The following is a 137,395-nucleotide window of genomic DNA, read 5'->3' on the forward strand; positions in this document are numbered from 1 at the left end:
TAGAGGCGTCAGGGATGTAGCGTAGGTTATAGAGGCATCAGGAATGTAGCGTAGGGAATAGAGTCATCAGGGATGTAGCGTAGGGTATAGAGGCGTCAGGGATGTAGCATAGGGAATAGAGGCGTCAGGGATGTAGCGTAGGGAATAGAGGCGTCAGGGATTTAGCTTAGGGAATATAGGCATCAGGGATGTACTAGCAGGTATATAGAGGTCAGTGTACTGTATAGAGGGGTCAGTAATGCAGTGATGGTTATAGAAAGGTCAGTGATGTAGTGTAGGGTATAGAGGGGTCAGTTATGTAGTGTGGGGTAAAGAGGGGTCAGTAAAGATACTAAGCTGAAGTACTTAGAACACTTCTTGAATTAAGACACAACCTGCAAGAAAAAGTATGCAATATGGGTGAAAAGGCAAATGTCAGAGGTCTGATACAAGTGACCAGCTCCACACCTTGCACCACATAGCGTTATGTTAAACTGGGATATGTTCTTTTTTGGTGTGTGTGTGTGTGTGTGTGTGTGTGTGTGTGTTTGTGTGTGTGTGTGTGTGTGTGTGTGTATGTGTGTGTGTGTGGGGGGGGGGGTGCCAAAGGAAATTTTTGCCATTGGCTCCTTTGGTCTAGAACCAGCCCTGATCACAAAATATTTTTGTCTGAGCAGACTGGACACTGATCAGCGTTGGCTCATTCTCAGCCCCCCGCCCAGCCTCTGCTGCCAACAGACTGCTATTAGCTAGTTAACCTTCTGCCTTCCCTATCTATGACACAGACTGCTGCTAATGCTACCAGAATGTTCCCAGTGGCTTCACACCAACAGTGAATCCCAGCCGATGATGTAGGGCAGCGTGTGGGGGAGGGGGTCAGTTGCTGTGGCTCCAACATGGTAACCGCCAATGGACTGCAATGCTTTATCGAAAGGGGGGGCGCCAGTCCCTTACTTTGCCAGGGGCGCTTGGACCCCTAGCTACACCTCTGTTGACCCTAACCGATACCCCTAAACTAACCATAATTCCTGCAGTAAAAATCCATGTTTCTATGTATATAGGGGGTCATTCCGAGTTGATCGCTTGCTGCCGTTGTTCGCTGCGTAGCAATCAGTTGAAAAAAAATGGCTAATCTGTGCATGCGCATGCTCCGTAATGTGCATGCGCATCGTACGGGTACAAAGTCCATTGTGGTTTTGCACTAGTTCTAGCGATTATTCCAATCACAGAACAGGCCACAAGGAGATTGACAGAAAGAGGGCGTTTCTGGGTGTCAACTGACCGTTTTCAGGGAGTGCTTGGAAAAATGCAGGCGTGGCAGAAGAAATGCAGACGTGGCTGGGCATTCGCTGGATGGGTGTGTGACATCAAAAGCCGTCCCTCGGTTGTTAGAATCAACGCACACAAAGTGTAACTACAGTGCTGGTCTTATTTTGAAACGATTTTGCAGGCGCTCGGCTGCTCAAGTGTTCGCACTTCTCCAAAGTGAATATATACTCTCCAGTGGGCAGCGACAATGCGTTTGCATGGCTGCTAAAAACTGCTAGCGAGCAATCAACTCAGAATGACCCCCATAGTGTATTGCAAGAAAATATCTGTAAATCCAATGGTACCGTAAGTGCGGTATATACTCGCACTTCTTTGCGGGGTGAGAACATCTCCCCTAAGTGAAGTCAGCCCTATGAATAGAGTTTGTGTGATCCCTGTGCAGCAGTCACAGAAAGGGTTCATCTCTGCAGTTTGTCACTCAAATTACATTGCTGCATTTTTTCTAGAAGTGGATCTGAGAGCTGTTACCCGCAGACCAGCTACAATAATTATCCTGGGTACTCATTAGACCAGTGGTTCTCAAACTGCACCCTGGGGTGCCTCAGGACACTTGCAGGGGTGCCTTGGATTGGTGGTCCAGGACCAATTCAAAATATTTATAGTTAGTGTTATAGGCAAAACCAGTGCTGTTGGCTGGCAATCATAACATATGTGCACAAGCAGAAGCAAATCCTGTCCCCTACCAAAGGGCCAGTGCTAGGGTGTTTGGCGCCTCCCTGCAAACTATTAATTTGGGCCCTCTCTCCAATACTTAATAAAGGGACAGTGCGCTCCTTAAAAAAAGAAGGTGTGGTATCACAAGGAAGGGGCATGGCCACACAATAGCACCCCAAATCAAAATACGCCACACAGTAGCACTATCTTATTGTCATTACACCGCATGTAATAATAATAATAATAATAATAATAATACCCACAGTCGCAGTGCCCTTTATACACATAACCACCATATCAGTGCAGCTTACACACATAATGCCAACAGTAGCAGTGCCCCTTCTACACATGCCCACGGTGGCAAATATCAACCTGGTTTTGCCATGTAAAGGATTGCCACTTTAAAAAACAAACAATAAAAAAAAAAAAAACAACAGGAAAAAACACAAAATCTCTCACTTTCTGATTCTCACACCCTATTACATTCCTCCCTATATATTTAAATGTTTCTATTACTGTATGTTCCCTCTTCCCTTCTCCAAACTATACACATCAACATTTTTTAGTATTTCCAGGTAAGTTTTGTGATGTAGGCCATGCACAATTTTAGTTGCCCTAATGTATTTACAGCCTTCTGGAGATATGGCTTCTGGAACTGAACACAGGATTCTAAATGTGGCTGTACCAAGGACCTATACAGTGGCATTACAGGTTGAGTATCCCTTATCCAAAATGCTTGGGACCAGAGGAATTTTGGATATCGGATTTTTCTGTATTTTGGAATAATTGCATACCATAACGAGATATTATTGTGATGGGACCTAAATCTAAGCACAGAATGCATTTATGTTTCATATACACCTTATACACACAGCCTGAAGGTCATTTTAGCCAATATTTTTTATAACTTTGTGCATTAAACAAAGTGTGTGTACATTCACAGAATTCATTCATGTGTCATATACACCTTATACACACAGTCTGAAGTTCATTTAATACAATATTTTTAATAACTTTGAGTATTAAACAAAGCTTGTGTACACTGAGCCATCAAAAAACAAAGGTTTCACTATCTCAGTCTCACTCAAAAAAGTCCGTATTTCGGAATATTCCGTATTTCGGAATATTTGCATATGGGATACTCAACCTGTATTACTTTTTTCTGCTACTGGTTCTTTAACCTATGCAAACAAGCATCTGACTTGCCTTTCCTATTGCTTTGTTACATTGCTCACCTGAAATAGTAATACTTAGATAGCTTTCCTCTTGCCATTATAATGCCCTTAATATTATAGTTAGCCTTTGCATTTTTGAGACGTGTATGATTTTGCATTTTTTGGCATTAAATGTTGCCATGTTCTTGACCATTCCTCTAGTCCAGGGGCAGAACTGCCAGAGACAACGGAGTCAGTTGCCGCCGGGCTCCAGCCCTGAAGGGGCTCAAGCCCTAAAGGGGCTTCCTCCATTGCCCCCCGGCTGTTACGTGCCCTTCCTACTAAATAGACAAAGGCGCTACCAGCAGGGTCTCGCAGTTTGTACATTCCATGCCGTAAAACCCTTCTTTCAACCTTTTTCAAGACCCAGCCCAGCAGCCTCGCCGCTGCCACCACCGCTAGCTGCAGCACTGCCAGCGGTGGGGTGCCCCTGCTTCTTCTCACACCACAGATAGCTGGGCAGCACTGCAACTGCCTGCCTGATTGCTCCGCCCCCTTCCGGCTCCCAAGCACCTCTGCTGCCCAGTGATCCAGGAGCCTGCTGCTAGGAAGAAGTGGCCGAGCTTCAGCAAGCGAGTCTGGACACTGGCGGAGGAAGCCATGATAACCAGATAATGGGGAGTGGAGAGCCAGTTCCAAGGTAATACTTTTTACAGCTGGTTGAGATCCTGGTCGGTGGATATGGATTCCAAGAAAACCCTGGAGGTGCTTCCTTTCAAGGGAGACACTCTCTTTGGAGAAGACCTCAATAAGATTGTAGCTGATCTGGCTACTGCTAAAACAGCTTGCCTACCTCGTATGACTCCTACCACGCAGAAGGCTAAAAGTACTTTCCCTTGGCCCTTTCATCCCTCAGGTAAAGCGTACCCAAGGTCAGGCATACCCAAAGCAAGCTCATGCTTCCAGACCTGCCAAGCCCAGACTGAAGCAAGCCTGGGCTGCCCATCAGCCTGCTTCCAAAACGGACAAGCCTGCCGCATGACGGTGCAGGCCTCCCTCTGGGGGATCCCAGGGTGGGGGGCCCGACTTCTAGGTTTGGCATAGAAAGGTATAATTCTAAGCTAGAGAATTCTGTTTGGAGCTCACCTTGTACTTTGTGAAGAAATAATCAGCATTGTGGCTGAGCAGATACATGTAGTGTGTGGCTGCAAACTGCATGGATCTGCTGCGTTGTAATGCTGATACTTTTTTTTTGCAAAGTACCAATAGCTTCATATAATGTTCACAATTTTTATGCAGGATCAAATAGCTCAATAGGTAGGGTGTTTGATTAGAATTCAACAGGTTATAGGTTTGAATCCTGGGTATGGTAGTTTGAGATGTGTTATTTAATAAAGTATGTTGTTCTGACTGCTGGGATATCATACTAAATAAATGGAGTTGATCAATTTTTTTTTAATTTTTTTTTTAAACTAGGGACAATTTCCAGATACTTTTCTTTATAACTGAGATTGCCCCCTGGAACTTCACATCAGTTGACAACTATGCATGAGTGGGCAGTGCTTGCTCTGGATCTGCCCACCCATTTATGTGCCGTCATAAAAGAAAGCACAACTGACAGTTATCCTGGGCGTACACTACACAATTATCTGTCAGGCTATCTATCCAGTCTGGATGGGTGGAATGAAAATCTGGTAATGTATAGTAGCAAATGTCAATTAACAATTTGCTCCCAAACACTAGAAAAGTGGTCAAAAATGGTCATTACACAAATTGGTTAAACCCAAAATTTAACCAATTTGTTTAGGGGACCATGTTTGTCCATTTTCTAGTGTTTGAGAGTAAATCGTTGATGGTCATTTGCTCACATAGATAACCGGATTTCTATTCCAACCAGCCAGTGTTGGAGATATGGTCTGCCAGATTACATAATGCATACCAGAGCCATAACTAGACTTTTTGGTGCCCTGTGACAGAGAATTATATGCCCCCCCCCTCCCCTCCCCATTTTTGCAATATGGACAAAAGGCGCATGCCTTGTGGGGAAGGGGCATAACAAGATTGGTCTCAGAGAAAGCACATGAGATATGAAGATATATCTAGTATACTTGACACTCAATGGTTTGTGGTATTGCCGGGGTGCCCTCCTTAAATGCATATACAGTCACACATGGGGTGTTTGTGCAAATGGCATATCAGCAGTCAGCACTAACTGGTGACATGCCATTTGTAAAAGTAAGCCATGTGTGACTAATATATAAACATACTTTATTAAATAACACCTCAAACTATCATACCCAGGATTCAAATCTATAACCTGTTGAATTCTAATCAAACACCCTACCCATTGAGCTACTTGATCCTGCATCTATTCTAACCTCCAAAAACAGATTCAGTTGCATTTTCCAGCGTGTTTTGTTTGCGCCTTTGCAAATGTCTTACATCGACAAACTTATTTAGTACTATTTTGCAAATAGGGTTACATTGTCGCAACATTGTGTTCCCTAATTGCTTGATTTTTTAAATGCAACAATTGATAAAGACACCTGATAATTGCTCTGTGGAGTGTTATTTTGTGTCTACTTCTTATCTACATTTAATTCCCTACCTCTAATCAAGGCATTTTTAAATGCTGGGGGCTGCCAGGACGTGAGGCCTACCTAGACTTTAGATCGGAATTTGAATGTACTTGTGAACTAACTTAATTTCCTACTTCTAAATTCATTCCTAAATTCACTACTTACATTAATCCTGTAGTTGGGCATTTTGAGCCTTCAATTGTGGGTATTGTTTTGTGTCCAGACCAGCAGCTGGTGGTGTGCATTTGCTGGAAAGGCATCGAAGACCTCCGATATGCTGCATCTCCTGATGTGTATCTCCCTCAAGTGGCTGTCAGCAAATGCATGCTAGACACCCCATTCCAAGCTGATTGTGACATCACGGAACATGCATCATAGAACAGGCATGCTAGAATATGGGTCTTCAACCTGCGACCCTCCAGCTGCTGTGGAACTACATATACCAGCATGCCCTGCCTCAGTTTTAGCATACCTTAATAGCAAAACTGTGGCAGGGCATGCTGGGATGTGCAGTTTCACAGCAGCTGGAGGGCCACAGGATGAAGACCCATGTGCTAGAGCCAAGCCGCAGGTACATTGAATGCTAGCAAGCTGAATGTTTAAATCCTTTTTGTTCCGCAGCATTCCAATGCGGAAGATTCCATGGAACCAGAGATTATTCCATTGAGAAGGACATGCTGCCTGGATGACTGCACTGTGCAAATTAAATCACGGAGCCAGTTGGCTTGTGGGTGGCTCTGGTGACTGGGTGGTTGGGTGGGCGGTGTGTCAGAGGTGGAGCACATGCAAATGAATGTGTATCATCCTGCTAGTGAGAGTGAAAACTCATGCAGGAGTGTGCCTGCTTGTCAGTGGGTTATGCACCTTGCCAGGCGTCAAATCTACATGGAGCAGCTGGAGGGGACAAGAGCAGGTTTGCAAAATATAGATAGAAGAGCATATATGCTGGCGCATTCTCCATGATTGTGTCAGCTTATGTTTTGGTGCACTGCACTTTCCTCCACTAAGTTTTAGCCATTTTGGTTAAACGCAAGTGTAGTTGCTTCTCGCCCTTTTGGCTGTGATCTTGTATCGTGGTTGAAGAGTCTGCTGGAGGGATTGTTTTCTTCATTGACGAGAGACTGAAGATATTACAGGATGGACGGCTTGGGAACAAAATCTGTTTTTCAGTTGTGGAAGAGTTGAAAGACAGCTTTTCCTTGCCAATATCTCTCTTTTGCAAAGAGCTACGCATTGGAAAATTCAGGGCTATACCGTGTAGATGAAGCACTAACAGGAGGCTTTAAAATTTTCATTCTAGTTTCCTTCGTTTGGGAGAAAAATGCAAAGGTACAAGACAGCTTTTCCTTGCCAATATCTCTCTTTTGCAAAGAGCTGCACATTGGAAAATTCAGGGCTATGCCGTGTAGATGATGGCCTAACAGGAGGCTTTAAAATTTTCTTTCTAGTGTCCTTCGTTTGGGAGAAAAATGCAAAGGTACAAGACAGCTTTTCCTTGCCAATATCTCTCTTTTGCAAAGAGCTACGCATTGGAAAATTCAGGGCTATGCCGTGTAGATGATGGCCTAACAGGAGGCTTTAAAATTTTCTTTCTAGTGTCCTTCGTTTGGGAGAAAAATGCAAAGGTACAAGACAGCTTTTCCTTGCCAATATCTCTCTTTTGCAAAGAGCTACGCATTGGAAAATTCAGGGCTATACCGTGTAGATGAAGCACTAACAGGAGGCTTTAAAATTTTCATTCTAGTGTCCTTCGTTTGGGAGAAAAATGCAAAGGTAGCTTGTGCCATCGCCACTCTGCTCCTTGTGCCGCCTTGGCGGTTTACATGAGCCACTGCGGTGACGTTGTCTGACTGGATCAGAACCGGTTGGTCACAAAGTAAGGTCTCCGCTTGACGTAGGGCATTGTATATGGCCCCTAGTTTCAGGATGTTGATGTGAAGACAAGTCTCTTGACTTGACCAAAGACCTTGGAAATTTCTTCCCTGTGTGACTGCTCCCCAACCTTGGAGACTTGCATCTGTGGTCACCAGGATCCAGTCCTGAATGCCGAATCTGCGTCACTCGAGAAGGTGAGCACTCTGCAGCCACCACAGGAGTGATACCCTGACCCTGGGGGACAGGGTGATCAACCAATGCCCACCCGCTGGCGGTGATGCAGGGCAGTCTGGAGTGAGTGCTGACATCTGGTCCGGACTGAAGGACCTGGCAACGATTACTGACATGTCGTCTACTGTCACTGCATATGATTCTGTCACCTTTGAAAGAATGGTGGAGGATTATATGAGTGACCGCATCCAGGTAGGCACGTCAGACAGTCCGTATGTATACTGGCAGGAAAAAGAGGCAATTTGGAGGCCCTTGCACAAACTGGCTTTATTCTACCTAAGTTGCCCTCCCTCCAGTGTGTACTCCGAAAGAGTGTTTAGTGCAGCCGCTCACCTTGTCAGCAATCGGCGTACGAGGTTACTTCCAGAAAATGTGGAGAAGATGATGATCATCAAAATGAATTATAATCAATTCCTCCGTGGAGACATTCACCAGCAATTGCCTCCAGAAAGTACACAGGGATCTGAGATGGTGGATTCCAGTGGGGACGAATTAATAATCTGTGAGGAGGGCGATGTACACAGTGAAAGGGGTGAGGAATCGGAGGATGATGAGGTGGACATCTTGCCTCTGTAGAGCCAGTTTGTGCAAGGAGAGATTGATTGCTTCTTTTTTGGTGGGGGTCCAAACCAACCAGTCATTTCAGTCAGCCGTGTGGCAGACCCTGTTGCTGAAATGATGGGTTCGTCAATGTTTTTCTTTTCAATCTAAGCCCCTGCAGTTTTCTGTAAGAATCTGCTTCGCTATGATGATCAACAAGTCACAAGGGCAAACACTCAGGGCTGGAGGCGTAGATCTTAGGACCAGCTGCTACAAGCATGGCAAAGGTGTCACTATCATTTGTGACACCCAGAGAGGCAGCGAGGGAGATTGTAATGCAGTGCGCGCAGATAAGCAGCGCAATGGTAAAATGGAGGCATGGTCTCATAGGTAGGGGTGTGGCCTGTTGGCCTGAATCTTCATTTTGTTGCTCCGGGTATCCCGGGGGTTGAGTGCTGCACCCGGGGACTAGTGTGTGAGTGGTGCTGGCTCCTGCACAGTGACAGAAACTGGGTGTTGCACGTAATGTCACAGTGAAACACCCATATTCTGTCACTGAAGAGGAGCCGGCACTTTGGTGTCACCCCCCTTGGCGGGTGACACTCGGGTGTGGGCCGCAACCCCGTTGTGATGCCACTGACCCATGGGAAGCTTTACGTGGCTTACCCATGTGTTAGTAGCCCCAAGCATCTTTTGTGTTAGTCCCTGAAGAAAAACTTCAAATATTTACAAATAAATTTTGTAATCAATGGGCCTAATTCAGTAAGGATTGCAAATTCTGCTAAGTAACAGAATTTGCAATCCTTTGGTTCGCATGCTGGGGCCACCCAGCATGCCGCCTCCCTTCTTGACCACGCTGAAATTGCAGTCGCAGTGCAGTTCAGCGTGATCATAAAAAATGGGTTAGCCTCCAGTTGGTGCAGACTGTATGTGTGCGCAGGAAGCCGCCACCATTTTTGTGATCGCAGCTGCTGCATGTGATGTCATGCAACCGCTCTGACCACGCCTCCTGTTTCTCCGTTGCCGACCCCATTTTGAAGCCCTGCCCACGCACCGCTCCATCTCCGACTTGGAAATGGAGTGTTGCTGACCCCCCCCCCAGCACCGATTGACAGTCAGAGGCGATCGCATTAACTGCGGGGTGCCGCAGAAAATGCAGGCGCATGCGTATGCTCTTAGCAATTTTTGCAGTTGGACTGCTTATTGCGATTGCAATCCAACCTGAATCAGGCTCTATTACCTATCACAATGCACTGCGGGTAGTACAAAATGGGGTTAATATAAGAGAAAACCCCCCAGAGCTGTGCTCCTTAACTGTCCCTGGTGGCTAGTGGAGCAGCTGCCCAGTAATCAGTGTCCACGCCAGTGCGCACATGGCCCGCCCCCTACAGCCACGCTGGATCACGGTATAGTGTGGGCACAGAAGTCCCTTACCTCCCTTTCATCAGCGGCCTCGTGATCCCGGAGGGCGGTGTGTGTGTGACTGACCTTAGGAAGAAACCGGAGCCTCCGCTGCAGTGACCCAGCAACCAGGGCGCGGGAGTATACTGCGCCGCTGGGAGTGATGGAGCTGCAGTAAAGATGTCTATTAGACCTAGCCTGCTGCAGCCCTTGTAGATTCTTATAAAAAAAAGTTCTTCTTTTCTTGTCAAAATTAATAGCTAAGAATAGGCTGCCTGAGGCAGCCCCCTCTTAAGTGGCCTGCTACTGAAGGCACCAACTACAAACTGAGCTCCCTGTTCATGGAAGCGAGGTTATAGAGGAGGGGGCGCTGAGCATCTTGGGAACAGTCAAAAGCTTTGAGCCTGTTGGTGCCTCAGATCAAGATCCTACTCTACACCCCAATGTGAATCCTTGTGGAGTCCAGTGTACCCCACAGAAGAAATGAATGTGTCACACCCATTGGCAGCAACATTAGAATAGCTGCTGATGGGCACAATTGAGAAAGGAAGGGGGGAAAACATTTGAATCCAGCACATATATGTAATTTGAATATGTAATTTGTAAATTCCTACTTTAAAATGTAATGGATGAACCTCACCCTGTGAGAACTATCTTCATGATCAAGAGATCTCATACGCAAGAAAAGCATGTGCTGGGATAGGGCTGTGGAGGGCGGCTGCTCGGGCACACACCCGTCAAGTTAAGGAGATTCAACTGAGGAAGCACAAGGGAACTGCAGGGAGACCACATATTTTCAGATGAACATGAGAGGGCGGAAGGCTGCCTAATACTGAAGCACCCTCAAACATCAAACCATATGCAACAACTAGTACAAGCATTCCTGGGGAAAGGTCTGCAGCAGACGGATTTGCATACGGTGATGTCATCCAAGCAATGGGCATAGTTGGCTGCAACCCTCGTCTGCATATGAAAAGAGAAAATGGTCACGCAGGGCATGGCGGCCTTTGTGGGGTTGCGCTTGGATGACCCCTAGATCGCTTTATACACCCCCATCAGTGTGGGGCTCATGTTGGCCATGCCCAAGCCCCTGAAGCATTCAAGCTGATTTCTTGCAGCAGCTGGACCCAGTAACAGCTCCAGAGTTGCTCTACAAGACAAGTAAAAGGGTGTGAGCCCTGCAGCACCACCTGTAGTTTGCATACACACATATATAGGACAGCATCTCTTATATGCCCCAGGGGCAATAAAATAGTAGCCTTATCTAGGGTATCCGTCCATGCCGCTACAGCACTACACACCCAGGCAGACGCAATTGCCGGTCTGAGTAAGGTACCTGAATGTGTATAAATGGACTTCAGGGTAATCTCTTGTTTGCGGTCAGCAGACTCTTTGAGGGTAGCCGTATCCTGGGACGGGAGGGCTACCTTCTTGGATAAGCGTGTTAATGCTTTGTCCACCCAAGGGGAGGATTCCCATCGTAACCTATCCGTTGATGGGAAAGGGGAATCCTTTTGGAAATCTGCAGGAGATTCCCAAGCTTTTTCACATAACTCGTTCAGCTCGTGTGAGGGGGGAAAGGTTACCTCAGGCTTCTTTCCCTTGTACATATGTACCCTCTTGTCAGGGATAGGGGGCTCCTCTGTGATGTGCAAAACATCTTTTATTGCCATAATCATATATCAAATGTATTTTGCCAATTTTGGCTGTAACTTTGCATCATCGTAATCGACACTGGAGTCAGAATCCGTGTCGGTATCTGTGTCAACAATCTGGATAGTGGGCGCTTATGAGACCCTGACAGTCCCTGCGACATAGGATTAGGCATTGGTTGAGACCCTGACTGTCCCAAAGCTTCTGCCTTGTCTAATCTTTTGTGCAATGAGTTTACACTAGCATTTAAAACATTCCACATATCCATCCAATCAGGTGTCGGCGGAGACACCACGTTCATTTGCTCCCGCTCCTCTCTAATATAGCCTTCTTCCTCAGACATGTCGACACACGCGTACCGACACACCACACACACAGGGAATACTTTTACTGAAGACATTTCCCCCACAAGGCCCTTTGGAGAGACAGAGAGAGAGTATGCCAGCACATACCCCAGCGCTATATAACCCAGGAATAGCACAGTAACTTAATGTTTGAACAATCGGTGAGGGGGAACATCTTGAAACCCCAGTTTGTACCCTTGGGACACTATTTGTAAAACACACGAGTCCATGTCCGAATGAATCCAGAACTGACTGAAGAGTTTTAGACGTGCCCCCACTGGTGCGGGCTCCTGCAAGAGAGCCCCAGCGTCATGCAGTGGATTTGGCAGAAGCAGAGGATGATCTCTGCTCCTGCGATCTTGAAGAGGATGCAGACCTCTTCTCTCTTCTCCTTCCTCTACCTGCAAAGAAAGGGGAATCTTAACTTCTTGCATATCTATTGGGCCGAAATGACTGCGTCAGATAATGATGCGTCTTCATCCGTTGGGAGGGAACATAGGGCAAGAAGGTTGACTTACCTGCGGGAGCTGCCGAGATCAAATTAACTAGGCAGTCACCAAACAAGGCTTCACCTTCATAGGGAAGAGACTCCCTTTCTTCTTGGAGTCAGCATCAGCATTCTCTTGGTGAATCCACAATGCCCTCCTATCCGACACTGCTATGAAATTGGCCCGTGAACTCAAGAGTCCTATATCCCTTGCAGTCTCACGTAAGTATGCTGCAGTGTCCTTGATATGATACAACGTAAGGAGTATCCCATCTCTCCAGGGTATCTATATCGGATGACAAGGTATTCGACCAATTCTTGAATACTACTACTCACCCATGCACATGTAATGGCAGGTCTAAGTAATGTACCCGTGGTTACATAACTAGAAATAATGTAGCTTCCTGCATACGATCCGCTGGATTTGTGACAGGGCCCCGTGCAGAACAGGGGGTGACTCCCACTTTATTCTGTCCGCGGCGGGAAATGAATAAACAACCAGAATCCTTTTGGGGATTTGAAACCATCTTGTCGAGCTGGCCCAGACTTTCTCAAACAGAGATGGAGGAACGTTACATCAGCTTTCATTATATATCTATATATACATACATATAGACCCCTTTGTCAGGAACAGCAGGGTCTTCAGTGATTTTAATATGTCCTTAATATCCACAATCATGTACTGAATGCTCCTTGCCAATATTGGATCTAATCAGGAAACATTATGGTCGACATAAGTATCAGTATCCGTGTCAGTATCAGTGTGTAGTAACTGGGCAAAATAACATTTTTGCGACCCAGCGGGGCCTGAGGGAAAAGAAACATAGCCATGAATATCACATCTATTCTCTACGTCTGTGTCTGGGACACAGATTTATCCAACCTTACTCTGATATTACTGAAACATTTACCCAGTCAGTTATTGGTGGTGCCAACAGGGCCACCATCATATGTCTGCATTCCTAATATAGTTTCCTCTTGGGAAAAACATTCAGCCACCGACATGTTGACACACATATACCAAGTACCCACAGACACACCGGCTTATGGGGGACAGACCGTCAGTAAATCTGTCAGAGGGACACAGAGGATTTTTCAGCTCACAATCCAGCGCCAAAAGTACACAGTCTGGGAAATAATAAACTCTATAGTGATAGACTTGTAATGCTCTAAAGATGTTCTGGTGAGGTGAGGAAGAAGCCCCGCCGCTGTAATGGCGCGTATCTGTCCCGCTCAGAAATAATTAATTACGCTAGCGGGGTAAGGACAGTGCCCAGGCACTAATGTCCACTTTTTCCAGCCTTTTGTGAGGAATTTATGCTGCCCAGGGTGCCCCCCCCCCCCCCCCCCGTGCCCTGCACCCTGCAGTGCCTGTGTTTGTGTGGGAGCATGGCGCGCAGCGTTCCGCTCGCTGCTCGGTACCTCAGAATGCCGTCACTGAAGAAGAAGTCTTCTGTTCTTCTGCTACTCACCTGTCTTCTGGCTCTGTAAGGGGGTGACGGCAGGCTGCGGGAGTGTGCATCTAGGCGTACCCAGCGATCAGCACCCTCAGGAGCTAATGGTGTCCTGTCAGCCTGAAGCAGAGCCATTGAACTCACTAGAAGTTGGTCATACTTCTCTCCCCTAAGTCCCACGAAGCAGGGAGACTGTTGCCAGCAGCCTCCCTGAAAATAAAAAAAACTAACAAGTCTTTTCAGAGAAACTCAGTAGAGCTCCCCTGTAGTGCATCCAGTATCACTGCGCACAATACTAAAACTGGAGTCTGGAGGAGGGGCATAGAGGGAGGAGACAGTTCACACCCTTTGAAAGTCTTAAAGTGCCCATGTCTCCTGCGGATCCCGTCTATACCCCATGGTTCTTAATGTGACCCCAGCATCCTCTAGGACGTATGAGAAAACAAATAACGCACACACGAGGAGGAGAGAACTAAGGAAGCTATAAGGAGAAGAGGGGAGGGAGGGGGGGTTGAAAGGTAAGGTAGTAAAGGCATATTGGATAAACTACAACCTTATACATATTCATTAATGTACCAGTAGTTAGAAGTAGAAGAGCTCTAACAGAAACCACAAAGCTTATCTAAAGCCACACCACACTGGATATGCCCAATCTCATTTGATTTTTGAAGCAAAGCAGTATTGGACTTTGTTAATACATGGATGGGAGACTGCTTGGTAGTATCAGATTCTTTAGGTGTTTTTAAACTACCAACACCATTTTCTTGGTACATTTAATTTTTACATGTATTCTTTTATGTACCAGAAGTTAGAAGTAGAAGAGCTGTAACAGAAACCACCAGCTCATCTACAGCCACAGCACACTGGATTTGCCCAATCTCTCCTGATCATGGAAGCTGAGCAGTGTTGGTCCTGGTTTTAGTACTTGGATGGGAGACCACAAGGAAATACCAGGAGCTGTGTGTATTTTTACAATACTAACACCGTTCTCTTGATGCATTCCATTTTGAAACATTGGGGCAGATCTATTAAGCCTGGTGAACTGATAAAGTGCAAGGTGATAAAGTACCAGCCAGTCAGCTCCTAACTGTCATTTTTCAAACCCAGCCTGTGACATGGCAATTAGGAGCTGATTGGCTGGTACTTTATCACCATGCAAATTATCATTTCACCAGGTTTAATAAATCGGCTGCTTACTCATTTATGTACGAGTAGTTAGAAGTAGAAGAACTCTAACAGAAACCACTAAGCTCATCTACAGCCACACCACACTGTATATGCCCAATATCACCTGATTTTAGGCCTGGTTTGTTCTTGGATGTGAGACCACCTGGGAATACCAGGTGCTGTAGGTAGTTTTATACTACCAACACCGTTCTCTTGATGCATTATATTTTGAAACTTATTCATTGATGTACCAGTAGTTAGAAGTAGAAGTTAGAAACAGCAAAAATCATCTACAGCCGCATCACACTGGATATGTCCAATCTCATCTGATGTTGGAAGCTAAGCAGTGTTGTGCCTGGTTAGTTTTTGGATTTCAGGTCCTGCCTTCTGGTTTGGCCACGGCACCTCGGAAATTCACCAAGGTCATGGCCGTGATGACGACCCTTCACCATCGGTGGACCAGGGAGGAATCTCTCCTCCCGATAAACATTCTGGAATTGCGGGCAGTGTTCAATTCATTGACACTGGCCCTGCCTCTAGTACAGAACAGGCCTGTTCAAGTACAATCGGACAACGACACCACGGTAGTGTACACAAATCATCAAGGCGGCACTCGAAATTGCATGGCAAAGCTGGAAGTATCAAAAATCCTCAGTTGGGTAGAACGTCATCTGCCAGCAATATCGGCAGTGTTCATTCCCGGAGTCCTCAACTGGGAAGCGGATTTCCTCAGTCGTCAGTACGTTCACGCTGGAGAGTGGAGAGGCCGCAGCAGAAATGTCTGCACTGGTGTCAGTAGGTGACTGAGGCAGGGATGACTGGGAGATAGTGGGTGACTGAAGCATGTATGACTGGGAGATAGTGGGTGACTGAGGCCGGGGTGACTGGGAAATAGTCAGTGACTAAGGCAGGGGTGATAGGGATATAGTGGATGACTGTGGCAGGGGTGACAGGGACAGTAGGAGACTGAGGCAGGGGTGACAGGGATAGTGGGTGACTGAGGCAGGGGTGATAGGGTGACAGTGGGTGACTGAGGCAGAGGTGACAGGGATAGTGGGTGACTGAGGTAGGGGTGATATGGAGATAGTGGTTGACTGAGGCAGGGGTGACAGAGATAGTGGGTGACTAAAGCAGGGGTGACTGGTATAGTGGGTGACTGAGGCAGGGGTCGCAGGTATAGTGGTTAACTGAGGCAGCGGTGACTGGGAGATAGTGGGTAACTGGGGCAGGGGTGACAGGGAAAGTGTGTGACTCAGGCAGGGGTGATAGGGAGATAGTGGGCAGCAGATCACTGCCTCGCTGACAGCAGCACATCCCTGCTTCACTGACAGCAGCACACCCCTGCCTCATTGACAGCAGCACATACCTGCCTCACTTATAGCAGCACATCCCTGCCTCACTGGCAGCAGCAGATCCCTGCCTCACTGGCAGCAGCAGATCACTGCTTCACTGACAGCAGCACATCCCTGCCTCACTGGCAGCAGCAGATCCCTGCCTTACTGACAGCTGTATATAGGGCCTAATTCAGACCTGATCTCTGCTGTGCATATTCACACAACAGGAGATCAGGTCTGAAGTGTGTGTGTGTGCTGGTGCCGCAGTGCGATCAGCATCTCTGCCCAGTGAGCGCCTCTGCCAACACATACTTATCTTGCATATGAGATCTCTTGATCATGAAGATAGTTCTCACAGGGTGAGGTTCATCCATTACATTTTAAAGTAGGAAGGTACAAATTACATATTCAAATTACATATATGTGCTGGATTCAAATGTTTTCCCCCCTTCCTTTCTCAATTGTGCCCATCAGCAGCTATTCTAATGTTGCTGCCAATGGATGTGACACATTCATTTCTTCTGTGGGGTACACTGGACTCCACAAGGATTCACATTGGGGTGTAGAGTAGGATCTTGATCTGAGGCACCAACAGGCTCAAAGCTTTTGACTGTTCCCAAGATGCTCAGCGCCCCCTGCTCTATAACCTCGCTTCCATGAACAGGGAGCTCAGTTTGTAGTTGGTGCCTTCAGTAGCAGGACACTGCCTCAGGCAGCCTATTCTTAGCTATTAATTTTGACAAGAAAAGAAGAACTTTTTTTATAAGAATGTACAAGGGCTGCAGCAGGCTAGGTCTAATAGACATCTTTACTGCAGCTCCATCTCTCCCAGCGGCGCAGTATACTCCCGTGCCCTGGTTGCTGGGTCACTGCAGCGGAGGCTCCGGTTTCTTCCTAAGGTCAGTCACACACACACCGCCCTCCGGGATCACGAGGCCGCTGATGAAAGGGAGGTAAGGGGCTTCTGTGCCCACACTATACCGTGATCCAGCGTGGCAGTAGGTGGCGGGCCGTGTGCGCACTGGCGTGGACACTGATTACTGGGCAGCCGCTCCACTAGCCACCAGGGACAGTTAAGGAGCACAGCTCTGGGGGTTTTTCTCCTATATTAACCCCATTTTGTACTACCTGCAGTGCATTGTGATAGGTAATAGAGCCTGATTCAGGTTGGATTGCAATCACAATAAGCAATCCAACTGCAAAAATTGCTAAGAGCATACGCATGCGCCTGCATTTTCTGTGACTGTCAATCGGTGCGGGGGGGGGGGGGGGGGGGTCAGCAACACTCCATTTCAAAGTCGGAGATGGAGCGGTGCGGGGGCAGGGCTTCAACGGAGAAACAGGAGGCGTGGTCAGAGCGGCTGCATGACATCACATGCAGCCGTTGCGATCACAAAAATGGTGGCGGCTTCCTGCGCACACGTACAGTCTGCACCAACAGGAGGCTAACCCATTTTTTATGATCACGCTGAACTGCACTGAGACTGCAATTTCAGCGTGGTCAAGAAGGGAGGCGGCATGCTGGGTGGCCATGCCCTGTGATGGGTGGCCCCAGCATGCGAACCAAAGGATTGCAAATTCTGTTACTTAGCAGAATTTGCAATCCTTACTGAATTAGGCCATTGATTACAAAATTGTAAACAATATTTGAAGTTTTTCTTCAGGGACTAACACAAAAGATGCTTGGGGCTACTAACACATGGGTAAGCCACGTAAAGCTTCCCATGGGTCAGTGGCATCACAACGGGGTTGCGGCACACACCCGAGTGTCACCCGCCAAGTGGGGTGACACCAAAGTGCCGGCTCTTCTTCAGTGACAGAATATGGGTGTTTCACTGTGACATTACGTGCAACACCCAGTTTCTGTCACTGTGCAGGAGCCAGCACCACTCACACACTAGTCCCCGGGTACAGCCCCCAACCCCCGGGATACCCGCAGCAACAAAATGGTGATTCAGGCCACGCCCCTACCTATGAGACCATGCCTCCTTTTTACCATTGCGCTGCTTATCTGCGCGCACTGCATTACAATCTCCCTCGCCGCCTCTCTGGGTGTCACCAGTGATAGTGACACCTCTGCCATGCTTGTAGCAGCTGGTCCTAAGATCTACGCCTCCAGCCCTGAGTGTTTTCCCTTGTGACTTGTTGATCATCATAGCGAAGCAGATGCTTACAGAAAACTGCAGGGGCTTAGATTGAAAAGAAAAACATTGACGAACCCATCATTTCAGCGACAGGGTCTGCCACACGACTGACTGAAATGACTGGTTGGTTTGGGCCCCCACCAAAAAAGAATCAATCAATCTCTCCTTGCACAAACTGGCTCTACAGAGGCAAGATGTCCACCTCATCATCCTCCGATTCCTCACCCCTTTCACTGTGTACATCCCCCTCCTCACAGATTATTAATTCGTCCCCACTGGAATCCACCATCTCAGATCCCTGTGTACTTTCTGGAGGCAATTGCTGGTGAATGTCTCCACGGAGGAATTGATTATAATTAATTTTGATGATCATCATCTTCTCCACATTTTCTGGAAGTAACCTTGTACGCCGATTGCTGACAAGGTGAGCGGCCGCACTAAACACTCTTTCGGAGTACACACTGGAGGGAGGGCAACTTAGGTAGAATAAAGCCAGTTTGTGCAAGGGCCTCCAAATTGCCTCTTTTTCTCCACCATTCTTTCAAAGGTGACAGAATCATATGCAGTGACAGTAGACGACATGTCAGTAATCGTTGCCAGGTCCTTCAGTCTGGACCAGATGTCAGCACTCACTCCAGACTGCCCTGCATCACCGCCAGCGGGTGGGCTCGGAATTCTTAGCCTTTTCCTCGCACCCCCAGTTGCGGGAGAATGTGAAGGAGGAGCTGTTGACGGGTCACGTTCCGCTTGACTTGACAATTTTCTCACCAGCAGGTCTTTGAACCTCTGCAGACTTGTGTCTGCCGGAAAGAGAAATACAATGTAGGTTTTAAATCTAGGATCGAGCACGGTGGCCAAAATGTAGTGCTCTGATTTCAACAGATTGAATCCTGGTTAAGCAAATTAAGGGCTCCATCCACAAGTCCCACATGCCTAGTTGAATCGCTCTGTTTTAGCTCCTCCTTCAATGTCTCCAGCTTCTTCTGCAAAAGCCTGATGAGGGGAATGACCTGACTCAGGCTGGCAGTGTCTGAACTGACTTCACGTGTGGAAAGTTCAAAGGGTTGCAGAACCTTGCACAACGTTGAAATCATTCTCCACTGCGCTTGAGTCAGGTGCATTCCCCCTCCTTTGCCTATATCGTGGGCAGATGTATAGGCTTGAATGGCCTTTTGCTGCTCCTCCATCCTCTGAAGCATATAGAGGGTTGAATTCCACCTCGTTACCACCTCTTGCTTCAGATGATGGCAGGGCAGGTTCAGGAATGTTTGGTGGTGCTCCAGTCTTCGGCATGCGGTGGCTGAAGGCAGAAAGTGGCCCGCAATTCTTCGGGCCACCGACAGCATCTCTTGCACGCCCCTGTCGTTTTTTAAATAATTCTGCACCACCAAGTTCAATGTATGTGCAAAACATGGGACGTGCTGGAATTTGCCCAGATGTAATGCACGCACAATATTGGTGGCGTTGTCCGATGTCACAAATCCCCAGGAGAGTTCAATTGGGGTAAGCCATTCTGCGATGATGTTCCTCAGTTTCCGTAAGAGGTTGTCAGCTGTGTGCCTCTTATGGAAAGCGGTGATACAAAGCGTAGCCTGCCTAGGAACGAGTTGGCAATTGCGAGATGCTGCTACTGGTGCCGCCGCTGCTGTTCTTGCTGCGGGAGGCAATACATCTACCCAGTGGGCTGTCACAGTCATATAGTCCTGAGTCTGCCCTGCTCCACTTAACCACAGACAAGTGGACATTGGGTACAACTGCATTTTTTAGGACACTGGTGACTCTTTTTCTGAGGTCTGTGTACATTTTCGGTATCGCCTGCCTAGAGAAATGGAACCTAGAGGGTATTTGGTACCGGGGACACAGTACCTCAATCAAGTCTCTAGTTGCCTCTAAATTAACGATGGATACCGGAACCACGTTTCTCACCACCCAGACCTGAGTTATCCGCTTTGCAGCAGGATGACTGCTGTGATATTTCATCTTCCTCGCAAAGGACTGTTGGACAGTCAATTGCTTACTGGAAGAAGTACAAGTGGTCTTCCGACTTCCCCTCTGGGATGACGATCGACTCCCAGCAGCAACAACAGCAGCGCCAGCAGCAGTAGGCGTTACACTCAAGGATGCATCGGAGGAATCCCAGGCAGGAGAGGACTCGTCAGACTTGCCAGTGACATGGCCTGCAGGACTATTGGCTCTCCTGTCTAAGGAGGAAATTGACACTGAGGGAGTTGGTGGTGTGGTTTGCAGGAGCTTGGTTACAAGAGGAAGGGATTTAGTGGTTAGTAGACTGCTTCCGCTGTCATCCAAAGTTTTTGAACTTGTCACTGACTTATGATGAATGCGCTGCAGGTGACATATAAGGGAGGATGTTCCGAGGTGGTTAACGTCCTTATCCCTACTTATTACAGCTTGACAAAGGCAACACACGGCTTGACACCTGTTGTCCGCATTTGTGTACAGGATGCATACCTTCATGTCCCCATTTATCCACCTCATCAGGCGTAACTCAGATTTGCGGTACAGGACTGTCATTGCCAATTTCAGACGTTGCTGTTTGGTCTCTCCATGGCCCTGAGAATTTTCACCAAGGTAATGGCGGAAATGATGGTGCTCCTGTGCAAGCAAGGTGTCACAATTATCCCGTACTTGGGCGATCTCATAAAAGCGAGATCAAGAGAGCAGTTGCTGAACAGCGTATCACTTTCACTGAAAGTGTTACAGCAACACGGCTGGATTCTCAATATCCCGAAGTCGCAGTTGATTCCTACTACTCGTCTGTCTTTCTTGGGCATGATTCTGGACACAGACCAGAAGAGGGTTTATCTCCTGATAGAAAAGGCCCAGGAACTCATGACTCTTGTCAGGAACCTATTTGAAACCAAAACAGGTGTCAGTGCATCACTGCACTCGAGTCCTGGGAAAGATGGTGGCATCATACGAGGCCATTCCATTCGGCAGGTTCCATGCGAGGACTTTCCAATGGGACCTACTGGACAAGTGGTCCGGGTCACATTTACAGATGCATTGGTTGATCACCCTGTCCCCCAGGGTCAGGGTATCACTCTTGTGGTGGCTGCAGAGTGCTCACCTTCTCGAGGGACGCAGATTCAGCATTCAGGGCTGGATCCTGGTGACCACAGAAGCAAGCCTCCAAGGTTGGGGAGCAGTCACACAGGGAAGAAATTTCCAAGGTCTTTGGTCAAGTCAAGAGACTTGTCTTCACATCAACATCCTGGAACTAAGGGCCATATACAATGCCCTACGTCAAGCGGAGACCTTACTTTGCGACCAACCGGTTCTGATCCAGTCAGACAACGTCACCGCAGTGGCTCATGTAAACCGCCAAGGCGGCACAAGAAGCAGAGTGGCGATGGCACAAGCCACCAGAATTCTTCGCTGGGTGGAGAATCACGCAAGCGCACTGTCAGCAGTGTTCATTCCGGGAGTGGACAACTGGGAAGCAGACATCCTCAGCAGACACGACCTACATCCGGGAGAGTGGGGACTTCATCAGGAAGTCTTTGCACAGATTACAAGTCGGTGGGAACTGCCACAGATAGACATGATGCCGTCCCGGCTCAACAAAAAGCTACAGAGGTATTGCGCAAGGTCAAGAGACCCTCAGGCAGTAGCTGTAGACGCCCTAGTGACACCGTGGGTGTTCCGGTCGGTCTATGTATTTCCTCCTCTTCCTCTCATACCCAAGGTGTTGAGGATAATAAGACAAAGAGGAGTGAGAACAATCCTCATTGTTCCAGATTGGCCACGGAGGACCTGGTATCCGGATCTGCAGGAAATGCTCACAGAAGATCTGTGGCCTCTCCCTCTAAGACAGGACCTGTTGCATCAGGGGCCCTGTCTGTTCCAAGACTTACCGCGGCTGCGTTTGACGGCATGGCGGTTGAATGCCGGATCCTAGCATTCCGGTTGAGGTCATCCCTACGCTGATAAAGGCTAGGAAGGATGTAACGTTAAAACATTACACCGTATATGGCGAAATTATGTTTCTTGGTGTGAGGCCAGGAATGCTCCTACGGAAGAATTCCATCTGGGCCGTTTCCTTCACTTCCTACAAACTGGAGTGAATTTGGGCCTAAAATTAGGCTCTATTAAGGTCCAGATTTCGGCCTTATCCATTTTCTTTCAAAAAGAATTGGCTTCTCTTCCAGAAGTTCAGACTTTTGTAAAAGGAGTGCTGCATATTCAGCCTCCTTTTGTGCCTCCGGTGGCACCTTGGGACCTTAACGTGGTGTTAAGTTTTCTAAAATTACACTGGTTTGAACCACTTAAAACAGTGGAGTTAAAATATCTCACATGGAAGGTGGTCATGTTATTAGCCTTGGCTTCGGCTAGGCGAGTGTCGGAATTAGCGGCTTTGTCACATAAAAGCCCATATTTGGTATTCCATGTGGATAGAGCGGAATTGCAGACCCGTCCTCAATTCCTACCAAAAGTGGTCTCATCTTTTCATATGAACCAACCTATTGTGGTGCCTGTGGCTACGCGTGACTTGGAGGATTCCGAGTTACTTGATGTGGTTAGGGCTTTGAAAATTTACGTGGCCAGGACGGCTAGAGTCAGGAAAACTGAAGCGCTGTTTGTCCTGTATGCAACCAACAAGATTGGTGCCCCTGCTTCAAAGCAGGCTATTGCTCGCCGGATTTGTAACACGATTCAGCAAGCGCATTCTATGGCTGGATTGCAGTTACTGAAATCGGTCAAGGCCCATTCCACGAGGAAAGTGGGCTCTTCTTGGGCGGCTGCCCGAGGGGTCTCGGCACTACAGCTGTGTCAAGCTGCTACTTGGTCGGGTTCACACACCTTTGCAAAATACTATAAGTTTGATACCCTGGCTGAGGAGGAACTCATGTTTGCTCAATCGGTGCTGCAGAGTCATCCGCACTCTCCCGCCCGTTTTGGAGCATTGGTATAATCCCCATGGTCCTTACGGAGTCCCCAGCATCCTCTAGGACGTTAGAGAAAATAAGATTTTAAACCTACTGGTAAATCTTTTTCTCGTAGTCCGTAGAGGATGCTGGGCGCCCGTCCCAAGTGCGGACTACTTCTGCAATACTTGTATATAGTTATTGCTTCAATAAGGGTTATGTTATAGTTGCATCGGTCCTGCACTGATGCTATGTTGTTTTTTCATACTGATAACTGGGTAGTTTATCACAAGTTATACGGTGTGATTGGTGTGGCTGGTATGAATCTTGCCCTGGATTAACAAAATCCTTTCCTCATACTGTCCGTCTCCTCTGGGCACAGTTTCTCTAACTGTGGCATAGAGGGAGGAGCCAGTGCACACCCAGAACTAAAGTCTTTCTTAAAGTGCCCATGTCTCCTGTGGAGCCCGTCTATCCCCATGGTCCTTACGGAGTCCCCAGCATCCTCTACGGACTACGAGAAAAAGATTTACCGGTAGGTTTAAAATCTTATTTTCTACTTTATTCTTTTCTATCCTAGTTTATTACGACCAACTCTCATCCAAGGAGTTTGATATTCTACTACCTGCATGCAATTTAAATTGCTTAAATTGTTTATATGGTTGATTTGTCCTTCACAATCCATAATCTGCAACTTGGATGTACTTGTGTCATTGAAAATCTTATAATAAAAATGTATATACAGATACTCAACCTGTATATTGAAAAAAAAAAAAAGTTATAAGACATATGCATTCAATATTTGAAGAAACAAAATAAAATAAAGCTATCTATTGGGTTTCACTAACAAGCACATTGGAAGACTTGACTACTGTTAAAAGACATGCATTACATGGTATAGAGCCACAAACCACAATGTAGTAAAATAAAAACAAACTTACATGTGTATCAAACCTATGTGAGGCTTACATTGATAGTGCAAGATCAACACTCTATCAACTGTGCAAACTAGACTGCACATAAATGCCATAAAATTTATCTGAGATTTTAGTAAATAAGGCCCGTTGCTGTCCGGGTCACGCAGCCGTCACGGCCCGCCCCCATACGGTCCGGTCATGTCTGCGTTGTCCTGACTGTGCCCCCAAAATGGCGGCACAACGCCGCTGGCCCGACTCCTCCTGCCCAGTGACCGCCTCTGCCTGTCAATCAGGCAGAGGCGCTCACTGGGCAGAGATGCTGATCGCATCTCTGGCATGTGCCGGTGCACTGCGGCACCAGCACACACGCACTTCAGACCTGATCTCCTGTTGTGTGAATATGCACAGCAGGGATCAGGTCTGAATTAGGCCCAATATACAGCTGTCAGTAAGGCAGGGATGTGCTGCTGCCAGTGAGGCAGGGATGTGCTGCTGGTAGTGAAGCAGTGATGTGCTGCTGTCAGCGAAGCAGTGCTGTGCTGCTGTCAGCGAGACAGGGATGTGCTGCTGTCAGCGAGGCAGGGATGTGCTGCTGTCAGCGAAGCAGGGATGTGCTGCTGTCAGCGAAGCAGGGATGTGCTGCTGTCAGCGAAGCAGGGATGTGCTGCTGTCAGCGAGGCAGGGATGTGCTGCTGTCAGCGAGGCAGGGATGTGCTGCTGTCAGCGAGGCAGGGATGTGCTGCTATAAGTGAGGTAGGGATGTGCTGCTGTCATTGAAGCAGGAATGTGCTGCTGCAGTGAGGCAGAGATATGCAGCCCACTATCTCCCTATCACCCCTGCCTGAGTCACACACTTTCCCTGTCACCCCTGCCTCAGTTACCCACTATCTCCCAGTCACCGCTGCCTCAGTCAACCACTATATCTGCGATCCCTGCCTCAGTCACCCACTATACCAGTCACCCCTGCTTTAGTCACCCACTGTCACCCTATCACCCCTGCTTCAGTCACCCACTATCCCTGTCAACCCTGCCTCAGTCACCCACTATCTCCCAGTCACCCCTGCCTCAGTCAGCCACTATCCCTGTCACCCCTGCCTCAGTCTCTTACTGTCCCTGTCACCCCTGCCACAGTCATCCACTATCTCCCTATCACCCCTGCCTTAGTCATTTATTATACCTGTCACCCACTTTCTTCCCATACTTACCCAACCCCTTCCTATCACCCCTCCCTCAGTAACCCACTATCTCCCTGTCACCCACTATCTCCCAGTCACCCCGGCCTCAGTCACCCACTATCTCCCACTCATACATGCTTCAGTCACCCACTATCTCCCAGTCATCCCTGCCTCAGTCACCTACTGACACCAGTGCAGACATTTCTGCTGCGGCCTCTCCACTCTCCAGCGTGAACGTCCTGACGACTGAGGAAATCCGCTTCCTAGTTGAGGACTCCGGGAATGAACACTGCCGATATTGCTGTCAGATGACTTTCTACCCAACGGAGGATTTTTGATACTTCCAGCTTTGCCATGCAATTTCGAGTGCCGCCTTGATGATTTGTGTACACTACCGTGGTGGCGTTGTCAGATTGTACTTGAACAGGCCTGTTCTGTACTAGAGGCAGGGCCAGTGTCAATTAATTGAACACTGCCTGCAATTCCAGAATGTATATCAGGAGGAGAGATTCCTCCCTGGTCCACCGACCCTGGAGAAAGTGTTGCTCCAACACCATGGCCCAGCCCAAAAGACTGGCATCCATTGTCAGGAGGACACAGTTGGAGATCCAGAAGGGATGGCCCCTGCTCAACTGTTGGTCCTGTAGCCACCAGCTCAGTGTCAGACGAACCTCCGGAGTCAAGGAGATCATTTGAGACATCATCCGATGAGGCAGGCCGTCCCACTTGGAGAGGATTAACCTCTGCAGAGGGCGGTAATGAAATTGAGCGTACTCTACCATATCGAAAGCCGACACCATGAGGTCTAGTACTTGCATCGCCGTGTGTATCAACACTCTTGGGCGAGAGAGGACGATACTGTCCTGAATTTTCAGGACTTTCTCTGGAGACAGAAACAATTGTTGGCTGTGTGTGTCCAGCAGTGCCCCTAGGTGCACAATGTTCCGAGCAGGGACCAGCGAGGACTTTTTTCAGTTGATGAGCCACCCGTGGACTTTTAGGAATTGGACCGCCAGTTCCAGATAACTGTGGAGAACCTCTTGGGAGTTCACCAGGATCAGCAAGTCGTCCAGATTTGGCAGGATCCTGATTCTCTGATGGTGAAGGGTCGTCATCACGGCCATGAATATCCGAGGTGCCGTGGCCAAACCAGAAGGCAGGACTTGAAATCCAAAAACAAACCAGGCACAACACTGCTTAGCTTCCATCATCAGATGAGATTGGACCAGTGGCGTAACTACTGCCCCCGCAGTCCTCGCGGTGGCTTGGGGGCGAGGGGCTGCGGGGGCGCCACTGATTTACAGCAGACTGACATGCGGACGAGCGTCCGCATGTCAGTCTGCAGTCTCCTTCCCTCCGCCGCTTTTTGGAGGGACACGGAGGGCACACAGCGCGCCTCCCTGTGTCCCTCCTGCTGCATCATCTCCGGCGGCCGCGGGTCTAATAGGGGGAAGTGCCGTCCGTGAGCTCTAATTGGCTCATGAACCGGCACTTCCCCCTATTAGACCCGCGGCCGCCGGAGATGATGCAGCAGGAGGGACACAGGAGAGACGAGCTGTGCCCTCCGTGTCCCTCCAAAAAGCGACGGCGGGGGGGGGGGTAAATATCTGGCACTGGGGGCATATATGGCACGGGGGGGGGAGGGAGGAATATCTGGCACTGGGGCATTTCTGGCACTGGGGGGAATATCTGGCACTGGGGGCATATCTGGCACTGGGGGGGATATCTGGCACTGAGGCATATATGGCACTGGGGGGGAATATCTGGCACTGGGGGCATATATGGCACTGGGGGGGGTATCTGGCACTGGGGGCATATATGGCACGGGGGGCATATATGGCACTGGGGGGAATATCTGGCACTGGGGGCATATATGGCACTGGGGGGGAATATCTGGCACTGGGGGCATATGTGTACCTGGCACATGGGGGGGACGACTATATTTGGCACTGGGGCATGTAAGTACCTGGCACCGTGGGGGAATATCTGGCACTGGGGACATATGTGGCACTGGGAGCACAGCCCTAGCAACAAGGACTACCTCCTAGCAACGAGCATGACACCCAGTGCATGAAACATCTGGCAACGAGCATAACACCCAGTGCATGAAACACCTGGCAACGAGCATGACACCCAGTGCATGAAACCCCTGGCAACGAGCATGACACCCTGAGCATGAAAACCCCTGGCACCGTGCATGGAACCAAGAGCATGAAACCCCTGGCAACGAGCATGACACCCAGTGCATGAAACCCCTGACAACGAGCAGGTAATTGAAAAGTAATTAGAAGCCTTACTGTAGGACTTAATGTGTAATGGGCATTACGGTGTGTGGCATAATGTATCACGGACATTGCGGTGTGTGTCATAATGTGTCGCAGGCATTACGGTGTATGGTATACTATATCGCGGGCATTGTGATATGTGGTATAATGTCTCAGGGTCATTGCAGTGTGTGGCATAATGTATCACGGACATTGCGGTGTGTGTCATAATGTGTCAGGCATTACGGTGTGTGGTATACTATATCACGGGCATTGTGGTATGTGGTATAATGTCTCAGGGTCATTGCAGTGTGGCATAATACATAACGGGCATTGCGATGTGTGGCATAGGGTATAACGGGCAGGGCATTGCGGTATGTGTCACAGGCATTACGGTGTATGGTATACTATATCACGGGCATTGTGGTATAATGTCTCAAGGTCATTGCAGTGTGTGGCATAATGTGTCACAGGCATTGTATGTGCTATAATGTATCGGGCATTGCAGTGTGTGGCATAATGTATCACGGACATTGCGGTGTGTGTCATAATGTGTCACAGACATTGTATGTGCTATAATGTATCAGGGGCATTGCAGTGTGTAGCATAATGTATAACGGGCATTGCGATTCCTGTCATAATGTGTCACAGGCATTACGGTGTGTGGCATAATGTGTCACAGACATTACGGTGTGTGGCATAATGTGTCGGGGGCATTACAGTGTGTGCATATTGTGTCGTGCATTATTGTGTGCGGCATAATGTCTAAGGGCCATTGCAGTATGTGGCATAATGTATACTGGGCATTACTATAAGGAGGAAAAATGACAAATAATGTAAGGGGCATGAATCAGGATTATTTTTCTTTCCTGTGGTGGCCAACGTATGGGCGTGCAGGTTGCAAAACTGGGGTATAAGGTAGTCTTTTCCTGCAATGCCACGCCCCTTTATGTGAAACCACGCCCACTCCAACAAAACCACGCCCCTTTTTTGACGCGCGCGCCTTAGGCGCGCGCATATTTATCCCTTTCTTGCTCCCAATTATGGAGCATGAAGGGGGGGGGGGGGGGGGGGGGGCGCCGAAGAATTTTTTGGCTTGGGGGAGAAAAATTTCTAGTTACGCCACTGGATTGGACATATCCAGTGTGATGCGGCTGTAGATGATTTTTGCTGTTTCTAACTTCTACATCAATGAATAAGTTTCAAAATAGAATGCATCAAGAGAACGGTGTTGGTAGTATAAAACTACCTACAGCACCTGGTATTCCCAGGTGGTCTCACATCCAAGAACAAACCAGGCCTAAGATCAGGTGATATTGGGCATATACAGTGTGGTGTGGCTGTAGATGAGCTTAGTGGTTTCTGTTAGAGTTCTTCTACTTCTAACTACTCGTACATAAATGAATAAGCGGACGATTTATTAAACCTGGTGAAATGATAATTTGCATGGTGATAAAGTACCAGCCAATCAGCTCCTAATTGCCATGTCACAGGCTGGGTTTGAAAAATGACAGTTAGGAGCTGACTGGCTGGTACTTTATCACCTTGCACTTTATCAGTTCACCAGGCTTAATAGATCTGCCCCAATGTTTCAAAATGGAATGCATCAAGAGAACGGTGTTGGTATTGTAAAAATACACACAGCTCCTGGTATTTCCTGGTGGTCTCCCATCCAAGTACTAAAACCAGGACCAACACTGCTCAGCTTCCATGATCAGGAGAGATTGGGCAAATCCAGTGTGCTGTGGCTGTAGATGAGCTCGTGGTTTCTGTTAGAGCTCTTCTACTTCTAACTTCTGGTACATAAAAGAATATGTGTAAAAATTAAATGTACAGTACCAAGAAAAGGGTGTTGGTAGTTTAAAAACACCTAAAGAATCTGATAATACATGGATGGGAGACTGCTTGGTAGTAACAAAGTCCAATACTGCTTTGCTTCAAAGATCAAATGAGATTGGGCATATCCAGTGTGGTGTGGCTTTAGATAAGCTTTGTGGTTTCTGTTAGAGCTCTTCTACTTCTAACTACTGGTACATTAATGAATATGTATAAGGTTGTAGTTTATCCAATATCCCTTTACTACCTTACCTCCCCCCCCCCCCCCTCCCCTCCCCTCCCCTCCCCTCCCCTCCTTATAGCTTCCTTTGTTCTCTCCTCCTCGTGTGTGCGTTATTTGTTTTCTCATACGTCCTAGAGGATGCTGGGATCACATTAAGAACCATGGGGTATAGACGGGATCCGCAGGAGACATGGGCACTTTAAGACTTTCAAAGGGTGTGAACTGTCTCCTCCCTCTATGCCCCTCCTCCAGACTCCAGTTTTAGAATTGTGCCCAGTGAGACTGGATGCACTACAGGGGAGCTCTACTGAGTTTCTCTGAAAATACTTATGTTAGTTTTTCTTATTTTCAGGGAGGCTGCTGGCAACAGTCTCCCTGCTTCGTGGAACTTAGGGGAGAGAAGTATGACCAACTTCTAGTGAGTTCAATGGCTCTGCTTCTGGCTGACAGGACACCATTAGCTCCTGAGGGTGCTGATCGCTGGGTACGCCTGGATGCCCAATCCCGTAGCCTGCCATCACCCCTAGAGATGAGCGGGTTCGGTTTCTCTGAATCCGAACCCGCCAGAACTTCATGTTTTTTTTCACGGGTCCGAGCGACTCGGATCTTCCCGCCTTGCTCGGTTAACCCGAGCGCGCCCGAACGTCATCATGACGCTGTCGGATTCTCGCGAGGCTCGGATTCTATCGCGAGACTCGGATTCTATATAAGGAGCCGCGCGTCGCCGCCATTTTCACACGTGCATTGAGATTGATAGGGAGAGGACGTGGCTGGCGTCCTCTCCATTTAGATTATAAGAGACTGAGAGAGATTTACTGGAGCTGACTAGGAGGAGTACTGTTACTGTAGAAGTGTAGAGACTGAGTGGAGAGAGTTTACTAGTGAGGACAGTGCAGTTTACTTTATAATCCGTTCTCTGCCTGAAAAAAGCGATACACAGCACACAGTGACTCAGTCACATACCATATCTGTGTGCACTGCTCAGGCTCAGGCCAGTGTGCTGCATCATCTATTATCTATATATAATATTATATATATCTGTCTGACTGCTCAGCTCACACAGCTTATAATTGTGGGGGAGACTGGGGAGCACTACTGCAGTGCCAGTTATAGGTTATAGCAGGAGCCAGGAGTACATAATATATTATATAGTGAGTGACCACCAGACACACAGTGCAGTTTAAATAATATATCCGTTCTCTGCCTGAAAAAAGCGATACACACAGTGACTCAGTCAGTCACATACCATATCTGTGTGCACTGCTCAGGCTCAGGCCAGTGTGCTGCATCATCTATTATCTATATATAATATTATATATATCTGTCTGACTGCTCAGCTCACACAGCTTATAATTGTGGGGGAGACTGGGGAGCACTACTGCAGTGCCAGTTATAGGTTATAGCAGGAGCCAGGAGTACATAATATATTATATAGTGAGTGACCACCAGACACACAGTGCAGTTTATTTAATATATCCGTTCTCTGCCTGAAAAAAGCGATACACACAGTGACTCAGTCAGTCACATACCATATCTGTGTGCACTGCTCAGGCTCAGGCCAGTGTGCTGCATCATCTATTATCTATATATAATATTATATATATCTGTCTGACTGCTCAGCTCACACAGCTTATAATTGTGGGGGAGACTGGGGAGCACTACTGCAGTGCCAGTTATAGGTTATAGCAGGAGCCAGGAGTACATAATATATTATATAGTGAGTGACCACCAGACACACAGTGCAGTTTATTTAATATATCCGTTCTCTGCCTGAAAAAAGCGATACACACAGTGACTCAGTCAGTCACATACCATATCTGTGTGCACTGCTCAGGCTCAGGCCAGTGTGCTGCATCATCTATTATCTATATATAATATTATATATATCTGTCTGACTGCTCAGCTCACACAGCTTATAATTGTGGGGGAGACTGGGGAGCACTACTGCAGTGCCAGTTATAGGTTATAGCAGGAGCCAGGAGTACATAATATATTATATAGTGAGTGACCACCAGACACACAGTGCAGTTTATTTAATATATCCGTTCTCTGCCTGAAAAAAGCGATACACACAGTGACTCAGTCAGTCACATACCATATCTGTGTGCACTGCTCAGGCTCAGGCCAGTGTGCTGCATCATCTATTATCTATATATAATATTATATATATCTGTCTGACTGCTCAGCTCACACAGCTTATAATTGTGGGGGAGACTGGGGAGCACTACTGCAGTGCCAGTTATAGGTTATAGCAGGAGCCAGGAGTACATATTATATTAAAATTAAACAGTGCACACTTTTGCTGCAGGAGTGCCACTGCCAGTGTGACTGACCAGTGACCTGACCACACTGACCACCAGTATAGTTAGTAGTATACTTATATTGTGATTGCCTGAAAAAGTTAAACACTCGTCGTGTGACTTCACTTGTGTGTTTTTTTTTTTTTTATTCTATAAAAATAAAACTCATTCTGCTGACAGACAGTGTCCAGCAGGTCCGTCATTATATAATATATAATATATACCTGTCCGGCTGCAGTAGTGATATATATATATTTTTTATATCATTTATCATCCAGTCGCAGCAGACACAGTACGGTAGTTCACGGCTGTGGCTACCTCTGTGTCTCTGCACTCGGCAGGCAGTCCGTCCATAATTGTAATACCACCTAACCGTGGATTTTTTTCATTCTTCTTTATACATACATAGTTACATAGACATCTCTTTATCAACCAGTCTATATTAGCTGCAGACACAGTACAGTACGGTAGTTCACGGCTGTGGCTACCTCTGTGTCTGCACTCGGCAGGCAGTCCGTCCATAATTGTATACCACCTAACCGTGGATTTTTTTCAGTCTTCTTTATACATACATAGTTACATAGACATCTTCTCTTTATCAACCAGTCTATATTAGCTGCAGACACAGTACAGTACGGTAGTTCACGGCTGTGGCTACCTCTGTGTCTGCAGTCGGCAGGCAGTCCATAATTGTATACTAGTATCCATCTCCATTGTTTACCTGAGGTGCCTTTTAGTTGTGCCTATTAAAATATGGAGAACAAAAATGTTGAGGTTCCAAAATTAGGGAAAGATCAAGATCCACTTCCACCTCGTGCTGAAGCTGCTGCCACTAGTCATGGCCGAGACGATGAAATGCCAGCAACGTCGTCTGCCAAGGCCGATGCCCAATGTCATAGTACAGAGCATGTCAAATCCAAAACACCAAATATCAGAAAAAAAAGGACTCCAAAACCTAAAATAAAATTGTCGGAGGAGAAGCGTAAACTTGCCAATATGCCATTTACCACACGGAGTGGCAAGGAACGGCTGAGGCCCTGGCCTATGTTCATGGCTAGTGGTTCAGCTTCACATGAGGATGGAAGCACTCAGCCTCTCGCTAGAAAAATGAAAAGACTCAAGCTGGCAAAAGCAGCACAGCAAAGAACTGTGCATTCTTCGAAATCCCAAATCCACAAGGAGAGTCCAATTGTGTCGGTTGCGATGCCTGACCTTCCCAACACTGGACGTGAAGAGCATGCGCCTTCCACCATTTGCACGCCCCCTGCAAGTGCTGGAAGGAGCACCCGCAGTCCAGTTCCTGATAGTCAGATTGAAGATGTCAGTGTTGAAGTACACCAGGATGAGGAGGATATGGGTGTTGCTGGCGCTGGGGAGGAAATTGACCAGGAGGATTCTGATGGTGAGGTGGTTTGTTTAAGTCAGGCACCCGGGGAGACACCTGTTGTCCGTGGGAGGAATATGGCCGTTGACATGCCAGGTGAAAATACCAAAAAAATCAGCTCTTCGGTGTGGAGGTATTTCACCAGAAATGCGGACAACAGGTGTCAAGCCGTGTGTTCCCTTTGTCAAGCTGTAATAAGTAGGGGTAAGGACGTTAACCACCTCGGAACATCCTCCCTTATACGTCACCTGCAGCGCATTCATAATAAGTCAGTGACAAGTTCAAAAACTTTGGGTGACAGCGGAAGCAGTCCACTGACCAGTAAATCCCTTCCTCTTGTAACCAAGCTCACGCAAACCACCCCACCAACTCCCTCAGTGTCAATTTCCTCCTTCCCCAGGAATGCCAATAGTCCTGCAGGCCATGTCACTGGCAATTCTGACGAGTCCTCTCCTGCCTGGGATTCCTCCGATGCATCCTTGCGTGTAACGCCTACTGCTGCTGGCGCTGCTGTTGTTGCCGCTGGGAGTCGATGGTCATCCCAGAGGGGAAGTCGTAAGCCCACTTGTACTACTTCCAGTAAGCAATTGACTGTTCAACAGTCCTTTGCGAGGAAGATGAAATATCACAGCAGTCATCCTACTGCAAAGCGGATAACTGAGGCCTTGACAACTATGTTGGTGTTAGACGTGCGTCCGGTATCCGCCGTTAGTTCACAGGGAACTAGACAATTTATTGAGGCAGTGTGCCCCCGTTACCAAATACCATCTAGGTTCCACTTCTCTAGGCAGGCGATACCGAGAATGTACACGGACGTCAGAAAAAGACTCACCAGTGTCCTAAAAAATGCAGTTGTACCCAATGTCCACTTAACCACGGACATGTGGACAAGTGGAGCAGGGCAGGGTCAGGACTATATGACTGTGACAGCCCACTGGGTAGATGTTTGGACTCCCGCCGCAAGAACAGCAGCGGCGGCACCAGTAGCAGCATCTCGCAAACGCCAACTCTTTCCTAGGCAGGCTACGCTTTGTATCACCGCTTTCCAGAATACGCACACAGCTGAAAACCTCTTACGGCAACTGAGGAAGATCATCGCGGAATGGCTTACCCCAATTGGACTCTCCTGTGGATTTGTGGCATCGGACAACGCCAGCAATATTGTGTGTGCATTAAATATGGGCAAATTCCAGCACGTCCCATGTTTTGCACATACCTTGAATTTGGTGGTGCAGAATTTTTTAAAAAACGACAGGGGCGTGCAAGAGATGCTGTCGGTGGCCAGAAAAATTGCGGGACACTTTCGGCGTACAGGCACCACGTACAGAAGACTGGAGCACCACCAAAAACTACTGAACCTGCCCTGCCATCATCTGAAGCAAGAAGTGGTAACGAGGTGGAATTCAACCCTCTATATGCTTCAGAGGTTGGAGGAGCAGCAAAAGGCCATTCAAGCCTATACAATTGAGCACGATATAGGAGGTGGAATGCACCTGTCTCAAGTGCAGTGGAGAATGATTTCAACGTTGTGCAAGGTTCTGATGCCCTTTGAACTTGCCACACGTGAAGTCAGTTCAGACACTGCCAGCCTGAGTCAGGTCATTCCCCTCATCAGGCTTTTGCAGAAGAAGCTGGAGGCATTGAAGAAGGAGCTAAAAGGGAGCGATTCCGCTAGGCATGTGGGACTTGTGGATGCAGCCCTTAATTCGCTTAACAAGGATTCACGGGTGGTCAATCTGTTGAAATCAGAGCACTACATTTTGGCCACCGTGCTCGATCCTAGATTTAAAGCCTACCTTGGATCTCTCTTTCCGGCAGACACAGGTCTGCTGGGGTTGAAAGACCTGCTGGTGACAAAATTGTCAAGTCAAGCGGAACGCGACCTGTCAACATCTCCTCCTTCACATTCTCCCGCAACTCGGGGTGCAAGGAAAAGGCTCAGAATTCCGAGCCCACCCGCTGGCGGTGATGCAGGGCAGTCTGGAGCGACTGCTGATGCTGACATCTGGTCCGGACTGAAGGACCTGACAACGATTACGGACATGTCGTCTACTGTCACTGCATATGATTCTCTCAACATTGATAGAATGGTGGAGGATTATATGAGTGACCGCATCCAAGTAGGCACGTCACACAGTCCGTACTTATACTGGCAGGAAAAAGAGGCAATTTGGAGGCCCTTGCACAAACTGGCTTTATTCTACCTAAGTTGCCCTCCCACAAGTGTGTACTCCGAAAGAGTGTTTAGTGCCGCCGCTCACCTTGTCAGCAATCGGCGTACGAGGTTACATCCAGAAAATGTGGAGAAGATGATGTTCATTAAAATGAATTATAATCAATTCCTCCTCGGAGACATTGACCAGCAGCAATTGCCTCCACAAAGTACACAGGGAGCTGAGATGGTGGATTCCAGTGGGGACGAATTGATAATCTGTGAGGAGGGGGATGTACACGGTGATATATCGGAGGGTGAAGATGAGGTGGACATCTTGCCTCTGTAGAGCCAGTTTGTGCAAGGAGAGATTAATTGCTTCTTTTTTGGGGGGGGTCCAAACCAACCCGTCATATCAGTCACAGTCGTGTGGCAGACCCTGTCACTGAAATGATGGGTTGGTTAAAGTGTGCATGTCCTGTTTTGTTTATACAACATAAGGGTGGGTGGGAGGGCCCAAGGACAATTCCATCTTGCACCTCTTTTTTCTTTTCTTTTTCTTTGCATCATGTGCTGATTGGGGAGGGTTTTTTGGAAGGGACATCCTGCGTGACACTGCAGTGCCACTCCTAGATGGGCCCGGTGTTTGTGTCGGCCACTAGGGTCGCTAATCTTACTCACACAGTCAGCTACCTCATTGCGCCTCTTTTTTTCTTTGCGTCATGTGCTGTTTGGGGAGGGTTTTTTGGAAGGGACATCCTGCGTGACACTGCAGTGCCACTCCTAGATGGGCCCGGTGTTTGTGTCGGCCACTAGGGTCGCTAATCTTACTCACACAGCTACCTCATTGCGCCTCTTTTTTTCTTTGCGTCATGTGCTGTTTGGGGAGGGTTTTTTGGAAGGGACATCCTGCGTGACACTGCAGTGCCACTCCTAGATGGGCCCGGTGTTTGTGTCGGCCACTAGGGTCGCTAATCTTACTCACACAGCTACCTCATTGCGCCTCTTTTTTTCTTTGCGTCATGTGCTGTCTGGGGAGGGTTTTTTGGAAGGGACATCCTGCGTGACACTGCAGTGCCACTCCTAGATGGGCCCGGTGTTTGTGTCGGCCACTAGGGTCGCTAATCTTACTCACACAGCTACCTCATTGCGCCTCTTTTTTTCTTTGCGTCATGTGCTGTTTGGGGAGGGTTTTTTGGAAGGGACATCCTGCGTGACACTGCAGTGCCACTCCTAGATGGGCCCGGTGTTTGTGTCGGCCACTAGGGTCGCTTATCTTACTCACACAGCGACCTCGGTGCAAATTTTAGGACTAAAAATAATATTGTGAGGTGTGAGGTATTCAGAAAAGACTGAAAATGAGTGTAAATTATGGTTTTTGAGGTTAATAATACTTTGGGATCAAAATGACCCCCAAATTCTATGATTTAAGCTGTTTTTTAGTGTTTTTTGAAAAAAACACCCGAATCCAAAACACACCCGAATCCGACAAAAAAAATTCGGTGAGGTTTTGCCAAAACGCGTTCGAACCCAAAACACGGCCGCGGAACCGAACCCAAAACCAAAACACAAAACCCGAAAAATTTCAGGCGCTCATCTCTAATCACCCCCTTACAGAGCCAGAAGTCAGAAGACAGGCGAGTAGCAGAAGAACAGAAGACTTCTTCTCCAGTGACGGCATTCTGAGGTACCACGCAGCGAGCGGAATGCTGTGCGCCATGCTTCCACACAAACACAGGCACTGCAGGGTGCAGGGCATGTGGGTGGGTGGGGGGGGGGGGCACCCTGGGCAGCATAAATTCCTCACAAAAGGCTGGCAAAAGTGGACATTAGTGCCTGGGCACTGTCCTTACCCCGCCAGCGTAATTAATTATTTGTTTCTGAGCGGGACAGTAGCGTGCCATTACAGCGGCGGGGCTTTTTCCTCACCTCACCAGCACATCTATAGAGCGTTACAAGTCTATCACTATAGAGTTTATTATTTCCCAGACTGTGTACTTTTGGCACTGGGTTGTGAGCTAAAAAATCCTCTCTGTCCCTCTGACAGATTTACTGTAGGTCTATCCCCCATAAGCCGATGTGTCTGTGGGTACTTGGTACATGTGTGTCAACATGTCGGTGGCTGAATGTTTTTCCCAAGAGGAAACTATATTAGGAATGCAGACGTATGATGGTGGCCCTGTTGGCACCACCAATAACTGACTGGGTGAAAGTTTCAATAATATCAGAGTGAGGTTGGATAAATCTGTGTCCCAGACACAGACGTAGAGAATAGATGTGATGTTCATGGCTATGCTTCTTTTCCCTCAGGCCCGCAAAAATGTTACTACACACTGATACTGACTCGGATACTGATTCCTATGTCGACCATAATATTTCCTGATTAGATCCAATATTGGCAAGGAGCATTCAGTACATGATTGTGGATATTAAGGACATATTAACATCACTGAGGACCCTGCTGTTCCTGACAAAGGGGTCTATATGTATGTATATATAGATATATAATGAAAGCTGATGTAACGTTCCTCCATCTCTGTTTGAGAAAGTCTGGGCCAGCTCGACAAGATGGTTTCAAATCCCCAAAAGGTTTCCGATTGTTTATTCATTTCCTACTGCGGACAGAATAAAGTGGGAGTCACCCCCTGTTCTGCACGGGGCCCTGTCACAAATCCAGCGGATCGTATGCAGGAAGCTACATTATTTCTAGTTATGTAACCACGGGTACATTACTTAGACCTGCCATTACATGCGCATGGGTGAGTAGTAGTATTCAAGAATTGGTCGAATACCTTGTCTTCCGATATAGATATCTTGGAGAGATGGGATACTCCTTACGTTGGATCATATCAAGGACACTGCAGCATACTTACGACAGCAAGGGATATAGGACTCTTGAGTTCACGGGCCAATTTCATGGCAGTCTCGGATAGGAGGGCATTGTGGATTCACCAAGGGAATGCTGATGCTGACTCCAAGAAGAAAGGGAGTCTCTTCCCTATGAAGGTGAAGCCTTGTTTGGCAACGGCCTAGTTAATTTGATCTCGGCAGCTCCCGCAGGTAAGTCAACCTTCTTGCCCTATGTTCCCTCTCAACGGATGAAGACGCATCATTGTCTAACGCAGTCATTTTGTCCCAATAGATATGCAAGAAGTTAAGATTCCCCTTTCTTTGCAGGTAGAGGAAGGAGAAGAGGGAAGAGGTCTGTAGCCTCTTCAAGATCGCAGGAGCAGAGATCGTCCTCTGCTTCTGCCAAATCCACTGCATGACGCTGGGGCTCTCTTGCAGGAGCCCACACCAGTGGGGGCACGTCTAAAACACTTCAGTCAGTTCTGGATTAATTTGGACCTGGACTCGTGGGTTTTACAAATAGTGTCACAAGGGTACAAACTGGGGTTTCAAGACGTTCCCCCTCACCGATTGTTCAAATCGGCCTTAGTCAGCAGGGAGAAGGTTTTTATTCAAGCCTCTTCGTGCTCCCGAAGCCGGACGGCTCAGTCAGACCAATCTTAAATCTGAAATCCCTCAATTTCTACCTAAAGAAATTCAATTTCAAGATGGAATCTCTCAGGGTAGGGATCTCCAGTCCGGAGGAAGGAGATTTCATGGTTTTGGTAGACATAAGGATGCCTAATTACATGTTCCCGTTTAGCCACTGCATCAAGCTACCTGAGGTTTGCAATTCAGGATTGTCATTACCAATTTCAGACGTTGCCGTTTGGTCTGTCCACGGCTCCGAGGATTTTCACCAGGGTGATGGTGGAAATGATGGTTCTCCTTCGCAAGCAAGGAGTCACAATTATGCCGTACTTGGATGATCTCCTGATAAAGGCGAGATCCAGGGACCAGTTGGTGCAAAACATCTACTCTCCCTGACAGTTCTTCAACAACATGGTTGGCTCCTAAACTTGCCAAAATCGCAGTTGGTCCCAAAGATGCGGTTGTTGTTTCTGGGAGTCATACTGGACACAGAAGAGGCTTTCTTCCAGTGGAAAGGCTATGGAGTTCCAGAGTCTGGTCAAACAAATTCTGAAACCAGCAAGAGTGTTAATCCATCAATGCATTCTGTTGCTGGGGAAGATGGTTGCGGCCTACGAGGCCATTCAGTTTGGCAGGTTCCATGCCAGAGTGTTCCAGTGGGACCTGTTGGACAAGTGGTCCGGATCCCACCTACACATGCACCGGAGGATAATCCTGTCTTCCAAGACCAGAATCTTACTCCATTGGTGGCTGCACAGTTCTCACCTCCTAGAGGGGCGATGGTTCGGGATCCAGGACTGGATCCTAGGGACCATGGATGCAACCCTCCGAGGCTGGGGAGCAGTCACACAGGGGGAAAACATCCAAGGAAGATGGTCAAGTCAGGAAAGTTTTCTCCACATAAATGTTCTGGAGTTAAGGGCCATTTAATAACTGCAGACACAGTACGCACTGGGACGGGTGCCCAGCATCCTCTACGGACTAAGAGAAAAGGATTTACCGGTAGGTATTAAAATCCTATTTTCTCTAACGTCCTAGAGGATGCTGGGGACTCCGTAAGGACCATGGGGATAGATAGGCTCCGCAGGAGACATGGGTACTTTAAGAAAGACTTTAGTTCTGGGTGTGCACTGGCTCCTCCCTCTATGCCCCTCCTCCAGACCTCAGTTTGATACTGTGCCCAGTGGAGACTGGGTGCTTTTCAAGAGCTCTCCTGAGCTTTCTGACAGAAAGTATTTTATTAGGTTTTTAATTTTCAGGGAGCACTGCTGGCAACAGACTCCCTCATCGAGGGACTGAGGGGAGAGAAGCAGCCCTACTCTCTGAGTTGCAATGTCCAGCTTCTTAGGCTACTGGACACCATTAGCTCCAGAGGGATTGGTAAGCAGGATCTCACCCTCGCCGTCCGTCCCAGAGCCGCGCCTCCGTCCCCCTTGCAGAGCCGGAAGATAGAAGCCGGGTGAGTATGAGAAGAAAAGAAGACTTCAGAGGCGGCAGAAGACTTCATGATCTTCACTGAAGTAACGCACAGCACTGCAGCTGTGCGCCATTGCTCCCATACACCTCACACACTCCGGTCACTGTAAGGGTGCAGGGCGCAGGGGGGGGGGGGCACCCTGGGCAGCAATATAAACCTCTTTTTGGCAAAAATATAACACATATACAGCGGGGCACTGTATATATGTATGAGCCCCCGCCAATTTTACAGTTTAAGCGGGACAGAAGCCTGCCGCCGAGGGTGCGGGGCTTCTCCCTCATCACTCACCAGCGCCATTTTTTCTTCACAGCACCGCTGAGAGGAAGCTCCCCGGACTCTCCCCTGCTTATACCACGGTAGACAAGAGAGTTGAAAAGAGGGGGGGGGGGCACATAATTTGGCGCAAATTACATACAGCAGTACTACTGGGCAAACATTAAGTTACTGTGTATTCCTGGGTTATATAGCGCTGGGGTGTGTGCTGGCATACTCTCTCTCTGTCTCTCCAAAGGGCCTTGTGGGGAAACTGTCTTCAGAAAAAGCATTCCCTGTGTGTGTGGTGTGTCGGTACACGTGTGTCGACATGTCTGAGGAAGAAGGCTATATTAGAGAGGAGCAGGAGCAAAAGAATGTGGTGTCTCCGCCGACAGCTGATTGGATGGATATGTGGAATGTTTTAAATGCTAGTGTAAACTCATTGCACAAAAGATTAGACAAGGCTGAAGCTTTGGGACAGTCAGGGTCTCAACCCATGCCTGATCCTATGTTGCAGGGACTGTCAGGGTCTCATAAGCGCCCACTATCCCAGATTGTTGACACAGATACAGACACGGATTCTGACTCCAGTGTCGATTACGATGATGCAAAGTTACAGCCAAAATTGGCAAAATCCATTCGATATATGATTATGGCAATAAAAGATGTTTTGCACATCAGAGAGGAACCCCCTGTCCCTGACAAGAGGGTACATATGTACAAGGTGAAAAAGCCTGAGGTAACCTTTGAGGGGGTCACACGAGCTGAACGAGATATGTGAAAAAGCTTGGGAATCTCCAGATAAAAGACTGCAGATTTCCAAAAGGATTCTTATGGCGTATCCTTTCCCATCAATGGATAGGTTACGATGGGAATCCTCCCCTAGGGTGGACAAAGCATTAACACGCTTATCCAAGAAGGTAGCCCTCCCGTCCCAGTATACGGCTACCCTCAAAGAGTCTGCTGACCGCAAACAGGAGATTTCCCTGAAGTCCATTTATACACATTCAGGTACCTTACTCAGACCGGCAATTGCGTCGGCCTGGGTGTGTAGTGCTGTAGCGGCATGGACGGATACCTTATCTGAGGGGATGGATACCCTAGATAAGGATACTATTTTATTGACCCTGGGGCATATAAGAGATGCTGTCCTATATATGTGTGTATGCAAACTACAGGTGGTGCTGCAGGGCTCACACCCTTTTACTTGTCTTGTAGAGCAACTCTGGAGCTGTTTCTGGGTCCAGCTGCTGCAAGAAATCAGCTTGAATGCTTCAGGGGCTGGGGCATGGCCAACATGAGCCCACACTGATGGGGGGTGGGGGTGTATAAAGCGATTTAGGGGTCATCCAAGCGCAACCCCACAAAGGCCGCCATGCCCTGCGTGACCCTTTTCTCTTTTCATATGCAGACGAGGGTTGCAGCCAACTATGCCCACTGCTTGGATGACATCTGCAAATCCATCTGCTGCAGGCCTTCCCCCAGGAATGCTTGCAGTAGTTGTTGCATTTGGTTTGTTGTTTGGGGGTGCTTCAGTATTAGGCAGCCTTCTGCCCTCCCACATTCGTCTGAAAATGTGTTCTCCCTGCAGTTGTTGTTCCCAGATGAGAGTTCCCTTGTGCTTCCTCAGTTGAATCTCCTTAACTTGACAGGGGTGTGCCCGAGCAGCCGCCCTCCACAGCCCTATCCCAACACATACTTATCTTGCATATGAGATCTCTTGATCATGAAGATAGTTCTCACAGGGTGAGGTTCATCCATTACATTTTAAAGTAGGAAGGTACAAATTACATATTCAAATTACATATATGTGCTGGATTCAAATGTTTTCCCCCCTTCCTTTCTCAATTGTGCCCATCAGCAGCTATTCCAATGTTGCTGCCAATGGGTGTGACGCATTCATTTCTTCTGTGGGGTACACTGGACTCCACAAGGATTCACATTGTATATGTACACCAGAGTAGGATCTTGATCTGAGGCACCAACAGGCTCAAAGCTTTTGACTGTTCCCAAGATGCTCAGCGCCCCCTCCTCTATAACCTCGCTTCCATGAACAGGGAGCTCAGTTTGTAGTTGGTGCCTTCAGTAGCAGGCCACTTAACAGGGGGCTGCCTCAGGCAGCCTATTCTTAGCTATTAATTTTGGCAAGAAAAAAAGAACTTTTTTTATAAGAATCTACAAGGGCTGCAGCAGGCTAGGTCTAATAGACCTCTTTACTGCAGCTCCATCACTCCCAGTGGCGCAGTATACTCCCGTGCCTCGGTTGCTGGGTCACTGCAGCGGAGGCTCCGGTTTCTTCCTAAGGTCAGTCACACACACACCGCCCTCCGGAATCACGAGGCCGCTGATGGGGGCAGGTCGTGTGCGCACTGGCGTGGACACTGATTACTGGGCAGCCGCTCCACTAGCCACCAGGGACAGTTAAGGAGCACAGCTCTGGGGTTTTTTCTCCTATATTAACCCCATTTTGTACTACCCGCAGTGCATTGTGATAGGTAATGGGGCCTGATTCAGGTTGGATCGCAATCCAACTGCAAAAACTGCTAAGAGCATACGCCTGCATTTTCTGCGGCACCCCGCAGATAATGCGATCACCTCTGCCTGTGAATCGGTGAAGGGGGGGGGGGGAGGGGGGTCAACAACACTCCATTTCCAAGTCGGAGATGGAGCGGTGCGGGGGCACGGTTTCAAAATGGGGTCGGCAACGGAGAAACAGGAGGCGTGGTCAGAGCAGCTGCATGACATCACATGGGCCGGACTCTGCCAGTGGAGCCCCAGCGTCATGAGGTAGATTTTGTAGAGGCCGGGGAGGACTTCTGTTCCTGGGAACTAGCTGTGTTGTGCAGCTTTATTCCTCTGCCCCTACCTCTGGCAAGAAAGGACGCACCTCGCACTTTCTTGTTTCTTTGTGACTGAAAGGACTGCATTTGATGTGAGGGAACATAAGGTAAAAAATTTGATTTTCCAACTGTAGCTGTGCGTGTTAATGCTTTGTCCATCCTACGGGAGGATTTCCATCGTAACCTATCCGTTGATGGAATAGGATACGCCATAAGAATCCTTTTGGAAATCTGCAGTCTTTTATCTGGAGATTCCCAAGCTTTTTCACATAACTCGTTCAGCTCGTGTGACCCCCTCAAAGGTTACCTCAGGCTTCTTTCCCTTGTACATATGTACCCTCTTGTCAGGGACAGGGGGTTCCTCTGTGATGTGCAAAACATCTTTTATTGCCATAATCATATATCGAATGGATTTTGCCAATTTTGGCTGTAACTTTGCATCATCGTAATCGACACTGGAGTCAGAATCCGTGTCGGTATCTGTGTCAACAAACTGGGATAGTGGGCGCTTATGAGACCCTGACAGTCCCTGCAACATAGGATCAGGCATGGGTTGAGACCCTGACTGTCCCAAAGCTTCTGCCTTGTCTAATCTTTTGTGCAATGAGTTTACACTAGCATTTAAAACATTCCACATATCCATCCAATCAGCTGTCGGTGGAGACACCACATTCATTTGCTCCCGCTCCTCTCTAATATAGCCTTCTTCCTCAGACATGTCGACACACGTGTACCGACACACCACACACACAGGGAATGCTTTTTCTGAAGACAGTTTCCCCACAAGGCCCTTTGAAGAGACAGAGAGAGAGTATGCCAGCACACACCCCAGCGCTATATAACCCAGGAATAAAACAGTAACTTAATGTTTGCCCAGTAGTGCTGCTGTATGTAATTTGCGAATTATGTGCCCCCCTCTTTTCAACCCTCTTGTCTGACGTGGTATAAGCAGGGTAGAGTCCGGGGAGCTTCCTCTCAGCGGTGCTGTGGAGAAAAAATGGCGCTGGTGAGTGCTGAGGGAGAAGCCCCGCCCCCTCGGAGGCGGGCTTCTGTCCCGCTTAAACTGTAAAATTGGTGGGGGCTCATACATATATACAGTGCCCAGCTGTATATATGTTATATTTTTGCGAAAGAGGTTTATATTGCTGCCCAGGGCGCCCCCCCTGCGCCCTGCACCCTTACAGTGACCGGAGTATGTGAGGTGTATGGGAGCAAAGGCGCACAGCTGCAGTGCTGTGCGTTACCTCAGTGAAGATCATGAAGTCTTCTGCCGCCTCTGAAGTCTTCTTTTCTTCTCATACTCACCCGGCTTCTATCTTCCGGCTCTGCGAGGGGGACGGCGGCGCGGCTCTGGGACGGACGGCGAGGGTGAGATCCTGCGTACCAATCCCTCTGGAGCTAATGGTGTCCAGTAGCCTAAGAAGCAGGACCTTGTAACTCAGAGAGTAGGGCTGCTTCTCTCCCCTCAGTCCCTCGAAGTCTGTTGCCAGCAGTGCTCCCTGAAAATTAAAAACCTAATAAAATACTTTCTGTCAGAAAGCTCAGGAGAGCTCCTGAAAAGCACCCAGTCTCCACTGGGCACAGTATCAAACTGAGGTCTGTAGGAGGGGCATAGAGGGAGGAGCCAGTGCACACCCAGAACTAAAGTCTTTCTTAAAGTGCCCATGTCTCCTGCGGAGCCCGTCTATCCCCATGGTCCTTACGGAGTCCCCAGCATCCTCTAGGACGTTAGAGAAAATAGGATTTTAATACCTACTGGTAAATCCTTTTCTCTTAGTCCGTAGAGGATGCTGGGCACCCGTCCCAGTGCGTACTGTGTCTGCAGTTATTAAATGGCCCTTAACTCCAGAACATTTATGTGGAGACAACTTTCCTGACTTGACCATCTTCCTTGGATGTTTTCCCCCTGTGTGACTGCTCCCCAGCCTCGGAGGGTTGCATCCGTGGTCCCTAGGATCCCGTCCTGGATCCCAAACCATCGCCCCTCTAGGTGGTGAGAACTGTGCAGCCACCAATGGAGTGAGATTCTGGTCTTGGAAGACAGGATTATCCTCCGGTGCATGTGTAGGTGGGATCCGGACCACTTGTCCAACAGGTCCCACTGGAACACTCTGGCATGGAGCCTGCCAAACTGAATGGCCTCGTAGGCCGCAACCATCTTCCCCAGCAACCGAATGCATTGATGGATTAACACTCTTGCTGGTTTCAGAATTTGTTTGACCAGACTCTGGATCTCCAGAGCCATTCGACTAGAAGAAAACCTCTTCTGTGTCCAGTATCACTCCCAAAAACAACAACCGCGTCATTAGGACCAACTGCGATTTTGGCAAGTTTAGGAGCCAACCATGTTGTTGAAGAACTGTCAGGGAGAGTAGATGTTTTGCACCAACTGGTCCCTGGATCTCGCCTTTATCAGGAGATCATCCAAGTACGGGATAATTGTGACTCCTTGCTTGCGAAGGAGAACCATCATTTCCGCCATCACCCTGGTGAAAATCCTCGGAGCCGTGGACAGACCAAACGGCAACGTCTGAAATTGGTAATGACAATCCTGAATTGCAAACCTCAGGTAGCTTGATGCAGTGGCTAAATGGGACCATGTAAGTAGGCATCCTTTATGTCTACCAAAACCATGAAATCTCCTTTATCCCCCGGACTGGAGATCACTACCCTGAGAGATTCCATCTTGAAATTGAATTTCTTTAGGTAGAAATTAAGGGATTTCAGATTTCAGATTGGTCTGACTGAGCCGTCCGGCTTCGGGACCACGAAGAGGCTTGAATAAAAACCTTCTCCCTGCTGACTAAGGCGGATTTGAACAATCGGTGAGGGGGAACTTCTTGAAACCCCAGTTTGTACCCTTGGGACACTATTTGTAAAACCCACGAGTCCAGGTCCGAATTAATCCAGAACTGACTGAAGAGTTTTAGACGTGCCCCCCAGTGGCGGAACTAGCGAGCAGTGGGCCCATGTGCGACAAAATGGCTTGGGCCCCCCCCCCATCCCATCCCATCCAAGTCCACCCCCTCACCCCTGGAGAGGATCTGGTGAGGGGCGCCTGCTCAGGGAAGTGGATACCTAGCAACAGTGCCGTAACTAGACATTTTAGCAGTGTGTGCAAGAAACGGCATTGGAGCTCCACCCCTGCATGCAAAACAGGGGCAGTGCGCGCCGTAGGCGCGCGCAAAAATACATAGTGGCGTGGCTTCGTGGTTAAGGGGTGTGGCCACAAAATAATACCAATTCATAAACGGTGCACAGTAGTCTCCATTATTCAAATTACGCCGCACAGTAGCACCACTACACCAGGTAGAGACCCTTTTACACCTTACGGCGGACAGATTCCTCTTTTTACACATTACAGCAGACAGCGTCCTCTTTTTACACATTACAGCAGACAACGTCCCCTTTTTACACATTACGGCAGACAGCATCCCCCTTTTTTACACAACAGCAGACAGCGTGCCCTTGTTACACATAGCGGCAGACAGCGTACATTTTTTTCACATAACGGCAGACAGCCTGCCCTTGTTAAACATAGCGGCAGACAGCGTACACTTTTTACACATAACGGCAGACAGCCTGCCCTTGTTAAACATAGCGGCAGACAGCGTACACTTTTTTCACATAACAGCAGTCAGCCTGCCCTTGTTACACATAATGGCAGACATCGTACACTTTTTACACATTACAGCAGACAGCTTGCCCTTGTTACACATTACAGCAGACAGCTTGCCCTTGTTACACATTATGGCAGACAGCGTGCCCTTGTTACACATTACGGCAGACAGCATCCCCCTTGTTACACATTACGGCAGGCAGATTCCCCCTTGTTACACATTGCGGCAAGCAGATTCCCCCTTTTTACACATTGCGGCAAGCAGCTTCCCCCTTTTTACACATTGCGGCAGGCAGATTCCCCCTTTTTACACATTGCGGCAGGCAGTCCCCCTTTTTACACATAGCTGCAGGCAGATTCCCCCTTTTTACACATAGCGGCAGGCAGATTCCCCCTTTTTACACATTGCGGCAGGCAGTCCCCCTTTTAACACATAGCTGCAGGCAGATTCCCCCCTTTTACACATAGCGGCAGGCAGATTCCCCCTTTTTACACATAGCGGCAGGCAGATTCCCCCTTTTTACACATAGCGGCAGGCAGATTCCCCCTTTTTACACATAGCGGCAGGCAGTCCCAACAAAGAAAGAAAGAGATGAAAGAACGAAAGAAAGAAAGAAAGAAAGAAAGAAAGAAAGAAAGAAAGAAAGAAAGAAAGAAAGAAAGAAAGAAAGAAAGAAAGAAAGAAGAATTATACTTACCCTCTCCGCTGGCTCAGGCTCCTCGTGCAGCTTGACGATTCCCGGGCAGTAGAGAAGGAGGAGGAGGGAGGTGGAGGAGGGAGCCGCAGCAGCGCTGTGTTATTGGTGGAGGCGCTGCTGCTGCTGCCCCTCTGCTTCACTATAGGCTGTTCTCGGAAGACAGCCTATAGTGAAGCAGAGGGGCAGCAACAGCAGCGCCTCCACCAGTAACAAAGCGCTGCTGCGGCTCCTTCCTTCACCTCCCTCCTCCTCCTCCTCCCCCCCGTGCCGCTGCTCCTCTCATCTCCAAGCGACCCTCCTCCCTCTTCGTGTGTTACAGAGGCGGCAGCGTGTCTGGTGCTGCGGCTGCTGCCCATAGTGCCCTGGCCTGATCTGTTCGTTACGACGGGCGGGCGGCGGGAGTCGCAGGACGCAGACCCGACGGGAGCGCTGGTGTGCGGCTGCGGCATGATACAATGAGTCATTGTGACTCATTGTAATGCCGGCGGCTGTGGGCCCTTGAGTGCGGCGGGGCCCCAGTGCAATGCACTGCCTGCCCTGCCAGTAGTTCCGCCCCTGGTGCCCCCCACTGGTGTGGGCTCCTGCAAGAGAGCCCCAGCGTCATGCAGTGGATTTGGCAGAAGCAGAGGACGATCTCTGCTCCTGCGATCTTGAAGAGGCTACAGACCTCTTCCCTCTTTTCCTTCCTCTACCTGCAAAGAAAGGGGAATCTTAACTTCTTGTATATCTATTGGGCCGAAATGACTGCGTCAGATAATGATGCATCTTCATCCGTTGAGAGGGAACATAGGGCAAGAAGGCTGACTTACCTGCGGGAGCTGCCGAGATCAAATTAACTAGGCCGTTGCCAAACAAGGCTTTACCTTCATAGGGAAGAGACTCCCTTTCTTCTTGGAGTCAGCATCAGCATTCCCTTGGTGAATCCACAATGCCCTCCTATCCGAGACTGCCATGAAATTGGCCCGTGAGCACTTGTGCCCGGTGTAGGATTTTTAAATATGTGTAGTTTACTGTATGCAAGGGTTTAAAACCTTTTAGGAACTGAGATCTAAGGTGTATTACATGTAGTTTAAAAAAAAAACAAAAAAGGTTTATTTTATGGCAGTAGTTTCCAAACTGGGGTTCTTGCACTGGTAGCATAGTTTGGTGGTCCAGGACCAATTAAAATTATTTATACTTTATTAAATTGGCAAAACCATTCCCTCACAACATAACTGAACCTGAGGATGACATGCTATAAACACAATTTACTTAATTTTATATTTTTTTCTGAATTTCTCAATAAAAAAAACTTTGGCCTAGGGGTGCCGTGAAACAAATTTTGATACTATTTATTTATATAGTGCTCTTTCTCCAACAGGACTCAAGGCGCTTGAGATATGGCTTCTGGAACTGAACACAGGATTCTAAATGTGGCTGTACCAAGGACCTATACAGTGGCATTACAGGTTGAGTATCCCTTATCCAAAATGCTTGGGACCAGAGGAATTTTGGATATCGGATTTTTCTGTATTTTGAAATAATTGCATACCATAACGAGATATTATGGTGATGGGACCTAAATCTAAGCACAGAATGCATTTATGTTTCATATATACCATATACACACAGCCTGAAGGTCATTTTAGCCAATATTTTTTATAACTTTGTGCATTAAACAAAGTGTGTGTACATTCACAGAATTCATTTATGTGTCATATACACCTTATACACACAGTCTGAAGTTCATTTAATACAATAAGGTTTCACTATCTCAGTCTCACTCAAAAAAGTCCGTATTTCGGAATATTCCGTATTTCGGAATATTTGGATATGGGATACTCAACCTGTATTACTTTTTTCTGCTACTGGTTCTTTAACCTATGCAAACAAGCATCTGACTTGCCTTTCCTATTGCTTTGTTACATTGCTCACCTGAAATAGTAATACTTAGATAGCTTTCCTCTTGCCATTATAATGCCCTTAATATTATAGTTAGCCTTTGTATTTTTGAGACGTGTATGATTTTGCATTTTTTGGCATTAAATGTTGCCATGTTCTTGACCATTCCTCTAGTCCTGGGGCGGAACTGCCAGAGACAACGGAGTCAGTTGCCGCCGGGCTCCAGCCCTAAAGGGGCTTCCTCCATTGCCCTCCGGCTGTTACGTGCCCTTCCTACTAAATAGACAAAGGCGCTACCAGCAGGGTCTCGCAGTTTGTACATTCCATGCCGTAACACCCTTCTTTCCACCTTTTTCAAGACCCAGCCCAGCAGCCTCGCCGCTGCCACCACCGCTAGCTGCAGCACTGCCAGCGGTGGGATGCCCCTGCTTCTTCTCACACCACAGATAGCTGGGCAGCACTGCAACTGCCTGCCTGATTGCTCCACCCCCTTCCGGCTCCCAAGCACCTCTGCTGCCCAGTGATCCAGGAGCCTGCTGCTAGGAAGAAGTGGCCGAGCTTCAGCAAGCGAGTCTGGACACTGGCGGAGGAAGCCATGATAACCAGATAATGGGGAGTGGAGAGCCAGTTCCAAGGTAATACTTTATACAGCTGGTTGAGATCCTGGTCGGTGGATATGGATTCCAAGAAAACCCTGGAGGTGCTTCCTTTCAAGGGAGACACTCTCTTTGGAGAAGACCTCAATAAGATTGTAGCTGATCTGGCTACTGCTAAAACAGCTTGCCTACCTAGTATGACTCCTACCACGCAGAAGGCTAAAAGTACTTTCCCTTGGCCCTTTCATCCTCAAGGTCAGGCATACCCAAAGCAAGCTCATGCTTCCAGACCTGCCAAGCCCAGACTGAAGCAAGCCTGGGCTGCCCATCAGCCTGCTTCCAAAACGGACAAGCCTGCCGCATGACGGTGCAGGCCACCCTCTGGGGATCCCAGGGTGGGGGGCCCGACTTCTAGGTTTGGCATAATTCTAAGCTAGAGAATTCTGTTTGGAGCTCACCTTGTACTTTGTGAAGAAATAGTCAGCATTGTGGCTGAGCAGATACATGTAGTGTGTGGCTGCAAACTGCATGGATCTGCTGCGTTGTAATGCTGATACTTTTTTTTTTCAAAGTACCAATAGCTTCATATAATGTTCACAATTTTTATGCAGGATCAAATAGTTCAATTGGTAGGGTGTTTGATTAGAATTCAACAGGTTATAGGTTTGAATCCTGGGTATGGTAGTTTGAGATGTGTTATTTAATAAAGTATGTTGTTCTGACTGCCGGCATCCTATCACCTGGGATATCATACTAAATAAATGGAGTTGATCAATTTTTTTTTATTTTTTAAACTAGGGACAATTTCCAGATACTTTTCTTTATAACTGAGATTGCCCCCTGGAACTTCACATCAGTTGACAACTATGCATGAGTGGGCAGTGCTTGCTCTGGATCTGCCCACCCATTTATGTGCCGTCATAAAAGAAAGCACAACTGACAGTTATCCTGGGCGTACACTACACAATTATCTGTCAGGCTATCTATCCAGTCTGGATGGATGGAATGAAAATCTGGTAATGTATAGGAGCAAATCTCAATTAACCATTTGCTCCCAAACACTAGAAAAGTGGTCAAAAATGGTCATTACACAAATTGGTTAAACCCAAAATTTAACCAATTTGTTTAGGGGACCATTTTTGTCCATTTTCTAGTGTTTGAGAGTAAATCGTTGATGGTCATTTGCTCACATAGATAACCGGATTTCTATTCCAACCAGCCAGTGTTGGAGATATGGTCTGCCAGATTACATAATGCATACCAGAGCCATAACTAGACTTTTTGGTGCCCTGTGACAGAGAATTATATGCCCCCACCCACCCCATTTGTGCAATATGGACAAAAGGCGCATGCCTTGTGGGGAAGGGGCATAACAAGATTGGTCTCAGAGAAAGCACATGAGATATGAAGATATATCTAGTATACTTGACACTCAATGGTTTGTGGTATTGCCGGGGTGCCCTCCTTAAATGCATATACAGTCACACATGGCGTGTTTGTGCAAATGGCATATCAGCAGTCAGCACTAACTGGTGACATGCCATTTGTACAAGTAAGCCATGTGTGACTAATATACAGGTTGAGTATCCCTTATCCAAAATGCTTGGGACCAGAGGTATTTTGGATATGGGATTTTTCCGTATTTTGGAATAATTGCATACCATAATGAGATATCATGGTGATGGGACCTAAATCTAAGCACAGAATGCATTTATGTTACATATACACCTCATACACACAGCATGAAGGTAATTTTAGCCAATATTTTTTATAACTTTGTGCATTAAACAAAGTGTGTCTACATTCACACAATTCATTTATGTTTCATATACACCTTATATACACAGCCTGAAGGTCATTTAATACAATATTATTAATAACTTTGTGTATTAAACAAAGTTTGTGTACAATGAAAAACAGATGAGAGGATAGATCAAAGGCGATAACAAATAAATACTTTTGATATACGTCACATAATATGGTGTCCTTTTGGATATTCAATCTCTCAATTTTCCCATGATATCCAGATGTCAAACATGCAAAAAAGAGAGATAATACACATGCATGGGTGGTATTGCTTTCAACAATTAATATAAGCAACCAATGAGTGTCCAGAAAATGAAGCCTGAAGTGCTGGACCCAACTTGATAGTAGATGAGAATAGTATCTCGCCACCAATTTATCAATATTTTGTGGACGTACCGAAACTCACATTAAAATGTGTAGGAACAGGTGTATAAAGGTATCTTTAAACTGCTATTTACCACGTGATGTAACACAGAAAAAGAGCTATTTTAAGAGGGCGTACCCCACTCACTTTGGAGGGGGATTAATTCCACATATAAAGGTATCTTTCAAGCCAGGATCAGGAATGACATCAAAAAATTAATCAAAGGGTTTTTATTAAAAGTTCATAAAACAGCAATCTGATGTTTTTCTAAGTAGTTTCCACTCTCTGGTACAAAACATGCAGGTCAGATGTAGTAGACAAAAAAACTGATGTAATCCGGTTTTACACCAGTACTGTCACGTTGAATATACTCCAAAAGTGGTATCTCATAAAAACAAAAGGTAAAAAATATAACTAAAAAGAATGAAAAACTCACTACCTGGTTTTCACCTGAAAGATACCTTTATATGTGGAATTAATCCCCCTCCAAAGTGAGTGGGGTACGCCCTCTTAAAATAGCTCTTTTTCTGTGTTACATCAGATGTCAAACATGCAAAAAAGAGAGATAATACACATGCATGGGTGGTATTGCTTTCAACAATTAATATAAGCAACCAATGAGTGTCCAGAAAATGAAGCCTGAAGTGCTGGACCCAACTTGATAGTAGATGAGAATAGTATCTCGCCACCAATTTATCAATATTTTGTGGACGTACCGAAACTCACATTAAAATGTGTAGGAACAGGTGTATAAAGGTATCTTTAAACTGCTATTTACCACGTGATGTAACACAGAAAAAGAGCTATTTTAAGAGGGCGTACCCCACTCACTTTGGAGGGGGATTAATTCCACATATAAAGGTATCTTTCAAGCCAGGATCAGGAATGACATCAAAAAATTAATCAAAGGGTTTTTATTAAAAGTTCATAAAACAGCAATCTGATGTTTTTCTAAGTAGTTTCCACTCTCTGGTACAAAACATGCAGGTCAGATGTAGTAGACAAAAAAACTGATGTAATCCGGTTTTACACCAGTACTGTCACGTTGAATATACTCCAAAAGTGGTATCTCATAAAAACAAAAGGTAAAAAATATAACTAAAAAGAATGAAAAACTCACTACCTGGTTTTCACCTGAAAGATACCTTTATATGTGGAATTAATCCCCCTCCAAAGTGAGTGGGGTACGCCCTCTTAAAATAGCTCTTTTTCTGTGTTACATCACGTGGTAAATAGCAGTTTAAAGATACCTTTATACACCTGTTCCTACACATTTTAATGTGAGTTTCGGTACGTCCACAAAATATTGATAAATTGGTGGCGAGATACTATTCTCATCTACTATCAAGTTGGGTCCAGCACTTCAGGCTTCATTTTCTGGACACTCATTGGTTGCTTATATTAATTGTTGAAAGCAATACCACCCATGCATGTGTATTATCTCTCTTTTTTGCATGTTTGACATCTGGATATCATGGGAAAATTGAGAGATTGAATATCCAAAAGGACACCATATTATGTGACGTATATCAAAAGTATTTATTTGTTATCGCCTTTGATCTATCCTCTCATCTGTTTTTCATTGAATATTGTTTTGATCTGTTATTTGGACTGATCTGCAGAGGATTTAGATTGGGCTGACAACTTTTTGCGCCAGGAATTTACACTACTGTGTTTTAATAAAGTTTGTGTACATTGAGCCATCAAAAAACAAAGGTTTCACTATCTCACTCTCACTCAAAAAAGTCCGTATTTCGGAATATTCCGTATTTCGGAATATTTGGATATGGGATACTCAACCTGTATAAACATACTTTATTAAATAACACCTCAAACTATCATACCCAGGATTCAAACCTATAACCTGTTGAATTCTAATCAAACACCCTACCCATTGAGCTACTTGATCCTGCATCTATTCTAACCTCCAAAAACAGATTCAGTTGCATTTTCCAGCGTGTTTTGTTTGCGCCTTTGCAAATGTCTTACATCGACAAACTTATTTAGTACTATTTTGCAAATAGGGTTACATTGTCGCAACATTGTGTTCCCTAATTGCTTGATTTTTTTAAATGTAACAATTGATAAAGACACCTGATAATTGCTCTGTGGAGTCTTATTTTGTGTCTACTTCTTATCTACATTTAATTCCCTACCTCTAATCAAGGCATTTTTAAATGCTGGGGGCAGCCAGGACGTGAGGCCTACCTAGACTTTAGATCTGAATTTGAATGTACTTGTGAACTAACTTAATTTCCTACTTCTAAATTCATTCCTAAATTCACTACTTACATTAATCCTGTGGTTGGGCATTTTGAGCCTTCAATTGTGGGCATTGTTTTGTGTCCAGACCAGCAGCTGGTGGTGTGCATTTGCTGGAAAGGCATCGAAGACCTCCGATATGCTGCATCTCCTGATGTGTATCTCCCTCAAGTGGCTGTCAGCAAATGCATGCTAGACACCCCATTCCAAGCTGATTGTGACATCACGGAACATGCATCATAGAACAGGCATGCTAGAATATGGGTCTTCAACCTGCGACCCTCCAGCTGAGAGATTGAAGATATTCCAGGATGGAAGGCTTGGGAACACTATCCGTTTTTCAGTTGTGGAAGAGTTGAAAGACCGGATTGGACTACATTCTATAGTAAAGTCTTTGTATTTATTAATCCTCCCTTTATATGTGTCTGTCTTTCAATAAAGCTTCGGGCTTGTGATTCCCTCACCCTCTTACACTCCACACCCATAGCCTTATTAACTGTTGTATTATTGTATTGTTTAAATGTATAGTGCAGTTCATGATTTATAGTGTAGGCTGGCCTGTACTGTAGTTCTTGAACTGTACTATACCGACAGCATTTGTATTGTGTTTTGGCTGTGCTGCAACACGGTACTTATGTGTGTAATGTTTATGTATGTTTTTTTGCTTCTTTATGTCAATAAAGACTGCTTTTTCAATCCAATATCTGAAAACAATCAATGTTTATCTTTGATGGCAATAGAAGTGGTATGATATTTGCTGCTTTTGAAAGGCAATATCTGATATGTCCCCTATCTGGGAACCATATATTAAATGGCTTTTCAGAAAAGGGAGATGGGAGAAGAGCTTTCAGTACTTGTAGGACCGATGCACATTTCCTATTCTAGCCTCCAAAAACAGATTCAGTTGCATTTTCCAGCGTGTTTTGGATGCGCCTTTGCAAATGTCTTACACCGACAAACTTATTTAGTACTATTTTGCAAATAGGGTTACATTGTTGCAACATTGTGTTCCCTAATTGCTTGATTTTTTAAATGCAACAATTGATAAAGACACCTGATAACTGCTCTGTGGAGTCTTATTTTGTGTCTACTTCTTATCTACATTTAATTCTCTACCTCTAATCAATGCATTTTTAAATGCTGGGTGCTGCCAGGACGTGAGGCCAACCTAGACTTTAGATCTGAATTTGAATGTACTTGTGAACTAACTTAATTTCCTACTTCTAAATTCATTCCTAAATTCACTACTTACATGAATCCTGTAGTTGGGCATTTTGGGACTTCGATTGTGGGCATTGTTTTGTGTCCAGACCAGCAGCAGGTGGTGTGCATTTGCTGGAAAGGCATCGAAGACCTCCGATATGCTGCATCTCCTGATGTGTGTCTCCCTCAAGTGTCTGTCAGCAAATGCCTGCTAGACACCCCATTCCAAGCTGATTGTGACATTACGGTACATGCATCATAGAACAGGCATGCTAGAACATGGGTCTTCAACCTGCGACCCTCCAGCTGCTGTGGAACTACATATCCCAGCATGCCCTGCCTCAGTTTTAGCATACCTTAATAGCAAAACTGTGGCAGGGCATGCTGGGATGTGTAGTTTCACAGCAGCTGGAGGGCCACAGGATGAAGACCCATGTGCTAGAGCCAAGCCGCAGGTACATTGAATGCTAGCAAGCTGAATATTTAAATCCTTTTTGTTCCGCAGCATTCCAATATGGAAGATTCCATGGAACCAGAGATCCTTCCATTGAGAAGGACATGCTGCCTGGATGACTACACTGTGCAAATTAAATCACGGAGCCAGATGGTTTGTGGGTGGCTCTGGTGACTGGGTGGTTGGGTGGGTGGTGTGTCGGAGGTGAAGCATATGCAAATGATTGTGTATCATCCAGCTAGTGAGAGAGAAAACTCATGCAGGAGTGTGCCTGCTTGTCAGTGGGTTATGCACCTTGCCAGACGTAAAATCTACATAGAGCAGCTGGAGGGGAAAAGAGCAGGTTTGCAAAATACAGATAGAAGAGCATATATGCTGGCACATTCTCCATGATTGTGTCAGCTTATGTTTTGGTGCACTGCACTTTCCTCCACTAAGTTTTAGCCATTTTTGTTAAGCTCAAGTGTAGTTGCTTCTCAGCCTTTTGGCTGTGATCTTGTATCGTGGTTGAAGGGTCTGCTGGAGGGAGGGATTGTTTTCTTCATTGGCGAAAGACCAAAGATATTCCAGGATGGAAGGCTTGGGAACACTATCCGTTTTTCAGTTGTGCAAGAGCACAGAGGTCGGATTGGACTACATTCTATAGTAAAGGATACCTTTCTATTTATTGCCCCTCCCCTTATATGTGTCTGTGTTACAATAAAGCTTCGGTCTTGTGATTCCCTCACACTCTTACACTCCACACACATAGCCTTATTAACTGTTGTATTATTGTATAGTTTAAATGTATAGTGCAGTTCATGATTTATAGTGTAGGCTGGCCTGTGCTGTAGTTCTTGAACTGTACTATACCGACAGCATTTGTATTGTGTTTTGGCTGTGCTGCAACACAGTACTTATGTGTGTAATGTTTATGTATGTTTTTTTGCTTCTTTATGTCAATAAAGACTGCTTTTTCAATCCAATATCTGAAAACAATCAATGTTTATCTTTGATGGCAATAGAAGTGGTATGATATTTGCTGCTTTTGAAAGGCAATATCTGATATGTCCCCTATCTGGGAACCATATATTAAATGGCTTTTCAGAAAAGGAAGATGGTAGAAGAGCTTTCAGTACTTGTAGGACCGATGCACATTTCCTATTCTAGCCTCCAAAAACAGATTCAGTTGCATTTTCCAGCGTGTTTTAAATGCGCCTTTGCAAATGTCTTACATCGACAAACTTATTTAGTACTATTTTGCAAATAGGGTTACATTGTTGCAACATTGTGTTCCCTAATTGCTTGATTTTTTAAATGCAACAATTGATAAAGACACCTGATAACTGCTCTGTGGAGTCTTATTTTGCGTCTACTTCTTATCTACATTTAATTCCCTACCTCTAATCAAGGCATTTTTAAATGCTGTGGGCTGCCAGGACGTGAGGCCTACCTAGACTTTAGATCTGAATTTGAATGTACTTGTGAACTAACTGAAATTCCTACTTCTAAATTCATTCCTAAATTCACTACTTACATGAATCCTGTAGTTGGGCATTTTGGGACTTCGATTGTGGGCATTGTTTTGTGTCCAGACCAGCAGCAGGTGGTGTGCATTTGCTGGAAAGGCATCGAAGACCTCCGATATGCTGCATCTCCTGATGTGTGTCTCCCTCAAGTGGCTGTCAGCAAATGCCTGCTAGATACCCCATTCCAAGCTGATTGTGAAATCACGGAACATACATCATAGAACAGGCATGCTAGAACATGGGTCTTCAACCTGCGACCCTCCAGCTGCTGTGGAACTACACATCCCAGCATGCCCTGCCTCAGTTTTAGCATACCTTAATAGCAAAATTGTGGCAGGGCATGCTGGGATGTGTAGTTTCACAGCAGCTGGAGGGCCACAGGATGAAGACCCATGTGCTAGAGCCAAGTCGCAGGTACATTGAATGCTAGCAAGCTGAATATTTAAATCCTTTTTGTTCCGCAGCATTCCAATGCGGAAGATTCCATGGAACCAGAGATCCTTCCATTGAGAAGGACATGCTGCCTGGATGACTACACTGTGCAAATTAAATCATGGAGCCAGTTGGTTTGTGGGTGGCTCTGGTGACTGGGTGGTTGGGTGGGTGGTGTGTTAGAGGTGAAGCACATGCAAATGATTGTGTATCATCCAGCTAGTGAGAGAGAAAACTCATGCAGGAGTGTGCCTGCTTGTCAGTGGGTTATGCACCTTGCCAGACGTCAAATCTACATAGAGCAGCTGGAGGGGACAAGAGCAGGTTTGCAAAATATATATAGAAGAGCATATATGCTGGCACATTCTCCATGATTGTGTCACCTTATGTTTTGGTGCACTGCACTTTCCTCCACTAAGTTTTAGCCATTTTTGTTAAGCTCAAGTGTAGTTGCTTCTCGGCCTTTTGGCTGTGATCTTGTATCGTGGTTGAAGGGTCTGCTGGAGGGAGGGATTGTTTTCTTCATTGGCGAAAGACCAAAGATATTCCAGGATGGAAGGCTTGGGAACACTATCCGTTTTTCAGTTGTGCAAGAGCACAGAGGTCGGATTGGACTACATTCTATAGTAAAGGATACCTTTCTATTTATTGCCCCTCCCCTTATATATGTCTGTGTTACAATAAAGCTTCGGTCTTGTGATTCCCTCACACTCTTACACTCCACACACATAGCCTTATTAACTGTTGTATTATTGTATAGTTTAAATGTATAGTGCAGTTCATGATTTATAGTGTAGGCTGGCCTGTGCTGTAGTTCTTGAACTGTACTATACCGACAGCATTTGTATTGTGTTTTGGCTGTGCTGCAACACAGTACTTATGTGTGTAATGTTTATGTATGTTTTTTTGCTTCTTTATGTCAATAAAGACTGCTTTTTCAATCCAATATCTGAAAACAATCAATGTTTATCTTTGATGGCAATAGAAGTGGTATGATATTTGCTGCTTTTGAAAGGCAATATCTGATATGTCCCCTATCTGGGAACCATATATTAAATGGCTTTTCAGAAAAGGAAGATGGTAGAAGAGCTTTCAGTACTTGTAGGACCGATGCACATTTCCTATTCTAGCCTCCAAAAACAGATTCAGTTGCATTTTCCAGCGTGTTTTGGATGCGCCTTTGCAAATGTCTTACACCGACAAACTTATTTAGTACTATTTTGCAAATAGGGTTACATTGTTGCAACATTGTGTTACCTAATTGCTTGATTTTTTAAATGCAACAATTGATAAAGACACCTGATAACTGCTCTGTGGAGTCTTATTTTGCGTCTACTTCTTATCTACATTTAATTCCCTACCTCTAATCAAGGCATTTTTAAATGCTGGGGGCTGCCAGGACGTGAGGCCTACCTAGACTTTAGATCTGAATTTGAATGTACTTGTGAACTAACTTAATTTCCTACTTCTAAATTTATTCCTAAATTCACTACTTACATGAATCCTGTAGTTGGGCATTTTGGGACTTCGATTGTGGGCATTGTTTTGTGTCCAGACCAGCAGCAGGTGGTGTGCATTTGCTGGAAAGGCATCGAAGACCTCCGATATGCTGCATCTCCTGATGTGTGTCTCCCTCAAGTGGCTGTCAGCAAATGCCTGCTAGATACCCCATTCCAAGCTGATTGTGACATCACGGAACATACATCATAGAACAGGCATGCTAGAACATGGGTCTTCAACCTGCGACCCTCCAGCTGCTGTGGAACTACACATCCCAGCATGCCCTGCCTCAGTTTTAGCATACCTTAATAGCAAAACTGTGGCAGGGCATGCTGGGATGTGTAGTTTCACAGCAGGTGGAGGGCCACAGGATGAAGACCCATGTGCTAGAGCCAAGCCGCAGGTACATTGAATGCTAGCAAGCTGAATGTTTAAATCCTTTTTGTTCCGCAGCATTCCAATGCGGAAGATTCCATGGAACCAGAGATTATTCCATTGAGAAGGACATGCTGCCTGGATGACTGCACTGTGCAAATAAAATCACGGAGCCAGTTGGCTTGTGGGTGGCTCTGGTGACTGGGTGGTTGGGTGGGCGGTGTGTCGGAGGAGCAGCTGGAGGGGAAAAGAGCAGGTTTGCAAAATACAGATAGAAGAGCATATATGCTGGCACATTCTCCATGATTGTGTCAGCTTATGTTTTGGTGCACTGCACTTTCCTCCACTAAGTTTTAGCCATTTTTGTTAAGCTCAAGTGTAGTTGCTTCTCAGCCTTTTGGCTGTGATCTTGTATCGTGGTTGAAGGGTCTGCTGGAGGGAGGGATTGTTTTCTTCATTGGCGAAAGACCAAAGATATTCCAGGATGGAAGGCTTGGTAACACTATCCGTTTTTCAGTTGTGCAAGAGCACAGAGGTCGGATTGGACTACATTCTATAGTAAAGGATACCTTTCTATTTATTGCCCCTCCCCTTATATGTGTCTGTGTTACAATAAAGCTTCGGTCTTGTGATTCCCTCACACTCTTACACTCCACACACATAGCCTTATTAACTGTTGTATTATTGTATAGTTTAAATGTATAGTGCAGTTCATGATTTATAGTGTAGGCTGGCCTGTGCTGTAGTTCTTGAACTGTACTATACCGACAGCATTTGTATTGTGTTTTGGCTGTGCTGCAACACAGTACTTATGTGTGTAATGTTTATGTATGTTTTTTTGCTTCTTTATGTCAATAAAGACTGCTTTTTCAATCCAATATCTGAAAACAATCAATGTTTATCTTTGATGGCAATAGAAGTGGTATGATATTTGCTGCTTTTGAAAGGCAATATCTGATATGTCCCCTATCTGGGAACCATATATTAAATAGCTTTTCAGAAAAGGAAGATGGTAGAAGAGCTTTCAGTACTTGTAGGACCGATGCACATTTCCTATTCTAGCCTCCAAAAACAGATTCAGTTGCATTTTCCAGCGTGTTTTAAATGCGCCTTTGCAAATGTCTTACATCGACAAACTTATTTAGTACTATTTTGCAAATAGGGTTACATTGTTGCAACATTGTGTTCCCTAATTGCTTGATTTTTTAAATGCAACAATTGATAAAGACACCTGATAACTGCTCTGTGGAGTCTTATTTTGCGTCTACTTCTTATCTACATTTAATTCCCTACCTCTAATCAAGGCATTTTTAAATGCTGGGGGCTGCCAGGACGTGAGGCCTACCTAGACTTTAGATCTCAATTTGAATGTACTTGTGAACTAACTGAATTTCCTACTTCTAAATTCATTCCTAAATTCACTACTTACATGAATCCTGTAGTTGGGCATTTTGGGACTTCGATTGTGGGCATTGTTTTGTGTCCAGACCAGCAGCAGGTGGTGTGCATTTGCTGGAAAGGCATCGAAGACCTCCGATATGCTGCATCTCCTGATGTGTGTCTCCCTCAAGTGGCTGTCAGCAAATGCCTGCTAGATACCCCATTCCAAGCTGATTGTGAAATCACGGAACATACATCATAGAACAGGCATGCTAGAACATGGGTCTTCAACCTGCGACCCTCCAGCTGCTGTGGAACTACACATCCCAGCATGCCCTGCCTCAGTTTTAGCATACCTTAATAGCAAAATTGTGGCAGGGCATGCTGGGATGTGTAGTTTCACAGCAGCTGGAGGGCCACAGGATGAAGACCCATGTGCTAGAGCCAAGTCGCAGGTACATTGAATGCTAGCAAGCTGAATATTTAAATCCTTTTTGTTCCGCAGCATTCCAATGCGGAAGATTCCATGGAACCAGAGATCCTTCCATTGAGAAGGACATGCTGCCTGGATGACTACACTGTGCAAATTAAATCACGGAGCCAGTTGGTTTGTGGGTGGCTCTGGTGACTGGGTGGTTGGGTGGGTGGTGTGTTAGAGGTGAAGCACATGCAAATGATTGTGTATCATCCAGCTAGTGAGAGAGAAAACTCATGCAGGAGTGTGCCTGCTTGTCAGTGGGTTATGCACCTTGCCAGACGTCAAATCTACATAGAGCAGCTGGAGGGGACAAGAGCAGGTTTGCAAAATATATATAGAAGAGCATATATGCTGGCACATTCTCCATGATTGTGTCAGCTTATGTTTTGGTGCACTGCACTTTCCTCCACTAAGTTTTAGCCATTTTTGTTAAGCTCAAGTGTAGTTGCTTCTCGGCCTTTTGGCTGTGATCTTGTATCGTGGTTGAAGGGTCTGCTGGAGGGAGGGATTGTTTTCTTCATTGGCGAAAGACCAAAGATATTCCAGGATGGAAGGCTTGGGCACACTATCCGTTTTTCAGTTGTGCAAGAGCACAGAGGTCGGATTGGACTCCATTCTATAGTAAATGATACCTTTCTATTTATTGCCCCTCCCCTTATATGTGTCTGTGTTATAATAAAGCTTCGGTCTTGTGATTCCCTCACACTCTTACACTCCACACACATAGCCTTATTAACTGTTGTATTATTGTATAGTTTAAATGTATAGTGCAGTTCATGATTTATAGTGTAGGCTGGCCTGTGCTGTAGTTCTTGAACTGTACTATACCGACAGCATTTGTATTGTGTTTTGGCTGTGCTGCAACACAGTACTTATGTGTGTAATGTTTATGTATGTTTTTTTGCTTCTTTATGTCAATAAAGACTGCTTTTTCAATCCAATATCTGAAAACAATCAATGTTTATCTTTGATGGCAATAGAAGTGGTATGATATTTGCTGCTTTTGAAAGGCAATATCTGATATGTCCCCTATCTGGGAACCATATATTAAATGGCTTTTCAGAAAAGGAAGATGGTAGAAGAGCTTTCAGTACTTGTAGGACCGATGCACATTTCCTATTCTAGCCTCCAAAAACAGATTCAGTTGCATTTTCCAGCGTGTTTTGGATGCGCCTTTGCAAATGTCTTACACCGACAAACTTATTTAGTACTATTTTGCAAATAGGGTTACATTGTTGCAACATTGTGTTCCCTAATTGCTTGATTTTTTAAATGCAACAATTGATAAAGACACCTGATAACTGCTCTGTGGAGTCTTATTTTGCGTCTACTTCTTATCTACATTTAATTCCCTACCTCTAATCAAGGCATTTTTAAATGCTGGGGGCTGCCAGGACGTGAGGCCTACCTAGACTTTAGATCTGAATTTGAATGTACTTGTGAACTAACTTAATTTCCTACTTCTAAATTTATTCCTAAATTCACTACTTACATGAATCCTGTAGTTGGGCATTTTGGGACTTCGATTGTGGGCATTGTTTTGTGTCCAGACCAGCAGCAGGTGGTGTGCATTTGCTGGAAAGGCATCGAAGACCTCCGATATGCTGCATCTCCTGATGTGTGTCTCCCTCAAGTGGCTGTCAGCAAATGCCTGCTAGATACCCCATTCCAAGCTGATTGTGACATCACGGAACATACATCATAGAACAGGCATGCTAGAACATGGGTCTTCAACCTGCGACCCTCCAGCTGCTGTGGAACTACACATCCCAACATGCCCTGCCTCAGTTTTAGCATACCTTAATAGCAAAACTGTGGCAGGGCATGCTGGGATGTGTAGTTTCACAGCAGCTGGAGGGCCACAGGATGAAGACCCATGTGCTAGAGCCAAGCCGCAGGTACATTGAATGCTAGCAAGCTGAATGTCTAAATCCTTTTTGTTCCGCAGCATTCCAATGCGGAAGATTCCATGGAACCAGAGATTATTCCATTGAGAAGGACATGCTGCCTGGATGACTGCACTGTGCAAATAAAATCACGGAGCCAGTTGGCTTGTGGGTGGCTCTGGTGACTGGGTGGTTGGGTGGGCGGTGTGTCGGAGGTGGAGCACATGCAAATGAATGTGTATCATCCAGCTAGTGAGAGTGAAAACTCATGCAGGAGTGTGCCTGCTTGTCAGTGGGTTATGCACCTTGCCAGACGTCAAATCTACATGGAGCAGCTGGAGGGGACAAGAGCAGGTTTGCAAAATATAGATAGAAGAGCATATATGCTGGCGCATTCTCCATGATTGTGTCAGCTTATATTTTGGTGCACTGCACTTTCCTCCACTAAGTTTTAGCTATTTTGGTTAAACGCAAGTGTAGTTGCTTCTCGCCATTTTGGCTGCGATCTTGTATCGTGGTTGAAGAGTCTGCTGGAGGGATTGTTTTCTTCATTGGCGAGAGACTGAAGATATTCCAGGATACAAGGCTTGGGAACACTATCCGTTTTTAAGTTGTGGAAGAGTTGAAAGACCGGATTGGACTACATTCTATAGTAAAGGATATCTTTGTATTTATTAATCCTCCCTTTATATGTGTCTGTCTTTCAATAAAGCTTCGGGCTTGTGATTCCCTCACCCTCTTACATTCCACACCCATAGCCTTATTAACTGTTGTATTATTGTATTGTTTAAATGTATAGTGCAGTTCATGATTTATAGTGTAGGCTGGCCTGTGCTGTAGTTCTTGAACTGTACTATACCGACAGCATTTGTATTGTGTTTTATCTGTGCTGCAACACAGTACTTATGTGTGTAATGTTTATGTATGTTTTTTTGCTTCTTTATGTCAATAAAGACTGCTTTTTCAATCCAATATCTGAAAACAATCAATTTTTATCTTTGATGGCAATAGAAGTGGTATGATATTTGCTGCTTTTGAAAGGCAATATCTGATATGTCCCCTATCTGGGAACCATATATTAAATGGCTTTTCAGAAAAGGGAGATGGTAGAAGAGCTTTCAGTACTTGTAGGACCGATGCACATTTCCTATTCTAGCCTCCAAAAACAGATTCAGTTGCATTTTCCAGCGTGTTTTGGATGCGCCTTTGCAAATGTCTTACATCGACAAACTTATTTAGTACTATTTTGCAAATAGGGTTACATTGTTGCAACATTGTGTTCCCTAATTGCTTGATTTTTTAAATGCAACAATTGATAAAGACACCTGATAACTGCTCTGTGGAGTCTTATTTTGTGTCTACTTTTTATCTACATTTAATTCTCTACCTCTAATCAAGGCATTTTTAAGTGCTGGGGGCTGCCAGGACGTGAGGCCTACCTAGACTTTAGATCTGAATTTGAATGTACTTGTGAACTAACTTAATTTCCTACTTCTAAATTCATTCCTAAATTCACTACTTACATGAATCCAGTAGTTGGGCATTTTGGGACTTCGATTGTGGGTATTGTTTTGTGTCCAGACCAGCAGCAGGTGGTGTGCATTTGCTGGAAAGGCATCGAAGACCTCCGATATGCTGCATCTCCTGATGTGTGTCTCCCTCAAGTGGCTGTCAGCAAATGCCTGCTAGACACCCCATTCCAAGCTGATTGTGACATCACGGTACATGCATCATAGAACAGGCATGCTAGAACATGGGTCTTCAACCTGCGACCCTCCAGCTGCTGTGGAACTACACATGCCAGCATGCCCTGCCTCAGTTTTAGCATACCTTAATAGCAAAATTGTGGCAGGGCATGCTGGGATGTGTAGTTTCACAGCAGCTGGAGGGCCACAGGATGAAGACCCATGTGCTAGAGCCAAGCCGCAGGTACATTGAATGCTAGCAAGCTGAATATTTAAATCCTTTTTGTTCCGCAGCATTCCAATGTGGAAGATTCCATGGAACCAGAGATCCTTCCATTGAGAAGGACATGCTGCCTGGATGACTACACTGTGCAAATTAAATCACGTAGCCAGTTGGCTTGTGGGTGGCTCTGGTCACTGGGTGGTTGGGTGGGTGGTGTGTCGGAGGTGGAGCACATGCAAATGATTGTGTATCATCCAGCTAGTGAGAGAGAAAACTCATGCAGGAGTGTGTTTGCTTGTCAGTGGGTTATGCACCTTTCCAGACGTCAAATCTACATGGAGCAGCTGGAGAGGACAAGAGCAGGTTTGCAAAATATAGACAGAAGAGCTCTCCAGCCTAGTTTGCTGTCTGTTTCCACTTCTCTTTTCTTGAGCCGCTCCCTTCTATGCCCTTGCGCACTATCCTGACTTCTCCCGTCTGCTTACTTTGTGCCTTCCAATGCACAATGCAAACTGCAGGTAGTGCTGCAGGGCCCACACCCTTTTTCTTGCCTTACAGAGCAGCTCTGGAGCTGTTACAGTGCCCAGCTGCTGCAAGAAATCAGCTTGAATGCTTCAGGGGCTGGGGCATAGCCAACATGAGCCCCACACCGAAGGAGGGTGGAGGTGTTTAATGCGAACTAGGGGTCATCCAAGCGCCGCAAAAGGCCGCCATGCCCTGCACGCCCCTTTTCTCTTTTCATATGCAGATGAGGGTTAAAGCCAACTTTGACCCACTGCTTGGATGGCATTACCATATGCAAATCAATCTGCTGCAGGCCTTCCCCCAGGAATGCTTGCACTAGTTGTTGCATTTGGTTTGTTGTTTGGGGGTGCTTCAGTATTAGGCAGCCTTCTGCCCTCCCATGTTCATCTGAAAATATGTGTTCTCCCTGCAGTTGTTGTCCCCAGATGAGAGTTCCCTTGTGCTGCCTCAGTTGAATCTCCTTTACTTGACAGAGATGTGCCTGAGCAGCGGCCCTCTCCAGCCCTATCCCAAATCATACTTATCTTGCATAGGAGATTCCATGGTCATTAAGATTGTTCTCCCAGGGTGAGGTTCATTCATTGCATTCTGGGTATGCTGACCCCTGTGATTTCCCCAAATGTGGGAAACTTGACTGCATGATTTGTAGTAGTGGGGGACTGTGTTTGTGCTTTCCTCTGGTCAGCTCTGGTAAAAGTCAGATTTCTTTGTCTCATTTCTTCCTCTAGTCTTATTCTTCTTTTGAGAGTTCCCTTGTGCTGCCTCAGTTGGATCTCCTTCACTTGACAGGGGGGTGCTTGAGCAGCGATCCTCCCCAGCTCTAGCCCAACTCCTACTTACCTGCCAGGTGAGATACTATGATCATGAAGGTGCTTCTCCCAGGGCAAGGCTCACCCATTGCACTCTGGGTGTGCTGCTCCTGCGATTTCCCCAAATGTGGGACACTTGACTGCATAATTTGTGTTTCCCCTGGTCGGCTCTCGTATAATTTTGATCTCTTTGTCTCAGGTCTCTTTCCAGCCTAGTTTGCTGTCTGTTTCCACTTCTCTTTTCTTGAGCCGCTCCCTTCTATGCCCTTGCGCACTATTCTGACTTCTCCCATCTGCTTACTTTGTGCCTTGCAACGCACAATGCGAACTACAGGTAGTGCTGCAGGGCCCACACCCTTTTACTTGCCTTACAGAGCAGCTCTGGAGCTGTTACAGTGCCCAGCTACTGCAAGAAATCAGCTTGAATGCTTCAGGGGCTGGGGCATAGCCAACATGAGCCCCACACCGAAGGAGGGTGGAGGTGTTTAATGCGAACTAGGGGTCATCCAAGCGCCGCAAAAGGCCGCCATGCCCTGCACGCCCCTTTTCTCTTTTCATATGCAGACGAGGGTTGAAGCCAACTTTGACCCACTGCTTGGATGACATCACCATATGCAAATCCATCTGCTGCAGGCCTTCCCCCAGGAATGCTTGCACTAGTTGTTGCATTTGGTTTGTTGTTTGGGGGTGCTTCAGTATTAGGCAGCCTTCTGCCCTCCCATGTTCATCTGAAAATATGTGTTCTCCCTGCAGTTGTTGTCCCCATATGAGAGTTCCCTTGTGCTGCCTCAGTTGAATCTTCTTTACTTGACAGAGATGTGCCTGAACAGCGGCCCTCCCCAGCCCTATCCCAAATCATACTTATTTTGCATAGGAGATACCATGGTCATGAAGATTGTTCTCCCAGGGTGAGGTTCATTCATTGCATTCTGGGTATGCTGACCCCTGTGATTTCCCCAAATGTGGGAAACTTGACTGTATTATTTGTGGTAGTGGGGGACTGTGTTTGTGCTTTCCTCTGGTCAGCTCTGGTAAAAGTCAGATTTCTTTGTCTCAGATCTTCCTCTAGCCTTGTTCTTCTTTCGAGAGTTCCCTTGTGCTGCCTCAGTTGGATCTCCTTCACTTGACAGGGGGGTGCCCGAGCAGCGACCCTCCCCAGCTCTAGCCCAACTCCTACTTACCTGCCAGGTGAGATACTATGATCATGTAGGTGCTTCTCCCAGGGCAAGGCTCACCCATTGCACTCTGGGTGTGCTGCCCCTGTGATTTCCCCAAATGTGGGAAACTTGACTGCATAATTTGTGTTTCCCCTGGTCGGCTCTCGTATAATTCAGATCTCTTTGTCTCAGGTCTCTCTCCAGCCTAGTTTGCTGTCTGTTTCCACTTCTCTTTTCTTGAGCCGCTCCCTTCTTTGCCCTTGCACACTATTCTGACCTCTCCTGTCTGCTTACTTTGTGCCTTCCAACGCACAATGCAAACTACAGGTAGTGCTGCAGGGCCCACACCCTTTTACATGCTTTACAGAGCAGCTCTGGAGCTGTTACAGTGCCCAGCTGCTGCAAGAAATCAGCTTGAATGCTTCAGGGGCTGGGGCATAGCCAACATGAGCCCCACACCGAAGGAGGGTGGAGATGTTTAATGCGAATTAGGGGTCATCCAAGCGCCGCAAAAGGCCGCCATGCCCTGCACATCCCTTTTTTCTTTTCATATGCAGACGAGGGTTGAAGCCAACTTTGACCCACTGCTTGGGTGACATCACCATATGCAAATCCATCTGCTGCAGGCCTTCCCCAGGAATGCTTGCACTAGTTGTTGCATTTGGTTTGTTGTTTGGGGTGCTTCAGTATTAGGCAGCCTTCTGCCCTCCCATGTTCATCTGAAAATATGTGTTCTCCCTGCAGTTGTTGTCCCCAGATGAGAGTTCCCTTGTGCTGCCTCAGTTGAATCGCCTTTACTTGACAGAGATGTGCCTGAGCAGCGGCCCTCCCCAGCCCTATCCCAAATCATACTTATTTTGCATAGGAGATACCATGGTCATGAAGATTGTTCTCCCAGGGTGAGGTTCATTCATTGCATTCTGGGTATGCTGACCTCTGTGATTTCCCCAAATGTTGGAAACTCGACTGCATTATTTGTGGTAGTGGGGGACTGTGTTTGTGCTTTCCTCTGGTCAGCTCTGGTAAAAGTCAGATTTCTTTGTCTCAGATCTTCCTCTAGCCTTGTTCTTCTTTCGAGAGTTCCCTTGTGCTGCCTCAGTTGGATCTCCTTCACTTGACAGGGGGGTGCCCGAGCAGCGACCCTCCCCAGCTCTAGCCCAACTCCTACTTACCTGCCAGGTGAGATACTATGATCATGTAGGTGATACTCCCAGGGCAAGGCTCACCCATTGCACTCTGGGTGTGCTGCCCCTGTGATTTCCCCAAATGTGGGAAACTTGACTGCAAAATTTGTGTTTCACCTGGTCGGCTCTCGTATAATTCAGATCTCTTTGTCTCAGGTCTCTCTCCAGCCTAGTTTGCAGTCTGTTTCCACTTCTCTTTTCTTGAGTTGCTCCCTTCTATGCAATTGCGCACTATCATGACTTCTCCCGTCTGCTTACTTTGTGCCTTCCAACGCACAATGCAAACTACAGGTAGTGCTGCAGGGCCCACACCCTTTTTCTTGCCTTACAGAGCAGCTCTGGAGCTGTTACAGTGCCCAGCTGCTGCAAGAAATCAGCTTGAATGCTTCAGGGGCTGGGGCATAGCCATCATGAGCCCCACACCGAAGGAGGGTGGAGGTGTTTAATGCGAACTAGGGGTCATCCAAGCACTGCAAAAGGCCGCCATGCCCTGCATGCCAATTTTCTCTTTTCATATGCAGACGAGGGTTGAAGCCAACTTTGACCCACTGCTTGGATGACATCACCATATGCAAATCCATCTGCTGCAGGCCTTCCCCAGGAATGCTTGTACTAGTTGTTGCATTTGGTTTGTTGTTTGGGGGTGCTTCCATATTAGGCAGCGTTCTGCCCTCCCATGTTCATCTGAAAATATGTGTACCTCCTGCAGTTGTTGTCCCAAGATGAGAGTTCCCTTGTGCTGCCTCAGTTGAATCTCCTTTACTTGACAGAGATGTGCCTGAGCAGCGGCCCTCTCCAGCCCTATCCCAAATCATACTTATTTTGCATAGGAGATACCATGGTCATGAAGATTGTTCTCCCAGGGTGAGGTTCATTCATTGCATTCTGGGTATGCTGACCCCTGTTATTTCCCCAAATGTGGTAAACTTGACAGCATTATTTGTGGTAGTGGGGGACTGTGTTTGTGCTTTCCTCTGGTCAGCTCTGGTAAAAGTCAGATTTCTTTGTCTCAGATCTTCCTCTAGCCTTGTTCTTCTTTCGAGAGTTCCCTTGTGCTGCCTCAGTTGGATCTCCTTCACTTGACAGGGGGGTGCCCGAGCAGCGACCCTCCCCAGCTCTAGCCCAACTCCTACTTACCTGCCAGGTGAGATACTATGATCATGTAGGTGCTACTCCCAGGGCAAGGCTCACCCATTGCACTCTGGGTGTGCTGCCCCTGTGATTTCCCCAAATGTGGGAAACTTGACTGCAAAATTTGTGTTTCCCCTGGTCGGCTCTCGTATAATTCAGATCTCTTTGTCTCATGTCTCTCTCCAGCTTAGTTTGCTGTCTGTTTACACATCTCTTTTCTTGAGCCACTCCCTTCTATGCCCTTGTGCACTATCTTGACTTCTCCCGTCTGCTTACTTTGTGCCTTCCAACGCACAATGCGAACTACAGGTAGTGCTGCAGGGCCCACACCCTTTTAGTTGCCTTACAGAGCAGCTCTGGAGCTATTACAGTGCCCAGCTGCAAGTAATCAGCTTGAATGCTTCAGGGGCTGGGGCATAGCCAACATGAGCCCCACACCGAAGTAGGGTGGAGGTGTTTAATGCGAACTAGGGGTCATCCAAGCGCCGCAAAAGGCCGCCATGCCCTGCACGCCCCTTTTCTCTTTTCATATGCAGACGAGGGTTGAAGCCAACTTTGACCCACTGCTTGGATGACATCACCATATGCAAATCCATCTGCTGCAGGCCTTCCCCCAGGAATGCTTGTACTAGTTGTTGCATTTGGTTTGTTGTTTGGGGGTGCTTCAGTATTAGGCAGCCTTCTGCCCTCCCATGTTCATCTGAAAATATGTGTTCTCCCTGCAGTTGTTGTCCCCAGATGAGAGTTCCCTTGTGCTGCCTCAGTTGAATCTCCTTTACTTGACAAGGGAGGCATTTTGGATTTTTTCATTGGGTACCCTTACACCTGATGGTCTGAATGAGAGCATCGAACTGAACAACATTGGCAGTCTCTGAAGATTTTATCTATTGATTTACCTAATATATTATTTATTGAATATCCATTTATTGTATGTTTAATAAATAAACAAAATTATTAGAAGTAGCTATTTTGGAAACAGCTTTCCTCTTAGGATGAAACTGTATAATCCTGTTGTGTGTGTTCCTTTAAAGTTCTTTAGTAAAATCCACTAGTAATGATGAACATCAGATTTCTTCCTCCATCCTCTTTTTACACTTTCACTTGGTTCTATATATATATATTTTTTTTTCTACTTTTATTTTTTTTCCCTCATTCTCCCAAAAGGCCCCCCTCCCTCCCCCCCTCCCTGTTTTAAATTTTAAAATCTTCAAATCTTTAAATCTTCGAATCCTTAAATTGTCTGTTTAATATTTATTTTTTCTTCAATTCTTTTTGTTGTTTAAACAGCAATGTAATTATTCCAGGGGTTAAAATAATGAAATATAGAAATAATATTAACAAAAATTAAAGGTAAAAATGAATTGATCGAATGATCCCATTAAAAGTAAATAAATAATATGGATGTTAAGCTGAGCGGGTTGGATTCGAACATGGGACTAGCTGCATAGAGTGCAGGTGATGTTTCCCCTGCGCCACAAGAACTGCTTTAGTAGTGGCATGGATTTATGTTACCCTAAAAGGTTTTATATAAGTAAATGGGGATCCTTAGTGCTGAGTCTCTGAATTATGTATATGTGATTATAGATATGAGGTATTGATTGAAAGATTATAGGTTAATCTGTATATAGATTATATATTTTCTGTTATTTTTTAAACCACCTTGTTGCTTATTTTATTATTATTTTTAATCACCATGTTGCTTATTTTTATATTATGAAATGCCTTTATATGTGCAATTGCAATTAGAAAGTTGTTCCATATGTGAGTCATTACATGTATGCATCCAATTAGTACATGTATGTATCCAATCAACTAATTAGTAATGCTATTGGTCCGGTGCATTTTAAAAAGAGCCTGCTAGGCTGCTGATGTATCCTCTGACGAAACCGCTCTTGGATAACAGCGGAGAAACGCGTAAGAAAGGTGATTACCGGACACTCTGATTGCTGAGATATAAGCCCGTTCATGAACGAGCTACATCACGGCGGACGTCTGATGTAAAGGCAGCGGTGAAGGGGAAAAAGCAATTTGAGACCGAGCAAAAGGAGGTCTCTACCCCACGGCAGGGAGAAATATCCCGACCGCGAGTGCCAATAAGATCCAGCCACGGTTAACGGGGGTCGTAGCATACCGCTGTGTTTCACCAACCATCACAGCGCTCTCCCCCTGTTTTCTTTCATTACTCACGTGAGTTACATATGAACTTTAACTGCAGTAAATAAGAGGCGTTGGTTACAACTGTTGCTGTTCATCCACAAGAAGGAATTTAATGTATCAATTACAATTGGAAAGTAACGATTAAATAACAACAGCTGTATCCAGGAGGATTTTTTGGACACTTTAATAAACATTCCGTTTTCATCAAGGGCAATATGAAATAGATCCTGATTACATTTAGATATGGATAGTGGTGCCTATATATGTTGACTCCATTGTATTTTATTGAATGTGGGTTTCTTCTGTCTATATATATTTTTTAAAAATAAAGAGCTTGTATATTTTATTTTTTGCGCTCCCTTGATAACAAGTGTGATTATCTTTAAAATTTGGTTTATTATTGGTAGAACAGTACTACCTATGGGAGCAGCATTTTATAATATATGGTGAAAATTAATAGATGTATAAAGATTAAATAAGCAACAAATTGGTGAAATAGATAAGTTTTGATAGGAGCGCTGGGTTCTATATATATATATATTGACATTTGGTTATATATATATATATAGACTTTATAAATTCTTGACAGAGATGTGCCTGAGCAGCGGCCCTTCCCAGCCCTATCCCAAATCATACTTATTTTGCATAGGAGATACCATGGTCATGAAGATTGTTCTCCCAGGGTGATGTTCATTCATTGCATTCTGGGTATGCTGACCCCTGTGATTTCCCCAAATGTGGGAACTCGACTGCATTATTTGTGGTAGTGGGGGACTGTGTTTGTGCTTTCCTCTGGTCAGCTCTGGTAAAAGTCAGATTTATTTGTCTCAGATCTTCCTCTAGCCTTGTTCTTCTTTCGAGAGTTTCCATGTGCTGCCTCAGTTGGATCTCCTTCACTTGACAGGGGGGTGCCCGAGCAGCGACCCTCCCCAGCTCTAGCCCAACTCCTACTTACCTGCCAGGTGAGATACTATGATCATGAAGGTGCTTCTCCCAGGGCAAGGCTCACCCATTGCACTCTGGGTGTGCTGCTCCTGCGGTTTCCCCAAATGTTGGACACTTGACAGCATAATTTGTGTTTCCCCTGGTCGGCTCTCGTATAATTCAGATCTCTTTGTCTCAGGTCTCTCTCCAGCCTAGTTTGCTGTCTGTTTCCACTTCTCTTTTCTTGAGTTGCTCCCTTCTATGCCCTTGCGCACTATCCTGACTTCTCTCGTCTGCTTACTTTGTGCCTTCCAACGCACAATGCAAACTACAGGTAGTGCTGCAGGGCCCACACCCTTTTACTTGCCTTACAGAGCAGCTCTGGAGCTGTTACAGTGCCCAGCTGCTGCAAGAAATCAGCTTGAATGCTTCAGGGGCTGGGGCATAGCCCCACACCGAAGGAGGGTGGAGGTGTTTAATGCGAACTAGGGGTCATCCAAGCGCCGCAAAAGGCCGCCATGCCCTGCACGCCCCTTTTCTCTTTTCATATGCAGACGAGGGTTGAAGCCAACTTTGACCCACTGCTTGGATGACATCACCATATGCAAATCCATCTGCTGCAGGCCTTCCCCCAGGAATGCTTGCACTAGTTGTTGCATTTGGTTTGTTGTTTGGGGGTGCTTCAGTATTAGGCAGCCTTCTGCCCTACCATGTTCATCTGAAAATATGTGTTCTCCCTGCAGTTGTTGTCCCCAGATGAGAGTTCCCTTGTGCTGCCTCAGTTGAATCTCCTTTACTTGACAGAGATGTGCCTGAGCAGCGGCCCTCCCCAGCCCTATCCCAAATCATACTTATTTTGCATAGGAGATACCATGGTCATGAAGATTGTTCTCCCAGGGTGAGGTTCATTCATTGCATTCTGGGTATGCTGACCCCTATGATTTCCCCAAATGTGGGAAACTCGACTGCATTATTTGTGGTAGTGGGGGAATGTGTTTGTTCTTTCCTCTGGTAAAAGTCAGATTTATTTGTCTCAGATCTTCCTCTAGCCTTGTTCTTCTATCGAGAGTTTCCTTGTGCTGCCTCAGTTGGATCTCCTTCACTTGACAGGGGGGTGCCCGAGCAGCGACCCTCCCCAGCTCTAGCCCAACTCCTACTTACCTGCCAGGTGAGATACTATGATCATGAAGCTGCTTCTCCCAGGGCAAGGATCACCCATTGCACTCTGGGTGTGCTGCCCCTGTGATTTCCCCAAATGTGGGAAACTTGACTGCATAATTTGTGTTTCCCCTGTTCGGCTCTCATATAATTCAGATCTCTTTGTCTCGGGTCTCTCTGCAGCCTAGTTTGCTGTCTGTTTCCACTTCTTTTTTCTTGAGCCCCTCCATTCTATACCCTTGTGCACTATCCTGACTTCTCCTCCCGTCTGCTTACTTAGTGCCTTACAATGAACAATGCAAACTACAGGTAGTGCTGCAGGGCCCACACCCTTTTACTTGCCTTACAGAGCAGCTCTGGAGCTGTTACAGTGCCCAGCTGCTGCAAGAAATCAGCTTGATTGCTTCGGGGCTGGGACATAGCCAACATAAGCCCCACACCGAAGGAGGGTGGAGGTGTTTAATGCGAACTAGGGGTCATCCAAGCGCCGAAAAATGCTGCCATGCCCTGCACGCCCCTTTTCTCTTTTCATATGCAGACGAGGGTTGAAGCCAACTTTGACCCACTGCTTGGATGACATCACCATATGCAAATCCATCTGCTGCAGGCCTTCCCCCAGTAATGCTTGCACTAGTTGTTGCATTTGGTTTGTTGTTTGGGGGTGCTTCAGTATTAGGTAGCCTTCTGCCCTCCCATGTTCATCTGAAAATGTGTTCTCCCTGCAGTTGTTGTCCCCAGATGAGAGTTCCCTTGTGCTGCCTCAGTTGAATCTCCTTTACTTGACAGAGATGTGCCTGAGCAGCGGCCCTCCCCAGCCCTATCCCAAATCATACTTATTTTGCATAGGAGATACCATGGTCATGAAGATTGTTCTCCCAGGGTGAGGTTCATTCATTGCATTCTGGGTATGCTGACCCGTATGATTTCCCCAAATGTGGGAAACTCGACTGCATTATTTGTGGTAGTGGGGGACTGTGTTTGTTCTTTCCTCTGGTCAGCTCTGGTAAAAGTCAGATTTATTTGTCTCAGATCTTCCTCTAGCCTTGTTCTTCTTTCGAGAGATTCCTTGTGCTGCCTCAGTTGGATCTCCTTCACTTGACAGGGGGGTGCCCGAGCAGCAACCCTCCCCAGCTCTAGCCCAACTCCTACTTACCTGCCAGGTGATATACTATGATCATGAAGGTGCTTCTCCCAGGGCAAGGCTCACTCATTGCACTCTGGGTGTGCTGCTCCTGTGATTATTCCAAATGTGGCAAACTTGACTGCATAATTTGTGTTTCCCCTGGTCGGCTCTCGTATAATTCAGATCTCTTTGTCTCAGGTCTCTCTCCAGCCTAGTTTGCTGTCTGTTTCTACTTCTCTTTTCTTGAGCCGCTCCCTTCTATGCCCTTGCGCACTATCCTGACTTCTTCCGTCTGCTTAATTTGTGCCTTCCAACGCACAATGCGAACTACAGGTAGTGCTGCAGGGCCCACACCCTTTTACTTGCCTTACAGAGCAGCTCTGGAGCTGTTACAGTGCCCAGCTGCTGCAAGAAATCAGCTTGAATGCTTCAGGGGCTGGGGCATAGCCAACATGAGCCCCACACCGAAGGAGGGTGGAGGCGTTTAATGCGAACTAGGGGTCATCCAAGCGCCGCAAAAGGCCGCCATGCCCTGCACGCCCCTTTTCTCTTTTCATATGCAGACGAGGGTTGAAGCCAACTTTGACTCACTGCTTGGATGACATCACCATATGCAAATCCATCTGCTGCAGGCCTTCCCCCAGGAATGCTTGCACTAGTTGTTGCATTTGGTTTGTTGTTTGGGGGTGCTTCAGTATTAGGCAGCCTTCTGCCCTCCCATGTTCATCTGAAAATTTGTGTTCTCCCTGGAGTTGTTGTCCCCAGATGAGAGTTCCCTTGTGCTGCCTCAGTTGAATCGCATTTACTTGACAGAGATGTGCCTGAGCAGCGGCCCTCCCCAGCTCTATCCCAAATCATACTTATTTTGCATAGGAGATACCATGGTCATGAAGATTGTTCTCCCAGGGTGAGGTTTATTCATTGCATTCTGGGTATGCTGACCCCTGTGATATCCCCAAATGTTGGAAACTCGACTGCATTATTTGTGGTAGTGGGGGACTGTGTTTGTGCTTTCCTCTGGTCAGCTCTGGTAAAAGTCAGATTTCTTTGTCTCAGATCTTCCTCTAGCCTTGTTCTTCTTTCGAGAGTTCCCTTGTGCTGCCTCAGTTGGATCTCCTTCACTTGACAGGGGGGTGCCCGAGCAGCGACCCTCCCCAGCTCTAGCCCAACTCCTACTTACCTGCCAGGTGAGATACTATGATCATGTAGGTGCTTCTCCCAGGGCAAGGCTCACCCATTGCACTCTGGGTGTGCTGCCCCTGTGATTTCCCCAAATGTGGGAAACTTGACTGCATAATTTGTGTTTCCCCTGGTCGGCTCTCGTATAATTCAGATGTCTTTGTCTCAGGTCTCTCTCCAGCCTAGTTTGCTGTCTGTTTCCACTTTTCTTTTCTTGAGCCGCTCCCTTCTATGCCCTTGCGCACTATCCTGACTTCTCCTGTCTGCTTACTTTGTGCCTTCCAACGCACAATGCGAACTACAGGTAGTGCTGCAGGGCCCACACCCTTTTACTTGCCTTACAGAGCAGCTCTGGAGCTGTTACAGTGCCCAGCTGCTGCAAGAAATCAGCTTGAATGCTTCAGGGGCTGGGGCATAGCCAACATGAGCCCCACACCGAAGGAGGGTGGAGGTGTTTAATGCGAACTAGGGGTCATCCAAGCGCCGCAAAAGGCCGCCATGCCCTGCACGCCCCTCTTCTCTATTCATATGCAGATGAGGGTTGAAGCCAACTTTGACCCACTGCTTGGATGACATCACCATATGCAAATCCATCTGCTGCTGGCCTTCCCCCAGGAATGCTTGCACTAGTTGTTGCATTTGGTTTGTTGTTTGGGGGTGCTTCAGTATTAGGCAGCCTTCTGCCCTCCCATGTTCATCTGAAAATATGTGTTCTCCCTGCAGTTGTTGTCCCCAGATGAGAGTTCCCTTGTGCTGCCTCAGTTGAATCTCCTTTACTTGACAGAGATGTGCCTGAGCAGCGGCCCTCCCCAGCTCTATCCCAAATCATACTTATTTTGCATAGGAGATACCATGGTCATGAAGATTGTTCTCCCAGGGTGAGGTTCATTCATTGCATTCTGGGTATGCTGACCCCTGTGATTTCCCCAAATGTGGGAAACTGGACTGCATTATTTGTGGTAGTGAGGGACTGTGTTTGTGCTTTCCTCTGGTCAGCTCTGGTAAAAGTCAGATTTCTTTGTCTCAGATCTTCCTCTAGCCTTGTTCTTCTTTCGAGAGTTCCCTTGTGCTGCCTCAGTTGGATCTCCTTCACTTGACAGGGGGGTGCCCGAGCAGCGACCCTCCCCAGCTCTAGCCCAACTCCTACTTACCTGCCAGGTGAGATACTATGATCATGAAGTTGCTTCTCCCAGGGCAAGGATCACCCATTGCACTCTGGGTGTGCTGCTCCTGCGATTTCCCCAAATGTGGGAAACTTGACTGCATAATTTGTGTTTCCCCTGGTCAGCTCTCATATAATTCAGATCTCTTTGTCTCAGGTCTCTCTCCAGCCTAGTTTGCTGTCTGTTTCCACTTCTCTTTTCTTGAGCCGCTCCCTTCTATGCCCTTGCGCACTATCCTGACTTCTCCCGTCTGCTTACTTTGTGCCTTCCAACGCACAATGCGAACTACAGGTAGTGCTGCAGGTCCCACACACTTTTATTTGCCTTACAGAGCAGCTCTGGAGCTTTTACAGTGCCCAGCTGCTGCAAGAAATCAGCTTGAATGCTTCAGGGGCTGGGGCATAGCCAACATGAGCCCCACACCGAAGGAGGGTGGAGGTGTTTAATGCGAACTAGGGGTCATCCAAGCGCCGCAAAAGGCCGCCATGCCCTGCACGCCCCTTTTCTCTTTTCATATGCAGACGAGGGTTGAAGCCAACTTTGACCCACTGCTTGGATGACATCACCATATGCAAATCCATCTGCTGCAGGCCTTCCCCCAGGAATGCTTGCACTAGTTGTTGCATTTTGTTTGTTGTTTGGGGGTGCTTCAGTATTAGGTAGCCTTCTGCCCTCCCATGTTCATCTGAAAATATGTGTTCTCCCTGCAGTTGTTGTCCCCAGATGAGAGTTCCCTTGTGCTGCCTCAGTTGAATCTCCTTTACTTGACAGAGATGTGCCTGAGCAGCGGCCCTCCCCAGCCCTATCCCAAATCATACTTATTTTGCATATGAGATACCATGGTCATGAAGATTGTTCTCCCAGGGTGAGGTTCATTCATTGCATTCTGGGTATGCTGACCCCTGTGATTTCCACAAATGTGGGAAACTCGACTGCATTATTTGTGGTAGTGGGGGACTGTGTTTGTTCTTTCCTCTGGTCAGCTCTGGTAAAAGTCAGATTTCTTTATCTCAGATCTTCCTCTAGCCTTGTTCTTCTTTCGAGAGTTTCCTTGTGCTGCCTCAGTTGGATCTCCTTCACTTGACAGGGGGGTGCCCGAGCAGCGACCCTCCCCAGCTCTAGCCCAACTCCTACTTACCTGCCAGGTGAGATACTATGATCATGTAGGTGCTTCTCCCAGGGCAAGGATCACCCATTGCACTCTGGGTGTGCTGATCCTGCGATTTCCCCAAACGTGTGAAGCTTGACTGCGTAATTTGTGTTACCCCTGGTCGGCTCTCATATAATTCAGATCTCTTTGTCTCAGGTCTCTCTCCAGCCTAGTTTGCTGTCTGTTTCCACTTCTTTTTTCTTGAGCCCCTCCCTTCTATACCGTTGTGCACTATCCTGACTTCTCCTCCCGTCTGCTTACTTTGTGCCTTCCAATGCACAATGCGAACTACAGGTAGTGCTGCAGGGCCCACACCCTTTTACTTGCCTTACAGAGCAGCTCTGGAGCTGTTACAGTGCCCAGCTGCTGCAAGAAATCAGCTTGAATGCTTCAGGGGCTGGGGCATAGCCAACATGAGCCCCACACCGAAGGAGGGTGGAGGTGTTTAATGCGAACTAGGGGTCATCCAAGCGCCGCAAAAGGCCGCCATGCCCTGCACGCCCCTCTTCTCTATTCATATGCAGATGAGGGTTGAAGCCAACTTTGACCCACTGCTTGGATGACATCACCATATGCAAATCCATCTGCTGCTGGCCTTCCCCCAGGAATGCTTGCACTAGTTGTTGCATTTGGTTTGTTGTTTGGGGGTGCTTCAGTATTAGGCAGCCTTCTGCCCTCCCATGTTCATCTGAAAATATGTGTTCTCCCTGCAGTTGTTGTCCCCAGATGAGAGTTCCCTTGTGCTGCCTCAGTTGAATCTCCTTTACTTGACAGAGATGTGCCTGAGCAGCGGCCCTCCCCAGCTCTATCCCAAATCATACTTATTTTGCATAGGAGATACCATGGTCATGAAGATTGTTCTCCCAGGGTGAGGTTCATTCATTGCATTCTGGGTATGCTGACCCCTGTGATTTCCCCAAATGTGGGAAACTGGACTGCATTATTTGTGGTAGTGAGGGACTGTGTTTGTGCTTTCCTCTGGTCAGCTCTGGTAAAAGTCAGATTTCTTTGTCTCAGATCTTCCTCTAGCCTTGTTCTTCTTTCGAGAGTTCCCTTGTGCTGCCTCAGTTGGATCTCCTTCACTTGACAGGGGGGTGCCCGAGCAGCGACCCTCCCCAGCTCTAGCCCAACTCCTACTTACCTGCCAGGTGAGATACTATGATCATGAAGTTGCTTCTCCCAGGGCAAGGATCACCCATTGCACTCTGGGTGTGCTGCTCCTGCGATTTCCCCAAATGTGGGAAACTTGACTGCATAATTTGTGTTTCCCCTGGTCAGCTCTCATATAATTCAGATCTCTTTGTCTCAGGTCTCTCTCCAGCCTAGTTTGCTGTCTGTTTCCACTTCTCTTTTCTTGAGCCGCTCCCTTCTATGCCCTTGCGCACTATCCTGACTTCTCCCGTCTGCTTACTTTGTGCCTTCCAACGCACAATGCGAACTACAGGTAGTGCTGCAGGTCCCACACACTTTTATTTGCCTTACAGAGCAGCTCTGGAGCTGTTACAGTGCCCAGCTGCTGCAAGAAATCAGCTTGAATGCTTCAGGGGCTGGGGCATAGCCAACATGAGCCCCACACCGAAGGAGGGTGGAGGTGTTTAATGCGAACTAGGGGTCATCCAAGCGCCGCAAAAGGCTGCCATGCCCTGCACGCCCCTTTTCTCTTTTCATATGCAGACGAGGGTTGAAGCCAACTTTGACCAACTGCTTGGATGACATCACCATATGCAAATCCATCTGCTGCAGGCCTTCCCCCAGGAATGCTTGCACTAGTTGTTGCATTTGGTTTGTTGTTTGGGGGTGCTTCAGTATTAGGTAGCCTTCTGCCCTCCCATGTTTATCTGAAAATATGTGTTCTCCCTGCAGTTGTTGTCCCCAGGTGAGAGTTCCCTTGTGCTGCCTCAGTTGAATCTCCTTTACTTGACAGAGATGTGCCTGAGCAGCGGCCCTCCCCAGCCCTATCCCAAATCATACTTATTTTGCATATGAGATACCATGGTCATGAAGATTGTTCTCCAAGGGTGAGGTTCATTCATTGCATTCTGGGTATGCTGACCCCTGTGATTTCCACAAATGTGGGAAACTCGACTGCATTATTTGTGGTAGTGGGGGACTGTGTTTGTTCTTTCCTCTGGTCAGCTCTGGTAAAAGTCAGATTTCTTTGTCTCAGATCTTCCTCTAGCCTTGTTCTTCTTTCGAGAGTTTCCTTGTGCTGCCTCAGTTGGATCTCCTTCACTTGACAGGGGGGTGCCCGAGCAGCGACCCTCCCCAGCTCTAGCCCAACTCCTACTTACCTGCCAGGTGAGATACTATGATCATGTAGGTGCTTCTCCCAGGGCAAGGATCACCCATTGCACTCTGGGTGTGCTGATCCTGCGATTTCCCCAAATGTGTGAAGCTTGACTGCGTAATTTGTGTTACCCCTGGTCGGCTCTCATATAATTCAGATCTCTTTGTCTCAGGTCTCTCTCCAGCCTAGTTTGCTGTCTGTTTCCACTTCTTTTTTCTTGAGCCCCTCCCTTCTATACCCTTGTGCACTATCCTGACTTCTCCTCCCGTCTGCTTACTTTGTGCCTTCCAACGCACAATGCGAACTACAGGTAGTGCTGCAGGGCCCACACCCTTTTACTTGCCTTACAGAGCAGCTCTGGAGCTGTTACAGTGCCCAGCTGCTGCAAGAAATCAGCTTGAATGCTTCAGGGGCTGGGGCATGGCCAACATGAGCCCCACACCGAAGGAGGGTGGGGGTGTTTAATGCGAACTAGGGGTCATCCAATCGCCGCAAAAGGCCGCCATGCCCTGCATACCCCTTTTCTCTTTTCATATGCAGATGAGGGTTCCAGCCAACTTTGGCCCACTGCTTAGATGACATCACCGTATGCAAATCCATCTGCTGCAGACCTTCCCCCAGGAATGCTTGTACTAGTTGTTGCATTTGGTTTGTTGTTTGGGGGTGCATCAGTATTAGGCAGCCTTCTGCCCTCCCATGTTCATCTGAAAATATGTGTTCTCCCTGCAGTTGTTGTCCCCAGATGAGAGTTCCCTTGTGCTGCCTCAGTTGAATCTCCTTTACTTGACAGAGATGTGCCTGAGCAGCGGCCCTCCCCAGCCCTATCCCAAATCATACTTATTTTGCATAGGAGATACCATGGTCATGAAGACTGTTCTCCCAGGGTGAGGTTCATTCATTGCTTTCTGGGTATGCTGACCCCTGTGATTTCCCCAAATGTGGGAAACTCGACTGCATTATTTGTGGTAGTGGGGGACTGTGTTTGTGCTTTCCTCTGGTCAGCTCTTGTAAAAGTCAGATTTCTTTGTCTCAGATCTTCCTCTAGCCTTGTTCTTCTTTCGAGAGTTCCCTTGTGCTGCCTCAGTTGGATCTCCTTCACTTGACAGGGGGGTGCCCGAGCAGCGACCCTCCCCAGCTCTAGCCCAACTCCTACTTACCTGCCAGGTGAGATACTATGATCATGAAGCTGCTTCTCCCAGGGCAAGGATCACCCATTGCACTCTGGGTGTGCTGCCCCTGTGATTTCCCCAAATGTGGGAAACTTGACTGCATAATTTGTGTTTCCCCTGTTCGGCTCTCATATAATTCAGATCTCTTTGTCTCGGGTCTCTCTCCAGCCTAGTTTGCTGTCTGTTTCCACTTCTTTTTTCTTGAGCCCCTCCCTTCTATACCGTTGTGCACTATCCTGACTTCTCCTCCCGTCTGCTTACTTTGTGCCTTCCAACGCACAATGCGAACTACAGGTAGTGCTGCAGGGCCCACACCCTTTTACTTGCCTTACAGAGCAGCTCTGGAGCTGTTACAGTGCCCAGCTGCTGCAAGAAATCAGCTTGAATGCTTCAGGGGCTGGGGCATAGCCAACATGAGCCCCACACCGAAGGAGGGTGGAGGTGTTTAATGCGAACTAGGGGTCATCCAAGCGCCGCAAAAGGCCGCCATGCCCTGCACGCCCCTCTTCTCTATTCATATGCAGATGAGGGTTGAAGCCAACTTTGACCCACTGCTTGGATGACATCACCATATGCAAATCCATCTGCTGCTGGCCTTCCCCCAGGAATGCTTGCACTAGTTGTTGCATTTGGTTTGTTGTTTGGGGGTGCTTCAGTATTAGGCAGCCTTCTGCCCTCCCATGTTCATCTGAAAATATGTGTTCTCCCTGCAGTTGTTGTCCCCAGATGAGAGTTCCCTTGTGCTGCCTCAGTTGAATCTCCTTTACTTGACAGAGATGTGCCTGAGCAGCGGCCCTCCCCAGCTCTATCCCAAATCATACTTATTTTGCATAGGAGATACCATGGTCATGAAGATTGTTCTCCCAGGGTGAGGTTCATTCATTGCATTCTGGGTATGCTGACCCCTGTGATTTCCCCAAATGTGGGAAACTGGACTGCATTATTTGTGATAGTGAGGGACTGTGTTTGTGCTTTCCTCTGGTCAGCTCTGGTAAAAGTCAGATTTCTTTGTCTCAGATCTTCCTCTAGCCTTGTTCTTCTTTCGAGAGTTCCCTTGTGCTGCCTCAGTTGGATCTCCTTCACTTGACAGGGGGGTGCCCGAGCAGCGACCCTCCCCAGCTCTAGCCCAACTCCTACTTACCTGCCAGGTGAGATACTATGATCATGAAGTTGCTTCTCCCAGGGCAAGGATCACCCATTGCACTCTGGGTGTGCTGCTCCTGCGATTTCCCCAAATGTGGGAAACTTGACTGCATAATTTGTGTTTCCCCTGGTCAGCTCTCATATAATTCAGATCTCTTTGTCTCAGGTCTCTCTCCAGCCTAGTTTGCTGTCTGTTTCCACTTCTCTTTTCTTGAGCCGCTACCTTCTATGCCCTTGCGCACTATCCTGACTTCTCCCGTCTGCTTACTTTGTGCCTTCCAACGCACAATGCGAACTACAGGTAGTGCTGCAGGTCCCACACACTTTTATTTGCCTTACAGAGCAGCTCTGGAGCTGTTACAGTGCCCAGCTGCTGCAAGAAATCAGCTTGAATGCTTCAGGGGCTGGGGCATAGCCAACATGAGCCCCACACCGAAGGAGGGTGAAGGTGTTTAATGCGAACTAGGGGTCATCCAAGCGCCGCAAAAGGCTGCCATGCCCTGCACGCCCCTTTTCTCTTTTCATATGCAGACGAGGGTTGAAGCCAACTTTGACCCACTGCTTGGATGACATCACCATATGCAAATCCATCTGCTGCAGGCCTTCCCCCAGGAATGCTTGCACTAGTTGTTGCATTTTGTTTGTTGTTTGGGGGTGCTTCAGTATTAGGTAGCCTTCTGCCCTCCCATGTTCATCTGAAAATATGTGTTCTCCCTGCAGTTGTTGTCCCCAGGTGAGAGTTCCCTTGTGCTGCCTCAGTTGAATCTCCTTTACTTGACAGAGATGTGCCTGAGCAGCGGCCCTCCCCAGCCCTATCCCAAATCATACTTATTTTGCATATGAGATACCATGGTCATGAAGATTGTTCTCCCAGGGTGAGGTTCATTCATTGCATTCTGGGTATGCTGACCCCTGTGATTTCCACAAATGTGGGAAACTCGACTGCATTATTTGTGGTAGTGGGAGACTGTGTTTGTTCTTTCCTCTGGTCAGCTCTGGTAAAAGTCAGATTTCTTTGTCTCAGATCTTCCTCTAGCCTTGTTCTTCTTTCGAGAGTTTCCTTGTGCTGCCTCAGTTGGATCTCCTTCACTTGACAGGGGGGTGCCCGAGCAGCGACCCTCCCCAGCTCTAGCCCAACTCCTATTTACCTGCCAGGTGAGATACTATGATCATGTAGGTGCTTCTCCCAGGGCAAGGATCACCCATTGCACTCTGGGTGTGCTGATCCTGCGATTTCCCCAAATGTGTGAAGCTTGACTGCGTAATTTGTGTTACCCCTGGTCGGCTCTCATATAATTCAGATCTCTTTGTCTCAGGTCTCTCTCCAGCCTAGTTTGCTGTCTGTTTCCACTTCTTTTTTCTTGAGCCCCTCCCTTCTATACCGTTGTGCACTATCCTGACTTCTCCTCCCGTCTGCTTACTTTGTGCCTTCCAACGCACAATGCGAACTACAGGTAGTGCTGCAGGGCCCACACCCTTTTACTTGCCTTACAGAGCAGCTCTGGAGCTGTTACAGTGCCCAGCTGCTGCAAGAAATCAGCTTGAATGCTTCAGGGGCTGGGGCATGGCCAACATGAGCCCCACACCGAAGGAGGGTGGGGGTGTTTAATGCGAACTAGGGGTCATCCAATCGCCGCAAAAGGCCGCCATGCCCTGCACGCCCCTTTTCTCTTTTCATATGCAGACGAGGGTTGAAGCCAACTTTGACCCACTGCTTGGATGACATCACCATATGCAAATCCATCTGCTGCAGGCCTTCCCCCAGGAATGCTTGCACTAGTTGTTGCATTTGGTTTGTTGTTTGGGGGTGCTTCAGTATTAGGCAGCCTTCTGCCCTCCCATGTTCATCTGAAAATATGTGTTCTCCCTGCAGTTGTTGTCCCCAGATGAGAGTTCCCTTGTGCTGCCTCAGTTGAATCTCCTTTACTTGACAGAGATGTGCCTGAGCAGCGGCCCTCCCCAGCCCTATCCCAAATCATACTTATTTTGCATAGGAGATACCATGGTCATGAAGACTGTTCTCCCAGGGTGAGGTTCATTCATTGCATTCTGGGTATGCTGACCCCTGTGATTTCCCCAAATGTGGGAAACTCGACTGCATTATTTGTGGTAGTGGGGGACTGTGTTTGTACTTTCCTCTGGTCAGCTCTGGTAAAAGTCAGATTTATTTGTCTCAGATCTTCCTCTAGCCTTGTTCTTCTTTCGAGAGTTCCCTTGTGCTGCCTCAGTTGGATCTCCTTCACTTGACAGGGGGGTGCCCGAGCAGCGACCCTCCCCAGCTCTAGCCCAACTCCTACTTACCTGCCAGGTGAGATACTATGATCATGAAGGTGCTTCTCCCAGGGCAAGGCTCACCCATTGCACTCTGGGTGTGCTGCTCCTGCGATTTCCCCAAATGTGGGAAACTTGACTGCATAATTTGTGTTTCCCCTGGTCGGCTCTCGTATAATTCAGATCTCTTTGTCTCAGGTCTCTCTCCAGCCTAGTTTGCTGTCTGTTTCCACTTCTCTTTTCTTGAGCCGCTCCCTTCTATGCTCTTGCGCACTATCCTGACTTCTCCCATCTGCTTACTTTGTGCCTTCCAACGCACAATGCGAACTACAGGTAGTGCTGCAGGTCCCACACCCTTTTATTTGCCTTACAGAGCAGCTCTGGAGCTGTTACAGTGCCCAGCTGCTGCAAGAAATCAGCTTGAATGCTTCGGGGCTGGGGCATAGCCAACACGAGCCCCACACCGAAGGAGGGTGGAGGTGTTTAATACGAACTAGGGGTCATCCAAGCGCCGAAAAAGGCTGCCATGCCCTGCACGCCCCTTTTCTCTTTTCATATGCAGACGAGGGTTGAAGCCAACTTTGACCCACTGCTTGGATGACATCACCATATGCAAATCCATCTGCTGCAGGCCATCCCCCAGGAATGCTTGCACTAGTTGTTGCATTTGGTTTGTTGTTTGGGGGTGCTTCAGTATTAGGTAGCCTTCTGCCCTCCCATGTTCATCTGAAAATATGTGTTCTCCCTGCAGTTGTTGTCCCCAGATGAGAGTTCCCTTGTGCTGCCTCAGTTGAATCTCCTTTACTTGACAGAGATGTGCCTGAGCAGCGGCCCTCCCCAGCCCTATCCCAAATCATACTTATTTTACATAGAAGATACCATGGTCATGAAGATTATTCTCCCAGGGTGAGGTTCATTCATTGCATTCTGGGTATGCTGACCCTGTGATTTCCCCAAATGTGGGAAACTCGACTGCATTATTTGTGGTAGTGGGGGACTGTGTTTGTACTTTCCTCTGGTCAGCTCTGGTAAAAGTCAGATTTATTTGTCTCAGATCTTCCTCTAGCCTTGTTCTTCTTTCGAGAGTTCCCTTGTGCTGCCTCAGTTGGATCTCCTTCACTTGACAGGGGGGTGCCCGAGCAGCGACCCTCCCCAGCTCTAGCCCAACTCCTACTTACCTGCCAGGTGAGATACTATGATCATGAAGGTGCTTCTCCCAGGGCAAGGCTCACCCATTGCACTCTGGGTGTGCTGCTCCTGCGATTTCCCCAAATGTGGGAAACTTGACTGCATAATTTGTGTTTCCCCTGGTCGGCTCTCGTATAATTCAGATCTCTTTGTCTCAGGTCTCTCTCCAGCCTAGTTTGCTGTCTGTTTCCACTTCTCTTTTCTTGAGCCGCTCCCTTCTATGCTCTTGCGCACTATCCTGACTTCTCCCATCTGCTTACTTTGTGCCTTCCAACGCACAATGCGAACTACAGGTAGTGCTGCAGGTCCCACACCCTTTTATTTGCCTTACAGAGCAGCTCTGGAGCTGTTACAGTGCCCAGCTGCTGCAAGAAATCAGCTTGAATGCTTCGGGGCTGGGGCATAGCCAACACGAGCCCCACACCGAAGGAGGGTGGAGGTGTTTAATACGAACTAGGGGTCATCCAAGCGCCGAAAAAGGCTGCCATGCCCTGCACGCCCCTTTTCTCTTTTCATATGCAGACGAGGGTTGAAGCCAACTTTGACCCACTGCTTGGATGACATCACCATATGCAAATCCATCTGCTGCAGGCCATCCCCCAGGAATGCTTGCACTAGTTGTTGCATTTGGTTTGTTGTTTGGGGGTGCTTCAGTATTAGGTAGCCTTCTGCCCTCCCATGTTCATCTGAAAATATGTGTTCTCCCTGCAGTTGTTGTCCCCAGATGAGAGTTCCCTTGTGCTGCCTCAGTTGAATCTCCTTTACTTGACAGAGATGTGCCTGAGCAGCGGCCCTCCCCAGCCCTATCCCAAATCATACTTATTTTACATAGAAGATACCATGGTCATGAAGATTATTCTCCCAGGGTGAGGTTCATTCATTGCATTCTGGGTATGCTGACCCGTATGATTTCCCCAAATGTGGGAAACTCGACTGCATTATTTGTGGTAGTGGGGGACTGTGTTTGTTCTTTCCTCTGGTCAGCTCTGGTAAAAGTCAAATTTATTTGTCTCAGATCTTCCTCTAGCCTTGTTCTTCTTTCGAGAGATTCCTTGTGCTGCCTCAGTTGGATCTCCTTTACTTGACAGGGGGGTGCCCGAGCAGCGACCCTCCCCAGCTCTAGCCCAACTCCTACTTACCTGCCAGGTGAGATACTATGATCATGAAGTTGCTTCTCCCAGGTCAAGGCTCACCCATTGCACTCTGGGTCTGCTGCTCCTGAGATTTTTCCAAATGTGGGAAACTTGACTGCATAATTTGTGTTTCCCCTGGTCGGCTCTCGTATAATTCAGATCTCTTTGTCTCAGGTCTCTCTCCAGCCTAGTTTGCTGTCTGTTTCCACTTCTCTTTTCTTGAGCCTTTCCCTTCTATGCCCTTGCGCACTATCCTGACTTCTCCCGTCTGCTTAATTTGTTCCTTCCAACGCACAATGCGAACTACAGGTAGTGCTGCAGGGCCCACACCCTTTTACTTGCCTTACAGAGCAGCTCTGGAGCTGTTACAGTGCCCAGCTGCTGCAAGAAATCAGCTTGAATGCTTCAGGGGCTGGGGCATAGCCAACATGAGCCCCACACCGAAGGAGGGTGGAGGCGTTTAATGCGAACTAGGGGTCATCCAAGCGCCGCAAAAGGCCGCCATGCCCTGCACGCCCCTTTTCTCTTTTCATATGCAGACGAGGGTTGAAGCCAACTTTGACTCACTGCTTGGATGACATCACCATATGCAAATCCATCTGCTGCAGGCCTTCCCCCAGGAATGCTTGCACTAGTTGTTGCATTTGGTTTGTTGTTTGGGGGTGCTTCAGTATTAGGCAGCCTTCTGCCCTCCCATTTTCATCTGAAAATTTGTGTTCTCCCTGCAGTTGTTGTCCCCAGATGAGAGTTCCCTTGTGCTGCCTCAGTTGAATCTCCTTTACTTGACAGAGATGTTTCTGAGCAGCGGCCCTCCCCAGCCCTATCCCAAATCATACTTATTTTGCATAGGAGATACCATGGTCATGAAGATTGTTCTCCCAGGGTTAGGTTCATTCATTGCATTCTGGGTATGCTGACCCCTGTGATTTCCCCAAATGTGGGAAACTCGACTGCATTATTTGTGGTAGGGGGGGACTGTGTTTGTGCTTTCCTCTGGTCAGCTCTGGTAAAAGTCAGATTTATTTGTCTCAGATTTTCCTCTAGCCTTGTTCTTCTTTCGAGATTTCCCTTGTGCTGCCTCAGTTGGATCTCCTTCACTTGACAGGGGGGTGCCCGAGCAGCGACCCTCCCCAGCTCTAGCCCAACTCCTATTTACCTGCCAGGTGAGATACTATGATTATGAAGTTGCTTCTCCCAGGGCAAGGATCACCCATTGCACTCTGGGTGTGCTGCTCCTGCGATTTCCCCAAATGTGGGGAACTTGACTGCATAATTTGTGTTTCCCCTGGTCAGCTCTCATATAATTCAGATCTCTTTGTCTCAGGTCTCTCTCCAGCCTAGTTTGCTGTCTGTTTCCACTTCTTTTTTCTTGAGCCCCTCCCTTCTATACCCTTGTGCACTATCCTGACTTCTCCTCCCGTCTGCTTACTTAGTGCCTTACAATGCACAATGCAAACTACAGGTAGTGCTGCAGGGCCCACACCCTTTTACTTGCCTTACAGAGCAGCTCTGGAGCTGTTACAGTGCCCAGCTGCTGCAAGAAATCAGCTTGAATGCTTCAGGGGCTGGGGCATAGCCAACATGAGCCCCACACCGAAGGAGGGTGGGGGTGTTTAATGCGAACTAGGGGTCATTCAAGCGCCGAAAAAGGCTGCCATGCCCTGCACGCCCCTTTTCTCTTTTCATATGCAGACGAGGGTTGAAGCCAACTTTGACCCACTGCTTGGATGACATCACCATATGCAAATCCATCTGCTGCAGGCCTTCCCCCAGGAATGCTTGCACTAGTTGTTGCATTTGGTTTGTTGTTTGGGGGTGCTTCAGTATTAGGTAGCCTTCTGCCCTCCCATGTTCATCTGAAAATATGTGTTCTCCCTGCAGTTGTTGTCCCCAGATGAGTTCCCTTGTGCTGCCTCAGTTGAATCTCCTTTACTTGACAGAGATGTGCCTGAGCAGCGGCCCTCCCCAGCCCTATCCCAAATCATACTTATTTTGCATAGGAGATACCATGGTCATGAAGACTGTTCTCCCAGGGTGAGGTTCATTCATTGCATTCTGGGTATGCTGACCCCTGTGATTTCCCCAAATGTGGGAAACTCGACTGCATTATTTGTGGTAGTGGGGGACTGTGTTTTTGCTTTCCTCTGGTCAGCTCTGGTAAAAGTCAGATTTCTTTGTCTCAGATCTTCCTCTAGCCTTGTTCTTCTTTCGAGAGTTCACTTGTGCTGCCTCAGTTGGATCTCCTTCACTTGACAGGGGGGTGCCCGAGCAGCGACCCTCCCCAGCTCTAGCCCATCTACTACTTACCTGCCAGGTGATATACTATGATCATGAAGGTGCTTCTCCCAGGGCAAGGCTCACCCATTGCACTCTGGGTGTGCTGCTCCTGTGATTTCTCAAAATGTGGGAGACTTGACTGCATAATTTGTGTTTCCCCTGGTCGGCTCTCGTATAATTCAGATCTCTTTGTCTCAGGTCTCTCTCCAGCCTAGTTTGCTGTCTGTTTCCACTTCTCTTTTCTTGATCCGCTCCCTTCTATGCCCTTGCGCACTATCCTGACTTCTCCCGTCTGCTTAATTTGTGCCTTCCAACGCACAATGCAAACTACAGGAAGTGCTGCAGGGCCCACACCCTTTTACTTGCCTTACAGAGCAGCTCTGGAGCTGTTACAGTACCCAGCTGCTGCAAGAAATCAGTTTTAATGCTTCGGGGCTGGGGCATAGCCAACATGAGCCCCACACCGAAGGAGGGTGGAGGTGTTTAATGCGAACTAGGGGTCATCCAAGCGCCGAAAAAGGCTGCCATGCCCTGCACGCCCCTTTTCTCTTTTCATATGCAGACGAGGGTTGAAGCCAACTTTGACCCACTGCTTGGATGACATCACCATATGCAAATCCATCTGCTGCAGGCCTTCCCCCAGGAATGCTTGCACTAGTTGTTGCATTTGGTTTGTTGTTTGGGGGTGCTTCAGTATTAGGTAGCCTTCTGCCCTCCCATGTTCATCTGAAAATATGTGTTCTCCCTGCAGTTGTTGTCCCCAGATGAGAGTTCCCTTGTGCTGCCTCAGTTGAATCTCCTTTACTTGACAGAGATGTTTCTGAGCAGCGGCCCTCCCCAGCCCTATCCCAAATCATACTTATTTTGCATAGGAGATACCATGGTCATGAAGATTGTTCTCCCAGGGTTAGGTTCATTCATTGCATTCTGGGTATGCTGACCCCTGTGATTTCCCCAAATGTGGGAAACTCGACTGCATTATTTGTGGTAGGGGGGGACTGTGTTTGTGCTTTCCTCTGGTCAGCTCTGGTAAAAGTCAGATTTATTTGTCTCAGATTTTCCTCTAGCCTTGTTCTTCTTTCGAGATTTCCCTTGTGCTGCCTCAGTTGGATCTCCTTCACTTGACAGGGGGGTGCCCGAGCAGCGACCCTCCCCAGCTCTAGCCCAACTCCTATTTACCTGCCAGGTGAGATACTATGATTATGAAGTTGCTTCTCCCAGGGCAAGGATCACCCATTGCACTCTGGGTGTGCTGCTCCTGCGATTTCCCCAAATGTGGGGAACTTGACTGCATAATTTGTGTTTCCCCTGGTCAGCTCTCATATAATTCAGATCTCTTTGTCTCAGGTCTCTCTCCAGCCTAGTTTGCTGTCTGTTTCCACTTCTTTTTTCTTGAGCCCCTCCCTTCTATACCCGTGTGCACTATCCTGACTTCTCCTCCCGTCTGCTTACTTAGTGCCTTACAATGCACAATGCAAACTACAGGTAGTGCTGCAGGGCCCACACCCTTTTACTTGCCTTACAGAGCAGCTCTGGAGCTGTTAGAGTGCCCAGCTGCTGCAAGAAATCAGCTTGAATGCTTCAGGGGCTGGGGCATAGCCAACATGAGCCCCACACCGAAGGAGGGTGGGGGTGTTTAATGCGAACTAGGGGTCATTCAAGCGCCGAAAAAGGCTGCCATGCCCTGCACGCCCCTTTTCTCTTTTCATATGCAGACGAGGGTTGAAGCCAACTTTGACCCACTGCTTGGATGACATCACCATATGCAAATCCATCTGCTGCAGGCCTTCCCCCAGGAATGCTTGCACTAGTTGTTGCATTTGGTTTGTTGTTTGGGGGTGCTTCAGTATTAGGTAGCCTTCTGCCCTCCCATGTTCATCTGAAAATATGTGTTCTCCCTGCAGTTGTTGTCCCCAGATGAGTTCCCTTGTGCTGCCTCAGTTGAATCTCCTTTACTTGACAGAGATGTGCCTGAGCAGCGGCCCTCCCCAGCCCTATCCCAAATCATACTTATTTTGCATAGGAGATACCATGGTCATGAAGACTGTTCTCCCAGGGTGAGGTTCATTCATTGCATTCTGGGTATGCTGACCCCTGTGATTTCCCCAAATGTGGGAAACTCGACTGCATTATTTGTGGTAGTGGGGGACTGTGTTTTTGCTTTCCTCTGGTCAGCTCTGGTAAAAGTCAGATTTCTTTGTCTCAGATCTTCCTCTAGCCTTGTTCTTCTTTCGAGAGTTCACTTGTGCTGCCTCAGTTGGATCTCCTTCACTTGACAGGGGGGTGCCCGAGCAGCGACCCTCCCCAGCTCTAGCCCATCTCCTACTTACCTGCCAGGTGATATACTATGATCATGAAGGTGCTTCTCCCAGGGCAAGGCTCACCCATTGCACTCTGGGTGTGCTGCTCCTGTGATTTCTCAAAATGTGGGAGACTTGACTGCATAATTTGTGTTTCCCCTGGTCGGCTCTCGTATAATTCAGATCTCTTTGTCTCAGGTCTCTCTCCAGCCTAGTTTGCTGTCTGTTTCCTCTTCTCTTTTCTTGAGCCGCTCCCTTCTATGCCCTTGCGCACTATCCTGACTTCTCCCGTCTGCTTAATTTGTGCCTTCCAACGCACAATGCAAACTACAGGTAGTGCTGCAGGGCCCACGCCCTTTTACTTGCCTTACAGAGCAGCTCTGGAGCTGTTACAGTACCCAGCTGCTGCAAGAAATCAGCTTTAATGCTTCGGGGCTGGGGCATAGCCAACATGAGCCCCACACCGAAGGAGGGTGGAGGTGTTTAATGCGAACTAGGGGTCATCCAAGCGCCGAAAAAGGCTGCCATGCCCTGCACGCCCCTTTTCTCTTTTCATATGCAGACGAGGGTTGAAGCCAACTTTGACCCACTGCTTGGATGACATCACCATATGCAAATCCATCTGCTGCAGGCCTTCCCCCAGGAATGCTTGCACTAGTTGTTGCATTTGGTTTGTTGTTTGGGGGTGCTTCAGTATTAGGTAGCCTTCTGCCCTCCCATGTTCACCTGAAAATATGTGTTCTCCCTGCAGTTGTTGTCCCCAGATGAGAGTTCCCTTGTGCTGCCTCAGTTGAATCTCCTTTACTTGACAGAGATGTGCCTGAGCAGCGGCCCTCCCCAGCCCTATCCCAAATCATACTTATTTTGCATAGGAGATACCATGGTCATGAAGATTGTTCTCCCAGGGTGAGGTTCATTCATTGCATTCTGGGTATGCTGACCCCTGTGATTTCCCCAAATGTGGGAAACTCGACTGCATTATTTGTGGTAGTGGGGGACTGTGTTTGTTCTTTCCTCTGGTCAGCTCTGGTAAAAGTCAGATTTTTTTGTCTCAGATCTTCCTCTAGCCTTGTTCTTCTTTCGAGAGTTCCCTTATGCTGCCTCAGTTGGATCTCCTTCACTTGACAGGGGGGTGCCCGAGCAGCGACCCTCCCCAGCTCTAGCCCAACTCCTACTTACCTGCCAGGTGATATACTATGATCATGAAGGTGCTTCTCCCAGGGCAAGGCTCACCCATTGCACTCTGGGTGTGCTGCTCCTGTGATTTCTCCAAATGTGGGAAACTTGACTGCATAATTTGTGTTTCCCCTGGTCGGCTCTCGTATAATTCAGATCTCTTTGTCTCAGGTCTCTCTCCAGCCTAGTTTGCTGTCTGTTTCCACTTCTCTTTTCTTGAGCCGCTCCCTTCTATGCCCTTGCGCACTATCCTTACTTCTCCCGTCTGCTTAATTTGTGCCTTCCAATGCACAATGCGAACTACAGGTAGTGCTGCAGGTCCCACACCCTTTTATTTGCCTTACAGAGCAGCTCTGGAGCTGTTACAGTGCCCAGCTGCTGCAAGAACTCAGCTTGAATGCTTCGGGGCTGGGGCATAGCCAACATGAGCCCCACACCGAAGGAGGGTGGAGGTGTTTAATGCGAACTAGGGGTCATCCAAGCGCCGAAAAAGGCTGCCATGCCCTGCACGCCCCTTTTCTCTTTTCATATGCAGACGAGGGTTGAAGCCAACTTTGACCCACTGCTTGGATGACATCACCATATGCAAATCCATCTGCTGCAGGCCTTCCCCCAGGAATGCTTGCACTAGTTGTTGCATTTGGTTTGTTGTTTGGGGGTGCTTCAGTATTAGGCAGCCTTCTGCCCTCCCATGTTCATCTGAAAATGTGTGTTCTCCCTGGAGTTGTTGTCCCCAGATGAGAGTTCCCTTGTGCTGCCTCAGTTGAATCTCCTTTACTTGACAGAGATGTGCCTGAGCAGCGGCCCTCCCCAGCCCTATCCCAAATCATACTTATTTTACATAGAAGATACCATGGTCATGAAGATTATTCTCCCAGGGTGAGGTTCATTCATTGCATTCTGGGTATGCTGACCCGTATGATTTCCCCAAATGTGGGAAACTCGACTGCATTATTTGTGGTAGTGGGGGACTGTGTTTGTTCTTTCCTCTGGTCAGCTCTGGTAAAAGTCAGATTTATTTGTCTCAGATCTTCCTCTAGCCTTGTTCTTCTTTCGAGAGATTCCTTGTGCTGCCTCAGTTGGATCTCCTTCACTTGACAGGGGGGTGCCCGAGCAGTGACCCTCCCCAGCTCTAGCCCAACTCCTACTTACCTGCCAGGTGAGATACTATGATCATGAAGGTGCTTCTCCCAGGGCAAGGCTCACCCATTGCACTCTGGGTGTGCTGCTCCTGTGATTTCTCCAAATGTGGGAAACTTGACTGCATAATTTGTGTTTCCCCTGGTCGGCTCTCGTATAATTCAGATCTCTTTGTCTCAGGTCTCTCTCCAGCCTAGTTTGCTGTCTGTTTCCACTTCTCTTTTCTTGAGCCGCTCCCTTCTATGCCCTTGCGCACTATCCTGACTTCTCCCGTCTGCTTAATTTGTGCCTTCCAACGCACAATGCGAACTACAGGTAGTGCTGCAGGTCCCACGCCCTTTTACTTGCCTTACAGAGCAGCTCTGGAGCTGTTACAGTGCCCAACTGCTGCAAGAAATCAGCTTGAATGCTTCGGGGCTGGGGCATAGCCAACATAAGCCCCACACCGAAGGAGGGTGAAGGTGTTTAATGCGAACTAGGGGTCATCCAAGCCCCGAAAAAGGCTGCCATGCCCTGCACGCCCCTTTTCTCTTTTCATATGCAGACGAGGGTTGAAGCCAACTTTGACCCACTGCTTGGATGACATCACCATATGCAAATCCATCTGCTGCAGGCCTTCCCCCAGGAATGCTTGCACTAGTTGTTGCCTTTGGTTTGTTGTTTGGGGGTGCTTCAGTATTAGGTAGTCTTCTGCCCTCCCATGTACATCTGAAAATATGTGTTCTCCCTGCAGTTGTTGTCCCCAGATGAGAGTTCCCTTGTGCTGCCTCAGTTGAATCTCCTTTACTTGACAGAGATGTGCCTGAGCAGCGGCCCTCCCCAGCCCTATCCCAAATCATACTTATTTTGCATAGGAGATACCATGGTCATGAAGATTGTTCTCCCAGGGTGAGGTTCATTCATTGCATTCTGGGTATGCTGACCCGTATGATTTCCCCAAATGTGGGAAACTCGACTGCATTATTTGTGGTAGTGGGGGACTGTGTTTGTTCTTTCCTCTGGTCAGCTCTGGTAAAAGTCAGATTTATTTGTCTCAGATCTTCCTCTAGCCTTGTTCTTCTTTCGAGAGATTCCTTGTGCTGCCTCAGTTGGATCTCCTTCACTTGACAGGGGGGTGCCCGAGCAGCGACCCTCCCCAGCTGTAGCCCAACTCCTACTTACCTGCCAGGTGAGATACTATGATCATGAAGTTGCTTCTCCCAGGGCAAGGATCACCCATTGCACTCTGGGTGTGCTACCCCAGTGATTTCCCCAAATGTGGGAAACTTGACTGCATAATTTGTGTTTCCCCTGGTCGGCTCTCATATAATTCAGATCTCTTTGTCTCAGGTCTCTCTCCAGCCTAGTTTGCTGTCTGTTTCCACTTCTTTTTTCTTGAGCCCCTCCCTTCTATACCCTTGTGCACTATCCTGACTTCTCCTCCCGTCTGCTTACTTTGTGCCTTACAATTCACAATGCAAACTACAGGTAGTGCTGCAGGGCCCACACCCTTTTACTTGCCTTACAGAGCAGCTCTGGAGCTGTTACAGTGCCCAGCTGCTGCAATAAATCAGCTTGAATGCTTCAGGGGCTGGGGCATGGCCAACATGAGCCCCACACCGAAGGAGGGTGGGGGTGTTTAATGCAAACTAGGGGTCATCCAAGCGCCGCAAAAGGCCGCCATGTCCTGCATACTCCTTTTCTCTTTTCATATGCAGATGAGGGTTCCAGCCAACTTTGGCCCACTGCTTGGATGACATCACCGTATGCAAATCCGTCTTCTGCAGACCTTCCCCCTGGAATGCTTGTACTAGTTGTTGCATTTGGTTTGTTGTTTGGGGGTGCTTCAGTATTAGGCAGCCTTCTGCCTTCCCATGTTCTTCTGAAAATATGTGTTCTCCCTGCAGTTGTTGTCCCCAGATGAGAGTTCCCTTGTGCTGCCTCAGTTGAATCTCCTTTACTTGACAGAGATGTGCCTGAGCAGCGGCCCTCCCCAGCCCTATCCCAAATCATACTTATTTTGCATAGGAGATACCATGGTCATGAAGATTGTTCTCCCAGGGTGAGGTTCATTCATTGCATTCTGGGTATGCTTACCCCTGAGATTTCCCCAAATGTGGGGAAACTCGACTGCATTATTTGTGGTAGTGGGGGACTGTGTTTGTGCTTTCCTCTGGTCAGCTCTGGTAAAAGTCAGATTTCTTTGTCTCAGATTTTCCTCTAGCCTTGTTCTTCTTTCGAGAGTTCTCTTGTGCTGCCTCAGTTGGATCTCCTTCACTTGACAGGGGGGTGCCCGAGCAGCGACCCTCCCCAGCTCTAGCCCAACTCCTACTTACCTGCCAGGTGAGATACTATGATCATGAAGGTGCTTCTCCCAGGGCAAGGCTCACCCATTGCACTCTGGGTGTGCTGCTCCTGCGATTTCCCCAAATGTGGGAAACTTGACTGCATAATTTGTGTTTCCCCTGGTCGGCTCTCGTATAATTCAGATCTTTTTGTCTCAGGTCTCTCTCCAGCCTAGTTTGCTGTCTGTTTCCACTTCTCTTTTCTTGAGCCGCTCCCTTCTATGCCCTTGCGCACTATCCTGACTTCTCCCGTCTGCTTACTTTGTGCCTTCCAACGCACAATGCGAACTACAGGTAGTGCTGCAGGTCCCACACCCTTTTATTTGCCTTACAGAGCAGCTCTGGAGCTTTTACAGTGCCCAGCTGCTGCAAGGAATCAGCTTGAATGCTTCAGGGGCTGGGGCATAGCCAACATGAGCCCCACACCGAAGGAGGGTGGAGGTGTTTAATGCGAACTAGGGGTCATCCAAGCGCCGAAAAAGGCTGCCATGCCCTGCACGCCCCTTTTCTCTTTTCATATGCAGATGAGGGTTGAAGCCAACTTTGACCCACTGCTTGGATGACATCACCATATGCAAATCCATCTGCTGCAGGCCTTCCCCCAGGAATGCTTGCACTAGTTGTTGCATTTGGTTTGTTGTTTGGGGGTGCTTCAGTATTAGGTAGCCTTCTGCCCTCCCATGTTCATCTGAAAATATGTGTTCTCCCTGCAGTTGTTGTCCCCAGATGAGAGTTCACTTGTGCTGCCTCAGTTGAATCTCCTTTACTTGACAGAGATGTGCCTGAGCAGCGGCCCTCCCCAGCCCTATCCCAAATCATACTTATTTTGCATAGAAGATACCATGGTCATGAAGATTGTTCTCCCAGGGTGAGGTTCATTCATTGCATTCTGGGTATGCTGACCCCTGTGATTTCTCCAAATGTGGGAAACTCGACTGCATTATTTGTGGTAGTGGGGGACTGTGTTTGTGCTTTCCTCTGGTCAGCTCTGGTAAAAGTCAGATTTCTTTGTCTCAGATCTTCCTCTAGCCTTGTTCTTCTTTCGAGAGTTCCCTTGTGCTGCCTCAGTTGGATCTCCTTCACTTGACATGGGGGTTCCTGAGCAGTGACCCTCCCCAGCTCTAGCCCAACTCCTACTTACCTGCCAGGTGAGATACTATGATCAGGAAGGTGCTTCTCCCAGGGCAAGGCTCACCCATTGCACTCTGGGTGTGCTGCTCCTGTGATTTCCCCAAATGTGGGACACTTGACTGCATAATTTGTGTTTCCTCTGGTCGGCTCTCGTATAATTCAGATCTCTTTGTCTCAGGTCTCTCTCCAGCCTAGTTTGCTGTCTGTTTACACTTCTCTTTTCTTGAGCCGCTCCCTTCTATGCCCTTGCGCACTATCCTGACTTCTCCCGTCTGCTTACTTTGTGCCTTCCAACGCACAATGCAAACTACAGGTAGTGCTGCAGGTCCCGCAACCTTTTATTTGCCTTACAGAGCAGCTCTGGAGCTGTTACAGTGCCCAGCTGCTGCAAGAAATCAGCTTGAATACTTTAGGGGATGGTGCATAGCCAACATGAGACCCACACCGAAGGAGGGTGGAGATGTTTAATGCGAACTAGGGGTCATCCAAGTGCTGCAAAAGGCTGCCATGCCCTGCACGCCCCTTTTCTCTTTTCATATGCAGACGAGGGTTGAAGCCAACTTTGACCCACTGCTTGGATGACATCACCATATGCAAATCCATCTGCTGCAGCCTTCCCCCAGGAATGCTAGCACTAGTTGTTGCATTTGGTTTGTTGTTTGGGGGTGCTTCAGTATTAGGCAGCCTTCTGCCCTCCCATGTTCATCTGAAAATATGTGTTCTCTCTGCAGTTGTTGTCCCCAGATGAGAGTTCCCTTGTGCTGCCTCAGTTGAATCTCCTTTACTTGACAGAGATGTGCCTGAGCAGCGGCCCTCCCCAGCCCTATCCCAAATCATACTTATTTTGCATAGCCGATACCATGGTCATGAAGATTGTTCTCCCAGGGTGAGGTTCATTCATTGCATTCTGGGTATGCTGACCCCTGTGATTTCCCCAAATGTGGCAAACTCGACTGCATTATTTGTGGTAGTGGGGGACTGTGTTTGTGCTTTCCTCTGGTCAGCTCTGGTAAAAGTCAGATTTCTTTGTCTCAGATTTTCCTCTAGCCTTGTTCTTCTTTCGAGAGTTCCCTTGTGCTGCCTCAGTTGGATCTCCTTCACTTGACAGGGGGGTGCCCGAGCAGCGACCCTCCCCAGCTCTAGCTCAACTCCTACTTACCTGTCAGGTGAGATACTATGATCATGAAGTTGCTTCTCCCAGGGCAAGGATCACCCATTGCACTCTGGGTGTGCTGCCCCTGTGATTTCCCCAAATGTGGGAAACTTGACTGCATAATTTGTGTTTCCCCTGGTCAGCTCTCATATAATTCAGATCTCTTTGTCTCAGGTCTCTCTCCAGCCTAGTTTGCTGTCTGTTTCCACTTCTTTTTTCTTTAGCCCCTCCCTTCTATACCCTTGTGCACTATCCTGACTTCTCCTCCTATCTGCTTACTTAGTGCCTTACAATGCACAATGCAAACTACAGGTAGTGCTGCAGGGCCCACACCCTTTTACTTGCCTTACAGAGCAGCTCTGGAGCTGTTACAGTGCCCAGCTGCTGCAAGAAATCAGCTTGAATGCTTCAGGGGCTGGGGCATGGCCAACATGAGCCCCACACCGAAGGAGGGTGGGGGTGTTTAATGCAAACTAGGGGTCATCCAAGCGCCGCAGAAGGCCGCCATGCCCTGCATACCCCTTTTCTCTTTTCATATGCAGTTGAGGGTTCCAGCCAACTTTGGCACACTGCTTGGATGACATCACCGTATGCAAATCCGTCTTCTGCAGACCTTCCCCCAGGAATGCTTGTACTAGTTGTTGCATTTGGTTTGTTGTTTAGTGGTGCTTCAGTATTAGTCAGCCTTCTGCCCTCCCATGTTCATCTGAAAATATGTGTTCTCCCTGCAGTTGTTGTCCCCAGATGAGAGTTCCCTTGTGCTGCCTCAGTTGAATCTCCTTTACTTGACAGAGATGTGCCTGAGCAGCGGCCCTCCCCAGCCCTATCCCAAATCATACTTATTTTGCATAGGAGATACCATGGTCATGAAGATTGTTCTCCCAGGGTGAGGTTCATTCATTGCATTCTGGGTATGCTGACCCCTGTGATTTCCCCAAATGTGGGTAACTTGACTGCATTATTTGTGGTAGTGGGGGACTGTGTTTGTGCTTTCCTCTGGTCAGCTCTGGTAAAAGTCAGATTTCTTTGTCTCAGATCTTCCTCTAGCCTTGTTCTTCTTTCGAGAGTTTCCTTGTGCTGCCTCAGTTGGATCTCCTTCACTTGACAGGGGGGTGCCTGAGCAGCGACCCTCCCCAGCTCTAGCCCAACTCCTACTTACCTGCCAGGTGAGATACTATGATCATGAAGGTGCTTCTCCCAGGGCAAGGCTCACCCATTGCACTCTGGGTGTGCTGCTCCTGCGATTTCCCCAAATGTGGGAAACTTGACTGCATAATTTGTGTTTCCCCTGGTCGGCTCTCGTATAATTCAGATCTCTTTGTCTCAGGTCTCTCTCCAGCCTAGTTTGCTGTCTGTTTCCACTTCTCTATTCTTGAGCCGCTCCCTTCTATGCCCTTGCGCACTATCCTGACTTCTCCTGTCTGCTTACTTTGTGCCTTCCAACGCACAATGCGAACTACCACGGGTACATTTACTTAGACCTGCCATTACATGCGCATGGGTGAGTAGTAGTATTCAAGAATTGGTCGAATACCTTGTCATCCGATATAGATATCCTGGAGACATGGGATGCTCCTTACGTTAGATCATATCAAGGACACTGCAGCATACTTACGACTGCAAGGGATATAGGACTCTTGAGTTCACGGGCCAATTTCATGGCAGTCTCGGATAGGAGGGCATTGTGTATTCACCAAGGGAATGCTGATGCTGACTCCAAGAAGAAAGGGAGTCTCTTCCCTATGAAGGTGAAGCCTTGTTTGGCGACGGCCTAGTTAATTTGATCTCGGCAGCTCCCGCAGGTAAGTCAACCTTCTTGCCCTATGTTCCCTCTCAACGGATGAAGACGCATCATTATCTAACGCAGTCATTTTGGCCCAATAGATATGCAAGAAGTTAAGATTCCCCTTTCTTTGCAGGTAGAGGAAGGAGAAGAGGGAAGAGGTCTGTAGCCTCTTCAAGATCGCAGGAGCAGAGATCGTCCTCTGCTTCTGCCAAATCCACTGCATGACGCTGGGGCTCTCTTGGAGGAGCCCACACCAGTGGGGGCACGTCTAAAACACTTCAGTCAGTTCTGGATTAATTTGGACCTGGACTCGTGGGTTTTACAAATAGTGTCCCAAGGGTACAAACTGGGGTTTCAAGACGTTCCCCCTCACCGATTGTTCAAATCGGCATTAGTCAGCAGGGAGAAGGCTTTTATTCAAGCCTCTTCGTGGTCCCGAAGCCGGAAGGCTCAGTCAGACCAATCTGAAATCTTAAATCCCTCAATTTCTACCTAAAGAAATTCAATTTCAAGATGGAATCTCTCAGAGTAGGGATCTCCAGTCCGGAGGAAGGAGATTTCATGGTTTTGGTAGACATAAGGATGCCTACTTACATGTTCCGTTTAGCCACTGCATCAAGCTACCTGAGGTTTGCAATTCAGGATTGTCATTACTAATTTCAGACGTTGCCGTTTGGTCTGTCCACGGCTCCGAGGATTTTCACCAGGGTGATGGCGGAAATGATGGTTCTCCTTCGCAAGCAAGGAGTCACAATTATCCCGTACTTGGATGATATCTTGATAAAGGCGAGATCCAGGGACCAGTTGTTGCAAAACATTGCACTCTCCCTGACAGTTCTTCAACAACATGGTTGGCTCCTAAACTTGCCAAAATCGCAGTTGGTCCCAATGACGCGGTTGTTGTTTTTGGGAGTGATACTGGACACAGAAGAGGTTTTCTTCCAGTGGAAAGGCTATGGAGATCCAGAGTCTGGTCAAACAAATTCTGAAACCAGCAAGAGTGTTAATCCATCAATGCATTCGGTTGCTGGGGAAGATGGTTGCGGCCTACGAGGCCATTCAGTTTGGCAGGTTCCATGCTAGAGTGTTCCAGTGGGACCTGTTGGTCAAGTAGTCCGGATCCCACCTACACATGCACCGGAGGATAATCCTGTCTTCCAAGACCAGAATATCCCTCCATTGGCGGCTGCACAGTTCTCACCTCCTAGAGGGGCGATGGTTCGGGATCCAGGACTGGATCCTAGGGACCACGGATGCAACCCTCCGAGGCTGGGGAGCAGTCACACAGGGGGAAAACATCCAAGGAAGATGGTCAAGTCGGGAAAGTTGTCTCCACATAAATGTTCTGGAGTTAAGGGCCATTTAATAACTGCAGACACAGTACGCACTGGGACGGGTGCCCAGCATCCTCTACGGACTAAGAGAAAAGGATTTACCGGTAGGTATTAAAATCCTATTTTCTCTAACGTCCTAGAGGATGCTGGGGACTCCGTAAGGACCATGGGGATAGACGGGCTCCGCAGGAGACATGGGCACTTTAAGAAAGACTTTAGTTCTGGGTGTGCAGTGGCTCCTCCCTCTATGCCCCTCCTCCATACCTCAGTTTGATACTGTGCCCAGTGGAAACTGGGTGCTTTTCAGGAGCTCTCCTGAGCTTTCTGACAGAAAGTATTTTGTTAGGTATTAGTATTAACCCCATTTTGTACTACCCGCAGTGCATTGTGATAGGTAATAGGGCCTGATTCAGGTTGGATTGCAATCGCAATAAGCAATCCAACTGCAAAAATTGCTAAGAGCATACGCATCCGCCTGCATTTTCTGCGGCACCCCGCAGATAATGCGATCGCCTCTGCCTGTCAATCGGTGCAGGGGGGGGGGAGGGGGGTCAACAACACTCCATTTCCAACTCGGAGATGGAGCGGTGCGGGGGCAGGGTTTCAATATTGGGTCGGCAACGGAGAAACAGGAGGCGTGGTCAGAGCGGCTGCATAACATCACATGGGCCGGACTCCGCCAGTGGAGCCCCAGCGTCATGCAGTAGATTTTGTAGAGGCCGGGGAGGACTTCTGTTCCTGGGAGCTAGCTGTGTTGTGCAGCTTTTTTCCTCTTCCCCTACCTCTGGCAAGAAAGGACGCACCTCCCACTTTCTTGTTTCTTTGTGACCGAAAGGACTGCATTTGATAATGCGGAGCTTTCTTATGCTGTAAGGTAAAAAATTTGATTTTCCAGCTGTAGCTGTGCGTGTTAATGCTTTGTCCATCCTAGGGGAGGATTCCCATCGTAACCTATCCGTTGATGGGAAAGGATACGCCATAAGAATCCTTTTGGAAATCTGCAGTCTTTTATCTGGAGATTCCCAAGCTTTTTCACATAACTCGTTCAGCTCGTGTGAGGGGGGAAAGGTTACCTCAGGCTTCTTTCCCTTGTACATATGTACCCTCTTGTCAGGGACAGGGGGTTCCTGTGTGATGTGCAAAACATATTTTATTGCCATAATCCTATATCGAATGGATTTTGCCAATTTTGGCTGTAACTTTGCATCAACGTAATCGACACTGGAGTCAGAATCCGTGTCGGTATCTGTGTCAACAATCTGGGATAGTGGGCACTTATGAGACCCTGACAGTCCCTGCGACATAGGATCAGGCATGGGTTGAGACCCTGACTGTCCCAAAGCTTCAGCCTTGTCTAATCTTTTGTGCAATGAGTTTACACTAGCATTTAAAACATTCCACATATCCATCCAATCAGGTGTCGGCAGAGACACCACATTCATTTGCTCCCGCTCCTCTCTAATATAGCCTTCTTCCTCAGACATGTCGACACACGTGTACCGACACACCACACACACAGGGAATGCTTTTTCTGAAGACAGTTTCCCCACAAGGCCCATTGGAGAGACAGAGAGAGAGAGTATGCCAGCACACACCCCAGCGCTATATAACCCAGGAATAACACAGTAACTTAATGTTTGTCCAGTAGCGCTGCTGTATGTCATTTGCGCCGAATTATGTGCCCCCCCTCTCTTTTCAACCCTCTTGTCTACCGTGGTATAAGCAGGGGAAAGTCCGGGCAGCTTCCTCTCAGCGGTGCTGTGGAGAAAAAATGGCGCTGGTGAGTGCTGAGGGAGAAGCCCCGCCCCCTCGGCGGCGGGCTTCTGTCCCGCTTAAACTGTAAAATTGGCAGGGGCTCATACATATACAGTGCCCAGCTGTATATATGTTATATTTTTGCCAAAAAGAGGTTTATATTGCTGCCCAGGACGCCCCCCCTGCGCCCTGCACCCTTACAGTGACCGGAGTATGTGAGGTGTATGGGAGCAATGGTGCACAGCTGCAGTGCTGTGCGTTACCTCAGTGAAGATCATGAACTCTTCTGCCGCCTCTGAAGTCTTCTTTTCTTCTCATACTCACCCGGCTTCTATCTTCTGAATCTGCGAGGCAGACGGCGGCGCGGCTCTGGGACGGACGGCGAGGGTGAGATCCTGCGTACCAATCCCTCTGGAGCTAATGGTGTCCAGTAGCCTAAGAAGCAGGACCTTGCAACTCAGAGAGTAGGGCTGCTTCTCTCCCCTCAGTCCCTCGATGCAGGGAGTCTGTTGCCAGCAGTGCTCCCTGAAAATTAAAAACCTAACAAAATACTTTCTGTCAGAAAGCTCAGGAGAGCTCCTGAAAAGCACCCAGTCTCAACTGGGCACAGTATCAAACTGAGGTATGGAGGAGGGGCATAGAGGGAGGAGCCAGTGCACACCCAGAACTAAAGTCTTTCTTAAAGTGCCCATGTCTTCTGCGGAGCCCGTCTATCCCCATGGTCCTTACGGAGTCCCGAGCATACTCTAGGACATTAGAGAAACTAGAATTTTAATACCTACCGGTTTATCCTTTTCTCTTAGTCCGTAGAGGATGCTGGGCACCCGTCCCAGTGTGTACTGTGTCTGCTGTTATTAAATGGCCCTTAACTCCAGAACATTTATGTGGAGACAACTTTCCTGACTTGACCATCTTCCTTGGACGTTTTCCCCCTGTGTGACTGCTCCCCACCTCGAAAGGGTTGCATCCGTGGTCCCTAGAATCCAGTCCTGGATCCCGAACCATCGCCCCTCTAGGAGGTGAGAACTGTGCAGCCACCAATGGAGTGATATTCTGGTCTTGGAAGACAGGATTATCCTCCGGTGCATGTGTAGGTGGGATCCGGACCACTTGTCCAACAGGTCCCACTGGAACACTCTGGCATGGAACCTGCCAAACTGAATGGCCTCGTAGGCCAAAACCATCTTCCCCAGCAACCGAATGCATTGATGGATTAACACTCTTGCTGGTTTCAGAATTTGTTTGACCAGACTCTGGATCTCCATAGCCTTTCCACTGGAGGAAAACCTCTTCTGTGTCCAGTATCACTCCCAAAAACAACAACCGCGTCATTGGGACCAACTGCGATTTTGGCAAGTTTAGGAGCCAACCATGTTGTTGAAGAACTGTCAGGGAGAGTGCAATGTTTTGCACCAACTGGTCCCTGGATCTCGCCTTTATCAGGAGAACATCCAAGTACGGGATAATTGTGACTCCTTGCTTGCGAAGGAGAACCATCATTTCCGCCATCACCCTGGTGAAAATCCTCGGAGCCGTGGACAGACCAAATGGCAACATCTGAAATTAGTAATGACAATCCTGAATTGCAAACCTCAGGTAGCTTGATGCAGTGGCTAAATGGGAACATGTAAGTAGGCATCCTTTAAGTTTACCAAAACCATGAAATCTCCTTCCTCCGGACTGGAGATCACTACCGTGAGAGATTCCATCTTGAAATTGAATTTCTTTAGGTAGAAATTGAGGGATTTCAGATTTCAGATTGGTCTGACTGAGCCGTGCGGCTTCGGGACCACGAAGAGGCTTGAATAAAAACCTTCTCCCTGCTGACTAAGGCTGATTTGAACAATCGGTGAGGGGGAACGTCTTGAAACCCCAGTTTGTACCCTTGGGACACTATTTATAAAACCCACGAGTCCAGGTCCGAATGAATCCAGAACTGACTGAAGAGTTTTAGACGTGCCCCCACTGGTGCGGGCTCCTGCAAGAAAGCCCTAGCGTCATGCAGTGGATTTGGCAGAAGCAGAGGACAATCTCTGCTCCTGCAATCTTGAAGAGGCTACAGACCTCTTCCCTCTTCTCCTTCCTCTACCTGCAAAGAAAGGGGAATCTTAACTTCTTGCATATCTATTGGGCCGAAATGACTGCATCAGATAATGATGCGTCTTTATCCGTTGAGAGGGAACATAGTGCAAGAAGGTTGACTTACCTGCGGGAGCTGCCGAGATCAAATTAACTAGGCCGTCGCCAAACAAGGCTTCACCTTCATAGGGAAGAGACTCCCTTTCTTCTTGGAGTCAGCATCAGCATTTCCTTGGTGAATCCAGATATACAGGGAATGGGGGGAAGGGGATGTGTTCTGCACCAGCTATTAAATTCTAAATATTTGTAAGAAGAGGCCCCAATAAATGTCCATCAGTTATATTAAATATTAATTGTAGGACGTTCGGGGGTGCTACCAGAGACAAGTAATGTTATGCAGGAAAGGAGAAGAGAAAAGAATGTCTCTTTTGCTGGCGCACAAATGATGATTTAAAAATTAACTTTTAATAAATTCGTTAAAATTGTCTAAACACGAAATAAAGTACAATAAGTTTGTATAATGTAATTACCATATATAATAAATGGAAATACATTTATTAATATCAAGGTTCGCTACCTGTGTTGTGTCTTTATTATTGATCCAAATTGACTATATCAATTAGTCTGATACTGAATTACTGGACACTATGTAATATTAGTTGAATGTATATTAGTAATTCACTTGACAAATGTCAGAACCTGGCAATAGTTCTACATATAATACACTTACAGAACTCTTTCCACAATATTTTCCCTTTATTCCAGATCAAATGGTATAATCCCCCACAGTAATTATTCCTGTTATAGTATAGTACAGTATGGTTGCTGGGGACGTCTTTAATGAAAAGAGAGGGAACATCTAATGTGTCTCCTTATGGGTAAAATACTTGCAAGCTAAGTGCTATGAATAGCATCAGCATGTAGATAAATGCTGAGTGTTAGGTGAGTAATGCAGATAAATAGGGATATCTAATAATTCTATAGAATAGTGGGTGAATTATTAGATATCCCTATTTATCTGCACCTCTAAGCACACTATTTGACTGTCCACACCCTGCTGTGCCTATTACCCATCTCCTCCACCACCCTCAACACTGACCCACACATCATTCACCCACAAAGATACAATAAAGGTAGTTTGGATAAATTAGCTAAATGAAATGGATTTAACCAATTTATCTAAATGACCATTTTTGGATGTTTTCCAGTGTTTGGGAGCAAATGGTCAATTGTCATTTGCTGCCACATATTAGCATAATTTTGTTTCAACTAGAAAAAAAATTGGACAGATAATCTAAGTGTGGATCCAGTTTAATGCTGATTTCAGAGCCAACTATAGACTTGATTGAGGTACTGTGTCCCCGGTACCAAATACCAATTAAAATAATATTGTGAGGTGTTAGGTGTTCAAAAAAGACTGAAAATGAGTGGAAATTATGGTTATTGAGGTTAATAATACTATGGGATCAAAATGACCCCCAAATTCTATGATTTAAGCTGTTTTTTAGGGTTTTTTGAAAAAAACACCCGAATCCAAAACACACCCGAATCCGACAAAAAAATTTCGGTGAGGTTTTGCCAAAACGCGTCCAAACCCAAAACACGGCCGCGGAACCGAACCCAAAACCAAAACCCGAAAAAATTCCGGTGCACATCACTACTTAATTAGAACTTCGGTCAATGTAAATTAACCATTGGACTCAATATGGTTATCCTTAAAACCCAGGGGTCTATTTAAGATCGATCTTAATCGATGTTGGGCTTCCAGGTTGAAAAAAACACACACATTTACTAACATTTTAAAATTTATATAAAAAATCATCTGTTCGTAAATGCAGTGCACATGGTTTTGCCCAACTGCTAACAAAATTCCTGCTGCGATCAACTTGGAATTACCCCCATCGATTGATGTTTTCACACTGCTCGTTCCAACCGCAAAAACTATGAAGAGGATGGGGACATATACGCAGGGTCCATCCTGTGCATGTGCCTACATTTTCTCCGGGTGCCCCGCAGAAAATGCGAATGCCTCTGCCTGTCAATCAGTAGAGGGCGTACCTTCGCAGGTATATCGCGATCATGAGCCATGTCTCCCATTTTTGTCATTATAGGTGCTCTGTGAGCTGCTGACCATGCCCCAGCCCCTCTGTCTCCCGTGAATAGACATTGGGGCTTATTCAGACCAGATCGCTTCAATTTATTTTCACCCAGCGGGCAATCAGGTCTGCACTGCACATGCGTATGCGCCACAATGCGTAGGTGCGACGGTCCGGAGATCACAAGAAGATTGACAAGAAGAGGGTGTTTGTGTGGGTGGCAACTGAATGTTTCTAGGGAGTGTCCGGAAAAACACTGGAGGGACCCGGCGTTTTGTGGGAGGATTTGTGACGTCACCTCAATGGCTGAGTAAGTGCTGAGCTGTGCAGCTCTTGTGCACATGTGATCACACACCTGCACAGCAAATTTTCCCTTCCGCTGTAGGCGGCAACCACCTGATCACAGGGATGCAAAAACGCACCCTAGCGATCAGGTCTGAATTACCCACAATGTGCATATTTGCAGAGCAACAAGCTACAGGGAGCCTTCCACCCCCCCCCTTCCCCATGACTATGGGACACTGGGGGGGGGGGTTGTTTGGGTTAGCTGGACATTCCCAAAAAAAGTGACTGTCCTGCAAAAATTGGGTTAGTTGGGAGGTATGTGCAAATACATTTATTGTTTTGCATGCAGGGTAAATACTGGCTTCTTTGACATTTAGCCACAAATGCTGCACAGTTGAATTACAGTATTACACTGCAATTAACAGTTATGCTAGGACATTCCTTCTCCCAAAATCTACCTCTCTCTGCATTAACTTAAAGGAGAAGGGTCTGAATGGGTTAAAAAAAATGTGTGAGGTCCCCCCTCCTTAGTATAACCAGCCTCTTTGAGCCGGTCCTGGTTATTTAAATACTGGAGGAAAAATTGGACAGAGGTTCCCCGTATTTAGACAACCAGCACCGGGCTCTTAGACGGGTCTTGGTTCCAAAAATACGTGGGACAAAAGATGTAGGGGTCCCCCATATTTTTAAAACCAGCACCGGGCTCCACTAGCCAGAGAGATAATGCCACAGCCGGGGGACACTTTTATGTAGGTCCCTGCGGCCCTGGCATTTCCCCTCCAACTAGTCATCCCTGGCCGAGGTTCCCTGGAGGAGTGGGGACCCCTTAAATCAAGAGGTTCCTCCCTTCGAGGCACCCAAGGGCCAGGGGTGAAGCCCGAGGCAGCCCCTGGGTGGTGGGTGCCGGGCTGATAGCCATATGTGTAAAAAAAGAATATTGTTTTTTTGTTGTGGAACTACAAGGCCCAGCAAGCCTCCCCCACTTGCTGGTACTTTGAGAACCTCAAGTACCAGCAGGCGGGGAAATAACGGGCTCGCTGGTACCTGTAGTTCTACAACAACAAAAAATACCCAAATAAAAACACAAACACACACACCGTGACAGTAAAATTATACCCCTTTCACATCGCACAAATAACCCGGTACCGACACGGCATATTGCCGTGTCGAACCGGGTCAGTGTGCGATGTGAAAGCACACTGGCCGATTTAGCGGGTCGCCTGACCCGGTAAATCAACCCGGTAAAAAAGAAGGGTTTTACCCGGGTTGATTACCGGGTCAGGTGCGGTGTGAATGGGAGCCGTGTCGATGCGACACGGTTCCCATTCACAAGATAGGGAGAGGCGGCGCTGGAGATGAGCTCATCTCCCGACGCTGCCTCCACCCCCGCCCCTGCTGCTGCTGCGCGCTCCGTTGTTATGGCAACCGACCCGGTATATTGCCGGGTCGGAAAGCCAGCAGCGGAGTGCAAATGCCGGATCCCACCCGGTAAGTACACGTTTGTCTTACCGGGTAGGATCCGGCATTTGCAGTCTGAATGCAGCATTATTGAGACGGGCTGTAGCATGTGGATGCATGTAACCCTATAAAAGTGATGGATTGGGTGACTATTACAATACCCACTGTTGCTGTCTGAAAAATGATGGATTTATAGATTGCTCTGCCGAGATATGTTTTTTTTCTAAAATCCACAGGTATGGATGGATAGTATACTTGACGACACAGAGGTAGGTAGAGCAGTGGCCTATTGTACCGTACTGCTATATATTATATTATTTATTATTATTATCCTTTATTTATATGGCGCCACAAGGGTTCCGCAGCACCCAATTACAGAGTACATAAACAAATAATCAAACAGGAAAACAGCAACTTACAGTTGATGACAATATAGGACAAGTACAGGGTAAATAAACATAGCTACATCAGCAGATGACACTGGAATAAGTATCAGGTGGCAGAAGACTGCTGGATTTGGTGCAGCTGAAGATTATTAAAGTAAGAAAAGAGTAAGCACATGAGGGAAGAGGGCCCTGCTCATGAGAGCTTACGTTCTAAAGGGGAGGGGTAGACAGACAGGGGTGAGACAGATGGGGTACATAGAGAGTGTGGAACAGAGGTTTAGGATGAGATTTGGCTGGGTTTGGTGAAGAAGTGGGTCTTGAGAGCCCATTTGAAATTTTGTAGAGAGGTGGAGAGTCTGAGGGGGAGAGGTAGGGAATTCCAGAGAAGTGGTGCAGCACGTGAAAAATCTTGGAGGTAGGAGTGGGAGGAAGTAATCCGTAGGCAGGAGAGTCGGCGTGCATTAGCAGAGCGAAGAGGACGGGTGGGAGTGTAAAGCGAGATAAGATCAGAGATGTAGATGGGAGAGGAGTAGGTGAGGGTTTTGTAAGCAAGTGTGAGAAGCTTGAAATGGATTCTGAAAGGGAAGGGGAGCCAGTGAAGGACTAGTAAGAGAGGAGAGGTGGACGTAGTGCATTTGGTGAGGAAAATGAGCCGGGCAGCAGCATTGAGGATAGATTGGAGTGGAGAGAGGTATTTGTCAGGAATGCCAGTCAGGAGGAGATTACAGTAGTCCAGTCTGGAGATGACCAGTGAGTGGATAAGAGTCTTAGTAGCATCCTGGGTCAGAAAGGGTCTGATCCTGGAAATATTTTTTAGATGAAAACGGCAGGTTTGTGAGAGGTGCTGAATGTGTGGTTTGAAGGAGAGGGAGGAGTCAAGGATTACTCCAAGACAGCACATTTGGGGGGTAGAGGAGATAGTAGTGCCATCAATAGATAATGAGATTGTAGGAGGTGAGGTTATGCGGGAGGGAGGGAAGATGATCAGCTCGGTCTCAGACATGTTAAGTTTAAGAAAGCGCTGGGACATCCAGGAAGAGATAGCAGAGAGACAGTTGGAGATACGAGTGAGGAGAGTAGGGGAGAGGTCTGGAGAGGAAAGATAGATTTGAGTGTCATCAGCATAGAGATGATATTGGAAACCAAAAGAACTAATGAGCTTACCTAGTGAGGACGTATAGAGAGAGAAGAGGACCAAGGACAGAACCTTGGGGTACCCCTACAGTTAGTGGAAGTGAGGGGGAGGTGGAGTCATGAGAGGAGACAGAGAATGAACGGTCAGAAAGGTAGGACGACAACCAAGAGAGGGCAGTGTTACGCAGACCAATGGAGTGAAGGATTTGCAGTAGGAGAGGGTGGTCCACAGTGTCAAAAGCAGCAGAGAGATCAAGTAGAATAAGTAGAGAGTAGTGTCCCTTATATTTAGCAGCATGGAGGTCATTGCATACTTTTGTAAGGGCAGTTTCAGTGGAGTGGAGAGGACGGAAGCCAGACTGGAATGGGTCAAGCAGTGAGTGTGAGGAAAGAAAGGAAGTAAGGCGGTTGTAGACAATACGCTCAAGGAGTTTGGAGGCAAAAGGGAGAAGAGAGATGGGTCGGTAGTTGGAGAGAGTGTTTGGATCAAGGGTAGGTTTTTTAAGAATAGGAGAGATGAGAGCGCGCTTGAAGGCAGAGGGGACAGTGCCTGATGAGAGGGAGAGATTGAGAAGGTGGGAAAGTTGGGAACAAGCAGAAGAAGAGATGTGGCAGAGGAGGCGGGAGGGGATAGGGTCAAGTGGGGAGGTGGTGAGGGGACAGGAACGAATGAGGGCCATGACTTCCTCTCCAGATGCATGGGAGAAAGATGACAGAGTTGGTGCGAGGGATGGGGAGGGTTGGTAAGGGATGGGAGAAGGCTGGTTACTGATAGTCTGGTGTGATGTGATGTCCTGACGTATGGAGTCAATTTTGGATGTGAAGTAAGTGGCAAAGTCAAGAGCAGAGAGTGAGGAAGGGAGACGAGGTGGAGGTGGGCAGAGGAGTGAGTTGAGAGTGGCAAAGAGGCGCCGGGGGTTGGAAGACTGGGAGGAGATGAGGTTCTTGAAGTATGACTGTTTAGCAAGAGAAAGGGCAGCACTGAAGGATGAGAGCATAAGTTTGAAATGGAGGAAGTCTGCCTTAGAGCGTGATTTCCTCCAGTGTCGCTCAGCAGTACGTGAGCATTTTTGCAGATATCTGATGCATTTGGTGTGCCAGGGTTGAGGTGTTAATTTGCGATGGTGAATAGTGGTTGGTGGAGCAACAGAGTCAAGAGCAGAAGTAAGGGAAGCATTGTATGTGGAAGTGGCTTGTTCAGGGCATGAGAGAGAGAGAGAATAGGAGAGAGAAGTGAGTCAAACAGGGAGGAAAGGAATGTGGTGTCAATAGCTTCAATGTTACGCTTAGTGATGGTAGCCTTAGGAGGTAGAGATGGGGAAGTCGAGAGAGATAGGTTTAAGGAGAGCAGGTGGTGGTCAGAGAGGGGAAATGGGGAGTTGGAAAAATCAGAAATATCACAGCGGTGAGTGAAGACCAGATCCAGTGAGCTCCCATTCACATGGGAGGGTGAGGAGGTCCACTGGGAGAGACCAAGTGAAGAGGTGAGGTTAAGGAGTTTAGAGGCAGGGGATTGTGTGGGGATGTCAATAGGGATGTTGAAATCGCCTAGGATAATGGTGGGAATGTCAGAAGAGAGGAAGTGAGGAAGCAAAGTTGTCGATGAATTTGGAAGCAGTGCCAGGGGGGCGGTAAATGACAGCTACTCTAAGATGGACTGGTTGGAAGAGACATATGGAGTGGACCTCAAATGTAGAGAATATAAGGGATGGTTCTGGTGGTATGAGTTGGTAGGAGTAACTAGAAGGTAAAAGGACCCCAACACCACCCCCATGGCGACCCCCAGGTCGGGGGGTGTGTGTGAATGTAAGGCCCCCAGCAGAGAAAGCAGCAGCAGTAGTAGTGTCAGAGGGCGTAATCCAAGTTTCAGTAATGGCTAGTAGGTGTAGGGAGTTGGAAATGAAAAGGTCATGAGTGGGGACCAGTTTGTTACAAACGGATCTGGCATTCCAGAGGGCGCAGGATAGGGGGTATGAGTTTGTGGGAGAGATGTGAATTAGATTTTCAGGGTTGCTGTAGCGATGAGGTGGGATTAACTTTGAGGGCAGGGATGAGAGAGTAGTGATGGTACGGGTGCCTGAGCTAGGAGGGGAAACTGCAGGAGGTGGGCAGGGAGGGAGGTCAGTGTGATGTGGATGGGGGTGTGGGGAGGTGACAGGGAAGGGAGAGAGGGAGCAGGGCTGAGTTGTGGGGTAGCAGGACCATGGGGCAGAGGTGAATGAAAGTGGGGTAACAGGAAAGGTGGGGGAAGGAAACAGAGGGATGGAGGGGAGACAGAGGAGGAGGTGGAGGAGACTAGGGGGGAAGGATAAAGATACATTATTAGGTATACACTGAGTGATGTGGGGAGTATAAGAAAGCATTGACATAGTGTTAAGTAGGTAAATAGGTTGAGGGAAAGTGGTAGTAGGAGAGGAGACTGTAAGGGAATCCGAGCAGAAGAATTGTAGAAATGCAGGTGAGAAAAGCAGTGTAGGCTCAAGGGGTGTAGATTTAGTATGAAATGAGTCAAAAGCGTAGATAAAGTGGGTGCAGAAATGTATTTGGAGTGTAAGAAATGAAAGGATTGTGAGAGGTTTAAGAAGCAATGGTAATTATTAGAGATGAGCGCCTGAAATTTTTCGGGTTTTGTGTTTTGGTTTTGGGTTCGGTTCCGCGGCCGTGTTTTGGGTTCGAACGCGTTTTGGCAAAACCTCACCGAATTTTTTTTGTCGGATTCGGGTGTGTTTTGGATTCGGGTGTTTTTTTCAAAAAACACTAAAAAACAGCTTAAATCATAGAATTTGGGGGTCATTTTGATCCCAAAGTATTATTAACCTCAAAAACCATAATTTACACTCATTTTCAGTCTATTCTGAATACCTCACACCTCACAATATTATTTTTAGTCCTAAAATTTGCACCGAGGTCGCTGTGTGAGTAAGATAAGCGACCCTAGTGGCCGACACAAACACCGGGCCCATCTAGGAGTGGCACTGCAGTGTCACGCAGGATGTCCCTTCCAAAAAACCCTCCCCAAACAGCACATGACGCAAAGAAAAAAAGAGGCGCAATGAGGTAGCTGTGTGAGTAAGATTAGCGACCCTAGTGGCCGACACAAACACCGGGCCCATCTAGGAGTGGCACTGCAGTGTCACACAGGATGGCCCTTCCAAAAAACCCTCCCCAAACAGCACATGACGCAAAGAAAAAAAGAGGCGCAATGAGGTAGCTGTGTGAGTAAGATTAGCGACCCTAGTGGCCGACACAAACACCGGGCCCATCTAGGAGTGGCAATGCAGTGTCACGCAGGATGTCCCTTCCAAAAAACCCTCCCCAAACAGCACATGACGCAAAGAAAAAAAGAGGCGCAATGAGGTAGCTGTGTGAGTAAGATTAGCGACCCTAGTGGCCGACACAAACACCGGGCCCATTTAGGAGTGGCACTGCAGTGTCACGCAGGATGTCCCTTCCAAAAAACCCTCCCCAATCAGCACATGATGCAAAGAAAAAGGTTAGGTGGTATACAATTATGGACGGACTGCCTGCCGAGTGCAGACACAGAGGTAGCCACAGCCGTGAACTACCGTGCTGTACTGTGTCTGCTGCTAATATAGACTGGTTGATAAAGAGATGTCGTAGTAGTATGTATGTATAAAGAAGAAAAAAAAACCACGGTTAGGTGGTATACAATTATGGACGGACTGCCTGCCGAGTGCAGACACAGAGGTAGCCACAGCCGTGAACTACCGTACTGTGTCTGCTGCGACTGGATGATAAATGATATAAAAAATATATATATATCACTACTGCAGCCGGACAGGTATATATTATATATTATATAATGACGGACCTGCTGGACACTGTCTGTCAGCAGAATGAGTTTTATTTTTATAGAATAAAAAAAACAACAACACACAAGTGAAGTCACACGACGAGTGTTTAACTTTTTCAGGCAATCACAATATAAGTATACTACTAACTATACTGGTGGTCAGTGTGGTCAGGTCACTGGTCAGTCACACTGGCAGTGGCACTCCTGCAGCAAAAGTGTGCACTGTTTAATTTTAATATAATATTATGTACTCCTGGCTCCTGCTATAACCTATAACTGGCACTGCAGTGCTCCCCAGTCTCCCCCACAATTATAAGCTGTGTGAGCTGAGCAGTCAGACAGATATATAATATATATAGATGATGCAGCACACTGGGCTGAGCCTGAGCAGTGCACACAGATATGGTATGTGACTGAGTCACTGTGTGTATCGCTTTTTTCAGGCAGAGAACGGATATATTAAATAAACTGCACTGTCTGGTGGTCACTCACTATATAATATTATGTACTCCTGGCTCCTGCTATAACCTATAACTGGCACTGCAGTGCTCCCCAGTCTCCCCCACAATTATAAGCTGTGTGAGCTGAGCAGTCAGACAGATATATAATATATATAGATGATGCAGCACACTGGGCTGAGCCTGAGCAGTGCACACAGATATGGTATGTGACTGAGTCACTGTGTGTATCGCTTTTTTCAGGCAGAGAACGGATATATTAAATAAACTGCACTGTCTGGTGGTCACTCACTAGTAAACTCTCTGCACTCTCTACACTTCTACAGTACTCCTCCTAGTCCTAAGCTCCAGTAAATCTCTCTCTCTTATAATCTAAATGGAGAGGACGCCAGCCACGTCCTCTCACTATCAATCTCAATGCACGTGTGAAAATGGCGGCGACGCGCGGCTCCTTATATAGAATCCGAGTCTCGCGAGAATCCGACAGCGTCATGATGATGTTCGGGCGCGCTCGGGTTAACCGAGCAAGGCGGGAGGATCCGAGTCTGCTCGGACCCGTGAAAAAAACCATGAAGTTCGGGCGGGTTCGTATTCAGAGAAACCGAACCCGCTCATCTCTAGTAATTATGTTAGATGTTTTAAGTGTTTGCAGGTAAAATTGCATTGGTGCAGCTGTGCTTAAAAAACAAAATTACAATAATACAGATACAGGCATTTGTAGGTGAAATGGATGGTTTATGAAATGTCCAAGTAAGGTAGTTCTGTGCTATGTAATCAGATGCAACAATCAGGAGGTGAGTGATCTGAGGAGTAAGTGACTCACATTTGTTATTAGTTCTTCAGTTTTCTTTGTTTTGTTAGATTGGTGTGCTTCTGTTTTCCTTCTTTTTCACTTCGATTGAACGCTAATTGAACACTGCTGTTATGTGTCAATTTTATCACGCTTTTATAAAAATGCACGCTTAGATCAATAAATGCACAGCCAAATGGCTTTGCACAGCCTACACCATTGGACTTAAGTAGAAGACTATTACAAGTGAAACCAATAATTGAAATCTGTAACCACACCCCACCCCCTCAAATGCCAGGCAATGAATTACCTTAAAAACAACAACCAGGCATTCCACAAAGATTAAACTGGGTCTATATCATTCAAAACTTTAAAAAAGTACTTCAAAATCACATACTATGCAATAATGTTTCAATTTGCATTACCCAGCAGAATTAGCTTTGCATATATAGATATAGTGCAGCAGAATATATTGGTGGTTGTAGTCAATTGTAATTACCTGTAGGCGACAAGAAGAGAAGAAACATCAATTCACAATCGATATCAGCTGAAGATAAGAATTAGCTTTGCATATATAGATATAGTGCAGCAGAATAGATTGGTGGTTGTAGTCAATTGTAATTACCCAGCAGAATTAGCTTTGCATATATAGATATAGTGCAGCAGAATAGATTGGTGGTTGTAGTCAATTGTAATTACCTGTAGGTGACAAGAAGAGAAGAAACGTCAATTCACAATCGATATCAGCTGAAGATAAATTAACGCTGATTGAACGCTGCGTTATGTGTCAATTTTATCACGCTTTGATAAAAATGCATGCTTAGATCAATAAATGCACAGCCAAACGGCTTTGCACATCCTACACCATTGGACTTAAGTAGAAGTCTGGTGGTCAGCAAAATTTTGCACTGTCCTCCTACTATATATAGTGCGCACAACTACTAAAATACACCACAGGTATGGATGGATAGTATACTTGACGACACGGAGGTAGGTAGAGCAGTGGCCTACTGTACCGTACTGCTATATATTATATACTGGTGGTCAGCAAAATTCTGCCCTGTCCTCCTACTATATACTACAATGCAGCACAGATATGGAGCATTTTTCAGGCAGAGAACGTAGATATTTTCAGCACACTGAGCACAGATATTTGCAAGCACACTGAGCACAGATATTTGCAGCACACTGAACACAGAAACTGAGAAAACGCTGCACGTCCTCTCCCTATCATCTCCAATGCACAAGTGAAAATGGCGGTGACGCGTGGCTCCTTATATAGAATAGAATAGCTGCTGACGGGCACGATTGAGGGAGGAAAGGGACATTTGAATCCAGCCCATAGATGCAATGTGAATATGTTTTTTGTACCTTCCTATCTTAAAATGTATATACAGTGTATATGTTACAACTGAGGGCCTGAGCTGACTGGAGGCAGCCTCAGTTGTAGGGGCTGAGGTGTAGTGGAACCTGGGAGGTTGTATCAGACCCCTGGACATGTAAGTTAAATGAAGAAGAATTGCCCGAAGGCGTGCCCACGACAACCAGGATAAAAGTCAATGATGTTTATTTTGACAAACTCCATGCATCACAGCAGTAATAAAAGAGAAACATAAAATCAGCAGAGAAATAATACAGTTCCTGGGTACTACAGGAGGGCAAGGACCACAGGGCTCTGGTAGTATGAGACAGTTCTTATCTTCTAGTTGGAAAGTCCTTAACAGGCCCGACTGTAGCAATGGAGATAGCCCAGGATCGTACTAGCTGGTGTTCCAGGAAAAGCTGGGCTGCTGTGGATAAAATGGCTGCTGTGGGTACTGGCTGAAACCAGACTGATGTAAGCACGGAGTGGATTGCTGGATGGAACCAGCCAAATAATAAATGAAGCTTGAGAGCTATGAAATATGATTGATATATGGAGTTTGAGAGCGGTGAAATAATAGTACCGGTGGTGAGTGGTAATCTGCGGAAATGATACCAGCACTTTAAGAAGAGCTGATCTCTGCTGGAAGCTAGGCTGGAAGCAGGTAAATCTGTAACTGGAAACAGATGAGTCCCAGAGGACTGGAGAGTCAGGCTGCACCACAGGTGGTAGACTAGAGCGGGTCTCTTTAGTGGAGGTTTGGAGATGGTAACTGGAACCTGGAAAACAACCACGGGAGAGAGACAAACTGGAACTAGGTTTGACAACCAAAGCACTGACGCCTTCCTTGCTCAGGCACAGAATACTTATACCTGCAGCAAGGAAGGGATTGGCTAGGCAATTATGCAGATTACAATGGAAACAGCGGATTGGTGGAAATAAACAGGTGACAGAATCCAACATGGCTGCGCCCATGCAGACACTTGGAGGGAAGATTGGTTTGATAATCCATGTGGGAACTTTAACAGCAATGGCGGCGCCGGCCACAGTAAACAGGAGACGCCAGACTGATGAGTGCACATTTGAACCACGCGGGCAACAGCGGAGGCCGCAGCTGACATAAGCGCCACTCTGACATCCTGCATGCAGAAACTCAGGGACGGCGGCGGAGGCCGCGGGAGATGCCATTCAAGATGTAACATGGCGCCGCTGTGACAGCGTCTCAGAGTGACAGGAGAGGAGGCAGGAATAAGGACATCTGAATAACAGATGGGATCCGGTCCTGGAGCGCTGAGCAAGCCTTAGGAGGCATCTAAAAGGTAAGTAATGGCGTCCAGATACCCGGATCATGACAGTATACACTAGAGGTCTTTCCGAACCCCCTAATCCTAACATTGTAATTTGCTTTAGGGCGCACCTCCAATCAGTCTAGTGTTTCTTGCTGCCTTTCCAATGAAGCAAGTTTAATTTAGTAATAGGTGAAAAACCATCCCTACAAAGGTGTTAATCAGAGACTTGGCTTTGTGGACACTTTTCAGAGAACAACTTTGTTAGCATAGAAGTAAAGCCAGAAAATGAAGAGCTGTTTAATCACTCAATTGGATTTTTTTGCCAGCATATTTCTTTTTCTCTGCAACCCATTGCTAAATTGTGCTTCCTAGGTGTTTTTATAAAATCACTGAATCAAATCTAACTCTGATTACATCAGAGAAGGCCAGGTACCCTACACCATAACAGGGGGTTTGAAATTTTGACTTGTCTACTTAAAGATCACCAAAATCTGATAACAAGGTCAATTACGTCCCTGGGTGGGATTGAACCACCAACCTTTTGGTTAATAGCCGTACACACTAACTGATTGCGCCACAGAGACACTTTGCAAAAGTCCATACTGACAAAGGCTAATAAGCATTCATCTAAAACGTTTCCTAAAAAAACTTTAAAAAGTCAATAATCTGGAGAGTTTTTGTAAGATGTTTCTTCCATCAACCAACGAAGAAACACATTGGTACTTTCCCATGATGAGTGAGTGCTTCAGGATCTCTTGCACTTACATGTGCAGCAGAGTACAGCAATGGAAGCATGCTGGGCCCATAACCCAGAGGTAGGCAGATTGAAACTATCCTCTGCTATATGCATTTTTTTTTGTTAATTAAAGTAATCCAAAACTGGGATTGATATTTTGGCTCTTTTATTTTTACTTAAAGTACAATAACTTTTACCATTTTAATTTGTTTTAATAGTATATTGACAGTATTGTTTTCTTTCAAAAATCCACTTAATTTTCTTTACCCTATTATTAAAATGGTAATTGACAAAAACAAACTACATTGTCACCAGAAGAGCAATACAAAATGTACAAGTGATATATTAAAATCATCTTTCCAGCTTGAATTTCAATGATGCATTGGGGCAACGATTTTGTGAGAAACATCTTCACCCTTAAATAAAGATTTTCTTAATTCCTTACCTGTGTGCTTATTAGATATCACCTTGTTTTCACATTAAACAGACTTCCACATGAGAAAGCAGCAAGGATGCATTGGCGTTAATGTTTCCTGGTGTCAACCTGTATTATTTCAGTAGACATTGAAATGAGGATGCATCTTGCTGCCTTTCCAATGAAGCAAGTTTAATTTAGTAATAGGTGAAAAACCATCCCTACAAAGGTGTTAATCAGAGACTTGGCTTTGTGGACACTTTTCAGAGAACAAATTTGTTAGCATAAAAATAAAGCCAGAAAATGAAGAGCTGTTTAATCACTCAATTGGATTTTTTTGCCAGCATATTTCTTTTTCTCTGCAACCCACTGCTAAATTGTGCTTCCTAGCTGTTTTTATAAAATCACTGAATCAAATCTAACTCTGATTACATCAGAAAAGGCCAGGTACCCTACACCATAACAGGGGGTTTGAAATTTTGACTTGTCTACTTAAAGATCACCAAAATCTGATAACAAGGTCAATTACGTCCCTGGGTGGGATTGAACCACCAACCTTTTGGTTAATAGCCGTACACACTAACTGATTGCACCACAGAGACTCTTTGCAAAAGTCCATACTGACAAAGGCTAATAAGCATTCATCTAAAACGTTTCCTAGAAAAACTTTAAAAAGTCAATAATCTGGAGAGTTTTTGTAAGATGTTTCTTCCATCAACCAACGAAGAAACACATTGGTACTTTCCCATGATGAGTGAGTGCTTCAGGATCTCTTGCACTTACATGTGCAGCAGAGTACTGCAATGGAAGCATGCTGGGCCCATAACCCAGAGGTAGGCAGATTGAAACTATCCTTTGCTATATGCAGTTTTTTTTTTTTGTTAATTTAAGTAATCAAAACTGGGATTGATATTTTTGCTCTTTTATTTTTACTTAAAGTACAATAACTTTTACCATTTTAATTTGTTTTAATAGTATATTGACAGTATAGTTTTCTTTCAAAAATCCACTTAATTTTCTTTACCCTATTATTAAAATGGTAATTGACAAAAACAAACTACATTGTCACCAGAAGAGCAATACAAAATGTACAAGTGATATATTAAAATCATCTTTCCAGCTTGAATTTCAATGATGCATTGGGGCAACGATTTTGTGAGAAACATCTTCCCCCTTAAATAAAGATTTTCTTAATTCCTTACCTGTGTGCTAATTAGATATCACCTTGTTTTCACATTAAACAGACTTCCACATGAGAAAGCAGCAAGGATGCATTGGCGTTAATGTTTCCTGGTGTCAACCCGTATTATTTCAGTAGACATTGAAATGAGGATACATCTTGCTGCCTTTCCAATAAAGCAAGTTTAATTTAGTAATAGGTGAAAAACCATCCTTACAAAGGTGTTAATCAGAGACTTGGCTTTGTGGACACTTTTCAGAGAACAGATTTGTTAGCATAAAAATAAAGCCAGAAAATGAAGAGCTGTTTAATCACTCAATTTGATTTTTCTGCAAGCATATTTTTTTTTCTCTGCAACCCACTGCTAAATTGTGCTTCCTAGCTGTTTTTTTATAAAATCACTGAATCAAATCTAACTCTGATTAAATCAGAGAAGGCCAGGTACCCTACACCATAAGAGGGGGTTTGAAATTTTGACTTGACTACTTAAAGATCACCAAAATCTTATCACAAGGTCAATTACGTCCCTGGGTGGGATTGAACCACCAACCTTTTGGTTAGCAGCCAAACACACTAACTGATTGCGCCACAGAGACACTTTGCAAAAGTGCATACTGACAAAGGCTAATAAGCATTCATCTAGAACGTTTATTAAAAAAACTTTAAAAAGTTAATAATCTGGAGAGTTTTTGTAAGATGTTTCTTCCATAAACCAACGAAGAAACACATTGGTACTTTCCCATGATGAGTGAGTGCTTCAGGATCTCTTGCACTTACATGTGCAGCAGAGTACTGCAATGGAAGCATGCTGGCCATAACCCAGAGGTAGGCAGATTGAAACTATCCTTTGCTATATGCAGTTTTTTTTTTGTTAATTTAAGTAATAAAAACTGGGATTGATATTTTTGCTCTTTTATTTTTACTTAAAGTACAATAACTTTTACCATTTTAATTTGTTTTAATAGTATATTGACAGTATAGTTTTCTTTCAAAAATCCACTTAATTTTCTTTACCCTATTATTAAAATGGTAATTGACAAAAACAAACTACATTGTCACCAGAAGAGCAATACAAAATGTACAAGTGATATATTAAAATCATCTTTCCAGCTTGAATTTCAATGATGCATTGGGGCAACGATTTTGTGAGAAATTCAGGGCTATGTCGTGTAGATGATGGCTTAACAGGAGGCTTTAAAATTTTCTTTCTAGTGACCTTCGTTTGGGAGAAAAATGCAATGGTACAAGACAGCTTTTCCTTGCCAATATCTCTCTTTTGCAAAGAGCTGCGCATTGGAAAATTCAGGGCTATATCGTGTAGATGATGGCCTAACAGGAGGCTTTAAAATTGTAATTCTAGTGTCCTTCGTTTGGGAGCAAAATGCAAAGGTACAAGACAGCTTTTCCATGCCAATATCTCTCTTTTGCAAAGAGCTGCGCATTGGAAAATTCAGGGCTATGTCGTGTAGATGATGGCCTAACAGGAGGCTTTAAAATTTTCTTTCTAGTGACCTTCGTTTGGGAGAAAAATGCAAAGGTACAAGACAGCTTTTCCTTGCCAATATCTCTCTTTTGCAAAGAGCTGCGCATTGGAAAATTCAGGGCTATGTCGTGTAGATGATGGCCTAACAGGAGGCTTCAAAATTTTAATTCTAGTGTCCTTCGTTTGGGAGAAAAATGCAAAGGTAAAAGACAGCATTTCCTTGCCAATATCTCTCTTTTGCAAAGAGCTGCGCATTGGAAAATTCAGGGCTATGTCGTGTAGATGATGGCCTAACAGGAGGCTTTAAAATTTTCTTTCTAGTGTCCTTCGTTTGGGAGAAAAATGCAATGGTACAAGACAGCTTTTCCTTGCCAATATCTCTCTTTTGCAAAGAGCTGCGCATTGGAAAATTCAGGGCTATATCGTGTAGATGATGGTCTAACAGGAGGCTTTAAAATTTTCTTTCTAGTGTCCTTCGTTTGGGAGAAAAATGCAATGGTACAAGACAGCTTTTCCTTGCCAATATCTCTCTTTTGCAAAGAGCTGCACATTGGAAAATTCAGGGCTATGTCGTGTAGATGATGGCCTAACAGGAGGATTTAAAATTTTCTTTCTAGTGTCCTTCGTTTGGGAGAAAAATGCAAAGGTACAAGACAGCTTTTCCTTGCCAAAATCTCTCGTTTGCAAAGAGCTGCGCATTGGAAAATTCAGGGCTATATCGTGTAGATGATGGCCTTACAGGAGGCTTTAAAATTTTAATTCTAGTGTCCATCGTTTGGGAGAAAAATGCAATGGTACAAGACAGCTTTTCCTTGCCAATATCTCTCTTTTGCCAAGAGCTGCGCATTGGAAAATTCAGGGCTATGTCGTGTAGATGATGGTCTAACAGGAGGCTTTAAAATTTTCTTTCTAGTGTCCTTCGTTTGGGAGAAAAATGCAATGGTACAAGACAGCTTTTCCTTGCCAATATCTCTCTTTTGCAAAGAGCTGCGCATTGGAAAATTCAGGGCTATGTCGTGTAGATGATGGCCTAACAGGAGGCTTTAAAATTTTCTTTCTAGTGTCCTTCGTTTGGGAGAAAAATGCAAAGATACAAGACAGCTTTTCCTTGCCAATATCTCTCTTTTGCAAAGAGCTGCGCATTGGAAAATTCAGGGCTATATCGTGTAGATGATGGCCTAACAGGAGGCTTTAAAATTTTAATTCTAGTGTCCTTCGTTTGGGAGAAAAATGCAAAGGTACAAGACAGCTTTTCCTTGCCAATATCTCTCTTTTGCAAAGAGCTGCGCATTGGAAAATTCATGGCTATGCCGTGTAGATGATGGTCTAACAGGAGGCTTTAAAATGTTCTTTCTAGTGTCCTTCGTTTGGGAGAAAAATGCAAAGGTACAAGACAGCTTTTCCTTGCCAATATCTCTCGTTTGCAAAGAGCTGCGCATTGGAAAATTCAGGGCTATATCGTGTAGATGATGGCCTAACAGGAGGCTTTAAAATTTTAATTCTAGTGTCCTTCGTTTGGGAGAAAAATGCAATGGTACAAGACAGCTTTTCCTTGCCAATATCTCTCTTTGCAAAGAGCTGCGCATTGGAAAATGCAGGGCTATGTCGTGTAGATGATGGTCTAACAGGAGGCTTTAAAATTGTATTTCTAGTGTCCTTCGTTTGGGAGAAAAATGCAATGGTACAAGACAGCTTTTCCTTGCCAATATCTCTCTTTTGCAAAGAGCTGCGCATTGGAAAATTCAGGGCTATGTCGTGTAGATGATGGCCTAACAGGAGGCTTTAAAATTTTCTTTCTAGTGTCCTTCGTTTGGGAGAAAAATGCAAAGGTACAAGACAGCTTTTCCTTGCCAATATCTCTCTTTTGCAAAGAGCTACGCATTGGAAAATTCAGGGCTATGTCGTGTAGATGATGGCCTAACAGGAGGCTTTAAAATTTTCTTTCTAGTGACCTTCGTTTGGGAGAAAAATGCAAAGGTACAAGACAGCTTTTCCTTGCCAATATCTCTCTTTTGCAAAGAGATACGCATTGGAAAATTCAGGACTATGTCGTGTAGATGATGGACTAACAGGAGGCTTTAAAATTTTCTTTCTAGTGACCTTCGTTTGGGAGAAAAATGCAAAGGTACAAGACAGCTTGTCCTTGCCAATATCTCTCTTTTGCAAAGAGCTGCGCATTGGAAAATTCAGGGCTATGTCGTGTAGATGATGGCCTAACAGGAGGCTTTAAAATTTTAATTCTAGTGTCCTTCGTTTGGGAGAAAAATGCAAAGGTACAAGACAGCTTTTCCTTGCCAATATCTCTCTTTTGCAAAGAGCTACGCATTGGAAAATTCATGGCTATGCCGTGTAGATGATGGTCTAACAGGAGGCTTTAAAATTTTCTTTCTAGTGTCCTTCGTTTGGGAGAAAAATGCAATGGTACAAGACAGCTTTTCCTTGCCAATATCTCTCTTTTGCAAAGAGCTGCGCATTGGAAAATTCAGGGCTATGTCGTGTAGATGATGGCCTAACAGGAGGCTTTAAAATTTTAATTCTAGTGTCCTTCGTTTGGGAGAAAAATGCAAAGGTACAAGACAGCTTTTCCTTGCCAATATCTCTCTTTTGCAAAGAGCTGCGCATTGGAAAATTCAGGGCTATGTCGTGTAGATGATGGCCTAACAGGAGGCTTTAAAATTTTCTTTCTAGTGTCCTTCGTTTGGGAGAAAAATGCAATGGTACAAGACAGCTTTTCCTTGCCAATATCTCTCTTTTGCAAAGAGCTGCGCATTGGAAAATTCAGGGCTATGTCGTGTAGATGATGGCCTAACAGGAGGCTTTAAAATTTTCTTTCTAGTGTCCTTCGTTTGGGAGAAAAATGCAATGGTACAAGACAGCTTTTCCTTGCCAATATCTCTCTTTTGCAAAGAGCTGCGCATTGGAAAATTCAGGGCTATGTCGTGTAGATGATGGCCTAACAGGAGGCTTTAAAATTTTAATTCTAGTGTCCTTCGTTTGGGAGAAAAATGCAATGGTACAAGACAGCTTTTCCTTGCCAATATCTCTCTTTGCAAAGAGCTGCGCATTGGAAAATGCAGGGCTATGTCGTGTAGATGATGGTCTAACAGGAGGCTTTAAAATTGTATTTCTAGTGTCCTTCGTTTGGGAGAAAAATGCAATGGTACAAGACAGCTTTTCCTTGCCAATATCTCTCTTTTGCAAAGAGCTGCGCATTGGAAAATTCAGGGCTATGTCGTGTAGATGATGGCCTAACAGGAGGCTTTAAAATTTTCTTTCTAGTGTCCTTCGTTTGGGAGAAAAATGCAAAGGTACAAGACAGCTTTTCCTTGCCAATATCTCTCTTTTGCAAAGAGCTACGCATTGGAAAATTCAGGGCTATGTCGTGTAGATGATGGCCTAACAGGAGGCTTTAAAATTTTCTTTCTAGTGACCTTCGTTTGGGAGAAAAATGCAAAGGTACAAGACAGCTTTTCCTTGCCAATATCTCTCTTTTGCAAAGAGATACGCATTGGAAAATTCAGGACTATGTCGTGTAGATGATGGACTAACAGGAGGCTTTAAAATTTTCTTTCTAGTGACCTTCGTTTGGGAGAAAAATGCAAAGGTACAAGACAGCTTGTCCTTGCCAATATCTCTCTTTTGCAAAGAGCTGCGCATTGGAAAATTCAGGGCTATGTCGTGTAGATGATGGCCTAACAGGAGGCTTTAAAATTTTAATTCTAGTGTCCTTCGTTTGGGAGAAAAATGCAAAGGTACAAGACAGCTTTTCCTTGCCAATATCTCTCTTTTGCAAAGAGCTACGCATTGGAAAATTCATGGCTATGCCGTGTAGATGATGGTCTAACAGGAGGCTTTAAAATTTTCTTTCTAGTGTCCTTCGTTTGGGAGAAAAATGCAATGGTACAAGACAGCTTTTCCTTGCCAATATCTCTCTTTTGCAAAGAGCTGCGCATTGGAAAATTCAGGGCTATGTCGTGTAGATGATGGCCTAACAGGAGGCTTTAAAATTTTAATTCTAGTGTCCTTCGTTTGGGAGAAAAATGCAAAGGTACAAGACAGCTTTTCCTTGCCAATATCTCTCTTTTGCAAAGAGCTGCGCATTGGAAAATTCAGGGCTATGTCGTGTAGATGATGGCCTAACAGGAGGCTTTAAAATTTTCTTTCTAGTGTCCTTCGTTTGGGAGAAAAATGCAATGGTACAAGACAGCTTTTCCTTGCCAATATCTCTCTTTTGCAAAGAGCTGCGCATTGGAAAATTCAGGGCTATGTCGTGTAGATGATGGCCTAACAGGAGGCTTTAAAATTTTCTTTCTAGTGTCCTTCGTTTGGGAGAAAAATGCAAAGGTACAAGACAGCTTTTCCTTGCCAATATCTCTCTTTTGCAAAGAGCTACGCATTGGAAAATTCAGGGCTATGTCGTGTAGATGATGGCCTAACAGGAGGCTTTAAAATTTTCTTTCTAGTGACCTTCGTTTGGGAGAAAAATGCAAAGGTACAAGACAGCTTTTCCTTGCCAATATCTCTCTTTTGCAAAGAGATACGCATTGGAAAATTCAGGACTATGTCGTGTAGATGATGGACTAACAGGAGGCTTTAAAATTTTCTTTCTAGTGACCTTCGTTTGGGAGAAAAATGCAAAGGTACAAGACAGCTTGTCCTTGCCAATATCTCTCTTTTGCAAAGAGCTGCGCATTGGAAAATTCAGGGCTATGTCGTGTAGATGATGGCCTAACAGGAGGCTTTAAAATTTTAATTCTAGTGTCCTTCGTTTGGGAGAAAAATGCAAAGGTACAAGACAGCTTTTCCTTGCCAATATCTCTCTTTTGCAAAGAGCTACGCATTGGAAAATTCATGGCTATGCCGTGTAGATGATGGTCTAACAGGAGGCTTTAAAATTTTCTTTCTAGTGTCCTTCGTTTGGGAGAAAAATGCAATGGTACAAGACAGCTTTTCCTTGCCAATATCTCTCTTTTGCAAAGAGCTGCGCATTGGAAAATTCAGGGCTATGTCGTGTAGATGATGGCCTAACAGGAGGCTTTAAAATTTTAATTCTAGTGTCCTTCGTTTGGGAGAAAAATGCAAAGGTACAAGACAGCTTTTCCTTGCCAATATCTCTCTTTTGCAAAGAGCTGCGCATTGGAAAATTCAGGGCTATGTCGTGTAGATGATGGCCTAACAGGAGGCTTTAAAATTTTCTTTCTAGTGTCCTTCGTTTGGGAGAAAAATGCAAAGGTACAAGACAGCTTTTCCTTGCCAATATCTCTCTTTTGCAAAGAGCTACGCATTGGAAAATTCAGGGCTATGTCGTGTAGATGATGGCCTAACAGGAGGCTTTAAAATATTCTTTCTAGTGACCTTCGTTTGGGAGAAAAATGCAAAGGTACAAGAGAGCTTTTCCTTGCCAATATCTCTCTTTTGCAAAGAGCTGCGCATTGGAAAATTCAGGGCTATGTCGTGTAGATGATGGCCTAACAGGAGGCTTTAAAATTTTAATTCTAGTGTCCTTCGTTTGGGAGAAAAATGCAAAGGTGCAAGACAGCTTTTCCTTGCCAATATCTCTCTTTTGCAAAGAGCTGCGCATTGGAAAATTCATGGCTATGCCGTTTAGATGATGGTCTAAACAGGAGGCTTTAAAATTTTCTTTCTAGTGTCCTTCGTTTGGGAGAAAAATGCAAAGGTACAAGACAGCTTTTCCTTGCCAATATCTCTCTTTTGCAAAGAGCTGCGCATTGGAAAATTCAGGGCTATGTCGTGTAGATGATGGCCTAACAGGAGGCTTTAAAATTTTAATTCTAGTGTCCTTCGTTTGGGAGAAAAATGCAAAGGTACAAGATAGCTTTTCCTTGACAATATCTCTCTTTTGCAAAAAGCTGCGCATTGGAAAATTCATGGCTATGCCGTGTAGATGATGGTCTAACAGGAGGCTTTAAAATTTTCTTTCTAGTGTCCTTCGTTTGGGAGAAAAATGCAAAGGTACAAGACAGCTTTTCCTTGCCAATATCTCTCTTTTGCAAAGAGCTACGCATTGGAAAATTCATGGCTATGCCGTGTAGATGATGGTCTAACAGGAGGCTTTAAAATTTTCTTTCTAGTGTCCTTCGTTTGGGAGAAAAATGCAATGGTACAAGACAGCTTTTCCTTGCCAATATCTCTCTTTTGCAAAGAGCTGCGCATTGGAAAATTCAGGGCTATGTCGTGTAGATGATGGCCTAACAGGAGGCTTTAAAATTTTAATTCTAGTGTCCTTCGTTTGGGAGAAAAATGCAAAGGTACAAGACAGCTTTTCCTTGCCAATATCTTTCTTTTGCAAAGAGCTACGCATTGGAAAATTCAGGGCTATGCCGTGTAGATGAAGCACTAACAGGAGGCTTTAAAATTTTCATTCTAGTGTCCTTCGTTTGGGAGAAAAATGCAAAGGTACAAGACAGCTTTTCCTTGCCAATATCTCTCTTTTGCAAAGAGCTGCGCATTGGAAAATTCAGGGCTATATCGTGTAGATGATGGCCTAACAGGAGGCTTTAAAATTTTCTTTCTAGTGTCCTTCGTTTGGGAGAAAAATGCAAAGGTACAAGACAGCTTTTCCTTGCCAATATCTCTCTTTTGCAAAGAGCTACGCATTGGAAAATTCAGGGCTATGTCGTGTAGATGATGGCCTAACAGGAGGCTTTAAAATATTCTTTCTAGTGACCTTCGTTTGGGAGAAAAATGCAAAGGTACAAGAGAGCTTTTCCTTGCCAATATCTCTCTTTTGCAAAGAGCTGCGCATTGGAAAATTCAGGGCTATGTCGTGTAGATGATGGCCTAACAGGAGGCTTTAAAATTTTAATTCTAGTGTCCTTCGTTTGGGAGAAAAATGCAAAGGTGCAAGACAGCTTTTCCTTGCCAATATCTCTCTTTTGCAAAGAGCTGCGCATTGGAAAATTCATGGCTATGCCGTTTAGATGATGGTCTAAACAGGAGGCTTTAAAATTTTCTTTCTAGTGTCCTTCGTTTGGGAGAAAAATGCAAAGGTACAAGACAGCTTTTCCTTGCCAATATCTCTCTTTTGCAAAGAGCTGCGCATTGGAAAATTCAGGGCTATGTCGTGTAGATGATGGCCTAACAGGAGGCTTTAAAATTTTAATTCTAGTGTCCTTCGTTTGGGAGAAAAATGCAAAGGTACAAGATAGCTTTTCCTTGACAATATCTCTCTTTTGCAAAAAGCTGCGCATTGGAAAATTCATGGCTATGCCGTGTAGATGATGGTCTAACAGGAGGCTTTACAATTTTCTTTCTAGTGTCCTTCGTTTGGGAGAAAAATGCAATGGTACAAGACAGCTTTTCCTTGCCAATATCTCTCTTTTGCAAAGAGCTGCGCTTTGGAAAAATCAGGGCTATGTCGTGTAGATGATGGCCTAACAGGAGGCTTTAAAATTTTCTTTCTAGTGTCCTTCGTTTGGGAGCAAAATGCAAAGGTACAAGACAGCTTTTCCTTGCCAATATCTCTCGTTTGCAAAGAGCTGCGCATTGGAAAATTCAGGGCTATGTCGTGTAGATGATGGCCTAACAGGAGGCTTTAAAATTTTCTTTCTAGTGTCCTTCGTTTGGGAGAAAAATGCAAAGGTACAAGACAGCTTTTCCTTGCCAATATCTCTCTTTTGCAAAGAGCTGCGCATTGGAAAATTCAGGGCTATGTCGTGTAGATGATGGCTTAACAGGAGGCTTTAAAATTTTCTTTCTAGTGACCTTCGTTTGGGAGAAAAATGCAAAGGTACAAGACAGCTTTTCCTTGCCAATATCTCTCTTTTGCAAAGAGCTGCGCATTGGAAAATTCAGGGCTATGTCGTGTAGATGATGGCTTAACAGGAGGCTTTAAAATTTTCTTTCTAGTGACCTTCGTTTGGGAGAAAAATGCAAAGGTACAAGACAGCTTTTCCCTGCCAATATCTCTCTTTTGCAAAGAGCTACGCATTGGAAAATTCAGGGCTATGCCGTGTAGATAAAGCACTAACAGGAGGCTTTAAAATTTTCTTTCTAGTGTCCTTCGTTTGGGAGAAAAATGCAAAGGTACAAGACAGCTTTTCCTTGCCAATATCTCTCTTTTGCAAAGAGCTACGCATTGGAAAATTCAGGGCTATGTCGTGTAGATGATGGCCTAACAGGAGGCTTTAAAATTTTCTTTCTAGTGACCTTCGTTTGGGAGAAAAATGCAAAGGTACAAGACAGCTTTTCCTTGCCAATATCTCTCTTTTGCAAAGAGCTGCGCATTGGAAAATTCAGGGCTATGTCGTGTAGATGATGGCCTAACAGGAGGCTTTAAAATTTTAATTCTAGTGTCCTTCGTTTGGGAGAAAAATGCAAAGGTACAAGATAGCTTTTCCTTGCCAATATCTCTCTTTTGCAAAGAGCTTCGCATTGGAAAATTCATGGCTATGCCGTGTAGATGATGGTCTAACAGGAGGCTTTAAAATTTTCTTTCTAGTGTCCTTCGTTTGGGAGAAAAATGCAATGGTACAAGACAGCTTTTCCTTGCCAATATCTCTCTTTTGCAAAGAGCTGCGCTTTGGAAAATTCAGGGCTATGTCGTGTAGATGATGGCCTAACAGGAGGCTTTAAAATTTTCTTTCTGGTGACCTTCGTTTGGGAGAAAAATGCAAAGGTACAAGACAGCTTTTCCTTGCCAATATCTCTCTTTTGCAAAGAGCTGCGCATTGGAAAATTCAGGGCTATGTCGTGTAGATGATGGCCTAACAGGAGGCTTTAAAATTTTAATTCTAGTGTCCTTCGTTTGGGAGAAAAATGCAAAGGTACAAGACAGCTTTTCCTTGCCAATATCTCTCTTTTGCAAAGAGCTACGCATTGGAAAATTCATGGCTATGCCGTGTAGATGATGGTCTAACAGGAGGCTTTAAAATTTTCTTTCTAGTGTCCTTCGTTTGGGAGAAAAATGCAATGGTACAAGACAGCTTTTCCTTGCCAATATCTCTCTTTTGCAAAGAGCTGCGCATTGGAAAATTCAGGGCTATGTCGTGTAGATGATGGCCTAACAGGAGGCTTTAAAATTTTAATTCTAGTGTCCTTCGTTTGGGAGAAAAATGCAAAGGTACAAGACAGCTTTTCCTTGCCAATATCTCTCTTTTGCAAAGAGCTACGCATTGGAAAATTCAGGGCTATGCCGTGTAGATGAAGCACTAACAGGAGGCTTTAAAATTTTCATTCTAGTGTCCTTCGTTTGGGAGAAAAATGCAAAGGTACAAGACAGCTTTTCCTTGCCAATATCTCTCTTTTGCAAAGAGCTGCGCATTGCAAAATTCAGGGCTATGTCGTGTAGATGATGGCCTAACAGGAGGCTTTAAAATTTTCTTTCTAGTGTCCTTCGTTTGGGAGAAAAATGCAAAGGTACAAGACAGCTTTTCCTTGCCAATATCTCTCTTTTGCAAAGAGCTACGCATTGGAAAATTCAGGGCTATGTCGTGTAGATGATGGCCTAACAGGAGGCTTTAAAATATTCTTTCTAGTGACCTTCGTTTGGGAGAAAAATGCAAAGGTACAAGAGAGCTTTTCCTTGCCAATATCTCTCTTTTGCAAAGAGCTGCGCATTGGAAAATTCAGGGCTATGTCGTGTAGATGATGGCCTAACAGGAGGCTTTAAAATTTTAATTCTAGTGTCCTTCGTTTGGGAGAAAAATGCAAAGGTACAAGACAGCTTTTCCTTGCCAATATCTCTCTTTTGCAAAGAGCTGCGCATTGGAAAATTCAGGGCTATGTCGTGTAGATGATGGCCTAACAGGAGGCTTTAAAATTTTCTTTCTAGTGTCCTTCGTTTGGGAGAAAAATGCAAAGGTGCAAGACAGCTTTTCCTTGCCAATATCTCTCTTTTGCAAAGAGCTGCGCATTGGAAAATTCATGGCTATGCCGTTTAGATGATGGTCTAAACAGGAGGCTTTAAAATTTTCTTTCTAGTGTCCTTCGTTTGGGAGAAAAATGCAAAGGTACAAGACAGCTTTTCCTTGCCAATATCTCTCTTTTGCAAAGAGCTGCGCATTGGAAAATTCAGGGCTATGTCGTGTAGATGATGGCCTAACAGGAGGCTTTAAAATTTTAATTCTAGTGTCCTTCGTTTGGGAGAAAAATGCAAAGGTACAAGATAGCTTTTCCTTGACAATATCTCTCTTTTGCAAAAAGCTGCGCATTGGAAAATTCATGGCTATGCCGTGTAGATGATGGTCTAACAGGAGGCTTTACAATTTTCTTTCTAGTGTCCTTCGTTTGGGAGAAAAATGCAAAGGTACAAGACAGCTTTTCCTTGCCAATATCTCTCTTTTGCAAAGAGCTGCGCATTGGAAAATTCAGGGCTATGTCGTGTAGATGATGGCCTAACAGGAGGCTTTAAAATTTTCTTTCTAGTGTCCTTCTTTTGGGAGAAAAATGCAAAGGTACAAGACAGCTTTTCCTTGCCAATATCTCTCTTTTGCAAAGAGCTGCGCATTGGAAAATTCAGGGCTATGTCGTGTAGATGATGGCTTAACAGGAGGCTTTAAAATTTTCTTTCTAGTGACCTTCGTTTGGGAGAAAAATGCAAAGGTACAAGACAGCTTTTCCTTGCCAATATCTCTCTTTTGCAAAGAGCTGCGCATTGGAAAATTCAGGGCTATATCGTGTAGATGATGGCCTAACAGGAGGCTTTAAAATTTTCTTTCTAGTGACCTTCGTTTGGGAGAAAAATGCAAAGGTACAAGACAGCTTTTCCTTGCCAATATCTCTCTTTTGCATAGAGCTGCGCATTGGAAAATTCAGGGCTATGTCGTGTAGATGATGGCCTAACAGGAGGCTTTAAAATTTTAATTCTAGTGTCCTTCGTTTGGGAGAAAAATGCAAAGGTGCAAGACAGCTTTTCCTTGCCAATATCTCTCTTTTGCAAAGAGCTACGCATTGGAAAATTCAGGGCTATGCCGTGTAGATAAAGCACTAACAGGAGGCTTTAAAATTTTCTTTCTAGTGTCCTTCGTTTGGGAGAAAAATGCAAAGGTACAAGACAGCTTTTCCTTGCCAATATCTCTCTTTTGCAAAGAGCTACGCATTGGAAAATTCAGGGCTATGTCGTGTAGATGATGGCATCACAGGAGGCTTTAAAATTTTCTTTCTAGTGACCTTCGTTTGGGAGAAAAATGCAAAGGTACAAGACAGCTTTTCCTTGCCAATATCTCTCTTTTGCAAAGAGCTGCGCATTGGAAAATTCAGGGCTATGTCGTGTAGATGATGGCCTAACAGGAGGCTTTAAAATTTTAATTCTAGTGTCCTTCGTTTGGGAGAAAAATGCAAAGGTACAAGATAGCTTTTCCTTGACAATATCTCTCTTTTGCAAAAAGCTGCGCATTGGAAAATTCATGGCTATGCCGTGTAGATGATGGTCTAACAGGAGGCTTTACAATTTTCTTTCTAGTGTCCTTCGTTTGGGAGAAAAATGCAAAGGTACAAGACAGCTTTTCCTTGCCAATATCTCTCGTTTGCAAAGAGCTGCGCATTGGAAAATTCAGGGCTATATCGTGTAGATGATGGCCTAACAGGAGGCTTTAAAATTTTCTTTCTAGTGACCTTCGTTTGGGAGAAAAATGCAAAGGTACAAGACAGCTTTTCCTTGCCAATATCTCTCTTTTGCATAGAGCTGCGCATTGGAAAATTCAGGGCTATGTCGTGTAGATGATGGCCTAACAGGAGGCTTTAAAATTTTAATTCTAGTGTCCTTCGTTTGGGAGAAAAATGCAAAGGTGCAAGACAGCTTTTCCTTGCCAATATCTCTCTTTTGCAAAGAGCTACGCATTGGAAAATTCAGGGCTATGCCGTGTAGATAAAGCACTAACAGGAGGCTTTAAAATTTTCTTTCTAGTGTCCTTCGTTTGGGAGAAAAATGCAAAGGTACAAGACAGCTTTTCCTTGCCAACATCTCTCTTTTGCAAAGAGCTACGCATTGGAAAATTCAGGGCTATGTCGTGTAGATGATGGCCTAACAGGAGGCTTTAAAATTTTCTTTCTAGTGACCTTCGTTTGGGAGAAAAATGCAAAGGTACAAGACAGCTTTTCCTTGCCAATATCTCTCTTTTGCAAAGAGCTGCGCATTGGAAAATTCAGGGCTATGTCGTGTAGATGATGGCCTAACAGGAGGCTTTAAAATTTTAATTCTAGTGTCCTTCGTTTGGGAGAAAAATGCAAAGGTACAAGATAGCTTTTCCTTGACAATATCTCTCTTTTGCAAAAAGCTGCGCATTGGAAAATTCATGGCTATGCCGTGTAGATGATGGTCTAACAGGAGGCTTTACAATTTTCTTTCTAGTGTCCTTCGTTTGGGAGAAAAATGCAAAGGTACAAGACAGCTTTTCCTTGCCAATATCTCTCGTTTGCAAAGAGCTGCGCATTGGAAAATTCAGGGCTATGTCGTGTAGATGATGGCCTAACAGGAGGCTTTAAAATTTTCTTTCTAGTGTCCTTCGTTTGGGAGAAAAATGCAAAGGTACAAGACAGCTTTTCCTTGCCAATATCTCTCTTTTGCAAAGAGCTGCGCATTGGAAAATTCAGGGCTATGTCGTGTAGATGATGGCTTAACAGGAGGCTTTAAAATTTTCTTTCTAGTGACCTTCGTTTGGGAGAAAAATGCAAAGGTACAAGACAGCTTTTCCTTGCCAATATCTCTCTTTTGCAAAGAGCTGCGCATTGGAAAATTCAGGGCTATATCGTGTAGATGATGGCCTAACAGGAGGCTTTAAAATTTTCTTTCTAGTGACCTTCGTTTGGGAGAAAAATGCAAAGGTACAAGACAGCTTTTCCTTGCCAATATCTCTCTTTTGCATAGAGCTGCGCATTGGAAAATTCAGGGCTATGTCGTGTAGATGATGGCCTAACAGGAGGCTTTAAAATTTTAATTCTAGTGTCCTTCGTTTGGGAGAAAAATGCAAAGGTGCAAGACAGCTTTTCCTTGCCAATATCTCTCTTTTGCAAAGAGCTACGCATTGGAAAATTCAGGGCTATGCCGTGTAGATAAAGCACTAACAGGAGGCTTTATAATTTTCTTTCTAGTGTCCTTCGTTTGGGAGAAAAATGCAAAGGTACAAGACAGCTTTTCCTTGCCAATATCTCTCTTTTGCAAAGAGCTACGCATTGGAAAATTCAGGGCTATGTCGTGTAGATGATGGCCTAACAGGAGGCTTTAAAATTTTCTTTCTAGTGACCTTCGTTTGGGAGAAAAATGCAAAGGTACAAGACAGCTTTTCCTTGCCAATATCTCTCTTTTGCAAAGAGCTGCGCATTGGAAAATTCAGGGCTATGTCGTGTAGATGATGGCCTAACAGGAGGCTTTAAAATTTT

At 46.3% G+C, this 137,395-nt stretch overlaps 49 non-coding genes and 10 pseudogenes across 49 annotated transcripts; 58 read left to right on the top strand and 1 right to left on the bottom strand.

Annotated features, from left to right (window-relative positions):
* Positions 1 to 66,905: 66,905 nt before the first annotated feature.
* Positions 66,906 to 67,069, top strand: LOC135044026 (U1 spliceosomal RNA). The gene has a single exon (XR_010236789.1). It is a non-coding gene; the product is annotated as a U1 spliceosomal RNA (small nuclear RNA).
* A 152-nt stretch (positions 67,070 to 67,221) lies between these two features.
* Positions 67,222 to 67,363, top strand: LOC135044045 (U1 spliceosomal RNA; annotated as a pseudogene).
* Positions 67,364 to 68,055: 692 nt separating this feature from the next.
* On the top strand, positions 68,056 to 68,219 carry LOC135044015 (U1 spliceosomal RNA). Its single transcript, XR_010236779.1, has one exon. It is a non-coding gene; the product is annotated as a U1 spliceosomal RNA (small nuclear RNA).
* Positions 68,220 to 68,371: 152 nt separating this feature from the next.
* Positions 68,372 to 68,534, top strand: LOC135044046 (U1 spliceosomal RNA). Its single transcript, XR_010236806.1, has one exon. It is a non-coding gene; the product is annotated as a U1 spliceosomal RNA (small nuclear RNA).
* A 669-nt stretch (positions 68,535 to 69,203) lies between these two features.
* LOC135044022 (U1 spliceosomal RNA) lies at positions 69,204 to 69,367 on the top strand. The gene has a single exon (XR_010236785.1). It is a non-coding gene; the product is annotated as a U1 spliceosomal RNA (small nuclear RNA).
* Positions 69,368 to 69,519: 152 nt separating this feature from the next.
* On the top strand, positions 69,520 to 69,682 carry LOC135044053 (U1 spliceosomal RNA). Its single transcript, XR_010236809.1, has one exon. It is a non-coding gene; the product is annotated as a U1 spliceosomal RNA (small nuclear RNA).
* Positions 69,683 to 70,352: 670 nt separating this feature from the next.
* Positions 70,353 to 70,516, top strand: LOC135044028 (U1 spliceosomal RNA). The gene has a single exon (XR_010236791.1). It is a non-coding gene; the product is annotated as a U1 spliceosomal RNA (small nuclear RNA).
* A 152-nt stretch (positions 70,517 to 70,668) lies between these two features.
* LOC135044055 (U1 spliceosomal RNA) lies at positions 70,669 to 70,831 on the top strand. Its single transcript, XR_010236811.1, has one exon. It is a non-coding gene; the product is annotated as a U1 spliceosomal RNA (small nuclear RNA).
* A 2,628-nt stretch (positions 70,832 to 73,459) lies between these two features.
* Positions 73,460 to 73,622, top strand: LOC135044018 (U1 spliceosomal RNA). Its single transcript, XR_010236781.1, has one exon. It is a non-coding gene; the product is annotated as a U1 spliceosomal RNA (small nuclear RNA).
* Positions 73,623 to 73,774: 152 nt separating this feature from the next.
* Positions 73,775 to 73,937, top strand: LOC135044001 (U1 spliceosomal RNA). Its single transcript, XR_010236767.1, has one exon. It is a non-coding gene; the product is annotated as a U1 spliceosomal RNA (small nuclear RNA).
* Positions 73,938 to 74,598: 661 nt separating this feature from the next.
* Positions 74,599 to 74,762, top strand: LOC135044014 (U1 spliceosomal RNA). The gene has a single exon (XR_010236778.1). It is a non-coding gene; the product is annotated as a U1 spliceosomal RNA (small nuclear RNA).
* A 142-nt stretch (positions 74,763 to 74,904) lies between these two features.
* Positions 74,905 to 75,040, top strand: LOC135043995 (U1 spliceosomal RNA; annotated as a pseudogene).
* A 698-nt stretch (positions 75,041 to 75,738) lies between these two features.
* LOC135044029 (U1 spliceosomal RNA) lies at positions 75,739 to 75,902 on the top strand. The gene has a single exon (XR_010236792.1). It is a non-coding gene; the product is annotated as a U1 spliceosomal RNA (small nuclear RNA).
* A 152-nt stretch (positions 75,903 to 76,054) lies between these two features.
* LOC135044004 (U1 spliceosomal RNA) lies at positions 76,055 to 76,217 on the top strand. Its single transcript, XR_010236768.1, has one exon. It is a non-coding gene; the product is annotated as a U1 spliceosomal RNA (small nuclear RNA).
* Positions 76,218 to 76,888: 671 nt separating this feature from the next.
* LOC135044013 (U1 spliceosomal RNA) lies at positions 76,889 to 77,052 on the top strand. The gene has a single exon (XR_010236777.1). It is a non-coding gene; the product is annotated as a U1 spliceosomal RNA (small nuclear RNA).
* A 152-nt stretch (positions 77,053 to 77,204) lies between these two features.
* On the top strand, positions 77,205 to 77,367 carry LOC135044047 (U1 spliceosomal RNA). The gene has a single exon (XR_010236807.1). It is a non-coding gene; the product is annotated as a U1 spliceosomal RNA (small nuclear RNA).
* A 671-nt stretch (positions 77,368 to 78,038) lies between these two features.
* Positions 78,039 to 78,202, top strand: LOC135044024 (U1 spliceosomal RNA). Its single transcript, XR_010236787.1, has one exon. It is a non-coding gene; the product is annotated as a U1 spliceosomal RNA (small nuclear RNA).
* A 152-nt stretch (positions 78,203 to 78,354) lies between these two features.
* On the top strand, positions 78,355 to 78,496 carry LOC135044049 (U1 spliceosomal RNA; annotated as a pseudogene).
* Positions 78,497 to 79,188: 692 nt separating this feature from the next.
* On the top strand, positions 79,189 to 79,352 carry LOC135044032 (U1 spliceosomal RNA). The gene has a single exon (XR_010236795.1). It is a non-coding gene; the product is annotated as a U1 spliceosomal RNA (small nuclear RNA).
* Positions 79,353 to 79,504: 152 nt separating this feature from the next.
* LOC135044006 (U1 spliceosomal RNA) lies at positions 79,505 to 79,667 on the top strand. The gene has a single exon (XR_010236770.1). It is a non-coding gene; the product is annotated as a U1 spliceosomal RNA (small nuclear RNA).
* Positions 79,668 to 80,341: 674 nt separating this feature from the next.
* LOC135044025 (U1 spliceosomal RNA) lies at positions 80,342 to 80,505 on the top strand. The gene has a single exon (XR_010236788.1). It is a non-coding gene; the product is annotated as a U1 spliceosomal RNA (small nuclear RNA).
* A 152-nt stretch (positions 80,506 to 80,657) lies between these two features.
* Positions 80,658 to 80,799, top strand: LOC135044050 (U1 spliceosomal RNA; annotated as a pseudogene).
* A 692-nt stretch (positions 80,800 to 81,491) lies between these two features.
* Positions 81,492 to 81,655, top strand: LOC135044034 (U1 spliceosomal RNA). Its single transcript, XR_010236796.1, has one exon. It is a non-coding gene; the product is annotated as a U1 spliceosomal RNA (small nuclear RNA).
* Positions 81,656 to 81,807: 152 nt separating this feature from the next.
* Positions 81,808 to 81,970, top strand: LOC135044005 (U1 spliceosomal RNA). Its single transcript, XR_010236769.1, has one exon. It is a non-coding gene; the product is annotated as a U1 spliceosomal RNA (small nuclear RNA).
* A 674-nt stretch (positions 81,971 to 82,644) lies between these two features.
* Positions 82,645 to 82,808, top strand: LOC135044021 (U1 spliceosomal RNA). The gene has a single exon (XR_010236784.1). It is a non-coding gene; the product is annotated as a U1 spliceosomal RNA (small nuclear RNA).
* A 152-nt stretch (positions 82,809 to 82,960) lies between these two features.
* LOC135043996 (U1 spliceosomal RNA) lies at positions 82,961 to 83,096 on the top strand (annotated as a pseudogene).
* Positions 83,097 to 83,797: 701 nt separating this feature from the next.
* LOC135044027 (U1 spliceosomal RNA) lies at positions 83,798 to 83,961 on the top strand. The gene has a single exon (XR_010236790.1). It is a non-coding gene; the product is annotated as a U1 spliceosomal RNA (small nuclear RNA).
* Positions 83,962 to 84,113: 152 nt separating this feature from the next.
* LOC135044051 (U1 spliceosomal RNA) lies at positions 84,114 to 84,255 on the top strand (annotated as a pseudogene).
* A 692-nt stretch (positions 84,256 to 84,947) lies between these two features.
* On the top strand, positions 84,948 to 85,111 carry LOC135044035 (U1 spliceosomal RNA). The gene has a single exon (XR_010236797.1). It is a non-coding gene; the product is annotated as a U1 spliceosomal RNA (small nuclear RNA).
* A 152-nt stretch (positions 85,112 to 85,263) lies between these two features.
* Positions 85,264 to 85,426, top strand: LOC135044007 (U1 spliceosomal RNA). Its single transcript, XR_010236771.1, has one exon. It is a non-coding gene; the product is annotated as a U1 spliceosomal RNA (small nuclear RNA).
* Positions 85,427 to 86,100: 674 nt separating this feature from the next.
* LOC135044009 (U1 spliceosomal RNA) lies at positions 86,101 to 86,264 on the top strand. The gene has a single exon (XR_010236773.1). It is a non-coding gene; the product is annotated as a U1 spliceosomal RNA (small nuclear RNA).
* A 152-nt stretch (positions 86,265 to 86,416) lies between these two features.
* Positions 86,417 to 86,579, top strand: LOC135044037 (U1 spliceosomal RNA). Its single transcript, XR_010236799.1, has one exon. It is a non-coding gene; the product is annotated as a U1 spliceosomal RNA (small nuclear RNA).
* Positions 86,580 to 87,249: 670 nt separating this feature from the next.
* LOC135044036 (U1 spliceosomal RNA) lies at positions 87,250 to 87,412 on the top strand. Its single transcript, XR_010236798.1, has one exon. It is a non-coding gene; the product is annotated as a U1 spliceosomal RNA (small nuclear RNA).
* A 152-nt stretch (positions 87,413 to 87,564) lies between these two features.
* LOC135044038 (U1 spliceosomal RNA) lies at positions 87,565 to 87,727 on the top strand. The gene has a single exon (XR_010236800.1). It is a non-coding gene; the product is annotated as a U1 spliceosomal RNA (small nuclear RNA).
* A 670-nt stretch (positions 87,728 to 88,397) lies between these two features.
* On the top strand, positions 88,398 to 88,561 carry LOC135044042 (U1 spliceosomal RNA). The gene has a single exon (XR_010236803.1). It is a non-coding gene; the product is annotated as a U1 spliceosomal RNA (small nuclear RNA).
* A 152-nt stretch (positions 88,562 to 88,713) lies between these two features.
* LOC135044008 (U1 spliceosomal RNA) lies at positions 88,714 to 88,876 on the top strand. The gene has a single exon (XR_010236772.1). It is a non-coding gene; the product is annotated as a U1 spliceosomal RNA (small nuclear RNA).
* Positions 88,877 to 89,547: 671 nt separating this feature from the next.
* Positions 89,548 to 89,711, top strand: LOC135044010 (U1 spliceosomal RNA). The gene has a single exon (XR_010236774.1). It is a non-coding gene; the product is annotated as a U1 spliceosomal RNA (small nuclear RNA).
* A 152-nt stretch (positions 89,712 to 89,863) lies between these two features.
* On the top strand, positions 89,864 to 90,005 carry LOC135044002 (U1 spliceosomal RNA; annotated as a pseudogene).
* A 693-nt stretch (positions 90,006 to 90,698) lies between these two features.
* Positions 90,699 to 90,862, top strand: LOC135044019 (U1 spliceosomal RNA). Its single transcript, XR_010236782.1, has one exon. It is a non-coding gene; the product is annotated as a U1 spliceosomal RNA (small nuclear RNA).
* A 152-nt stretch (positions 90,863 to 91,014) lies between these two features.
* LOC135043998 (U1 spliceosomal RNA) lies at positions 91,015 to 91,177 on the top strand. The gene has a single exon (XR_010236764.1). It is a non-coding gene; the product is annotated as a U1 spliceosomal RNA (small nuclear RNA).
* A 670-nt stretch (positions 91,178 to 91,847) lies between these two features.
* LOC135044011 (U1 spliceosomal RNA) lies at positions 91,848 to 92,011 on the top strand. Its single transcript, XR_010236775.1, has one exon. It is a non-coding gene; the product is annotated as a U1 spliceosomal RNA (small nuclear RNA).
* A 152-nt stretch (positions 92,012 to 92,163) lies between these two features.
* On the top strand, positions 92,164 to 92,305 carry LOC135044003 (U1 spliceosomal RNA; annotated as a pseudogene).
* Positions 92,306 to 92,998: 693 nt separating this feature from the next.
* On the top strand, positions 92,999 to 93,162 carry LOC135044020 (U1 spliceosomal RNA). Its single transcript, XR_010236783.1, has one exon. It is a non-coding gene; the product is annotated as a U1 spliceosomal RNA (small nuclear RNA).
* Positions 93,163 to 93,314: 152 nt separating this feature from the next.
* On the top strand, positions 93,315 to 93,477 carry LOC135043999 (U1 spliceosomal RNA). Its single transcript, XR_010236765.1, has one exon. It is a non-coding gene; the product is annotated as a U1 spliceosomal RNA (small nuclear RNA).
* Positions 93,478 to 94,147: 670 nt separating this feature from the next.
* On the top strand, positions 94,148 to 94,311 carry LOC135044000 (U1 spliceosomal RNA). Its single transcript, XR_010236766.1, has one exon. It is a non-coding gene; the product is annotated as a U1 spliceosomal RNA (small nuclear RNA).
* Positions 94,312 to 94,463: 152 nt separating this feature from the next.
* On the top strand, positions 94,464 to 94,626 carry LOC135044054 (U1 spliceosomal RNA). The gene has a single exon (XR_010236810.1). It is a non-coding gene; the product is annotated as a U1 spliceosomal RNA (small nuclear RNA).
* A 670-nt stretch (positions 94,627 to 95,296) lies between these two features.
* LOC135044043 (U1 spliceosomal RNA) lies at positions 95,297 to 95,460 on the top strand. Its single transcript, XR_010236804.1, has one exon. It is a non-coding gene; the product is annotated as a U1 spliceosomal RNA (small nuclear RNA).
* Positions 95,461 to 95,612: 152 nt separating this feature from the next.
* LOC135044048 (U1 spliceosomal RNA) lies at positions 95,613 to 95,775 on the top strand. Its single transcript, XR_010236808.1, has one exon. It is a non-coding gene; the product is annotated as a U1 spliceosomal RNA (small nuclear RNA).
* Positions 95,776 to 96,445: 670 nt separating this feature from the next.
* Positions 96,446 to 96,609, top strand: LOC135044030 (U1 spliceosomal RNA). The gene has a single exon (XR_010236793.1). It is a non-coding gene; the product is annotated as a U1 spliceosomal RNA (small nuclear RNA).
* Positions 96,610 to 96,761: 152 nt separating this feature from the next.
* On the top strand, positions 96,762 to 96,903 carry LOC135043997 (U1 spliceosomal RNA; annotated as a pseudogene).
* Positions 96,904 to 97,598: 695 nt separating this feature from the next.
* LOC135044012 (U1 spliceosomal RNA) lies at positions 97,599 to 97,763 on the top strand. The gene has a single exon (XR_010236776.1). It is a non-coding gene; the product is annotated as a U1 spliceosomal RNA (small nuclear RNA).
* A 152-nt stretch (positions 97,764 to 97,915) lies between these two features.
* LOC135044040 (U1 spliceosomal RNA) lies at positions 97,916 to 98,078 on the top strand. The gene has a single exon (XR_010236801.1). It is a non-coding gene; the product is annotated as a U1 spliceosomal RNA (small nuclear RNA).
* Positions 98,079 to 98,749: 671 nt separating this feature from the next.
* LOC135044023 (U1 spliceosomal RNA) lies at positions 98,750 to 98,913 on the top strand. Its single transcript, XR_010236786.1, has one exon. It is a non-coding gene; the product is annotated as a U1 spliceosomal RNA (small nuclear RNA).
* Positions 98,914 to 99,065: 152 nt separating this feature from the next.
* On the top strand, positions 99,066 to 99,228 carry LOC135044044 (U1 spliceosomal RNA). The gene has a single exon (XR_010236805.1). It is a non-coding gene; the product is annotated as a U1 spliceosomal RNA (small nuclear RNA).
* A 670-nt stretch (positions 99,229 to 99,898) lies between these two features.
* Positions 99,899 to 100,062, top strand: LOC135044031 (U1 spliceosomal RNA). Its single transcript, XR_010236794.1, has one exon. It is a non-coding gene; the product is annotated as a U1 spliceosomal RNA (small nuclear RNA).
* Positions 100,063 to 100,214: 152 nt separating this feature from the next.
* On the top strand, positions 100,215 to 100,356 carry LOC135044052 (U1 spliceosomal RNA; annotated as a pseudogene).
* A 695-nt stretch (positions 100,357 to 101,051) lies between these two features.
* On the top strand, positions 101,052 to 101,215 carry LOC135044016 (U1 spliceosomal RNA). Its single transcript, XR_010236780.1, has one exon. It is a non-coding gene; the product is annotated as a U1 spliceosomal RNA (small nuclear RNA).
* Positions 101,216 to 101,367: 152 nt separating this feature from the next.
* LOC135044041 (U1 spliceosomal RNA) lies at positions 101,368 to 101,530 on the top strand. Its single transcript, XR_010236802.1, has one exon. It is a non-coding gene; the product is annotated as a U1 spliceosomal RNA (small nuclear RNA).
* Positions 101,531 to 123,096: 21,566 nt separating this feature from the next.
* Positions 123,097 to 123,170, bottom strand: TRNAS-GCU (transfer RNA serine (anticodon GCU)). The gene has a single exon. It is a non-coding gene; the product is annotated as a tRNA-Ser (tRNA).
* Positions 123,171 to 137,395: the final 14,225 nt, after the last annotated feature.

The sequence above is a fragment of the Pseudophryne corroboree genome, unplaced genomic scaffold, assembly GCF_028390025.1.
Source record: "Pseudophryne corroboree isolate aPseCor3 unplaced genomic scaffold, aPseCor3.hap2 scaffold_887, whole genome shotgun sequence".
Taxonomy (NCBI): domain Eukaryota; kingdom Metazoa; phylum Chordata; class Amphibia; order Anura; family Myobatrachidae; genus Pseudophryne; species Pseudophryne corroboree.